Source organism: Lynx rufus, unplaced genomic scaffold, assembly GCF_022079265.1.
Source record: "Lynx rufus isolate CCGP_SWC_20201006 ecotype Redwood Valley unplaced genomic scaffold, mLynRuf1.p SCAF_1, whole genome shotgun sequence".
Classification (NCBI taxonomy): Eukaryota; Metazoa; Chordata; class Mammalia; order Carnivora; family Felidae; genus Lynx; species Lynx rufus.
Window position 1 is genome coordinate 137,653,822 of NW_025814823.1, and position 144,179 is coordinate 137,798,000.

The 144,179-nt window shown below is 36.7% G+C and overlaps 1 protein-coding gene across 3 annotated transcripts; it reads left to right on the forward strand.

The window, feature by feature from the left end:
• Nucleotides 1-425: 425 nt before the first annotated feature.
• On the forward strand, nucleotides 426-121,587 carry FCHO2 (FCH and mu domain containing endocytic adaptor 2). 3 transcript variants are annotated; one of them, XM_047087860.1, is made up of 26 exons: nucleotides 427-543; nucleotides 17,336-17,427; nucleotides 34,577-34,651; nucleotides 37,984-38,125; nucleotides 38,217-38,369; nucleotides 48,291-48,395; nucleotides 52,129-52,227; nucleotides 53,280-53,376; nucleotides 66,925-66,969; nucleotides 68,644-68,716; nucleotides 72,044-72,068; nucleotides 82,922-82,979; nucleotides 83,259-83,434; nucleotides 84,906-84,917; nucleotides 85,389-85,413; nucleotides 87,063-87,105; nucleotides 89,516-89,610; nucleotides 94,342-94,445; nucleotides 99,047-99,176; nucleotides 103,569-103,680; nucleotides 107,368-107,523; nucleotides 107,855-107,987; nucleotides 115,869-116,068; nucleotides 116,768-116,832; nucleotides 120,577-120,741; nucleotides 121,063-121,587. In XM_047087860.1, exons 1-26 carry the CDS (start codon nucleotides 511-513, stop codon nucleotides 121,083-121,085), a joined length of 2,436 nt encoding a protein of 811 aa, XP_046943816.1. In that variant the 5' UTR covers nucleotides 427-510; the 3' UTR covers nucleotides 121,086-121,587. The 3 variants fall into 3 exon arrangements, with proteins under 3 accessions (XP_046943824.1, XP_046943816.1, XP_046943833.1); XM_047087868.1 differs by lacking the exon at nucleotides 84,906-84,917 and having other exon boundaries at nucleotides 426-543; XM_047087877.1 differs by lacking the exon at nucleotides 52,129-52,227.
• The last annotated feature ends 22,592 nt before the right edge of the window (nucleotides 121,588-144,179 follow it).

A 144,179-nucleotide genomic window follows, 5' to 3' on the forward strand; every position in this document is an offset into this window, starting at 1 on the left:
CCCAGGTCGACCAGACTTGGGTTCCTTCAAGATCCTCGAAGGCCGGGGAAGCAAGTCTTGAGAAGAGGAAGAGAGCAGGCAGCCAGGCTGTCGTACCCAATGCCATTGGCCAGCTCATTTCTTCGCTCCGTTCCTGGGCCAGTACCTATTGTACCGCAAAGGGTGCGGGCAGTCTCCCAAGTGACTCCTCAAGAACCCGGTTCTCCACCATTCCCAAGAGAATACTCAATTTGGCCCAGCCCGCGCTCGCGCGGGATAAAAAGGAAGGTGACCAAATCCCAGGAATGGGACGCGGGGCGCATGCGCAACCAAGGCGGTGGCATTCAAGAGCTCGCCCGCGACGGTAGCCGCTAGGTGGCGCATGCGCCCTGGAGGGTGCGGGCCGGTCTCCGGGAAGAAGGCGGCGGCGGCGGCGGCGGCGGGGAAAGGCGGGGGCGCCGTGGGGGCCGGGCCCGTGTTTACACAGCGGCGGGCGGACGCGGACGCGGAGCCCGGCGCGGTGGCGGCAGGATGGTCATGGCGCATTTCGTCGAGAATTTTTGGGTAAGAGAGGGAGGTTGGAAATTGTGTGCGTTTTGGGGTGTGAGGCTTTCTGCGCCTGACGTCGGCCTGTGTGCGCTCCGGGCGGCGGCTGCGGCGGCGGCGGTGGTGGCGGCGGTGGCGGCTAAGGCTTCGCGGGAAGGGCTAGCGTCCTCGTACCGCCGCCGGCTGGGTCCCGCCTGATGAAGCCAGGCGGGCGACGGGCCGCCGGACGCCGGGTCTCACAGGCTCCCAGCGCTTGCGGGGGCGAGGACTGTCAGCGCGGCCCCTCAGCCCACGGTGGGGGCGCCAAGGGGCCGCTCGCCGCCCGCTCTGGGACAAAGCGCCGGATGGGGCGGGAGACGGGACCCAGCCCCGCCGGAGGCTCTGGGCGCCGGGCGCGCCCCGCCGCTCGGACGCGGACGCCGGGCCCGTGGCGCGGCCGCCTCCCGCTGCGCGCTGCCGGCGAGCGCCAGCCCGAGCCGGGCGGTGGGGGGTGCTCGCTTCCTTCCCGCACCGCAGCCCCCATCTTAGCCCTTTTGCCCCCCACCATTTCCATGCGAAATCCTTTGCGGGCTTGGCCTGGATCAGCACTTCCTCTCGGCCTCGCAGCTCCGCTCTTCAGTCTGCGCCCAGGACTTTGCCTCTGGGCCTGTTCACAAAGCGTATAAAAGTTGAATTTAATGTAACTGAATTCCTTGGGCTTAAGTGCACGAAAGACTTCCCCTTGTGCCCTGTGCTCTTTCCCCTTCCTCATTCTTTCCACACCCCTCCTCTTAACTCAGTATTATTAGGTGGTTCTTTGAGAATGACTTCCCCGGCTCCGTGTGGAGTGTTTTTCTGCAGTTATTGTTTGTTGTAATGGGAAGTGCAGTTCGGCCGTGTACAGGAAAGTAACATGTTTACTCAGGTATCTTGGGTGAATTTCATTTTTTGTCCTAACATTTGCAAATACTACAGTTCCATTTTAGTTAAAATTTGTGAATATCTAAAGGAATAATCTTTCAGTGACTAGGAGGTGTGTCTTAAATTCTTATTTTTAAGTGTTTCACATAGACTTAGTAATCAAATCAGTTCAGAGTTATTTGTTTTGAATATTTCTTGTTTTCTGCAAGTGATATAAACACTAGACAGGGTTTTCTTTAAAAAAAAAGGCATTAAGTTACAATGCACATACTATATATACAGTGCACTCATTTAAGTGTATAATTCAGGGGTTTTCATATGTTCAGTTACATCACCATCAGTTTAGAACAGTTTCATCACCTTAGAAAGAATCCCTGTATCCATTAGCAGTCATTACCTCTTTCCCCCCTAATTTAGCCCTAGGCAACTTATTAATCTATAAATTTCTACCTCTGTAGACTTGTCTCTTTTGGACATGTCATATAAATGGGATCATATGTGTTCTGTGTGACTGGCTTCTTTCCTAAGCATGTTTCCAAAGTTCATCCATGGTATAGCATGTATCAGCACTTAATTCCATTTTATGGCCAAACGTTCCATTGTGTGTATATACCACATTTTATCTGTTCATCAGTGATGGACGTTTGGTTGTTTCCACTTTTTTTTTTTTGCTATTTTGAATAATACTATTTTTTGGTACAAGTTTTTGGGTGGAAATATGTCTTTATTTCTTTTGGGAATAGAATTGCTGGGTCATATTGTTACTCTTTAACATTTTGAGGAATTGCCAACCTGTTCTCCAAAGTGGGTGCACGTTTTACAGTCCCAGTGTCTGATGTTCCAGTTTTTCTACATGCTGGGGAATGCTGTCTATTTTTATTATAGTGGATAGGTGTGAAGTAGTATCTCATTGTGGTTTTGATTTCCAATTCTCTGGTGGCTAATAATGTTGAACATCTATTCATGTGCTTATTTATATATTTTATTTGGAGGAGTATCCGTCGACTCACTGCCCATTTTTAGATTCGGTTATTTGTGTTTTTATCATTGAGTTGTGAGAGTTCTTTTTATATTGTGGTTAGTCTTTTATCAGATAGATGATTTTGTTAATATTTTCTATTTTGTGGGCTGTCTTCTTCATTTTCTTGAAGGTGCCTGTTTTAAACATGTATTTATTTGTTTTTAAAAATTATTTTTAATTGAAGTATAGTTGACATATTAGTTTCAGGTGTACAGTATTTGATAATTACATGTATTATGAAATTCTCACCAGTGTAAGTGCTCTTACTGTCTTACAGTGTTGCAGTATTATTGATAGATTTCCTAAGGTGTACTTTTCATGGTCGTGACTTACTTTTTAACTGTAAGTTTGTACCTCTTAATCATCTATTTCACCTATCTCCCACCCCCCTCTTTTCTGGCTACCACCAGTTTTTTCTCTGGATTTACCAGTGTTTTCTGTTTCTTTTTCTTCAGTTGTTTTTAGATTTCACATATAAGTGAAATCATACGGTATTTGTGTTTGTCTGACTTGTTTCACTTAGCATAATGTACCTTAGATCCATCCATATCACAAATGGCAAGATTTCATTCTTTGTTAATGGCTGAGTAATAGTCCATTGTGTATACATACCACATTTTCTTTATTCATCTATGGATGGACACTTGGGTTCCTTCCATATCTTGGCTATTATAAATCATGCTGTAGTAAACATAGGTGTTCATATATCTTTTTGAATTCATGTTTTCATTTTCTCAGGTATGCACCCAGAGGTGGAATTACTGGATTGTATGGTATTTGTTTTTTTCATTTTTTTTTTTTTTAAATTTTTTTTTTTCAACGTTTATTTATTTTTGGGACAGAGAGAGACAGAGCATGAACGGGCGAGGGGCAGAGAGAGAGGGAGACACAGAATCGGAAACAGGCTCCAGGCTCTGAGCCATCAGCCCAGAGCCCGACGCGGGGCTCGAACTCACGGACCGCGAGATCGTGACCTGGCTGAAGTCGGACGCTTAACCGACTGCGCCACCCAGGCGCCCCTGTTTTTTTCATTTTTTGACGAATAGTGTTTCCACAGTGGCTGCACACAAATACACATTCCCACCAACAGTATGCGACTGTTCCTTTTTCTCCATGTCCTTGCCAACACTTTTTGTGTCTTGTGTTTTTGATAATCGCCATTCCATCTGGTGTGAGGTAGCTTGATACTACCCTTTGAAGCATTGAAGTTTTAAATTTTGATGAAGTCCAGCTTAATTTATTTGTAATCATTTATGCTTTTATTGTTTTATTTAAGAAGTTTTTCCTAACCCACAGTCACAAAGAGTATATACACGAATGTTTTCTTCTATGAGTTTTATAGTTTTAGCTCTTACATTTAGGCCTGTGATCCATTTGAGGTCAGTTTTTGTGTGTGGTGTCAGAAGGAGGTTCAGCTTCATTCTAGTCCCAGTGCCATTTGTTGAAAGGCTCTTCTCTTTTAGTTAAATAGTCGTGGCTCCCTTGTCAAAAATCAGTTGACCACAGGAGTATGGGTTTATTTCTTGACTTTCCCTTGTATTCCATTGTCCATCCTTATACTAGTTCTACACTGTTTTGATTATTATAGCTTTGCAGCAAGTTTAGAATCAAGAAGTGAGAGTCTTCCAGCTTTGGTCTTTAGCAAGATTTTTCTGCCTATTCTGGGTCCTTTGCGTTTTTTCATGAATTTTAGGTTTAGCCTATCAATTTAATTAATTAGTTATTTAATTTTAGTTGATATGTATAACCTGTCAATTTTAGACTTTAGGTTTTACAGTGGCAATTTATAAAACTATTGTGAGGATCATTTAAAATTGGACATTCTTGAATGTTTTGCATGGTTTTTGATAGGTGAATGTGTTCTTGAAGCTTGCTGACTTAATTCCAAATTGTTCGTTAAGATTTTAAAAAAAATTATAGTTTACTGCAAATTGTACATTAACATTTTAAAGTTATTTTTTGTTTCTGTTAATTGAGCTTTGAACATAGCCTTGTCTGATGTTTTTGGCTATTAAGAATAATGCTTTCGGGGCGCCTGGGTGGCGCAGTCGGTTAAGCGTCCGACTTCAGCCAGGTCACGATCTCGCGGTCCGTGAGTTCGAGCCCCACGTCAGGCTCTGGGCTGATGGCTCAGAGCCTGGAGCCTGTTTCCGATTCTGTGTCTCTCTCTCTCTCTCTGTCCCTCCCCTGTTCATGCTCTGTCTCTCTCTGTCCCAAAAATAAATAAAAACGTTGAAAAAAAAATTAAAAAAAAAAAAAAAAGAATAATGCTTTCTGTGAACATTCTTTGTATTGGTTTTTGGGTGCCCCTGTTTGTTCCTCGTAAGGAAGGGACAGGAATAAATTTGGATATGAAATTTAGACAGAATTCCTAGTTTAATTTATGGTTTTGTCTTTGCCTTCACTTCCACTGTTGAATACAAATAGTAAAAAAAGATTGCATTTTATTTTACTTTCAAGCCTGGAATTGGGGCTGAAAGCTCTAAACTGGAACTTTAAAAAGCTCCAAAGGAGGACTAAATGAACTGGGCAAGACTAGGAACAGGAACTAAATCACTTCTGAGAATTTGATAGTTGTCTGAGACAACTCAAAAATGTACATATTTTAGGACCATTTATAATTTCTTAAAATAGAGAAATTGTAATATTAATTTCACTTTTCTCCCCTAGTATTTAAAGTGGCACTGTCAGAATAAATGAAACTTGTCAAAGTGAGGTAATGGGAAACTCTGAATTTTTAAGTTTCTAATCAAACAACCTATTAATTATTGTCTTCCCTACAAAGAAAAAGACAAACCTTTTTGTTGTGGCATTTGTTAGAGGAAAGTTTGAATCATTCAAACTATTTTCAAGCCCTTTCGAAAGCAGCACATCCTGCCTTTTTCTTTAAAGTGTAGTTTTTCTTAACTAAAACTGTATCCTATGTTACGGATTACTTAATTTTTTACTTTGAAGAGAAAATGTATTTAAAAGTTCCTACAGAACAGGTGTTTTGTTGCTGATTAGTCATTTTTTGCCACGAAGTATAGTGCCTTTGATAATCAAGTTGAAAATGTTTTTCTTTTCCATTAAAATTGGATAACAAAATTAATTTTGATAGCACAAATCCACACCATTGCCTTAATATATAAAAACAGTTGTTAACCCTTCCAAAGATAATGTCAGTTTAAAGAGTTATTGCAAATATTATAGTGAGGAAGTGTTTATGTACACTGCTTTTTCAGAGTAAGAGTAAAATTTATAATACTTTTGAGATAGTCTATGTCACCATTGATGGCTCCATAGTAATTAAAATGGCTTTATATTTTTATATAAACCCAGATTATTTAATTCAGGATTTAAATTTTTAATTTTTTTTTAAAATTCCAGTATAATTAGCATACGGTGTTTTTTAGTTTCAGGTGTACAGTGTAGTGATTCAACAGTTCTCTACAGGGGTTCCTGGGTGGCTCTTTCCATTAAACATCCGACTTCAGCTCAGGTCATGATCTCACAGGTTGTGAGTTTGAGCCCTGCGTTGGGCTCTGGGTTGACAGCTTAGAGCCTAGAACCTGCTTTAGATTCTCTGTCTCCGTCTCTCTGTCCATACCCCTCTCATGCTCTGTCTTTGTCTCTCTCTCTCAAAAATAAATAAACATTAAAAAATAATTTTAAAAAAACAGTCCTATACATTACTCAGTACTCATCATGGTAACCGTACTCTTTAATCCCCTTCCCCTGTTTCACCCATCCTTCCACCTGCCTCTCCTGTGGTAACCATCAGTTCGTTCTCTATAATTACGGGTCTGTTTTTGGCTTGTCTCTTTTTTTGTTTTGTTTCTTGAATTCCACGTATGAGTGAAATCATATGGTACTTGTCTTTCTCTGAGTTATTTCATTTAGCGTTATACTCCCTAGCTCTATCCATGTTGTTGCAAGTGGCAAGATTTCATTCTTTTTTATGGCTGAGTAATATTCCTGTGTGTGTGTGTGTGTGTGTGTGTGTGTGTATGCTACTCTTCTTTGTCCACTCATCTATATAGATGGACCTTTGGGTTCTTTCCATATTTTGGCTATTGTAAATATTGCTGTGGGGCTCAAGTGGTTAAGTGTCCAACTCTTGATTTAGGCTCAGGTCATAGTTTCATGGTTCATGAGCTTGAGCCTCACCTCAGGCTCTGTGTTGACAGCGTGGAGCCTGCTTGGGATTGTCTCTGTCCCTCTCTCTCTGCCTCTGTCCTGCTCCTGCATGCGTGCACATGTGCTCTCTCTCTCAAAGTAGGTAAACTTAAAAAAATAATGCTGTAATAAGCATAGGGGTGCATGCGTCTTTTTGAGTTAGGTTTTTTATATTCTTTGAGTAAATACCCAGTAGTGGAATTACTGGATTATATGGTAATCCTAATTTTAACTTTTTGAGGAATCTCTATAGTGTTTTCCATAGTGGCTCCACCAGGTTGCATTCCCATCAATAGTGCCTGAGTGTTCCTCATTCTCCACATCTTTGTCAACACTTCTTGTTTCTTATGTTTTTGATTTTAGCATTCTGACTGGTATAAGATATCTCATTGTGGTTCTGATTTGCATTTCTCTAATGATGAGTGATGTTGAGCATTTTTTTTACGTGTCTGTGGCCATCTGTATGTCTACTGGAGAAATGTCTGTTCATGTCTTCTCATTTTTTAATTGGATTGTTTGTTTGTTTTTTGGTAGTGAGTTGTATAAGTTTTTTGTATATTTTGGGTACTAACCCCCTGAAATTTTTTTTTAAGAATGGATTTCATTAGTGATAATTATTTAAGGGAAAAAATTAAACAAAACCTGATTTAAATCTTTATAAACCTCACTTTGCGTAACATTCCTAATTTCTGTAAAATATGAAGCATTCTCCCAAAGACGTTAAGTATCCTGTAGCATATATCACATTGTAATGAACTAACGTTTTTAGTTAGGTGACCCTTTGCAAAGATTATTTCCAGTCAGCACATCAAGAATGAAATAATTATCTTGGGTGTTTTTATTTTGAAGTATTTCTTGTCCTTATTTCTTTCATTATTTAACCAGTACAGAAGTCTCATTCCGTTTATCTCTTGATTTCCCTGGTATAGTCATGCTTTACTTTTAAATAAAATTGGAGTGCTTAATTATACATCCAAAATTTGATCTGTCATTACATGGATAAACTAGAAGGATTAAAATGTTTTTTAAAAACCTGGAATTGCTATTAATAGGACTTTGGAATGCAAAACGTTATATTTTTGCTTGATTATTTAATCTAAATTTAGTATCCTAGATGAGAGACTGCCAACTATACATGTGCCCACACACGTATTTTGGTGGGTTATATCCATATGCAAATTTAAGCATACATGTTTTTGAAAATTAGTTGAGGTGATTGTAGAAACCCAGAATAAAGACTTTGTTTTTATTACTTGAAATTTCCAAATACTGTAATTTGTGATATCTCCTTGGGATATGATTCCATTTGGTGATACACTGAAATTTAGGAAGTGTATTTGTATGCATATTTATGTATAGATTAGTTAACAGATTTGCAAAATTACATGGTTCAGTAAATTTTCAAAAGGTACCAAAAGGAATACAGTATAAAATTTCTTTTTTCCCAGCCAGCAAGATCTCCACAAAGGCAGTCACTGTTAACCAATTTCTTCTGTTGCTTTCCAGAGATGATCTCTGTATATACACAAGCAAATTACATACACTAAGTTAAAATGTGTTATTGTATAATTGTTAGCCAGTTAGCCATGCCCAAATTGTTTTCAGCTGCAACAAGCTATGAAAATGCAAAATACAGATTCATCTAACTTGGTTTAAGTAGACCTGACAGGTAGACATTATAAAATCATAGTATTTTAGATGACATTAAATTTTATTGTGAGGCACTTAGAATTTTAGGGGGTGCAGTGGTGGTCTGTATTTTTGCCTTAATTGTTGGAGAAATTTGAAAGTGAGAAATTTACTGACTTAGTCTGTATAAGTTCCGTTCAGGGGAAAGATTTTAGAACATTGACATGGAAAGGATAAAATTTTGCTGTCTGGATTCTTTTCTAACACTGCACACTAAATCCTAAATGCTCTAATCCTTTCAGAACTACTTGTTTAGGCGAAAGCATGGGAGAACAGGTATTTTTTTTATCGTCATGCATATTTGGTTAGCATAAACCCCGTGGAAGTAGTTTTTGAGTTCTTTTTCTTGAGATTATCCATCCTGGTTTCACAATTCTAAAACATTTAACAGAAGCACCCTAAAAAATCCGTATAGGAATATGGTGCCATGGAGACTTAAAGGGAATAAAAGTTTGGTTTTCACTTTATCTAGTGTGGAAAAATGAAAGAATACTAGAGTTGGAAGAATGTTAGTAGCAGTTTGGTCACCAGATAAGCATAAATTGGTCAGATTCGGGGGGGGGGGGTGTGTGTACAAAAACAGTACAACAGCAACTGAGGCCTAAAATGATACCTATTGGTAAAGTCGCTAAAGAATATTGCTGGGATAGCCAGATTGAGAGGATTAAATTGCGAAATGATTAGTGAACTGTGTGTTGAAGTTGAGGCATACAAGTCCATCACTTCTGTCAGGCACATGCTCCTTGATGGAACTGCAGAAGTAAAAGTTATGAAAGATATGACAAGCATATTTGCTTGACTTCAGGGAAAAGATAGGAAGGTACAGTATATGTAAAGCAAATTGGTGATGCTGGATCTTAAAACTACTAAGTGTTAATTTTTATTTGGTTGAAACAAGAACCAGTGAAGATAGTTTTCCTTTTTAATTATATGACCATTATTATGGGATAGGTAGGACACAGAATACAGAAGAAAATTAAAATTATGTATCGCTGTTCCCTGTATCCTCTAAGATTTTCTTTCCAAATACAACATTCATTGGATGCCTGGGTGGCTCAGTCGGTTGAGTTTCAGACTTCGTTCGGCTCAGGTCATGATCTCCCAGCTCATGAGTTTGAGCCTCACATCGGGCTCACTGCTGTTAGCGCAGAGCCCACTTCAGATCTTCTGTTCCCCACCCCCCACCCGCCACCCCCCACCGCCCACCCCTTCCTTGCTTGCACTGTCTCAAAAATAAATCTAAAAAAAAAAATACATATATATATATATATATATATATATATATATATACACACACATACATACATTCACAATAGGTTCTGCTGTATTGTTCTGTAGCTTGGTGTTTTCAAATGAAAACAAGTATCAAGTATTTTTCTCATACGATTAAATATTCTTTGAAAATACTTTGCGGTGACTTTCATAGGTTTTCATGGAATGCATAGGTAATTTTTAAAACTACTCCCACTTTGAATATTTAGGTTATTTTCAGTTTTTTTTTCATTTATGAATTATGAGGACTGAAAATTTAACAACATGAACAAGAGATGTCATTTTAAGAATGCCTTCGAATGCACAGATTGAAGAGTTTTTGAGAAACCTGAAATTGTTTTATTTTTTCATGTTGAGGGTAATTAAAATTACATTCTTTAAAGAATATTACAGAGAATTTGAAAATTCTAAAAAAATTATCTCACAACTGTTTGCTTTTGTTATTTTTGTTGAATCCCTATAATATCTATTAGATGGCTTTAAGGATTTAACTAACTGGAAAAGGTGAATTATAACTGAAAAGTTTAGGGAGTATCTGAGGAGTTAGAAAATAATTTTTTTAATATAATAAGATTTATTTCCTTCAGCCAACCAACAGATGTGTTTGAGTGACTTTTGTACCTGCCTGCTCTGACTGCTGAGCAATGCTCATTTTACATCTTTAATCACTGTTTTCTTCTTTAAAAACATCTTGCCAGTAGTTCTGTAGAATAGTTCTGATGATCATGTGTGAAAATTTCAATGTATAAATAGAAGGTTGACTAAAAGAGTTTGTAACTTGTGGTTAAATGTGCTATTTACTTATAGAAAAACTGCTTACATAAGAGCTAGTGCAAAAGGAAAATGTAGAGTGGTAGGAAGTGATGATATTTATTTATTACTTTTGAAGCGGTTTGAGGTTGAGAGGAAGGTTAGGCCTGTTATTTGCTATTCACGTGATAGCACCTCCTGACCCTTTCATCCCCTTCCAATTTTTTTTTTTTTTAATAAAAAGGAACTAGGTAAAATCAGCTGTTTAATCAATAGCCTGATTATACACTATCTTCTGCCTGTTTTTTTTTTTTTCAAAAAAAATTTTTTAACATTTATTTATTTTTGAGAGATAGAGAGAGGCAGAGCATGAGCAGGGGAGAGGGAGAGAGAGAGAGATACAGAATCCGAAGCAGGCTCCAGGCTCTGATCTGTTTGTTAGCACAGAGCCGATGCGAGGCTCGAACTCAAGAACTGCGAGACCATGACCTGAGCTGAAGTCGGATGCTCAACTGACTGAGCCACTCAGGCACCCCATCTTCTGCCTGTTTTCCAGATCTTGGAGTCATCAAAAGTGAGATATAATCCAGTTTTTTTGTTTTTAGTTTTTAATTTACTGTTGCTCTTAAAAGGTCTTTGAAGGAGAAGTTTCAAACCATTAGCTAAAATCTATAGGACTTATATAGCTTTGTACTTTTCCACTATTGCTGTTCATGGATCTTAAAAACCCGGGTACATTAACAGTTCTATTTTTTCTTCAAGTGGAAAGATGTTAGATTGTATTTCATATCTCCTTAAAAAAATTTTAAAGTATAAAGTGATGTTATAAAATCAGCCAGAAAAAGATGTCTTTGAGTTTCCAAAGTAGGTTTGATGACGTATTCAAACTTTTTAACTTGAAATTTCAAGTATGTCTCACTTGTAGATTCTAAATTAGACTAGAAAAAAACCTAAGTATTTCCAGTGACTTGGTGACCTTAAGTGCAAAACTATGCATAATGTGATCTCATTTTCATGTTAAAAAGTAACATGGGGCCCCTGGGTGGCTCAGTCAGTTAAGCGTCTGATTCTTGATTTCTGCTCAGGTTGTGATTTCATGGTTCATGAGATCAAGCCCCGTGTCAGGGTCTGCTAGGGATTCTGTCTCTCTTTCTCTCTCTTTGCCCCCCCCCCCATACTCTTTCTCTCTTTCTCTCAAAATAAATAAACTTTAAAAAAAAGTAACATGTTACTATATGTATGGGAAAAGGAATCTGGACTGATAAACTGTTAACTGTAGTTAGAGTGGTAAGAAGAGACAATAGCTTCTGAGAAATTTGTGGTTTTTGTTTTCTTTTTTGTTTTTTTAAGTTAACTTATTTTGAGAGAGAAAGAAAAAAAGAAAGAGAGCATGAGTTGGGGAGGGGCAGAGAGAGAGAGGAAGAGAGAGAATCCAAACAGGCTCCACACTGTAAGTGCAGATCCCAGTATGGGGCTCAAACCCACTAACTGTGAGATCATGACCTGAGCCAAAATCAAGAGTCGGTCACTCAACCCACTGAGCCACCCAGGCACCCCAGAAGTTTGTGTTTTCTTTCTCTTTTCTTTCTTTCTTTTTTTTTTTTAATGTTTATTTATTTATTTTTGAGAGAGAGAGAGAGGAAGACAGAGCATGAGCAGGGGAGGGGCAGACAAAGAGGGAGACACAATCTCAGGCAGGCTCCAGGCCCCAGCCGTCAGTACAGAGCCTGACGTGGGGCTCAAACCCAGAACTGTGAGATCATGCCGTGAGCCGAAGTCAAGAGTCTGAAGCTAAACCGATTGAGCCACCGAGGTTCCCCAGAAGTTTGTGGTTTCTTAAAGGACTTGTATGACTCTGGACTAAACATCTTCAAAGGGTAATTAAAACTTTTTTCCTTCGTCTTCATGTTAAGAATTAATTCAAAGGTTTTAAACACTTGTTTATACCAGATTATAACAAGATTTTGTTTGCCCCAGGGCACAGTCATTAGACTTTTATGAATGTGCCACCTCTTTGTAAAGTGCATTGAGACCAGCAGATTAAAAAAGATCCTATCTTAGTGTAAATATGCAAAAGAATTGTCTTCCTTGTACCAGTAATAGTGTTAATAGTTGCTTTTTTCACTTAATACTGAAAATTTCTCTGCAAGAATTTGATTGAAATGGATAAAAATATTTGCCTAAGCTTTTTGATGGCTTTATTGTGATATATTTTATTTACTGTATAGTTCACTTATTTAAAGTGTACAGTTCAGTGCTTTTTGACATGTAGTCCTCATCACAGTCAGTTTTAAAACATTTTCATTACATCACAAAGAAAACCTGTACCTCTTTTCACCTCCTACTTCACAACCTCCCCTTCCCAACAACTCACTAAATCTTTCTATCACAGCAGATTTGCTTATTCTAGACATTTCATATAAATGGAGTCATACAATTTATGGTCTCGTGTCTGATTTCTTTAAGATGATTATATATTCATAAAGTCACATGCATCAGTGTTTGTTTCTTTTATTGCTGAATTATATTCCGTTGTATGGATATACCTTATTTTGTCTTTTTATTCACTGGTTGCTGGACATTTAAGTTGTTCCTTACATTAGGTTATTTTGGGCTGTCATGGTAATTGTGTCTTTTTTCCGTTGATAGTGTATCTGTCCGTTTTAAGAATTTTAAAAATCTGCAATTTTTTTTTTACTGTAGTCTTTTTAAAAATACTGTATTTTATTGTAGAATATACTGTCATCTACTTAACCAGTTTTATATCTTTTAAGTTTTATTCATTTTGCCAGAGAGAGAGAGAGTGAGCATGCACGAGTGAGGAGAGGCAGAGAGAGAGGGAGAGAGACAATCCCAAGCAGGCTCTATGCTGTCAGCACAGAGCCTGATGCGGGGCTTGATTTTGTGAACCGTGAGATCATGACCTGAGCCAAAGTCGAGAGTCGGACTCTTAGCTGACTGGGCCACCCAGGTGCCCCTACGTAACCAGTAATATTAATGGGTGTCTTTGAGTTTTTTCCATTTTTCACTATTATAAATAGTACTTCAGTAAATATTCTTCCACATGTATCTTTGTGTGTGTGTGTTTCTGTAGTATAGATTTCTAAAAGTGGGATTGCTGAATCAAAGGGCATGAATATTTATGGTTTTAGTAAAATATTGAAGATAAGAAGACATCTTTAGACATAATTCTATTTGATAATAAAAGTCTGTTGTCAAATTATTTGTACATTCATGTATTTGTAGTCAAGGAAAAGCCAGTTCTGTTTGCTTAACAGATTTTGTTAAGAAAAAAAAAATTTGTATTGAAAATGAGAAGAACATATCCACTTCAAGGTCTAAGGTAATAAAATGGATATGCAGTTCAGAAATACTTCTTATTTTACTTTTCTTTGAATTAGAGCCATCTACTAAAAACGTTGGTGACTAATATAAAATTTCAGAACCTGTGTGGAGGTACTTCTGGTTAAAAAAAATTGGGGTGATCTTAAATGGTAGCAGAATTACAATGAGTTAGAATTATCTTTTTTAAGAGTGGTCTCTCCCCGTTTCACCAGAATTTTCAGTTTTGTGCAGGTGAAGACACTGAAGCCAAATGGGCCTAGACCTCAGCTCCAGGGGTCTTGTCTTCTGCTGTATTTTTGACATATAAATGTCTATGTATTTAGTATTTATTTAGTCATCTGTTATCAAAGCTGTAAAGTAAGTTTTTGGCAAGGGACAATACAATTTGGGTTCTTTGTCAGACACGTTGAAATTTTTTTTTTTTTTTTAGAAAAAAGGTCTATTTGTATTTAAGTGTGTGTGTGGAGTGAGAGAGATCACCCTACACACTAGCGCCATTTGAAGTAGTAAAATTTTTGTTTAGTTTGTGCTAAAGTTCATGAGTAATAAATATTTGTGTTAATAGGTTTGTGAAATTGTTAATGAATAGTGCCTGGAGTTAGACTCATGTTTTCTGACCTCAATAAATGAAAAATCCGAAAATAAGAAGAAATGACAAATGGATTTGTAATCATGTGTTTATGCATATTCATTATATGTGAATATATGTTTATATTTAGTTGTTAGTGCATTTTGAGGCAGGGTTCTTCTGTATCACATCCTTATTAGAATGAATTTTCCTTGTCTTTCCAAGTGAAGACCTGAGGGATGGAGTAGTTAGTACTGTTTCTTAAGGTATATTATTGATACTTTATTAATATTGTATTGCATATTAAATAGATTAATATTCATAATTTCCTCTATTAGGATTTTTAACTAGTAGGCTATTTGGATATCTGAAGTTCCCAAAAAAGAGCTTACTCTTTAAAGGACTTTTTGATTAAAACCCAAATTTCCAAATGTAATTTAACCTTTACTTGATTCCTAAATGTTTATAATACTATAACAGTGAGGGGTGCCTGGGTGGCGTAGTCAGTTATACATCCTTGGTGAAGTGACTTCTAGTTAAGTGACTCTTGGTTTTGGCTCAGGTCGTGGTCTCACAGTTCATGGGTTTGAGCCCTGTGTCAGGCTGTGTGCTGGGATTCTGTCTCCCTTTCTCTCTGCCACTCTCTTACCTTTCTCTCCCTCAAAAATAAATAAATAAACATAAAAAAATACTGTTACAGTGAGGTAAAACGCTCAGGACCTTGTTGCCCCAGTTACTAGATGGTGTCCAGTTTCTTATCTCTTTTAAAAAAAAGTTTTGTTTTTTTTTTTACCTTGTAATCCTGGTAGACTATTTCTTTTTTTGTTTGTTTGTTTGTTTATTTATTTATTTTTAATATATGAAGTTTATTGTCAAATTGGTTTCCATACAACACCCAGTGCTCATCCCAAAAGATGCCCTCTTCAATACCCATCAGCTACCCTCCCCTCCCTCCCACCTCCCATCAACCCTCAGTTTGTTCTCAGTTTTTAAGAGTCTCTTATGCTTTGGCTCTCTCCCAACTGGTAGAGTATTTCTAATAGTCTGTGTGTCTGTTTGAATAGCCTTTTACTCCTAATTCGCTTCCAATTTGAATATGATAATGAATATGCCTAATGCATATTGGGAACCCAGGTAACCTGACTTGTTAGATTTATATGCAAATGATAAGTAGTAGATGTCTATTGAGAACTTTGGGGCATGAGAGCTTCAGACTTTTGATTTTATGGTTTTAGAATTTAAGTTTCATTTTGTTTTTAGAGTTCATGACTATATTTTGGAAGTTGGTGGATAGGTAATTATGTGTAATTTATGCATTCAAGTAATCAAATGAATCCCTTTGAGGATTCAGGTCCTTCATTATTTTGTCTGTAATTGTACTTACTAATCTGAATGATGATGTTATTTTTGCTTACCATAAACTAGGGATAATGGTTATGTGAGAGAATATTCTTCTTATGGTTAGAATAAATTTGCATGAAAAACCCATGGAAAGTAAAAAGCCAAAGTTAGATAATAACTTTTTTCTTTATGTTAAACATAAAAAATTATAGAAACCAAATGGGTATCTTTGGATTCATTAAAGATATTGGTTTTATGTTATATTCTTACTTGTAAAAAGAAATTGATGTTCAAAATGTTGAGTATATTGTTTTTTATTTTTTTATAATTAATTTTTTTAATGTTTATTTTTGAGAGAGAGAGACAGAGTACAAGTGGGAGAAGGGCAGAAAGAGAGGGAGACAGTATCTGAAGCGGGTTCCAGGCTTCAAGCTGTCAGCACAGAGCCCGACCTGGGGCTCGAACTCACAGACCATATCATGACTTGAGCCAAAGTTGGACGCCTAACCAACTGAGCCACCCAGGCGTCCCGAGTGTATTGTTTATGTTATCTCATTATAAATAGGACATTTTATTGTATATGTGGCAAAATAATTACTTTCTGTATTAGTTTACAACTTTGGTAGGGATCATTTCAGTATAACAGGAATTCCAGTTTCCTGTTTTCAGTGAGCTGTAAAAAAATTAGGTTTCATATTGTGTAATTCTTGCTTACTGTATTGCTTTCTATTTCCAACAAATATAATCAGTTCTTTATTATTTTATTTTCACTGGAGCAAAATAAAAACTAATTGTAAAGAGAGTTGTTGAGCTAAGTTTATTGAGTCTTTTGTTTCATCTATAAAATTGGTATTTCTAATGTTTTCTTTGCTGTGACTTGCTAATTTAGCATTTATTGGATTAAATGGCGGTAAAGGTTTTCTAGGATTGTGTAGTGGTCTGGTTCTGCTAATTTCCCATTAGTAGAGGACTAGCCAATGAGTGTTACTACTCTTTTATTAAAATTTTAAAATTTCTCACCTATCAAGTTGTTTAAGTTTACTGAAAGATTTACGTTAGTGATTATATTTTGTGGTATTGAATGGTTATGTGATTAGTAATAGGCTATTTTGACCCAGAAGTCAAGTTTAGTTATTTATTTTTTAATTTTTAATTTTTAAAATTTATTCATTTTAGGGAGAGAGAGAGATTGTGAGCAGGGGACAGGGGCAGAGGGATAGAGAGAGGGAGAGAGAATCTCTGCACTCAGCACGGAGCCTAACCCGGGGCTCCATCCCACCTGAGCTGACATCGAGTCAGGCACTCAACCAACTGGGCCACCAAGGTGTCCCAGGATTTAGTTGTTTTAAAACAGGGACTCTTTGTTACATAATCAGGAATCCCTTAGTGCGTATTAAGGGAATTGAAATGGGATTTGGTGATGTATTTAAAAAGATACATGGTTATCTTTTCTAAATTAGGCTGCATGTTATTTCTTAAAATTTCAGACTTAATTGCATTTAATATACTTTTTTGAGTGATTATACAATGTGTGCATGTGTGTTTAATGTGTGTATATGTATAATAAATTGTAAACTTCATCAAAGTGTAGAGTTTTCCTTTCATATAATTTGAAGACATACAAGGAGCGGCAATGGTTCATTTAGGGAGAAATAGCTCACCTGAGCATTAGCATTGCATATTAGTTAATGGAGGGTTATTCGTAAGTCGTTTTGGTCATTTTGATCTTTTTTGTTTGTTAAACTAAAAATCTTTTTCGATTTCAGGGGGAAAAAAATAGTGGCTTTGATGTCCTTTACCATAATATGAAACATGGACAGATATCAACGAAAGAACTAGCAGATTTTGTGAGAGAAAGGTATGTATTTTTTTAGTAAGTCATTTAACAATTCATCATCAAATTAAATTTTAGAATAGAGATGGGAAAATTTTAGATTTGCATTAAAATAATCAAGTACACGTTTATAGTTATATTTTAAAGTAGTAGTTACCTGGCATCTACATGCTGAGGGCTAAATAGTGGCTCCAAATAATATTGCTACACTCCTGGTTTGCAAATCACTGCTTAAATATATATACCTGTTTTTCGTTGAAAGAGCTAGCAAGGTGGTACAATAGAAAAATTGAGAAATTTTGTGGGATAAAATATTATCATTTCTTTAAACAAACGTCATTAAACATACTAAAATAAATTGAAAAATTTTCTGAATTTGTAGTTTAATTATGTATTATTATAACTTTTAAAACATTTGTTTATTTATTTAGATTTTAAGTAGGCTCCATGCCTGACATGGGGCTTGAACTCATAACACTGAGAGATCAACAGTCCCATGCTCTACTTACTGAGCCAGCCAGGTGCTCCTGTAATTTTATTTTAAAAAAATATAAGTATATATTTTTCCATTCTGTAAATTTGTAAAATGTGATTTTCTTTAAGACTCTTAGAATATAATACTTTAAAAACTGTTACAATCAATGTATTTTGGTTTGATTAAAGCTATTTTGTGGCTAGGCCCAGTTTGTGATTTTTATACGAGCACGTGTTTTTGTTTTTTATTTTTTTATTTGAGAGAGAGAGTGCAAGCAGGGAGAGGGTCAGAGGGAGAGAGAGAATCTTAAGCAGGCTCCGTGCTTAGTATAGAGTCTGACATGGGTCTCAATCCCACGGGCCTGGGATCGTGACCTGCGCCGAAATCAATAGTCCGACACTCAAGTGACAGAGTGACTCCAGCGCCCCTATATGAGCACATTTCAAATCTTTATCTTAGTAATATGGGGCTATTTTGCCATTATTTATTCATTTGTTTGTTTGTTTTTAAAGCTTTTATTTTTTAAGTAATCTCTACACCCAACATGGAGCTTGACCACACAACCCTGAGATCAAGAGTCACATGCTCCACCCACTGAGCCAGCCAGGTGCCCCAATATTTTGCCTTTTGATATAATACTCCATTCATTGGGGTTTCTGGCTGGCTCAGTGTATGGAGCATGTGACTCTCAGTCTCGGGGTTGTGCATTCAACCCCCACATTGGGTATAGAGGTTACTTAAAAAAATAAACAATACTCCATTCATTTCTTCTTTCAGTAATATATATTCCATGTTTGCTGTGTGCCAGGCACTTGTCTGGATTCTGAGAATATATTGGTAAAGACATAGTTTTTGCTGTCATAGAGTTTACCAACTGATAGGAATTGGGGAACAAACTATTTTATGTAAGACCAGTCCTCTTCTGGCTTTCACTTCTCTTTTGGAGGTAAGAGAGAATCTAGAAGCTCTAAGTGCTATGGATAAAACTGTCCTTCACTAGCTTCTGCAACATCACTGGCAGGAGTAAAGAAGAGGCCTCAGAATGCTGCATCTCCTGGCATGTCCTCTGGCCTTCCTTTTCCCCCAACATTTGCATCACTACTATAACTACTTTGAGACATTCAGGGCAGTTGTCATCAGGCCTTTTAGCCTATTTATGTCAGTTACCATAAGATGTCCAGAATCTACCATTTCTTGTCCAGAATCTAATCCCTTTATGATTCTTTGGGCAGTGAGACAACCAACCCTTCTTTCCACTAGTTCCCTACTTTAATGTTTTCTTCATAGCACTTAAAACCATGAGGTGTGTGATATTTTACTTATTTATTTGTCTCTCCCCTCTGGAATATAAATCCCACAAGGCACAAGGGCAGGGGTTTTGTTTTGTTTTTTGTTTTTGCTTATTACTCCATCTCTTGAGCTTGGGAGAGTGCTTGGCTCTTAGTAGGCCCTAAGTAAGGATTTTTTGACAGAATAAATCTCTGACTTTACTGCCCTGATCCAAGCTGTCATTGTTGCCTGAACTGCAACAGTAGCTCCTCTTTTTTTTTTTTTTTCTCCTCTTCTTTAAGTTTGTTTATTTATTTTGAGAGGGAGCATGAGCAGGGGAAGAGCAGAGACAGAGAATCCCAAGCAGGCTTATGCTGTCAGTACAGAGCCCAACGCAGGGCTCAATCTCACAAACTGTTGAGATCATGACCTGAGCCGAAATCAAGACTTGGGCGCTTAACTGACTGAGCCACCCAGGCGCCCCAACAGTAGCTCCTCTTTGATCTGTCTACATTCGTTCTTATTCCCCTGCACCTTATTCTTTGTACTGTAATTGGAGTGCTTTTTCTAAACTGCAATGAGGTTTGTTACCTTTCTGGTTTGAGTGATTTAGAAATCTTCCCATTACTCTTAAGGTAAGTCTGCCAACATCTTGGTCTGATCCCAAGCTACCTTTCAAGCTTTAGTTCATGCCAGAATCCTTATTCTTTCCTTTCCAGAGACATTGGCCATTTATTGAAAGACGTCTTCCAGTCCAGGCTTTATACATGCTTATTCCTGTTTTTGCCTAATTAACACCTGTTCTTTAGAGCTGAGCAATGTGGTCACTTCTCCAGAGATGCTTTTCCTCATTTCCCTGACTAGGTCAGAAATACCTATTATAGTATTTCTCAACATCATATATCTCTTTGCAGTATCTATAACATTTTATAATGATTCATTTTTTAATTTGTCTCTGTGTTTCCCTATAAAGGGAAAAGTATGTAGTATTCTTCTTTACCCTGGTGCCTAGTACAGAGCCTGGTATAATTAGATACTCATATTTCTTGAAGGAGTGAACGAGAAAGGAAGGAAGAAAAGATAGACACATAAACATATACTGTGCAGTATGGATTTTGCATACATTAGTTACCTCCTTTCACTATCAAAAGTTTCACTTCCATTTTAGAGATAAGAAAATCGGGGCCCAGAAAGTTTGATTTCCTAAGTCAATCATTCAGTTTCTCTCCTCCCCTCAGCCCCTCCTCCCTACTGGTTTGCTCCCTTCTTCCCTCTTGTATTCCTCTTTGCTCCTTTCTTCCTTTCCTGTCTTCCTCCCTTACTACCCTCGTCCTTCCTCTCTTCTTTCCAACAGCTTTATTGGAGTATAATTAACATACAGTATGCTGCATATTTGAAGTGTATAGTTTGATAAATTTTGACATATACACATACTCATGAAACCCATCACCACAACCAAGGTAGTGAACATATTCATCATCTCCTTTGTAATTCCTTGCCCCTGTCTCTCCCCCTCATTGCTAAACACCCACTCATTTGCTTCTGACATTTAGGTTAGTTTGCCATTTCTAGAATTTTATATGAATGTAATCATACAGGGTATAGTCTGTTATCCAGTACTTTCACTCAGTATAATTATGTTGAGATTGATCCATGTAGTTGCATTCATACCTTGCTACTGTTGAGTAGTACTCCATTTATAGATATCACAATTTATCCATTCATCTGTCAAAGGAAGTTGTACCTATCTTTTGAACTTTGTATTAATTATATCAGTTTAATCATGTAGTAGTTATTTTGTCTTCTGTTCACTCAGCATGTTTATGAGATTAATTTGTACTGAGTTTAGTTTAATTCATTTGCAATGCCATGTAGTATTAAATATGCCAAAATGTATCTACTACCATTGACAGAAATTTGGGATGTTTCCAGTTCTTTTTGCTATTACAAGTGATACTGCTTTGAATATTCTGGCACATGTGTCTTGGTATACATATACATATTTTTATATTAAGTATATACTCTGGAATAGAATTGCCAGGTGATAGAGTAATGTGTATGTTTAACTGTAATAGGTAATGCCAAAGAATTTTCCCAGGTGGTTGTACTAGTTTACAACAGCAGCAGCCTTGTTTCAGAGTTCTAGTCGTTCCATGTCCTCATCACCACTTGGTATTGCCAGTCTTTTAATTTGAATCATTGGATAAGTAGTGGTACAGGTATCCCCCACTTTTCAGAAGCTTGTGTTATGCCAGTTGGCTTTTATGAAAGACGTACGTTAGTACCTGTTTTTGCTAACCCAAGAAAAATTCGAAGAGGATTTTTGTTGTTACAAAAAATGGCAAAATGCGAACATAGCGTTCGGTGTTTGTTTTGCAGTGAGTCCTTCCTTCCATAAGGAAGCAGTGTGCACAGTGAGGGTGGCACTGCCAAGCTCCTTTCCCGGGACCTTTACTCAGCATCTCAGCATCAAGCTGCCATAGTGTTGAACTGTGTCTTTGAGCATCTGTACTTTATTTCAATTTATTTTGTGCATCTGTTAGCAAGATGTGTCCTACAGTATCAGAAGAGCCTAAGAGAGGTTATTTTTGGGGTCTGGGAAAGCTCAAAATAATTTCCATATAAATTGATGGTAATTGTTTCTTGCTTTATGCCATTTGGCTTATGAAACGTTTCCTCAGAAGGCTTTACTTTTGGATAGTGGGGGATACCTGTATCTTACTGTGGTTTTAAAATGCATTTCCCTGATGAATAATAAGCTTGGCATCCTTTCATATGTTCATTGGTCATTTGCATTTTCTTTTATGAAGTCCCTGTTCATGACTTGTATATCTTTTTAGTTTTTTCCCCCTTTTAAAAAATAAATTGAAGGAATTTTTATATATTTTGGGGGGATGCAGTTTGTTGGTAAGGTGTTACAAATTTATATATAAATGCCCTTGATTTTTATGTATTGATTTTGTGTCTAGTAACCTGGTAATTCTTGCTTATTCTGATAATTTATCTGTAGATTGTTTTGGATTTTCTATGTGTACAGTCATCTTGTACAAATGACAGTTTTACATCTCCCTTTCCAATCCTTATACCTTTTTTTATTTTTCTTGACTTCTCATACTGGCTAATACTTTAGGTATAATGCTGAATAGAAATGGAAATGGCAGGTGTCCTTGTCTTATTATTCCCAGTCTCACATTTCACTCTTAAATATGATATATTTATTCTGTTTTTTTCTCTACTGTTAATCAGATTATAGGAATTTCCTTGTTTATATTGTTTTGTAAGGTTTTTCTTTCTTTCTTTCTTTTTTAATTCTGCATGGATGTTGAATTTGGTCAGATACTTTTCCTGTATCCATTGATGCGGTATGTTTTTCTTCTTTCTTTCTTTCCCTCTCTTGTTAAAATCTGAATTACACTGAATTTTTTTTTAAGATTTTGTTTTATTTTTATATTTTTATTTATTTGTTTTCTAGAGAGACAGAGATAGGGCGAGTAGGGGAGGTGCAGAGAGAGGGGGAGACAGAGAATCCTAAGCAGGCTCTGTGCTGCCAGTGTAGAGCTTTGCACAGGTCTTGAATTCACAAAATTGTGAGATTGTGACCTGAGCCAAAACCAAGAGTCAGACGTTCAACCAATTGAACTACCCAGACACCCCTATTTTATTTTTTTAAAGTAATCTCTACACCCAGCATGGGACTCAAACTCACAACCCCAACATTAAGAGTTGCATGCTCTCCTGACCGAGCCACCCAGGCGCCCCACATTGAATTTTGAATGTTAGACTAACTTTTCATTCCTCATATAAACTCAACTAGGTGGAGATGTATTATCATTTTTGTATATTGGTGGTTCAGTTTGCTATTTTATTTAGGATTTTATTATCTATATTTGTGATTGAATTTGGCCTGAATAATTCCCTTTATCTAACTATCTTTCTTAGGTTTTGGTATTAAGATTTGTTGGCCTTATAAAATGAGTTGGGGAGTATACATCTTTTTTTTTTTTTCTGAAAAAAATATGTGGCAGATTATGGTTTCTTCTTTATGTGTTTCATTAACTTTGCTGGTAGACCCACTGGGACTTGAAATCACCTTTATAGGAAGGTTTCAATTACATATGTAATTTCTTGAATAGTTACAGGACTCTTTGGATATTCTAGTTCTTCTGTGAGTTTGATAAGTTATATTTTTAAGGAATTTTTTTCATTTATGCTTTCAAATTTATAGGCAAAAACTTATTCTTTTTTTTTTTATGTTTATTTACTTTTGAGAGAAAGAGAGAGAGACAGAGGTATGAGCAGGGGAGGGGCAGAGAGAGAGGGAGACACAGAATCCAAAGCAGGCTCTAGGCTCTGAGCTGTCAGCACAGAGCCTGACGTGGGGCTGGAACTCATAAACTGCAAGATGATGACCTGAGTTGATGTTGGATGTTTAACTGTGGCTGAGCCACCCAGGTGCCCCAAAACCTTATTCTTAATATCCTTTTATGAACTGTTTTATTTTTGTTTTTTTAAAAAATGCTTATTTATTTCGAGAAAGAGCATGAGCAAGGGACAGACAGAGGGAGAGGGAGAATCCCAAACAGGTTCCATGCTTTCATCACAGAGCCTGCTGTGGGGCTTGATCTCATGAACTGCGAGATCATGACTTGAGCAGAAATCAAGAGTTGGCCACTTAACTAACTGAGCCAGCCAGGCCCCCTGTTTTGTAAACCTTTTAAATATCTGATGGATCTGTACTAGATGTCCCCTTTTCATTCCTGACATCAGTTATTTGTACCTTCTCTGGATTTTATCAGTCTCCTTTGTCACTTGTTGGTTTTAAAAGTTTTTATAAAGAAGCAACTATTTTGTCGATCCTTTTTGAATATTTGTTTTTTATTTCATTAACTTTGTGTTCCTTATCTCTTTTGACTTTGTATTCAGTTTGCTGTTTTTTTTCTAACTTTGACATAGATGTGTGACTTAATGATTTTCAACCATTTTTACTTTTTTTAAGATTATTTTTTAAATGTCTATTCCTGAGAGAGAGAGAGACAGACAGACAGACAGAGACAGAGCATGAGCCAGGGAGGGGCAGAGAGAGAGAGGGAGATACAGAATGTGAAGCAGGCTCCAGGCTCTCAGCTGTCAGCACAGAGCCCGTCGTGGGGCTCAAACTCACGAACAGCGAGTTCATGACCTGAGCCGATTTGGACGCTTAACTGAGTGAGCCACCCAGGTGCCCCAAGATTTAATTTTTTTAGATAATCTCTTCACTTAATGTGGGGCTTAGACTCCGAACCCTGAGATCAAGACTCCCATGCTCCACTGACTGAGCCAGCCAGGTGCCCCAACCTTTTTTCATTTCTGATATAGTCATTTAAATCTGTAAATTTCCCTGAAGCATTGCTTTGTTATGCTTCACGAGTTTTGAGTAATAGGATTTTCATTATATTTAATTTAAAGATATTTTAAAGATTAAAGAATTTAAAGATAATGTGCTTTCTTCGTTGCCTCCCTGGGTTATTTAGAATATATAAATAAATATGTATGTGATATATATATTTATATTGTTTGTTTTTGTTACTATTTTTGTTTTTGAGAGACAGCTTGAGCACTGGAGAGGGAAAGGGAGAGAGATTCTTAAGCAGGCTCCACACCCAGCATGGAGCCCAACATGGGTCTCAATCTCATGATCATGAAATCATGACCTCTGCTGAAATCAAGAGTCAGATTCTTAACTAACTGAGCCACCCAGGCACCACTAGAAGTATGTTTTTAAATTTCCAAATATGTGATGATTTTAAAGGTATAGTCTAGCTCATGCTTAATTACATGTGGTTAGAGAACATCCTTTGTATGATTTCAGCATTTGGAAATTTGTTCACACTTGGGTTATGGACCAGGATAGAGTCGGTATTGGTAAATATCTGCATATACCTGAAAAGACTGTATTTTGCATTTGTTGTCTATATGTATTTGTTAGGGTAAGTTTGTGCATTCTGTTGTTCAACTGTAATACATCCCTACTGGGTTTTATTTTTTTATCCTGCTTGTTTTATCAATTTCTGAGAGAGTTATATGGAAAATCTCATTCTGATTGTGATATTTCTGTGTATTCATATAGTTGTGTCAATTTTTGCTTAATGTATTTGAGGCATGTTAGTAGGGGGCTACAAAATCTTTTTTTTTATTTTTTTATTTTTTTAAATGTTTATTTTTGAGAGCGAGACAGAGTGTGAGAGGCGGAGAGGCAGAGAGAGAGAAGGAGTCACAGAATCTGAAGCAGGCTCCAGGCTCTGAGCTGTCAGCACAGAGCCTGACATGGGGCTTGAACTCAACAGACTGAGATCATGACCTGAGCTGAAGTTGGACGCTTAACCTACTGAGCCACCCAGACGCCCCATTCTTTTTTTTTTTTTTTTTTAATTTTTTTTTAATGTTTATTTTTGGGAGATAGCATGTTCATGTGAGCTGGGGAAGAGCAGAGAGAGGAAGATAGGATCCAAAGTGGGCTCTGCACTGACAGCAGAGAGCCGATGTGGAGCTTGAACTCATGGAACCTTGAAATCATGACCAGAACCAAAGTCAGATGCTTAACTGACAGAGCCACCCAGACGCCTCCAAATTCTTTTTTTTTTTATTGAAGTATAGTTGACACACAATGTTAACATTAGCCTCAGGTGTATAGCATAGGTATTTCACAACTGTATACTTTATGCTATGCCTACAAGTTTAGCTACCATCTATCATTATACAGTGCTATTACTGTACTGTTGATTATATTTCCTATGCTGTACCTTTCATCCCCATGACTTATTCATTCCATAACTGGAAGCCTGTACCTCCCACTCTCCTTCACCCATATTCCTCCCCATCCCTTCCCTCCAGCAGCCATCAGTTTGTTCTTTGTATTTATAGGTCTGTTTTTGTTTTTGTTTGCTTGTTCTTTGTTTTGTTCTTTAGATTCTGCATATAAGTGAAACCATATGGTATTTGTCTGACCTATTTCACTTAGTGTAATACCCTCTAGGTCCATGCATGTTGTTGCAGATGGCAAGATTACTCATTCTGAGTAATTATCTTTTCCTTCCTTCCTTCCTTCCTTCCTTCCTTCCTTCCTTCCTTCCTTCCCACATTTTCTTTATCCATTTTATCTATCAGTGGACATTTAGGTTGCTTCCATATATTGGCTATTGTAAATAATGCTGCAGTAAACATAAGGGTACATATATCTTTTCAAGTTAGTGTTTCAAGTTAGTGTTTTCATTTTCTTTGGGTAGATACCCAGTAGTAGAATTACTAGATTGTATGGTATTTTATTTTTTGAGGAACCTCTATAATATTTTCCACAGGGACTGCATGAATTTACATTCCTACCAACAGTGCATTAGGGTTTCTTTTTCTCCACATCTTCGCTAACATGTGTTTCTTGTTTTTTTGTTTATTTTTTGTTTTTGATATTACCTATTCTGACTGATTTGAGGTAGTGTCTTACTGTGATTTTGATTTGCATTTCTCTCATGATTTGTAGTATTGAGCATCTTTTCATGTGTCTGGGTCATCTGTATGTCTTCTTTGAAAAAATGTCTTTAGATTTTCTGGGTTGGTACAAATTTAAAACTATTACATCTTCAGGATGAACTGCACTTTTTATCATTATGAAGTGTCCTTTATATCTGTGACATTGTTTTTTGCCTTGAAGTTTACTTTGTTTTTGTAGGGTCATCAGTTTGCTTTTGGTGAGTGTTTGCATGATATATGTCTTTTCTTTGCTGTTTTCTTGTGGTGTAGTTGTGTTTCTTATTTTTAAAGGCACTTTGACAGTCTTTATTTTAATTGGAGCATTTAGTCTGTAACATACAGTAGAATTGCAGATATAGTTGGGTTCAAATCTGTTGTCCCAGAAGTTGTCATACTTTTTATGTAGAGGTCCAGAAAGTCACTATTTTAGGCTTTGTGTGTCATCTGATCTCTGTTGCAGGTATTCGGCTCTGCCATTTTAGTACAAAAGTAGTCATAGCCAACATGTAAATAAATGTGCTTGGCTGTGCTAATAAACTTTATGGGGACAAAAATGGGCCATATTTGGTTGATGGTATTGTAGATTGCCAAACTCTGTGTTATTTTAGTATTTGCTATTTGTCTTACTTGTTTGGTATTTTTTCCTCCTCTTTCTTGCCTTTTGGCCTGTTTTTTTTTTTTTTTTTAATTCTTGTTTTTTTTTATTAGCTTAGAAGTAAAACCCTCTTCTACTGTTCTTTTATTAGTTATCCTAGAGATTATAACATACTTAATTGAGCTGTTAACTTATAATAATAATTGATCCTTTTACCCTCTTTCTGAAAATGTCGGAACCTTAGAATACTATCACGTCCTGACTTAATGCCTCATAGGACATTTGTGTGTATGTGTTTAACTTTGTCTTATGAACATTGAAAATTTTCCATTAAAAACTTTTTTTTTTATTGTGGAAATACATTTCTTTAACTTTTTATTATGGAAAAATTCAAACTTAGTACAAAATGCATTAAATATATAAACCACTAAATAATGAACTCTAATATAGTGTCAGCAATTTTTGCTATTTTACTAGTCTTGCTTAAACCATTTCCCTAGCATCAAATTGTTATGTTCATGGATACTTTTTTTATATGTATCTCTAATACCTAAGGACTTAAAGAAGAATGATATTATTAGTCATCTAATAAAATTAGCTGTAACTTAGAAAATATTTTCTAATATCTCATCCAGCTGATTTATTCAAATCAGATTGTTACATATTTTATTCTTCTGTATTCTTAGTATTTTGGATGGTCATTATTTAGATTTATTACAATTATTTACTTTTTCTCTGATAATTTTTCCTTTTTCTCTTTTTTCACTTCTGTTTAAATTTTTTTTTTTAATGTTTAATATATTTTTGAGACAGGGAGAGACAGAGCATGAATGGGGGAGGGTCAGAGAGAGGGAGACACAGAATCTGAAACAGGCTCCAGGCTCCGAGCTGTCAGCACAGAGCCCGACACGGGGCTCGAACTAATGGACCGCGAGATCATGACCTGAGCCAAAGTTGGCCGCCCATCCGACGGAGCCACCCAGGTGCCCCTTCACTTCTGTTTTAAAAACATCTTAGAGGCGCCTGGGTGGCTCCGTCGGTTGGGCGTCCGACTTCGGCTCAGGTCATGATCTCACAGTTCATGGATTCGAGCCCGATGTCGGGCTCTCTTCTGACAGCTCGGAACCTGGAGCCTGTTTCAGATTCTGTGTCTCCTCTCTCTCTCTGCCCCTCCCCTATTCATGCTCTGTCTCTCTCAAAAATAAAAAATAAACAGTAAAAAAAAAAAAAATTTTTTTAAAACGTTTTAAATATTTCTTTAAAAAAATTTTTTTACATTTATTTATTTTTGAGAAACAAAGTGAGACAAAGCGTGAGTGGGGCAGGGGCAAAGAGAGAAGGAGACACAGAATCTGAAGCAGACTGCAGGCTCTGAGCAAGCGATCAGCACAGTGACTGATGCAGGGCTCGAACCCACAAACTGTGAGATCATGACCTGAGCCGAAGTTGGACGCTCAACCGACTGAGCCACCCAGGCGCCCCTTAAATATTTCTTTTAATGAGTATTTTCTGTTAATGAATTCTCAGTTTTTATTAGTCTGATCATATCTTTATCTTCATTTTAAAAACTTTTTATTATCGACAACTTCAAACACATATAAAACTTTACTCAGAAGTCATGAACTTAATGTAATGAGCTTTCATGTTGTAATCACTGAGCATGAATACTTAGCAAAACACAACCAGTCTTGTTTCATCTGTTTTATACCACTGAGTTGTTGTGAAGCAAATCTCAGATTCAGAAACCTTATGTTACATCCATTAGTATTTCATATGTATCTGTAGAAAAAAATCTGTAGAAATATGAAGCAAATCTCAGATTCAGAAACATTACATTTCATCCATTAGTATTTAGAAAAAATAAAAAGAGCTTTTTAAAAAATATAACCACAATATGTTATCTAAAATTATATATTAACTTCTTAATATCAGCAAATATCCAGTCAGTGCTTTGTTTTCCTCAGTTGTCTTATACACACAGTACATGTGGTTGATTTCCTCCATTTAGGATCCCACGAAGATTTACACATTTTGTTTGGTTGATAGGATTTTTGAGATTTTTCAAATGCTAATCTGTAGGTCTATCTCTCCATCACCTTCATAATTTTTAATTTCATTTTAGAAACCAGATTTATTTTTTTGTTCTATAGAGTGTCCGCTATCCTGGAATATGCTAATTGCATATCCATAGTTTTATTCAGTATTTTTCTTTGCTCATTTCCTATAAATTGTCATTTAAACCTAGCAGCTTGATCAGACTGAGTTCAGTATTTTGACAAGAATACTTCATAGGTGGAGTTGTGTACTTCACTGGAGTCATATAATTATCTGGTTATATCTGTTTTATTATGTTAGTAAGTATTGATTGTCACCTAGATCCATGATTTCATTAATGTTTTTTATTTCCAGTCATGTTTTTGCTAGATACTGGATTCTAGTTGGCAGGTTTTTTTTTTGGTAAGGTTTTTTTTTTCTTAGAGCAGCTTTAGGATTACAACAAAATTGAGAGGAAATATGGAGATTTCCCATTTGTTCCCTGCCCTAACTTATGCATAAATAGCCTCCCCTGTCATCAACATCATTTACCAGAATGGTATATTTAAAAGGTTTTTTAAAAAAAATTATTTATTTTTGAGAGAGAGAGTGAGCAGGGGAGGAACAGAGAGAGAGAATCCCAAACAGGCTCTGCATTGTCATCACAGAACTCATTGCAGGGCTTGAACCCATGAACCGTGAGATCATGACCTGAGCTGAAATGAAGAGTTGAGCGCTTAACTGACTGAGCCACAGACGCCCCTTAAAAGACTTCTAAAATTTTTAATTGAAATATAGTTGACATATGAATTTGTATTACTTTCAGGCATACAATATAGTGAATTGACAATTACATACATTACAAAAAGCTCACCACTGTAAGCGTGGTTACAGTCTATCACCATACAGAGTTTTTCCAGTATTGTTGACTCTTGTTCCCTATGCTGTACTTCTCATACCCATAACCTTTTTATTTTATAACTGGAAGTTTGTACCTCTTACTCCCCTTCACCTGTTTTCTCCATTTCCCCACCATCCCCTAGAATGGTACATTTTTTACCAAGGATGAACCTGCATTGACACATCATAATCACCCAAAGTCCATTGTTTTACCTTGGGGTTCACTCTTGGTATTGTACATTATATGGGTTGGACACATGATAATGGCATAGATCCATCATTACAGTATTATGTAGAATTTGTGAATTTATGACTTTGCTAAGAATTCTTTGCATTCTTTTGTATTGTTTTCATAGTTTGGCCTTTTCCAGATGTTATATAGTTGAAATCAGACAGTGTGTAATAGACTTTTCAGATTGGCTTCTTTCACTTAGGAACATGCATTTAAAGTGCCTCTGTCTTTTCATGGCTTAGTAGCTCATTTCTCTTTAGTACTGCATAATATTCCATTGTTTGGATGTATCATAGTTTATCCATTTACCCACTAAAGGATATCTTGTTTGCTTCCAAGTTTTGGCAGTAATGAATAAAGCTGCTGTAAGCATCTGTGTGCGGGTTTTGTGTGTAAACTTAAGTTTCCAACTCCTTTGGGTGGATGGATACCAAGGAACTCCATTGCTGGATTATGTAGTAAGAGTATGTTAAGTTTCATAAGTAACCCTCAAACTGTCTTCCAAAGTGGCTGTATCATTTTGCATTTCTGTCAGCAATGAATGAGAATTCCTTTGCTCCACATCCTTGCCAGTATTTGGTTTTCTCAGTGGTTCAGACTTCAGTCCTTCTAATAGGTATGTAGTCATATCTTGTTTTAATTTCTATTTTCCTGATGACATGATCTCTAGCATATTTTCATATGCTTATTTGCCAACTGTATATCTTTTTTTAGGGAGATGTCTGTTAAGGTCTGTGTCCCATTTTTTAATCATATTATTCTAAGAGTTCTTTGTGTATTTGAGATAACAGTCCTTTTTCACATGGTGTCTTTTGCCAATAGTTTCCCCCAGCCTATGACTTCTTTCTCTTGACATTGTCTTTCACAGAGCAAAAGTTTTTAATTTTAATGAAGTCCACCTTATCATTGATTTCTGTCATAGATTTTATCTTTGTTTATCTAAAAAGACAGTACCTAAGACATCATATCCAAGGTCTTCTTAGGTTTTCTTATGCTTTTCCTAGGAGTTTCAGTTTTGTGTTTCACTGGATTTTAAAAAAAATTAAAGATCATTCTAGTATCTACTGTTGAGATGTCAGCTATCAGTGATTATTGCTTCTTTAGAGGTAACATTCAGTGGTTGGAAGTGTTTAGCTGCTTTTAAAATCTTTTAGTCTTTAATTTTCAGCAGTTTTACTATGACTAGGTGTAGATGTAGTTTTACTATGTGATGAGATGTACATATCTTTTTATTTATCCTCTTAGGGTTTGTTGGGCTACTTGGATCTGTGGTTTGAAACCTTTTGTCAGTTTTGGAAAATTGTCCGTTATTATCTCTGAAAATAATTTCTTCTGACCCATTTTTTCCCCTTTACACATATGTTAGAGTTTTTTACTTTGTCCTTTGTCCTTCTGTTTTCCATTCTTCTATTTCTCTTCTGTTTTCCATTCTTTTGTCTCTCTGAGCTTTATACCAAGATAGAGTCTTCTCATCCCTCTTCTGGTTTATTTATACTCATTATAGTGTATTGAATCTGCTGTTTAACCCCATCCATTGAGATACTAATTTTTGATATTACATTTTTCAGATACAGAATTTGTATCTTTTCTCAAATTTGCTATGATTTCCTTTACTTTTTAAAAATGATTTCCGTTTCTCTATTGAAATTTTTGATTTAATGTACTGTCTCCTTGAACATAATACATAAACTCATAAAGTCCAAGCTTTGTAATCTCAGCATTTGAAACATTGCTCATTTGTTCCTCCTGGTTTTCATTTGTCATATTTGCCTGATGGTTTTATGAATGTATGTTAAGACATCCATACAGGATCCAATATCAAGGTTTGAAAAGGTATGGTTTGCAGTCCCTTTGAGAACTTGCCTACTAAACATTCATCCTTACTCTTTGAGTCTCAAAGGGTATGGGATTTCCCATGCTTAACATCTTTGGCGAGTCTCAATCTAGTTTTGTCTCCCTTGCTCTGTGAGTTTTTCAACTCTGCTCCACTTCTCAGTCTCAGCTGCTGCTTCTAGATGCCCCCCAGGGAAAAGCTGACCGACATATCTGACTTACTTTTCCGGATAGCCTTCTCTTAAATCTTGGCTTACTCATTGCTCTTTTTATTTTTTTAAATGTTTATTTATTTTAGGGAGAGAGAGAGAAGGTGTGAGTGGGGAGGGGCAGAGAGAGAGGGAGACACAGAATCTGAAGCAGGCTTCAGGCTCTGAGCTGTCAGCACAGAGCCCGACGCAGGGGGCTCGAACTCGACAAACCATGAGATCATGACCTGAACCAAAGTTGGACGCTTAACTGACTGAGCCACCCAGGGGCCCTTTTGGCTTACTGAGTCTTAACTGCCTCCTTAGCTTCTGTTGCCTTTTAGCCCCCTTTCTCCATATTTTTCTGGCTTTCCTCATCAGGAGGTTTTTTTGTATCAGTTTACTATTGCTGGAGATTGAATCACTTTTTTGTGCTGTTGACCTTATCCATTGAGATAGTAATATTTTTTTTTCTGTATTAACTCTTTCTAGATGATCAAAGTACTGCCCCTGTGATATAGTATATTGAAAAGACACACAGAAGTTTAAAGGAGAAAAAAAAAAAAGTCACAGTCCCATCAGTGAGAGGCAATTACTAATAATAGTTCCTTTTTGTTAGCTGGTTTTTGTGAGCAGGGCGCTGGGGAAGAGTTTGAAGATAAGCTTAGTTTGAATATTCTGAGTTTGAGGGGATTAAGGTACCTAAGTAGGGTTATGCTTGAGACATTTAGATATTAAATTGATGGTTTGATGTAAGAACAGTGTGGAGATCTGGATTTGGACATTAAAAGCAGAAAGTTTCAGGGCACCTGGGCAACTCATTCGGTTAAGTGACTGACTTTTAGTTTCAGCTCAGGTCAAGATCTCACAGTTTGTGAGTTCAAGCTGCATGTCAAGCTCTGCACTGATGGGTCAGAACTTGCTTGAGATTCTCTCCTCTCTCTGTCCCTTCCCTGCTTTCACTCTCTCTCTCTCAAAGTAAATAAACATTTAAAAAAAAAAGTTAGTTGAACCTGTCAAAGTAGATGGAAGGTCTTTGGTGTTTTGTAGATTATTTCACTGTTACAGGTTGCACAGATAGAGAAGGGACAGGGTAATTGTGGGAGAGATAAGACAAAACTTAACTTTTCTAGTGTTAAGAAGGCCAATACAGTCTCATATTTTGTATTTGAGATTATGTGTTTAAGGGAATAATTGTTTTCTTCCATACTTAATGGTTTGGTTGATTTTTTTTAAAGCCTAAAATCCTATATGCTAAATTAGTGGTTATATAAAACACAGTTTTTAAAACAATTTTTTTAACGTTTATTTATTATTGAGAGGCAGAGACAGAGTGTGAGAGGGGCAGAGAGAGGGGGAGACACAAAATCTGAAGCAGGCCCCAGGATCCAGCTGTCAGCACAGAGCCTGACGTGGGGCTTGAACTCATGAACTGGAGATAATGACCTGAGCCGAAGTCAGACGCTTAACTGTCTGAGCCACACAGGTGCCCCATAAAACACAGTTTTTTAGCGTGAAATACTTATTTATTAGTGTTTTAGATTTAATCACAAAATAGATTAAGCCTTGATAACTTATGTTTGGCTTGTCCAAATCACAGTCATCAATCTTTTGTTCTATTAAATGTGCATAATAGTGAAATCACAGTATTAAAGAATAATAAATCTATATTAACTATACTAGAGAAGTATTAAGTGAAAATGACTTTCACACTGAATTAGTTTACACAGAAATAAAGAGAGACAGTCAAGAAGCAGTGCTGTTGTACTTGTCGTTCAAATAACCACTGATACGTTAAAATAAAAAGAGTAATGATTTCATTTAATTTTTGGGATACAAATTTTTTTAGTTCTATACCAGACCAGTTCTTTAAATATATGTGCTCAAAGGGCATTTAAGGATAGGCCTGAAATTTATGACCACGTATTTGTTTATTTTTAAGTAAGCTCTGTGCCCAACATGGGGCTTGAACTCACAACCCCAAGATCAGGAATAGAATATTCTACCGACTGAGCCACCCAGGTGCTCCAGTACCTACTTATTTTTAATATATATTTGAGTTTTTTGTTTATACAGTTTTAATTGTATTTTGATAATTTTTCTGTGTTTGAGAGCTCTTATCATACGGAAATTTGATTTAACAGAGCTACAATAGAAGAAGCATACTCCAGGTCAATGACAAAACTAGCAAAATCCGCAAGCAACTATTCACAGCTTGGGTGAGTTAATGTCTTTGAAAAACTCTTTTTCAATGTTGATTTAGGTACAGTTCTTGAGAATGTTAGGTTCTTATTGAAGATTAATTGTTGGTAAATATAATAATATGTAATGTACTGAAAAATGTTTTTGTATATGAATATATTCTTGACTTAATAGAAAATAGAATTGAACTAATCAGTTAATGCAGTCTAAGTAAATGAAACCCATTTTCCCCCTTTATTTAACTACTTAGTCATTTGGTAGTATAATTTTGAGATCATACATGTTATGTATTGTGCATGGTTATTCTAGTTTTCTGTAAGTTCACTTAAATTATGTTGAATAGCGATCTTTACAAACTCACTTAAACTTGACTGAAATGATTAAAATTTATTAAAAAGGTCTCATGATTTTATAGACTATTAAATATTTCTCTTAAAAATTTGTGGTGAGAAAATGTGTTCTTTGAAAAATGAATATTAAGAATACATTTTAGGGGTGCATAGGTGGCTCAATCAGTTAAATCCCGACTATGGCTCAGGTCATGATCTCACATTTCGTGAGTTCAAGCCCTGTGTCAGGCTCTTTGCTGACAGCTCGCAGCCTGGGTCCTGCTTCAAATTCTGTGTCTCTCTCTCTTTCTGCCCTTCCCCTGCTTGTGCTCTCTCTCTCTCTCTCAAAAATAAATAAACTTAAAAAAAAATAAGAATTCATTTTAAATAAGATACGCTACATGGCTTTAGTAGTTCTGGGAGGAGATATTGTATAATTTATACCACAAAAACCCTGGGAGGAATATTTAATCTTTTTTAATTATCTAAGAATTGGGGAAAGGCTATACTTTAAGATAATTTAACAAGTAATTCACCTGTGAATCCCCTGAAATTTTAATAGGTATTAGTTCATATTTTTGATGAAGAGGGTTTTTTTTTTCAATATATGATATTTATTGTCAAATGGGTTTCCATACAACACCCAGTGCTTAATGAAGAGGGTTTATACCATCTATTAGATTCACAAATGGTTCCCTGAACCAAAAAACTGGTTAAGAATGAAAATATTCTTTTGTGTGGTTGAATGAGTTTAAATGAAAATCTTGCTAAATTGTGGCCTAGGTAGAGAGTTGTACTCTCAGTTCATCCTCATCATGGTGACACTGTCCATTATATTAAGTGTTGATAGTTGCAGCTAAGAGGACCTTCTGTAGCCCTGTACTATGGCTAGGAAGGCTGGGGAGCTGCTACCTTTTTCACCCAGAGGAGAGTGGGGACTGTTAGTTGATGACCATCTAGTGTTGTTTTTCTTCCAGTTGTCTTCCAATTCTTTCTCCCACCCCCCACTCCCTTGATACATCACTTTTCTGGCAGCTTCCTTTTTCTAAAGCCTTTATGTTGACATGCTTCTAAAACATTATTTATTTATTTACCATTGTAGAAGGGCTAGAAAGTAACTGGAATAGCAGAAGCTGGCTTTAAACAGTTGGTTGTGGTTTTATTATCGGAAATTCTACCCTATTTTTAGTTGTCAGGTGGAAGATACAAAAAACATGAATTAACTTCAACTGTGTTTCTGGATAAGATATTGACAACATTTCTGTCTTTGGAATGTGTGCTCATAAATAATAGATGATATTTTATGTGTTAGTGTCATTACTTAAGATCATAAATATTTTAAATATTAGTATTTTACTGATGGATATTTAAGCAATTGAATTTTCTCTTTATTTTTTTTTGCATTTAAAAATACTTTGGACTTGTCAGTTTTCTTTCTTACTGCTTATTATATATTAATATATATTACTTGACCAGAAAAAAAGGTTTGTATATCAAACTTTTAAAATGTAAAGAAATTTGACATTCCTTAAGGAAACCTGTATTTAAAGAAATCTTATGTTGAACCCCTTTACAGTGTAAAGAATCCTTTGGTAAAGGTACACTCCCATCTTTCTGCTTTGTCCAGTCCGGACTACCATGTATCAGGTTTACATGAAGTGATATATATGTATTTTGGTGCTGTAGTGAGTGGATAATTTTCAGTTGTCTGTTTTTATTCTCAAACTCCCCCTTTTAACTCCTTGCCAGCTGATTAGATTTTAAAGTTTAAGTTGAAATCTAATCGGAACAGCCTTATTCTAAGCATGTTAATTTTCCTGTTTGAACTTTTTTATTATTGCTTAAAATGATCATTATGTGTTAGCATTCCTACTGGGTAGGAAATGTAATAATTTGAAATGTAATAATTGGTAGGAAATGTACATAATAGGATAAGTAATTTATTTCTTTACCCTCTTGCTGTGTGCTGCTATTTGTTTTCTAGAAGTTTTGTCATAGAGTAGAACAGGTGCTGTTGAAAATATCTTAGGAAGTACTTGAGGAAAACATAGGGTAAAATTATCTGTAGATCATTCCTTATTGACTAAATTGGTTTAAGCTAACCATTGACATCCTAAATACTGTACTATCCAGGATGCAATAATGTAGTAACTTTTGGACATACTTGAATGTACTGAAAATACTAAATTCTCAGTATTGAGAAAAAGTGGTAGGAAAGTATGTCTTGCATCACGTATCCTGTACTAGAAAGGGACTGTGTTAGTGTTTTTTAAAGTATGCAGATAAAATTATCTGAAATAAGATTTCAGGTTAACAGTTCTAAAATATTTTCAAATGATTATTAAGGTGACTAATCTTAAAAAATCCTGTGAATTTGACTTTTGCATGTTTGAAATCAAAGGAACTTTTGTTTATTAAAATTTTTTTTATTAATGTTTATTTGTGTGTGTGAGAGAGAAACAGCACGAATGGGGAAGGGGCAGAGAGAGAGGGAGACACAGAATCTGAAGCAGGCTTCAGGCTCTGAGCTGTCAGCACAGAGCCTGACATGGGGCCCGAATCCATAATAGGTGAGATCATGACCTGAGCTGAAGTCAGATGCTTAACCAACTGAGCCACCTAGGTGTCCCAGAGGAACTTTTATTTTTGATGAGACATTTTAGATGAACACTAAGTAGTCAAAAATTAAAATTTGGAAACAAGTTAATTTTATAATAGACAAGTCTAACCAAATCAACTCAGAAAATAGTATGATGTGGTTAATAGAGAGCCATGGCCAGACCTCTGATAAATATTTAACTGATTTCTGTGTACCCGACTGAGGTCCAAAACTATTTTAATTAACCATGGATTAAAAAATCAGCATCAGTCTGCCAATCATTTCATTTATGATTTATTTTAATTTCCTATTTTGCATAATTAAAATTGCTGAACATAATATTGTTTCTGTTGGTTCTGTTTTGGAGCCTTAAACTTTTTTTTTCTTTTATTAAATAATTCCTGTACTTTCTTTCCCTTAGAACATTTGCACCAGTGTGGGATGTGTTCAAAACATCTACAGAGAAATTAGCAAACTGTCACTTGGATCTTGTTAGAAAATTACAAGAATTAATAAAGGAAGTTCAGAAGTATGGAGAAGAACAAGTAAAATCTCATAAAAAGGTATCACTTTTTTCCTGCTAAAGGATTGATCGATCAGATATTGAGTGCTTTACAGTTTGATCATTTTGATGAATCATTTCATACCATACAGACTAAAGAAGAGGTTGCAGGAACTCTGGAAGCTGTTCAAGCCATTCAGAGCATAACTCAGGCCCTTCAGAAATCCAAGGAAAATTACAATGCCAAGTGTGTAGAACAAGAACGTTTGAAAAAGGAAGGAGCTACACAAAGAGAAATAGAAAAGGTAATTGTAATAAAAAATAATATCTCTGTGGTTTCAAAGCACTTTCAAACATAAGACTGCATTTGATCTTCAGACACTTAAGAATGACCTCATATTAAAGATGAAGACACTGTGACACTGAGTGTTAGTGATTTACCTAAGTGAAACAGAACTGGGTTTGCAGAATATGTTGTGTATAGTAAATAGATTAGCAAATACTTAAAAAGGAATGATATCTATGTCATTGACATTTGTAAGATATTTTTATAAGATAATTGATAAGATACTGCTTGGTGTCAGGTTTAACAGTGAGGTAAAATTTTTTTTGAGGCAAGAGTGGTATATTTAGAAAGGCATAGATACTTGAAGATAAGCTTTAAAATATGTGTTGTGGGTGATTTATTGCTGACTTTGAAGACATTTATGAGGTAGTGCGGTAAACCACAACCCTTTCCCCCACTCGCATTTTAATTGAAAGTAGATTTTTCCCCCTTTCAAAACAGTTTAACCATTCACTTGTTTGATGTGTTGTATCTCATTTAGGAATGAGCCATAGGGAGTGATAATTTTGAAAGGTTTTTAAAGTATTTGAAATATTCAGTAAAAAAAGAAAACCAAATTGTAACTATATTATAGCAATTATAATAATTATAAAAGTGTACATACATGGGCAGAAACTAGGAGAGAATATGGAAAAATCAAAACAGTTGATGGAATTTGGCATAACTGATTTCCTTTAATGTATGTGTAATAAATAAAAATTGGGAGGGCGATAAGAATAAGAGTAAGTTACTAGTTTAAAAGACCATTCCAGACAACAGCAATTACGAATAAAATACAAGAAGGGAAAACAAAATAACAGGGTCCAAAAAAGAATAATAATATCTCTATGAACCAGAAATGGGACAGATACCCAAAATGGCCTGTAGAGATTGATTTTGCAGGTTTGTTGCACTTCAAGCTCTTGTGTGCTAAAGGGGACTGTGTGTTCCCCATTTGCAGTAAAGCACAAGGAGCCCACTCACTGGGTGAAGCTATATAGGTAGGAAAAAAGAAGACTCTTGGGCTGCTGGCTAGGGCTAAAGCTTTATTGGAAGATGGGAACTTATGGACACAATTTTGAGTGCGAATCAAGCTAAGGTATCATTTAATGACTATTTTAGCCATATTCCCAATATTCTTCCAAGGAAGTAAGACTTGATAAGACTAAATTGGGCCCTTGGAGAGCTGCCATGAGGTAATCTGAAAACTGTTGGTGGGGATGGGTGGGCACAAAGGATAGAACATAACACAATTCTAGGTGGTAACATATGCATTGTATTCTCTGGAACTGTCACACAGCACTTGTGGAGGGAGAGAGAAAAAGAGAAGAGGAAATGAACGAATAACCAAAATTCTAAAGCCCATCTGAGAAATCTGACACTAAGACAGCAATAAATTTAACAATTAGAAAAAAGAATTCTCTGCAGATATAATTTAAATTTATAAAACAAAAGAACAAAATGTTATGTGGTTGAGGATGTTCAGTGAGAAAAGTGAATATAAAATATTAAATAAGATTAAGAAATATAGAGTCATAATGGAATAAGATTTACTAGATAGGAAAACAGCTAATTACAAAACTTGAAAATGAATATGGTTATTGAAAAAAAGTACTAGAGAATACAGATTTTAAACTTGATATAGTCAGAGACTGAATTTGGAAGATGGTACTGAGGGAATTGACCATAATACAGAGAAGTAAAGGTTACCAACATTCATCTAATGTGAATTCCAGGAGAAAAATGGAAAGAATGGTGGTCTAGTAATATTTGAAGAGTTAATAGCTCAGAGTTTTTCATACCTGAAGAAATTCAGCAGTCCCAGATTAATATAATACTGCATGTTAATTAGAATTAAAAACTTACAAAAAATAAATATGCCTGTATAAATATAAAGAAAAAAAAAAGAGTCCCCAGATTGAAAGTACATTCTTGGTATTAAGCAAGTTACATAAAGGTCTGTGCAGACCTAGGCACTAGAAAAAAAGCTACCAGGTATTTCTTGTTTTCTCACATCTTTGAAGTCAGAATACATCTTCAATTGATGATATCATATAATTGCTGTTGGTGAGGTGGCTTTTGTGTGTAGTTTTATTGCCTATGTGAACTTGGTTATAGTACCTGGTGGCATGATTGGACAACTGCAGTATTTTGATGTACAACTTAAGATGATGAATATCTTAAGACCATTTGTGGAAGGAATTGTTCTGGTATTGACTAAAAATCATTTGTTGAGACCTGGTAAGATTAAGAAAATGTGAGCACCAGTGTTTAGAAGAAACTGGGAGATAATAATGGAGCATTTTTAAGAAGTGCTATATCAATAATGATCTTGATGATATTGAGGATAATGTTGTATGGGGAAAAAACAGACCTCAGCAATCTCCCAAGTGGAAAACAAGTGAGAAGGGTCAAAATCTGAATATGAGGAAGATTTAGGAGTATGTCAAGAAAATTAATTCTTTTTGCCTTCCTTTTTATTCTGTATCACATAGGAGTGGTAATAGAATAAAAATGTACCCCTAAGTAAGTCTAAAAGAGCTCTTTTAAAAGCATAAAATTAGGGGTGCCTGGTTGGCTCAGTCAGTTGAGCGTCCAGCTCTTGATTTTGGCTCAGGTCATGATATCACATTTGTGGGATTGAGCACCCCATCAGGCTCTGTGCTGCATGTGGAGCCTGCTTGGGATTCTTTCTCTCTCTCCCTCTGTTTCTCCCCTACTTGCTCGGGTGCACTCTGTCTTGAAACATAAAATTAGAATTTTAAGTGATAAGAAAGCATTATTTTATGCTTTAGTTGATAGCATTTTTCTATTTTAATGGTACACAAGAGGATGATGTATTTTATAAGTTAATGGTCTGTTAGAGTTAGTAGTAATTGACTGTGTACATTAAACATAACTTCTAAAAGGACTGAAGTATATTTTAAATCTTTTAAAAATGGCAAAAAGATATTAAAATTTATTGATAAGGAAAGGAAGGAGGATATGGGAAAAAAAGAATGGTAGGCAGAAAGATCGACATAAGTTGGAAGAAGGTCAAATATACCTAAACCATAATATGTATAAATGAATTAGACTTCTAATAATAGTTTGATTTTCAAATTGAAAAAAATTATTATTTAAAACACTGTTAGTGTTTAGCAACAGAAGACTTTTTTATATAATGGGACTATTCAGTTCAAGTAAATTATATAGGGTAAAATAGTAGATCTGGGATTTAAAATATTCTAGCAAAAAAAAAATGTTGGAGGGGGAAGAATGGATGGAATCTTGAAGTTATGTGATAGGTTAATGGAGTACATTACACTCCTTTTGTACACTCCTGGAGTACAGTACACTCCACACTTCTTTTGTGTGCTTTAAAATGTTTATCATAAAAGCCAAAAAGAAAAAAAAGTGAGCTAGAATGACATGAATTAACATTGACTTGGGTGAATCTAAAAAGTATAATACTGAGCAAGAAAAGCAAAGTTCCAGAAGAATATGTATATTTTGATGCCTTTTACATAGTCTTTAATTTTCTGCAAAAAAAAAAAAACCCAAAAACCAAAAAAAAAAAAAAACCCTGAAACAAAAAAGAAACAAACAAGCCTTGAAGTATAATTAACTATATTAGGGACATACATAGGGACAGTAAACACTGTGCCACATATTGGGAGTTACCTTTGCAGAGCAAGTGGGGAATGGGCTTGGTAAGGGCAGGGGGCTCCCTTTGTCTATGTAATAATTAATTTTTTTCCAAAAAATAAAAAAGATAGGAACAAAGACAGTATAAAGCCAATTAAATTTCATTTCATTTTATTTTTTTTAAGTTTGTTTATTTTGAGAGAGTGAGAGTGAGGAGGGGTGGAGCAGAGAGCGAGAGAGGGAGGGAGGGAGGGAGGGAGAGGGAGGGAGGGAGGGAGGGAGAATCCTAAGCAGGTTCTGCACTGTTAGCATAGAGCTGGACATGGGGCTTGATCTCAGGACTATAAGATCATGACCTGAGCCGAAATCCAGAGGTAGATGGTTAACCACTAAGCTACCCAGGTACCCCAAGCCAACTGTAGTTCAAACTAAAAGAGTTATTTTTTATTTATTTTTATTTTTTTTATGTTTATTTAGATTTTGAGAGAGACAGAGCATGAGTGGTGGAGGGGTAGAGAGTGGGGAGACAGAATCAGAAGCAGGCTCCAGGCTCTGAGCTGTCAGCACAGAGCCAACGCAGGGCTCGAACTCACAGCCCATGTGATCATGACCTGAGCCAAAGTTGGATGCTCAAACAACTGAGCCACCCAGGTGCCCCAAGATAATTATTTTTTAAAATGTGAGCTATAGGAATAGTTCCTTACAGTACGTACTATAACATACAGGTCAATAAATTGGTATGGATTCCATATAATTAATGCAAAAGTGTACTATCTCAGTTAGTTGAAATTTTCCAGAGGGTTAAGGTACTCCTAGGCTAAATACTGCTCTTTGCTTTTTTTTTTTTTTTTTTTATGAAACCCAGTGGGTTTAACATAGTACCTAGTGTGTACTGACCACTTGAAAAATGTATGGTAACTAGAGATTATGCTTAAAGAAAAGATTGTCTGAATCTTTTGATATAAACCAAAAAAGGCTTCATATAAGGTAATGATTTAGATTAAATTAAAAGATTTCTTTTTGATTAACATATGGTAGCATACAGTTGTGTCCAAGGGTTGTGAGTTGGTGGTCTGTGCTTCACTTGTCTTGTGGCATGGACCCACAGAGAAGGGGTGCCTTTTTCTCATTGTTTTGCTCAGAGGTGGTATCTTTGCTTGTGGTACTAAATGTGTTAGTAGGTGTCTGATTTATATATGTTCAAATCCAAGTTTAAGTAAATCATTAATTTTGACCTGTAATAAGAAGCTTTTTATTAAGATGAATATAGATTTTTAAAAATCTAAATCTTTGAACCATTTTCCTTTAATAAATTTGAAAACAAATACTTATGGCTATTATGACATAGTATGCTTCTGATTTTCACTTAAAAGCTCTTAATTTTTTATAAAACACTAGAAGGCACTCATTTGTGGACTATGACTAAATATGACTTAATTCATATGTGTATATTTGCTTCTTAGGATTTTACTATAAAAATTATAGGCACTTAAATATTTCTTGTAGTATATCAGTAAATTTATTTATAATGCTAAGGAAATCAATACAATGTAGGATTTGTTTTATTATCAATAGGTAATGTGTTAAAGCCAATCTTTTATTTGTGAGAAGAAATGTGGCTTTTTTTTTAAAGCATAATTTCCTCATTTAAGAATGTTCCAACTTCCCTTTTTAATAATGACTTTATGAAACTTGTCAAGTTCATTACTACTAGGATACTCAGTTTTTATAATTCTACCCTAGAATTTACAGCATTTCTAAGTATGTATATATATATATACTATTTAGAAAGTTGTTTTGACTTAACTACATACTGCTATATAGTTGTTTCCTATGAGTACTCTTTCTTGCTTTAAAAAAAAAAAAGTAAAGGGGCACCTGGGTGGCTCAGTTGTTAGGTGTTGACTTTGGTTCAGGTCATGATCTCACAGCTTCTGGGTTCAAGCCCCGCCTCGGGCTCTTCGCTGACAGCTCAGAGCCTGGAGCCTGCTTCAGATTCTGTGTGTGTGTGTCTCTCTCTCTGCCCTTGCTCCATTCATGCTCTCTCTCTCTGTCTGTCTCTCAAAAATGAATAAACATTAAAAAAATTTAAAAACAATAAGGTGTTCCTAGTACAATTACCTTCTAAAATTGCTTCTACATATTTTTATATAATACCCTTATTTTTCTTTAAATTTGTTTTTGTCATTACTTAAAATACTTTATGAGTCAACAGTTTCTTTTTTCATTTTATTCCTTTATGATTAAGTACTGCTTTTGTTAGTTTTCCGGGATACTTCTTTAAGTTGGTATATAATTTCCTTAAGATTGTGGTATATTATTTTTACCTTTGAAGAGTGAGGGCTGATGTAAAAAAAAAAGTTAGAACTTTAAAGGCTATCTTCTCTCTTCCTTCATGCCTCCAAATAAGAGAAGTGAAATTTTACACAGCTTCCTGGTATCAGAAAGTAGGCTCCAAAAGACTTATCTGTTTACATCCTGAATTAGATCCTGCTCTGAACTTTTGAGATGAAGATAATAATATTATGGTTGGAAATAATGGACAAAGAAGTTAGTATGCTGAGTTGAATAGCTAGACCAAGATTTACAGTGAGAATATTCTGGGAGGAAAAAAGAAAGTTAAGTATGATGGTTTAAACTTTTAAAATTAATTATTGCTAACTCTGTCGACTCAGTAAAAATTTGAGTACCAAAACTAGTTTGAATTCTAGAGACTGAGTTTAGGAAGAGGAAATGATGCTCCAGGAACTTCTTTCCATCTCTTAAAGTCCCATAAGTGTAATGAATAATGTAAAATAATTGCTTTGTTTACATTGTAGAAATATGATAGATCTTCTGTAAGCAGGAATTGACCCCCATGCAGTGATCTTTTATTTCTGTTAGATTATAAATTTCTTGTGTGTGAGACACTATCATTATATTTTTGCAACACAGCATATATGTTTACTTGGAAAAATAATCATTATAGCAAAGTATTATTTGAATTTTTCCTGTTCTTAATACAATAAAGTTTATTTTATTTTAAATACAGGCTAAAGATTAGGTTCTTGGCTTTTTAAGTGGCTTATTCAAATACATGTATATATTTTTAATGTTCATTTATTTTTGAGAGAGAGACAGCGTGCATGCTGGGGAGGGGCAGAGAGAGAGGGAGACAGAGGACCCAAAGTGAGCTCTGCACTGGCAGCAGGGAGCCCGATGCTGGCCTTGAACTCAGGAACTTTGAGTTTATGACCTGAGCCAAAATCAGACGCTTAACCCATTGAGCCACACAGGCGCCCCTCAAATTTTTCTGATTGTGGCATTATAAAGTGATAATATGCGTGCAGTAGGTAGGTAATGTTTTAGGTAAATGTTTTAGTTCCTACCATGTGCCTGTCATTATGCTAGATGTTATGAAGTTTATTAAAGGCTAAAATACATATTCCCTCCTTCTGTATTCAAGAAACTTCCTTCTTTTGGGGGAGCCAAAACATATTGAATAGTGCAGAGCAAGAGGTTAGAGGTTTTAATGGTAAGTTTAGAAAGGGCAGAGTGACCTATTTTGTACAGAACCTGTAAAAAAGAAAACAGGAAGATCTCATGAAATAAATTACTTTTTAAAAGTATAGACACAATCATTGTAGTCATATTTGGGGAAATTTTCCATTTTTATGATTTGTTTTTTCAAATTGCATATATCTCTAGGAGTGATCACAACTCAGGTCTTTCTGTGTAGCTAGCACATAAATTGTTAGGCAGTAACTTAATAGGCAACAGAAAATAGGAATAGGTGTTAGGATAAGGAACAAGCAAAGAAGAAGGGGCTGCCAATGAGACTACATTATTTTGCTGAACTCTGTCATTGAAAATCACTCCACGGACTGTAAGTTGCTCATTATTCTTGCACAGACTGAAACTTTAGGTAGCTGGAAGAAGAGACAGAAGTCTGTTGGTATTAAAAAGATCCAAAGGAAACTCAGATAATCACACCATTGAAATGTTTTCTTAAATCTGGGCTTCCTGGAAACATACTTAGTAAATTTTAAATATCTATGTCATTTAATTGTTACGTGTTTGAGCAAGGCCAGGATGTTACAGCAACTATACTGACCATAGTATAATTAATGTCACATGGCCTGAGACAATGGGAAAAGGGCAAAACAAAACAAAACAAAACAAAAAAAAAACCACAACAACACTCATAAAGCAAACTAGAAAATCATTATAGGCTTTAACTACTTACTCTAGGGGTGGAGAACTAAGTACAACTACTAGATACAATAACCATAAAATTTACAATGATATATCTTCCTACTGGTATTACTTTTAGAAATCATAATAATAGCAAATACTGTTTATTTTGTAGATTTAACTATATGCCAGACCCTGTTCCACTCATTTTACATAAGTTACATTACATCACTGCCAAAGCTTTAAAAACTAGGTGGTATTCTTCCCATTTTAGGAGTGAGAGAACTATATAAAGCTCCAAGACAGAGTCTTCTGGCTCCAAAACCAGTTTTCTGTATGCTACAAGATAAAGTGGCATCCTATATTATTTATTTAAGAATGCAGGAAAGCATGGAGCATCTGTCTTTAATATAATGTATGATGCCACAATTTAAGGAGCATACATTGGGCCCTTTTTAGAGAGTAGGACTGTCTACATCTCTTGGCAGTCCCAAACCTCCAGGTAAACCCAACTTTCTGTTTCTAATCCTTATTCTTGAACATAGTAGGAGATAATTTCATGTTGATTCAAATTAGCTTCATACAATTTCCATGTTTTTCAGCTTTGCTTAGCCCTCAGTGGCTCTTAGTAATACTTGTACTCATCTAGTTATTACCTGTTGTATCTTCCACAACCCTGGTGTGAATTTTTTTGTTTGTTTGTTTTCTTGAAGCTCTCAGCCGTATCCTACTCTACTTTTCCCCACTCTTTTTTTTTTTTGAAAAAATTTTTAAAAATTTTATTTAGAGAGAGCGTGCCAATGGGGGAGAGGAACAGCGGGAGAGAGAGAGTCTTAAGCAGGCTCCATACTCAGTGCAGAGCCCGATGCAGGGCTTGATCCCATAACCCTGGGATCATGACCTGAGCTGAAATCAAGAGTCAGACGCTCAACAGAATGAGCCAACCAGGTGCCTCAGTTCCTCCTCTTAACAGACAGTCTCTTAATTCATCAAGAAAATTCATCAAGATATTTGTATCTTGAAATCCTTATCTTCTCCTTTTTTGATCTTCTCCCAGACTTCCCATGTCCAAATTGATCAGTCCTTTGAGAATGGTTGTTTCTTGATAGCCATATGTCTGCTCCACCCTACAAGTTATACATAATCTTTTTCCTGAACGTCTGTCTTCTATAGCATTTATCTTTACTTCTGTGGCTTTGTTGCTTTCTACTGATTTCTAGGTAAAAATAGGTTCTACTACTTTTATGAAGTCCTTGAGGAAAAGATCCCTGTGTAATTTATCTTCATATTCTTCACTGCCTAATATTTAATATATCAAGTTTTTATTGAGTAAGTAACTTTGATAAAACTAGAGCTATAATAATGTAATAACAACTTTTTAGAAATAGAAATCTTAAGGGGTGTCTGGGTGGCTCAGTCCATTAAGCATCCATCTCTTGATTTTGGCTCAGGTCATGATCTCACAGTTTGTGAGATTGAGCCTCACGTCAGGCTCCATGCTGGGCCTGGAGCCTGCTTAAGATTCTCTCTCTCCCTCTGCCCCCCCACCCCCCCTCAAAAAAATAGAAATCTTGAAAAACTGGGCAATGATTAAAAACAAATTTGTAGATTTGTTAGAGCATAATGGAAACTGAGAAAGAAAATTGATTTTCTCAACTTTTGAGCTATGTTTTTAGTTATTAATTAGACATTAAATGGGATATGTGTGTATTGTGGGAGGAAGGAAGACTCACAGGTGTGGAAGAGTCAAGCATATTCTGATGGTATTGTCACATTTTGTTCATTGAATTCTTATTAACACATTAGAATGTGGTTATATGATCTTACCCTAAGTTATGTAATAAGAGTATTTTAACTTTTCAAAGCCCATTCTGTCAGACAGAAAGGAGAATCAGTGTTTAATTTCTGTGTTATTCTGTGACTAAACAAAAAATATTGCCAATGAGGACTTGAAAAAAGATATTAAAGTTAGCTTATGTCCTATTGAACTCACCATAGGCCTCACCCCTTAAAATGCATTTAAATAGTTATTTCATATGAACTTACATCAGGAAAGAAAACAGGTCATTGTATAGTTAAAAATGTTTTTGTTTTATTACAGGCAGCTGTTAAATCTAAGAAAGCTACAGATACCTATAAACTTTATGTGGAAAAATATGCATTAGCGAAAGCTGATTTTGAACAGAAAATGACAGAAACAGCTCAGGTTGGTATTTTTAAGCTTTAAATCTAAAACAGGATATTTCATTTACTGATACAAATAAATGATTTTTGTGCCATATAATTTTCTAGTATTAGAAATGTTAAAATACACAATCTGTATGTTTTTTTAATGCTGTTTTAAAGATACACATCTTATTTTGGAGATCGAGGACCAATGATTATGGCAAGTATGCAATAATTATGACATGATAAGGGGTTATTCAGATACAGCAGAAAAGGCTGTTTACAGAGAACTGGGGAAAGTGAGGAAATTGGTAGATGATGAAGACAGTGCTGATTGTTAGCCTCATGTATGAATTTTAAAATTGACTTCTGCTTAAGAGAACTGGAAATGATTCACCGCTGAGAATATAGCCGTTAACAAAAGAATCAAGAATCCCTGCTCTCATAGAACTTCCATTTTAGTTGAGGAAAACAGACCATTAAAAAAAAGTCTCCCATAAACTTGGGATAATTTATACCCTATTCGATGTTCTTAGAACCTTAATTAAAAGCCTAGGTTTAAGATGGGCGCCTTTTATGAATCATACCTAAAACTTCTATTCCCACTCTCTCGTACTCTTTTCTTGTTTTGTTTTGCTCCCAAGCACTTTGTCAGGATAGGCTGGGTATGCTGAGATGACAAAAACCCACATCTCAGTGCTTACAGTGGCAAGGGTTTATTTGTTATGTTCTTACTCATCATGGGCTGGTGGTAGCTATTCTGTGTCTTCTTCACTCTGGTATTGAAGCTGGTGAGCTTTTTTTTTAAATGTAGTTTTTATTTTTTATTTTTGTTTATTATTTTGAGAGTGAGCAAACAAGTGGGGGAGGGGCAGAGAGAGAGGGAGATGGAATCTCAAGCAGACTTCGTGCTGTCAGCATAGAGCCAGATGTGGGGCTTGAACCCATGAACCATGAAATCATGACCTGAGCCGAAATCCAAAGTCAAATGCTTAATTGACTGAACCACCCGGGCGCCCCAAGGAACCTCTTCTTAGAACATTATTCTTAGTCATCATATTTGAATGTAGTGAAGCACACTAGTTCTTCTACCTATATTTTTTTTATTGTTCATCTTCCTCCACTAAAGGATAAGTTCTATGGTAAAAGGGATTGATTTATTATTTCCTTAGCATTTAGAATACTTCCCAGCGCTTGGTAGGCCTTCAGCAAGTGTGAAGAAGGACTTTATATTAATCTGCCTTTTTGGATTCTAGGGAGTCTTCCTGCTTGGAGAGATGATTGATAGACATCTCAGAAATCAAAAGACTTTCATGCTTGTGTGCAGGCATATGTGCATCTGTCTTGCGATATTGTAGGCACTGTGCTAATTGCTGGTGTATACGGTATATATGTAAATGAAACGAGTAACTCCCTGCTCTAGGTGGAGTGTACAATATAGAGGAGGGAGGCAAACAAATACATGGTTAAATATAAGGTTACGAGCTATTATACCTATTACAAGGAAAAGAAGGATTCTATGAGATAGAATAATAGGAGCAACCTAATTTGGATTTGGGAGTTAGGAAAGGCCTTTTTGGAGAAGTGGGATTTAAAACTGAGACTTGAATGAGTAAAGGGATGCATTCCAGGGCATGAGTGTTCCAGGCATTGGGGACCCATGGGTATAAGACCCAGAAGTATGAAAGAGCTGTCACATTGTAGAAAGCAAAGAGTGCTTAATAAAACTAAGTGAAGAGAGATAGTGGTAAGAAGTGAGGTTAAAGAGATAGGCAAGGAGCAGGCTCTAGTAGGGTTTACGTTTCCTTCTAAAAAGGAGTCCCATTGCTGCATTACTCTGAGTTTAGTAGTCACTAATTCTGAGCAGTTGCGATATTTAGCACATTCCCCACCCCCTAAAAAAACAAACAAAACAAAACAAAACAAAACAAAAAACAACCCAGCACAATATCTAAATGTGAATCATACTTTTGAGTTTTTGTGTGACTTCAAGATATTTTTAAGTCATTAAGGATATGTCTTATTCAGTGTAGCTGTTTTAAAAGAGAATGAGAAGGTGGCATACTTTTCTTGCAATTAGAGATTATCCATATGAAACTTGTGGATGTTTGACGTAGGTTTTCTGGATTTGGGTCTGTCTTGAGAAAATTTCTGATTAATTGCAGAATATTAAGCTGAGGGCAAATTCTTAGAATATGAACATAAACAAGAATCATGCTTCTGCTGAATATTCCTTACTTCCTAAGAGAGTAATTCAGAGTTTTGAAATATTGATATTCTCATTGATTTGGTCAGAATTAGTCAAGATAAGACATTTTAACTCTGCCATTTTTATGAATAAACTTGATTTAAGTTTGTGAATTTGGGTTGCCTTATTGCCAAAATTATAATTTCACCATTATTGATTCTTTTTAGAGAAGTTCAGACCCTTTATATGTATGATCATTTGGCTTAGTGATTTTCTGGTCCTATGACTCACTGCTGAAGAAAATTTTATATTAAATATAGGGTAAGGGAATTTAATTTGCTAAACTAACCAGAGAAAAATGACATGGCATTTAGGCCTATTTCTTAGAACTGATTTATTTTGGCAAACACACACACACACACACACACACACACACACACACACACACAAGCCCACAAAAAAATAAGGGTAATCAGGTTTGTGCAGTAGAAATGACAAATATATTTTGTTTGAAGAAAGCTAGTTCAGCATTTCCCAAATCCTGTTTTGAGGATTATTATTGTTCTTTGAGATATTAATAGATATTAAGAGAAGAAGAAAAACAAAAAGGGTTGTGTGGTCAAAGAAATTTAGAAAACACTGGGTTAAGCAAAATGAAAACATGTTTTATTTCAGTGTTTCTCGGGGTTTTTAATCTGTGTGTTGGAAGCCAAGTCTAGCCAAGTTTTCTTCCTGGGGAATAAATACTCAGAATGACCTGGGGAATTTTTCCAAAAAACATTTTCATCTTTTTCCACTTCCGTTCTCTGGGTAGTTGTAGAAAATCTATGTGTTCTGTAGTTTAAAAACATTTTCCAGGTGATTGGATATATCCCCACCTTCAGTTTAGAACTGCTGAGATCGAGTATACAGGCTTTTCCACATTTCTTTGACCATAAATTACTTCTTTTGAAGGCTACATGTTAACATTTCAAGGATTAAAAACATACTGTTAGAGTCTTTGGGTTAGATTGTAAAGTCTTCAGAAGTAAACGGTAGTTTTTGCTCTGTCACCTAATTGCTCTTTGGTTTGAAACACTTCTACCTTGGCTTGGCTGTTGTGACACTTCTCATTTAGGTCTCCTTCTAATTTTCTGACCATGATTTTAGATTTTAATTTGTGGTATCTTCAAAATCAAGTTCATATGTGCCTGAGAAATGACATAACAAAAAATTAACATAATAAAAAGTTAAACATTTCATTATGTTTACTAGACCCATTTGTCTAGAAGTATTGTTAAACATTACGTAATAATGGTAACTCACTAAGTTTGGTTAGCTCTATTAAGATGACTTAAAAGGTGTTTTGATTTCAGGGTCAGTTGGTAGAGCATGTGACTCTTGATCTTGGGGTTGTGGGGTCATGAGTTCAATCAAGCCCCACATTGGGTATAGAGAGTACTTAAAAAAATAAATTATATAAAAAAAGTTCTTTGATTTCAGAGAGAGAGAGTGTATATTTCTTTTATGTGTGTGTATATATGTGTGTGTGTGTGTGTGTGTGTGTGTGTGTGTGTGTATATAACTTTTCATATTTGTTACCCAGAAATTTCAAGATATTGAAGAAGCTCATGTCATTCACATAAAGGAAATTATAGAATCCTTGTCAAATGCTATAAAGGAAATTCATTTGCAAATAGGCCAGGTAAGTTTTTCCTTTTGTTGAACAGATTCATGAAAATTTTATGTTCATATATGACTTTTTAAAAAATGCAAAACTCAATATGATACTGACTTATTGCATATAAAGAATATGTACTTACATGTGTTAAATATAAAATAAAATGGATTTTTGATTGGCTACCAAGGATGATAATTCAAATTAATTGTTAAAATTAATTATAGCTCTGGGGCACCTGGGCAGCTCAGTTGGTTGAGTGTCCTGCTTTGGCTTAGGTCATGATCTCATGATTCATGAATTTGAGCCCTGCATCGGGCTCTCACAAAGCCTGCTTAAGATCCTGTCCCTCTCTGTTTGCCCCTTCCCTGCTCACGCTCTCTCTTTCAAAAATATATAAACATTAAAAAAGATTAACTGTAGCTCAGTCTTTTACATTAAAACTCTGAAGTTACCAGTTTAGAAAAAAAATTTTTTTTAAGTTTTTCTGTTTTATAATTTAGAGCAGCAATGAATTATAGAACTTGTGCTTAGAAATTTTCTAAAAATAGGGATGCCTGTCTGGCTCAGTTGGGGGAGCATTCGGTTCTTAATCTCAGGGTTGTGATTTTAAGGCCCAAATTGGGTGTAGAGATTACTTAAAATCTTTAAGAAAAAAATTTTTTTTCCAAAAATACGAAAGCAGTTTAATGATGACAGTTTGGAGTGCATTGAAATAGAGAAGGATGAAGTCTGTTATTTTTTATTAAAGATCTAAAAATTATTAGAGATCTGTATAAGTTTTAGTCTTAGGAATTATGTGTCTAAAACATTCAAAGATGAGAACAGGAAACTCCCTGGACTTCTAAGGTTGGGAAGCTATATCTTGAGGGATTCATGTAAACAGTGGTTGGTACCCACGGGTTTACTAACACTGTGAGGTAAAAGAGCATGCTAGGTAAATGAAAGTTCTCAATGGCTTTGGATCGAAAAAACCACATATTTTGGTGTAATGAATATTAATTTCTTTGTGGAAGTTTTGTCTGAAGTATAGTAAGAATTTTTAGTGGAAAAAAAATTTCTTTATTTCATTTTAATAGGTCCATGAAGAATTTATAAATAACATGGCTAACACTACAGTTGAAAGCTTGATACAAAAATTTGCTGAGTCAAAAGGCACTGGGAAGGAAAGACCTGGTAAGATGATAAAACTCTGTAAGGAAATGTATTCAAATTTCCCATCTAGGAACAAATATATTTGCTTTTGAATTCCCAGCCTGCAAAATGTAGCTTGCAAGGTATCTAAAAATATGTGTAGAATATTAGAGATCATTTATTTTGTGTCTGATAATATATTAAGTTAATCTGGCCTTTAGTGGTTAATAATTTAATATTAAAATGGTTATTATAACCTTTAGTAAATTAATATGCTGCAGTTTATTTACATTTTTCAAAGAGTAACAGCTTATTTTTATTTTTTATTTTTAATTAAAAAAGTTTTTTGAGTATCATGGTCATTGACACATAATGTTAGTTTCAGGCATGCAGCATGGTGATTCACCTTCTTTATGGTTTTTGCTGTGCTCACCACAAGCATAGCTACCATCTATTGCCATACAATGCTATTACAATATCATTGTCTATTTTCTCTATGAACAGAAGGCCATCTTAGTAAGAGGACGAATAGGTGAGAATATTGAGCCCTCAGAGCATTGAGACCAACAGAAAACCTTTTGTAAAATGTAATAGCTTTAAAAATTTTCTTATTGACATACATGTTCAACAAATATATTTGTTGCTGCTAAAAGTATTTCAGACAGTGTTTTAGACATTGAGGTTATATCCTGAACAAATGAATACAGGAATTCTGGTTTCTGTCTTATGAATGAATAATTATAGTATCCTGAATCTTACTTTTAATAAGCATGTTATGATATGTCAAATGTAGTCAGTAGCCCATTCTCTTGCCCTGCTCAGCATAGAGTCTTCCAGATTTCTTGATTTTGTTTATTAGTTACTATACCATGTTCTTGTAAGATATTTGTTTTACTCTATAGGTAAAAATAATTCAATCTACTAAAGAAAATGTGGCTTGGAATTCAGGAGAATGGATAAGTGATTTGTAGGGAAGTCTGGGAGCTGGTATTCTTTAGTGCATTTACCAGAACTAAGGCTTGTAACCTAAATCTTCTTCACTTTTTCTTTTACATTTTATTAACTTTAAAATCATTGGTCCACATATGTTAGTATTTTTCCCTTTGTACCTTCTTTTCATGCTTCTCTACCTACCTGATCAATTGCAGCAGATTTCTAAATACTGGCACAGTAGACATTTCTGCTCAAATCCTTTTTACATGCATTACTCATAAATCTTTGACTTTTCATTATAGACAGAATGAAATTTAGACTCCGGATTTAGATTCAGAGCTTTTCAGGATCTGGCCCTGACTAGTCTTTGGTCTTTTTTACCTTTATTACCCTCCACTGCTGTCAGCTGGAACTGCTTTCTGTTTCCTATACATGTCCCTTTTCCCCTTGGTGCTTTAGTTGTCCTTATGTTCTTATTCTAGGAAATGCTATATCCTACTTCTTTCCTGTCTTTCCCCATATCTTTCCATTTATTTGTCGAGTAAATGAACTCTTAAAGACCCAGGATATTTGCTACTTCCTCCATCGAAAGTGCCATAGAACTTTAACTGTACTTTTTTTCCTCCTTTTTTTTTTGGCATTGTTGCTGTCTACCTTAAATTTTAGTAATTGTGCAAATGTGAAGAAAAGCTCTATATTTGATTCATCTGTTTATCTTGTTTATGTGTAATAGTACATTTTTTTTTTAATTTTTTTTTTTCAACGTTTATTTATTTTTTGGGACAGAGAGAGACAGAGCATGAACGGGGGAGGGGCAGAGAGAGAGGGAGACACAGAATCGGAAACAGGCTCCAGGCTCTGAGCCATCAGCCCAGAGACTGACGCGGGGCTCGAACTCACGGACCACGAGATCGTGACCTGGCTGAAGTCGGACGCTTAACCGACTGCGCCACCCAGGCGCCCCAATAGTACATTTTTGTTGAGTGAACAAATGGACATATACTAGTAAAGGATGTTAAGGAGGTTGCAGTGGATGAATTTGCTGTTAGAAAAGTCTTGGTGAGGAATAGTAAATAATGGTTAAAATGTAGTGCCTTACTCTCTGCCATGTACCGAGCCAAACACTTTGCAGGAAAACTTTGATCTTTAGCAACTGTTGAAGTGGGTACTATTATTCTCATTTTAAAGATGAGGGAAATGTTGAGAGGTTAAATGATTTGTCTAAGCTAGTACATGGTAGAGCTGATACTAAAATACCAGGATTCTTGACCCCAGGGCCCATGCTTTGGAGAAAATAGACTAGAACTGAGCAAGTTTACAAATATAAAGAGAATGAGGATGTTGAGACCTATAACTACAGAAAAGTATGAAACTATAAAATTCTTTATAAAGAGATTAAATTAGAGGGAAGATCAGTTAAGAGAGGTTAAAAACAATTGGAGAACAAATACAGTTTTTATATAGAGCATTTAGAAGTATTGATAGATAAAAGCAAAGATGTATTGGCTGGTTAAAAGTGCCTTAGAACACTAAACAAGATTGGTAAATTGTACTATTATCAGTATCCTGTTTGTGATGTTACATTGTAGTTTTGCAAAATGTTATCATGGCAGGAAATTGGGCAAAGTATACCAGGAGTCTCCCTTTAACTGTTTTTGTTTTGTTTTGTTTTGTTTTTAACAACTGTATGTGAATCTGTAATTATCTCAGTAAAAAATTTCAGTTATTTTCTTATCTGTGATATAGCACAGTACTTAGCCCTGTAGTTTGTGGTGGTTCTTTACTAGCAGCGAGATTTTTAAGCCTTATTGCTGTCATCTGTAAAGTAGGGATTATAATAGTATTTTGCTTCATGAGGTTGTTGTGAGTGAGGGTTACATAAGATAATGTAACATTTGTTGAGTACTTAATAAATGTTATGTTAAAAAATTAATACATTTCTGATTAGTGTGTGGCTACTAATGGATATTGTTTCCTTTTAAATTTAAATTTTCTGGTCTTAAGATATACTATGACATGTAGAAAATTTCCTATGTAGCTAAAGTGTAGGAGGTAAAACAGAGGCCACATCATGGTGATGACATGGGCTTTCCTAGGAATAATCACTAAGTCCAGAGTTAGGTGACAGTTCTAGGGTTGACAGTGACTATAAATGACTAACTTTCAAAAAAGTGGTCCTAGAGCTAACTATAAAAAAAACAAAAAAGAATGGTATCGGAGTGGAGTGGACGAGATAAATATTACTTCTCTAGTTGGCTTGCTATGGGTGACTAGTCACAGCTCTTTCTGTGTATTTGTTCAGCTTACGGGCACCTGAACAAATGAGCCTGGGGGCCCATTGCAGTGATAAAAATTTTGTGTTTCTCAGAAAAATAGTGTACTCAAAAAATTTACATGTGATTGTATGGAATTCATAGACTTCTGTGAGATGTATTCTAACCTTGAATTGTATATACTGCTGATTGTTGTTAACATTTTATTTTTCCTGTTTTGTAAGGGCCCCCTCTGGTGGATGAATTCCTTCTTAAACTAGTTTTTCTCCTATGGGATATATTATTTTATAAAGAAAACAAGAGGCCCAGTTTTGTAAAAATTTTGTATATCTAAAAATTAACCTGTTATTCTTGTGCTGAAAAATGACCTTTTTTTCCTTTAGCAGTTACCTGTTCAAAGATACAACCTCTAACTTTGTGTCCAGTTATCCTATGTAAATCAGCACTGAGAGCATTACAACTTTTTCACTATTCATTGAGACTATTTTATACTACTTATTATATGAAGTGGCTTTTTTTGTCATTACCTTTTTAAAAATTAAGATATGATCGACATATAGTATTATTTTTAGATGTGCAGCATAATGATTTGATATATGTATATAAGAAACGATTACCAAATAAGTTTAGTTAGCATCCACCCCTTGTAATGAGAACTTTTAAGAACTCTTTCTTAGCGGCTTTCAAATATACAGCATAGTGTTGTTAACTATAGTCATCATGCTGTGTATTACATCTCCAGGACTTACTTATCTTATAAGTAGAAGTTTGTACCTTTTGCCATCTTTAACCATTTCACCTACCCTTCACTCCCAACCCCTACCTTTGGCAACCACCAATCTTTTATTTGTATTTATGAGTTGGGTGTTCTTTAGATTCCACATATAAGTGAGGTCATGTAGTATTTGTCTTTTTCTGACTTACTTCATTCAGCATAATATCCTCAAGGTCCATTCATGTTGTTGCAGATGGCAGGGTTTCTTTCTTTCTTTTAATGGCTGAATAATATTCCATTGTATATATACAACACATTTTCTTTATCCATTCATTCATCAGTGGACACTTAGGTTGTTACCCCATCTTGGCTATTGTAAATAAGGCTGCAGTGAACTTGGGCATGTAGATATCTTTTTGAGATAATGATTTTGTTTTCTTCAGATAAATATCCAGAAGTGGAATTGCTGGATCATATGGTAGTTGTATTTTTAAATTTTTGAGGAACCTCTGTACTCTTACTGTCATTACTTTTTGAGTGTAATACTGCTTGACTTTTCTGGAATTGGAGTCACCACTGTAAGCAGATGCTTTGAATATCAAAGCACCTGTGGTCTGAAAGGGTTATGAATGAACAGGTGTTTTCTAACTGTGAATATCTTTCTGTGTTCAAATAACATCCTAGTATTCCTGTCAATTCTCATGTATTTTAATTGCCAAAGGAGATTATAACCATATTTGGAATTCCCTGTTTTACAGTCATTCTGCTGATTTTGCTATATACTTTTTATAATTCATAAAAGTTAAACAAGTTTCTTTTTATAAGAAACAAAAGGATAAATACCTAAAAAGTTGGTAGGCCAGTGTGTAATATGTTTAAATAAAACTTATCTGTATTTTCATTATATGATAATATAGGTTTATAGCTTTCATTTGAGGACTTCCAGGAATTATACTGTGTTTAAAGATAAAAATATGAAAATCTTGAGAAAGGTACACATGAAAAACAATCAGCCACAAAGGAAAAAGGAAAACTAAGATTCCTATGGTCATACTGCCTAAATGAAATTGATGGGATATTTGGAAATATTTAGCTTCTACATTATGTGTATTATTTTATTTTTTATTTTTATTTTTATTTTTAAAAATTTTTAATGTTTTTATTTATTTTTGAAGGAGAGACAGAGCATGAGCAGGGGAGGAGCAGAGAGAGAGAGGGAGACATAGAATTTGAAGCAGGCTCCAGGCTCTTAAGCTGTCAGCACAGAGCCCGATGCGGGGCTCAAACTCACGAGCTGTGAGATCATGACCTGAGCTGAAGTCAGACGCTTAACTGAGCCACCCAGGTGCCCCTATGTGTATTATTTTGAAGTGTAGGGTAAAACAAATAATTTTTAAAAAATCTAAAATCATGTTTCTAGAGCTTTCAAGGATTTGGAATAATGTCAAATGCACAAATAGAGCTTCCTACCACTCCTCCCTACCAAAGTTTGTTTTTTTTTTTTTTTTTTTTGAATCAGAGAAGAAACCCTAGTGTCAAAAGCAAAATTTAAAAAGCCGAGAAGAGGGGCGCCTGGGTGGCGCAGTCGGTTAAGCGTCCGACTTCAGCCAGGTCACGATCTCGCGGTCCGTGAGTTCGAGCCCCGCGTCGGGCTCTGGGCTGATGGCTCGGAGCCTGGAGCCTGTTTCCGATTCTGTGTCTCCCTCTCTCTCTGCCTCTCCCCCGTTCATGCTCTGTCTCTCTCTGTCCCCAAAATAAATAAAAGACGTTGAAAAAAAATTTTTTTTAAAAAGCCGAGAAGAGACATAGACTCATAAACTACACCAGCTGTGATTTCTTGGTTTTTCTATTTGATAGCAGAAGCAGCTGACCTTTCAGGATGATGATTAGGGAAGAGGATAATGTAGATTAGCACAAATAGAAAGTAAAAGAGGAGAGCTCTCCAAAAAAGTAACATAGAAAAGGTTATATGTGAAGAAGTACAGCTTTACCTGTTGTATCCTAGTCACTCAGTGCAGTGACATAAAACTCAGCCCTACAGGATGTACATGGAACCTGATACTGATCCTCTTCTATATTTTTTAGAGCAAGAATCAGCAAACTATGGCCATTGAGTCAAGTTTAGCTCTGCTTATTTTTAAGTTGGGTTATAGCAGCTTGTAGAGGTCTACAAGCAAAGACTGGGTTTACAATTTTAATTAATTAATGTTTATTTATTTTTGAGAGAGAGACCGAGCACGAGTGGGGGAGGGGCAGAGAGAGAGGAGAATCTGAAGCAGGCTGAGCTGTCACCGCAGAATCCGACGTGGGCTCGAATCCATGAACTGAGAAATTATGACCTGAACTGAAGTCGATGCTTAACTGACTAAGCCACCCAGGCGCCCCTGGGTTTACATTTTTTAACGATTGGGGAAAAAAAAAATCAAAAGAAAAGTAGTATTTTATGATACACAAAAATTAGAAAATTCAGATGTCATTGTTGATGCAAGTTGTTTTGAACAGTCATGTTTACTTATGTATTGTCTATAGTACTTTTTGTACCACAGGAGCAGAGGTCAGTAGTTGTGACAGGACTTAGGGCCCACAAAATCTAATATATTTACTGTTTTACTCTTTACAGAATTGTTAGAAAATATACTTCCTGTGTAGTATAGTAGCGGGTATGTCATATAGTTCATGAGAATTGTGTGTCCCACGATAGTATATAATCTTTCTTCAAAAGCTGATTCTGCTCTTCTTCAGTTCAGAAAAAATTTATTCTGACACCCTGCCCTAACTACATCTGCAGTCATGTCACAGCATAGTAACCGATTCTCATAATAATAATCCTAAATTACGAAGTAAAAATTAAGCTGTTTTGAGCAGGCTTTGTCTAAGGACAACTTATTTCATTAATTTGAAGTAGCCGTTAAAAATGTTAAATGTATAACACAGGCAACAAAATAGAGGTAAAAAAGTAAAGTAAGCTGATTATAATTTTTACATGTGCATAATAACAAGAACAGAGTTTTAGCTTTTTCTGCAGTATGTAAAAGAAGCTAACTTAAACCAGTTTGGACTAAAAGGAGATTTATTAGAAAGAAACAGATATCCCAAGGATCCAAAATCAGGAGTGTAGCCAGGCTGCAGAAGGAAACTCAAACCTGTAGTAATACTAGGAATAATTTTTCTTTCATTTGATCTATTTCTACTGCTTTATTATTATTATTATTATTATTATTATTGCACAATGGTTTCTTTGCTTTTCCAGGCATAGGACATAAGGTGACCTCTCTGTAATTTCTAGGTATTTTTACTGGTTCTTTAGTTGAAGCCACAGCTCAGAATTAACCCAGGTTTTGTTCTCTTTACAAATTTCTCGGAGAAAGAATCTGGTCCAGGTAATCTTTCTAATCTAGTCATTTCTGACTAGATCACGTAGTATAAACAGGCTTCTCCACCACTGGTGGTGAAGAGGGAAGTTCCCAGGGAAAAGAGATTTAGTGAATTGGGTATAATCACGTAAGGTTTTATCAGTATCACAGAGGGTGAAAAAATGACTCAATCTGGAAGTATAGAGGTAGTGTCAGATTTTGGATGTAGGTGATTATACTTCAATGTTTAAGATTCTTTGTTTGGAGAACTAAATGAAATTTTGGACTTTGAAGTTTTACAGTGACTGAAATTTCATAGTGAAAAACCTGCTTTTTTCATTTAAGAGCATGGTTCCTAAGTTTGCCTCATCACTGATTCTCAAGCCTTGGATATATATAAGAATCAGCAGTAGAAATTTTATTCTCTTTCCCTTTCATTTCTCTTCATTTCTCTTCCCTTCTCTTCTTCCTCCATTCCTTCCTTCCTCTCTCTCTCCCTCCCTTTCTCTTTCTTTCTCCCTCTCTTTTACTCTCTCTTCCCTTCTTCCCCCTCCCTGCCTCTCTATCTCTTTTTTAAAGAATGTACAGACAGTTCCCTGTCCCAGAAATTCTGACTGCAGTGGTCTAGGGTGGTTCCTCAGTACCACTATATTTTAAAACTCCTCATCTGAGTCTTAGGTACAGCCATTGTTCAGTAACTAGAGCATTTTATCACTGGATGTTTGTTATAAATGCAGGATCTCAAACTCTACCCTAGGCCTACCGAAATAGAATCTGCATTTTTTGTATTTATTTAGCTTTAAGAATCTGCATTTAAAAAATTATTTAAGTAATCTCTACTGCCCAATGTGAGGCTTGAACTGAGATCAAGAGTAGCATGCTCTTCTTACAGAGCCAGCCAGGCACCCCTTTAAGAATCTGTATTTTAATAAGATTCTAGTGTGAGAAATAAGCCCACTGACCCGGTCAAAGGAGTGATGGAGACTTGGAGCACAGTGAAACTAGGCTTTGCTCAACGTTCTTGCAAGAGCGGGTGTCTGATGGGCAGTTACAGCAGGCAGTTTATCTCATAGTATGCAAGTCCTTCCCCTGGTTGCTCATTGAGTACTAAGAGGTTACAGCCTTACCAGGAGGTTGCCTTTGCTCATGTAAGGGAAAAAGTAGTCTGACTGGAACAAATGTACATTCCTTGAGGTGACACAGAGACTTCAGTTCTTTGGCGCATGCTTATTGCAAAGCCTGCAAAAAATAAGCCTGCGAAATGGAGAGGGGAGGAAGAACCAGGAAGTGAAGTGTCTTAGGGTTTGGTACTCCATCATGGTAAGGGGGCTTCGTACATATTTCCAATAGGTTGTAAACCCATTGTTAATTAGCACAGCTTTTGTTTGGTTTTCCTGAAAATGAACCATCTCACTTCTCACACCTAGGCAGTTTGTATGTAGAGTAAAATTGGAGAAGAACCATCTAGAATTAGTGAGTATCTGGCAGTGGACCCAGGAGTTCCCTAAGAGTGTAGTTCTCCAAGTGTGATCCCAGGACCATCTGCAGTCACCTGAGAGTTTGTGAAAAATGCACATTCCTGAGCACCAACCTAGACCTTCTGTATAGGACACTCTGGGGCTGGGGCCCAGTGATTTGTGGTTTAATGAGCTCTCCAGATGATTTTTCAAAAAAAATTTTTTTTAACGTTTATTCATTCTTGAGAGACAGAGAGACAGAGTATGAATGGGGGAGGGCAGAGAGAGAAAGAGAGAGAGAGAGAGAGGGAGACACAGAATCCAAAACAGGCTCTAGGCTCTGAGCTGTCAGCACAGAGCCCAATGCAGGGCTTGAACTCATGAACTGTGAGATCATGACCTGAGCTCAAGTCTGATGCTTAACGCACTGAGCCACACAGGCGCCCCTTTCCAGATGATTCTTAAGCAGGAAGCATTGCACTAGGAGATTCAGCTAGGCACTGGGATTTGGAACCATTGGATTGAGAGAATTCTATCTTCAAGCCCTTTATTAAAATAAGTACCCCTGAAGTGAAGTAGCATTGACGTTGCAACTTACTTTCAAATGATTTAGCAAACTAAAAAAGAAAGAATTGTATGTGTGTATGGGTATTTGTAGAGAAAGGGAAAGCAGATATGCAAAAGGTTTTCTTCTGCCATAGCATATTTATAAAAATGATATGACTTAGGTTCAAGTAGAGAAGGTAACTAGATTAAAGTAATTAGCCAGCAAGCAAGTGGCAAAACCAGAACTTGAGCCTGCATGCCCTTTGCTCATTACTACAGGCTGGAGTTTGATGTTCTTTTTCATGTTAGCTTGCCTGGTTCACCATCCCAGACACCCAGGAATGTGGCTGTGTTGCCCAGGAGCAAGCTTGAAAATGTAGTCATCGACTTCCATTGTTATGAGTCATTACCCCCTTCTCCTCCGCTTCTTCCCTCCCTCTTTCCTGTGTCATTACCCCACCCCTCCACTCTCCCGTTATCACCATTCTTTTTGTTAGACTTTGGGATCTGGGCATGTTCATATGTTTTATTTTGGCTTTTAATTAGAACCAAGTGTTCTGTTCTTTGAGTTGGGTAAATACAGAGATAGGCTTGATTTGCGTGGCCCAGACTTACTATTTCAGTTTTGAGGCCACTTCTTAACTAGACTAAGTTGCAGATTTGCCCTGTTGGTGGCCTGAGATTTAGAATTGATTCACAATGATGGCAACTATTAAATGTTTTATATTTTTTAATACTGTACTTCAACCACAGAATGTGTTGATTAAATATTACTATTAAATTGTCTTTCTTCCTGTAGCATTTTCTAAAAGTTTTGATTCAAAGTAGAATTCTTTACGTTGTTGACTCTTTCTCTTTCTCTTTCTCTTTCTCTTTCTCTTTCTCTTTCTCTTTCTCTTTCTCTTTCTCTTTCTTTCTTTCTTTCTTTCTTTTTCTCTTTCTCTTTCTTTGTTTTCTTTCAGCAATAATTTATTCTTACCTGATCATTAAAGAAAGCGTCCTCTGTAAGAATTGTTTTACTTTATTGTTGACCTCTTGGAGGTCTGCCTTTAATTTCTTCTGCTTTTTGAACTCATGATGGCATTTTTATATAATGTGTAAAAGAGCATCAGGAGACAGAGCCAAAATGGTCTTTCTTGCTTTTATACAAATTAAATTGCCCTTGTGGCCCAGTATAAAATCTAAGCGCTAAGAGCAGTTATTTATTTTGACAACAGAATTAATTGAGCCTAAAACAGTTGAAATTCCAGTTGTAGCAAACTATTCTTTCTGACTCTTACCCTGGCTTTGGGACTGTCAAAAAAAGTAACTTGTCTTAGGATTAAATAGCAGAATGATGGGCAGTGGACTGCATTTGAGGAAGATGCTGAATAAACTTTCTACTTGTGAAACATTTCAGAAGTGACGTGATGCAAGGGGGTCACAGTGTGCACTGATATCCAGCTGAGCTGTCAACTGGCACAGAGCCAGGCACGCAAAGCTTTGCCATGGGAAGTGGCGTGTGGAGCATATGCCATTTGGAAATCTTTTTCACGCATGAGTTAATGTTTCTTTTTAAAGGGCATATTTAGTTTTATTATACCACAAACTGTTAATATTTCTGTTTTTAATAGAAAAGCTTATGTGCTGAAGGTATTCAGTTTAAAATTTTTATATATATTTTACAGTTTGAAAGGATCTGGCATCTTCGGTTTCAAAAGTGTGATTTTGAATAGTTTGTTTTTATTGGACATTTTCCTGTTTCAAATAGATTTTAAGAGGATGTTTAGAAAAGGGAAAGGGAAAAGCAATCGAGGTATGTCTGGTATAGGAAAAAGATTTTGAGAGAAAAAAATGTAGAACTTTGTTTGAGGGAATTTTTGTAGCGTTAAGGGATGCCTTTGGTATTTTCACATATATGAAGGCATCCAAAGATCTTAAAAGAATAATATATTTGCTAAGGTGATGTTACAGAAGTCTTCTTAGATACTCTATTTTTTTGTATTTTAAAATCCTGCAGTTTGTTTGGCATTGATGTTTTGTTTTTCCTCTCTAAGCCCATAGCTTGATTATTTGAGATTATGTGAAAAGTTACTGAGCACAGATTATGCGATGTATAGCTGTAGGAACTCTCAGATTTATTTGACAGGTGGTCATAGTCTCTTAAGGTTTATTAGTAAGTTATAAAGCTAATGATACATAAACTATTGGTAATTTCGGTGGAAATTTTTCATTCTTTTACACCAAGTAGTTGTTAATTATTAGACGCACATACTAAAATTCTTCACCTTTCTTGATCTTTCATTTCTAATCTCTTTGTAAACTGTTAATGCATGCCTCTAAAGAGTTCTAACAATGAGTTCATTACCCTTTCATTTAATGAATTTTTAGCTTCCAGATTTGCAAACCGAACTTGAAGTCTTTTAAATTTTTAATTGGGTCATTTTCTGATTTCAAGGCTTTTTGGGGTGGAAGTAGTAAATGTATTTTATTTTTTTTAGTCACATGTGTATTATAAGAATACTTAGAAAGGTATCACTAATTAATCAGGACCTTGTTTATCAACTCACTTTTATGAGGTTTTTTTTTTTCAGTTGTTGTTGTTATTTTGCTTATCACTAAATGTTAATGTACTCTATTTGAATAGAAACCAGAACTGAAGAAGTAGATCTTAGATTTGGGGTTAAGAAGGACATTTTAGCCAATTGTTTGGTTTTTTTTTTGTTTTTGTTTTTTTTGTTTTTGTTTTTTTTTTTTTTTTTAGAGAGAGAGCACATGAGTGTCAGAGAGGGGCAGAGAGAGAGAGAGAGCAAGCAAGCCCTAAGTAGGCTCTCTGCTCAGCATGGAGCCTGACGTGGGGCTTGATCCCACAACCCTAGAATCATGACCTGAACTGAAATTAAGGGTCAGACGTTCAACTGACTGATCCACAATATTTTTAGATGTTCTTTCTTGTAGAGAAATATTTCTTACTAATTAGTGGCTTTCTTTTATAATTAGACGATCAGTGAGAACTCTGATGATGAACTTATTCATAGTTTTAGTTTAGCTTAATGTCTCAGAAGAACCAGTATGAAATCTTCTGTTTTCCACTCTTCAAGCTTTGTTTTTATTTTTTTTATTTTTTTATGTTTATTTGTTTTAAAAGAGAGAGAGTGAGAACAAGTAGGGGAGAGGCAGAGAGAGAAGGAGAGAGAATCCCAGGCAGGCCCCAAGCTGTCAGCACAGAGCCCGACATGGGGGTCCATCTCACAAACCGTGAGATCATGACCTGAGCTGAAATCAAGAGTTGGACACTTAACTGAGTCACCCAGGTGCCCCCAAGGCTGATTTTTAAATTTTTTGAAATAGTATGTTGAAACTATTACTATTAATAAAAATTTGTTTCACAAAAATGCTGAACTTGCATAAATTTAAGTATTATAAAACAGGGGTAAAGTGACTGTTTAATAGAAGATATTTTTTAGTCTGATATTTACTTTTGGGGACATTTTAGCAGAACAGTGATGCATGCTTTTGCTAGTTTCTTTACTACCTAAATAGTTTAGTATCCCATGTACATGAAATCTGTTATATGACATTTAAGGCTAGTCTTAGCAGATCTGTCATTTTAGAGCTACTTAAAATGTTTTTCAACTGATTTCTATTTTATCTTCTTCCTCTCTTTCTGTAGTCTATCCCTCATACCAGTGCTAATTTTCTTTTAAGACCACTTTATAGGGGCATGTATGTATCACCTCTCATGAAAACTCTTCCCATTACCTGCAAACTAAAAGTTCAGATTCCTTGACCTGCTTTACAGTTAGAGGATCACCACTTAGCTACGATGTAATTAATGCATTTATTTGTTCAGCAAATATTTGTTAAAGACCTATTATTTGCCAGTTCACAGTGGTCTACGAGAGGGACAAGTTCCCAAGCTGACATTCTAGTAGTATTTACTATGTTGGTCCCCCATCCTCCCCATTAACACAACCAGGGATTCAGCACCTGCCTTTTATTGTGCTTATTTTTTCTTTAGTATCCTGCAAGCTCCTTGAAAACAGAAAGTACACAGTAGGTGTCTCCAGTTCTACAGTATCATATATAAAGGGTTTTCAGCTAACTGTGATCATAATAATAGACTAGTGTCAGTTTTTGTCAGTGTTAGGGTTATTTGGTTTTTAAAATTATTGATATTTTAATAATACTATCAGATAACACTAGAACACATGTCAAGTCGATTAAAAAGATGTAATGTGATTTGATCTGATTGTTTTCCATCAGCTTTAAAATTTTTTTTTTTTTTTTTTTTAACTAAGAGCTAGCTGTTCATCTGTTTTGTTTTGTTTTAGGCCTTATTGAATTTGAAGAATGTGACCCTGCTAGTGCAGTTGAAGGTAAGTTGACTAGTTGTAATGTGTGGTAACTAGCTAATATCTTCTGTTTATTGAACAAATAAAGAGTGGCTATTATCCATTGATGTCAGCATGTTTGTGGAGTGATATAAAAAATCTGAATGTAGTTTGAAGGCCTATAGATTTTTAATCTTTACTTAATAAGTAAACAGTAGGTTTGCCCAAAGGAATATTAGTGTGTTAGAATATATATCTTAAAAGATTAAATATAACATGTATTTATTTTCAAATACACATCGAGATTGTTTTCTTTATTGACATCCATCTTTAAACATTCTCATGTCATAAATATGAAAATCATTGCTACACATTAATGTATAAGATTTATTTTAAAGTGAGAAACATTTCAGTAATTAATGAAGGTTATATATTGATGTTAATATTCCCCTCATTCAGGAGGAGTGATGATGTGACTTGGAGAAAGGGTCTACAACCCTTCATGTTTGTTTATTTAAATATTCTATTTTTAAGTAATCTCTGCACCCAATGTGGGACTCAAATTCACAACCCCAAGATTAGAGTCACATGTTCCACAGAATGAACCAGCCAGGCACCTACCTTCCTGTTTAAGTACTTTGTGAGCTACTAGAAATAATTTGGGAAACAATCTTTTCTATTTATTTTTCTCTCAACATTTGTGTGAGAATTCAGAGAAAAGGTTTACTGTTGTGTGTAAAGCTATCATTGGAGGAGTCAGGCTCTCGTGCCTAGATTTCTTACAGTTACTAGCTGTTTGAGAGCAGTAACTATGCAAGTTCTCTGTTCTTTAGCTTTCTTTATTGTAAAATGTGGATAGTAAGTAATACTCTGTGAGAAAAAAATGTATTTGATATAACATGCTGTACAAATGTATGGTTTACTTTTGCATGGAAGCAAGTACCTTGTTCTAAAACAGCTGGTTTCTAATCCTGGCTATAGTATTTAGTAGCTGGATAATACTGAGATAAAAAAACAAAACCAAAAAATACCCTTGAGTTTCCTCATCTATATGGTGAGAGGTTATCTTAGATATGCTCTATAGTTGTCCGAGTAAGCAGCTAAGCTTTGTGCTGAATTCCAGCAACAATTAATAGTATGGCTGATTTCTAAGAAATAATTTGTCATGAAGGAAGAGGAGGAAGAACTGCCATATTAGGCAGAATAAAGATGATACTCATTTATGGTACAATCAACTTACAGCATTCATTATATTAAAGATAATATGTGTGCAAAAGAATGCCATAAGTTTTCTGTGTTTACTGTTAATGGATCTGTTGTGTCATCTTTTTTATTTAAAACACCGCATTCGTATTTTTTGATCTTCCAGACAGGAAACATGATTTGACTTGGATTTATAACAAAATCTAATATAGTGAATAATGTCCCTTCTTTGAAGTTTTAAGATTCTCCAAATGTTTATGTTGTCTGAGGTAATTTAGGGGAGACTTAGAGGAAAAGAGAATTTTATTAATCAAGTGATAAATCTTTATTAAATTAACATAAGAAAAATCTAAACAGACTATGACTATGACTTAAACATTAGAGTTTACCAATTGATACTTTTATTTCTTTCATCCAGATTTAGTATTGACATAAGCAAATTATGTGTCAGGATACAAGTGTAATATATTTATCAGCAGCAGTTATGTTTCTGTGACAATATACATTTATTTTAAGGTATAAAACCACGGAAAAGAAAGACTTTTGGTTTGCCAGGAATAATTAAAAAGGAAAAGGATGCAGAGTCTGTGTAAGTATATTAAATATTGTCACAATTCTTTGTTATTAAGTAACTAAGAATAAGACTGTTGTTTTGAATGTGAGAAGAAAAATTTCTTCAGAAATAACTCAATGTATGTATGTCTGAGGTGTAAAAAATACACTTTTCTGAATACATTTGCTAGCTCCTCTGGGTTAAGTTAAAAGTATTAGATTTCTTACTATTTTAAAATATTAAGATAAAAGCTTCTATGTTTTGAAATTTAAACTTTAAAGACATTCTTTTTACAAAATGATACATGCATATTTAAAAAAAAGTGCAAAGGAAACTAAAAATTCTTCTAAATCTTAATGCCTAAGAAAAAACCCATGGTCAACAATTTGATGAAAATCCTTCTAGACAACTCTAAACATATAGGCTCATAGCGATATATGCACACGTAAACAGAAAATGGGGAAGAACAAAAGCCCTAACATGTTTTAAACATTTATGCTAGGTCATCAGCTTTTGATAGAGGATGGAATATAAATCTGATTTACCTTTAAAAAAAATTAAGTTAGGATACAAAGAATATATAATTAGCATATAGTAAATTCAACAGATATTGGGTAAGTGAAATTTTCTGTCTTGGCTACACATTAGAACTACGTGGAAAATTAACATAAATATATCTATGCCAGGCCCCACCTCAGACCAATTATTACAGATTTGCAGGGTGTGAGACACAGCATAATTTTTGTTTTATTTAGTTTGGTTTGCTTTTAAGCAGCCTCTGTCATTCCTAATATACACCTGGGGTTGAAAAGCTCTTAAGAGCTATGATTTACCAGACACAAACTGGAATTAAAGGAATCTTTGTTTCTGTAATTATTCAACCTATATAGATTGACAAGACGCTAATCAAGTCTTAAATGATTTGTTAAGCCAGTAACACTGGCTTGAAATTTATTTAAAATCCCTGCTTCCCCAGCGTAATTAGCAGAGCTTTCATCGCCACTCATATTTTCAATGTAAGAGAACGATTTGTGCTTTGGGTATTCTTACCTCCTATCTAGTTAAATTCATTTTATATGAGTTTCTACCATTCTAAATGTCTGTTTCTAACCCCCTCCCAAGTTTAGTTTCACTTGGTTAACAAATTAAGACTGATTGGGAAGTGATTTATATCTGTGGTTACCATCTCATCTGCAGATGTCTTTTCAGCTTTATGAAGGGAGTATTTTGCTAAGGAGATGGAATCAAAACTATTTTTGTAACATTGGAAATACTTAAGGAAGTCTAAACAGTTGATTCGTACATGAAATTAGAAATGTAGCCACTTTGTTAGTATATTATAGACAGAAAGGCCTTAAATTCAATTATTTTTATAATATGTGGTTTTCACAGCTGGTAGTTCAGGGAGCTTATAATATTTTTGTGTATTCTGTGTTTTTAGAATTGTTTTGCATGATCAGTAATTTCCTAGTACCATTGTTAGGCCACTTGGATATTGGAATATTTTTCACCACTGAGAATACTAGGGCAGAAAATCAGTGCTTTAAACAACTGCATCATGATTGTCTTCTTTCAACACTTCCAGGCAGGAGAAATATTAGAAACCTCTTTGTTTGAAATGCCCAAGGCTCTTGGCATGCTGCTTCTTAAACAGCCTGAAGGCTTTTGAAATGCCAGTGATTGTGGAAGAGGGGTCCTGCTCAGAGCTTGCTCTTCCTGGGGCTTCATCTGCAGGTCTCATTACAGCCCACTGTGAAAGCAAACAGATGAGTGCTTTCCCACAAAGACTGGACAGTTCTGGCTTAAAGCCAGAGAATAAACTGTTTGGAACTTTGACACTTTGATATTTAAACTTTATCTTTAAAAAAAGAAGAAAGTAGAAGTGCTCTAACATTTTAAATGATTCTGTAGAGGAATTGAATTCATTATTATATTGTCTTTTCTGGAACATTTCCTCAGAGTATGCAGTAGGATTTTTGATAAATACCCCTCATATATCAGTAATAAGGGAGCTCTTTTTTCAAAATTGGCAATCTTAAGTGACATTTAAATGGCTATAAAGACACAAGAGGTTTGCATTTACCTGCTTTGGTGCTGGAGTTTGGATTAAGAGCAGTGTGGTCATCTCCCTCTTTTTCCGTTATTTCAGTCTGTTCCATTTTGTCTTCCCCTAACAGAATTCTTCACTCTGTAGATTTTTCTGATTTGTGCTTAGTCTTTGGGTAGATAGAGATGACCTGCATATCCTGTTTATTAATTTAGTACTTTTTATTGTCCATTGGGCTCTCAAGGTATACCTAATGTGTATGTTTTTAGTCTGTTATTAAAGTGGCAGATTCTGATACTGCGTGCATTAACTGTCTAAAGTCAAAGAATTACGCAACTAATCTAGATATGTTTTCAGTGTGCACTCTGATTTTTGTGAATTTGATCTAGAATATGTACACAGAAATTCTTCTAACCGTATTCTTCATGGCCTCAATGTCTTTAATTTTATATGTTTAAGTCTTTATTTGATTATTTGAGAAGGTTGATCTTCTTTATGTTTTGGTTTTGCATATAAAATACTTTTTTTGGGGGGGGGCATTCACTTTCAAATGCCCCTCTCTGTAAAGAGAGCTTTCTTACTATTCTTAACTTTCTAATTTTATACTCTGATAAAGTTCTTGCTTCCCGCTCACTTAAAAAAATAAATAAAATATATTTTTGCTAGTTTACGTCCAAATTAATATTTATCAGTTAAATAAGTGATAAAATTAACAATTTTCAACAACTTAGTAGACTAGAAAGCTTTTTCAAGTGGAAGTCTGGCTACTCATTTAACATATATGGAGAAAAATAGCTTTTTTGGCTTTTGTTTATATGCTAGCTATGGAATGTACTTCAAATGAAACTGAAGTTTTAACAAAAGTATATTGTAAAATGTTATTTACTAGTATTTACCAATTAATACAAGTACAGACTTAAAAAAAAAAAGTCGAGCTTTCCTCTTAGAAATTTTTTTAGCTTTCTCTGCCTAAAGAATTAAAAGCCACTAAGAAATCCTTGTAGGACTGATAGCTTCCTTTATAAGATTTGTGTGTGTGTTAATGGAAAAGAAGTACTTGTGAAGTACAAGTTTTTAAAATAATTGTAAGCTGTGTGAGTTTCATTTTGTCATGTATTATGGATATAGGAATGCTTTCTTTTGAATTTTAAAATCATTTAGTATATTTTAATCTTCATGATTTGATTTTTTCTAAATATTTTTGTTAAGTTTAAATAAAGTTACATTTAAATACCAAGATGATCACTTTCAGTATACAGTTATTATTGGATAGTTGTAATAATTGAGTATTTATAATATTTTGTTTATTTTAATAGGGAATGCCCTGATGCAGATTCACTTGTAAGTAGATTTTACTTTGATATAAACCATGTAAATTAGCTATTTTGATTAGGAAATACCCAGCATATTTGGGTTGAGTTGTTCACAAATCTTTCTAAGAAAAATACTAACCAGTTTATTGTAAATTCACTATTAAAGTCACAGATAAAATTTTGGCCTTATATTACTAGATGCTTTTATATTAAATAAAAGGTAGTTCTACCTATCTTTGAAAAGTGGACATTTTAGTTTAAAAATTTGAATGGTACCATACCATATTGCTTTTTCTTGAGAAATATGCCAGATCTCAAATCTGCATACTTTAAAACATGATGCTCTTAATTGTGTATTCCTGGGGCACCTGGCTAGCTCAGTTGGTTAAGTGTCTGACTTTGGCTCAGGTCATGATCTCATGGTTCTTGAGTTCGAGCCCCACATGGGGCTCTCTGCTGTCAGTGCAGAGCCTGCTGTAGTTGCTCTCTCTCCCTCACCCTCTCTCTATCCATTCTCCTCTTGCTCATGCTCTCTCAAAAATAAGTAAGCATTAAAAATAAAAATGTGTTCCTGATTATTAAAATTTTATTCAAGTATTTGAGTTTTGTTTAGAGGTTATCATTTTAGAAAACATAGCAGTAATAATCATGGTTAGTACTTCTCTGTGCTTTTTGTTCTGAAGAAAGTTTGTTTATATTTCATATTTAAATATATTTCTTTATATGTAATTAAAGAAGACATTAAATGGAGCTCCTTGTGGTTACAGTGGGAGAGTAGATTTACCAAATGGTATAATTATTGTATAGACAGACACACTTTTCAAGTTGTTCATTAGACAGTGGTCATGTTGCTAAGTGCAGTAGGATCAAGCTGCCTGTCTCCTTTGCTTATGTTCTTGCTTGCATAATTACTCTTTTTTTTTGGCCCAAAAACCTTTTGATCTTTTACAGCATAATGGTGTATATACCAAGATAAAGATATTTTGTGAAACATTGTGTTTTATGTAACTTAACTAAAATAAAATTAGTATTTTTGCTGTCTATTTCAACTTTAAAATAAGAAGATTATGATTTGTTGATAAATGTAGAGTGAAAAGAAAGAAATAGATTTCTAGTGTCATCCAGGGTTAAAAATCTCAGCTAATTGATACTGTTCTGTAATGATCAGTGTTAACCAATTTTGAACTGTTGTCAGTACTTGTCTGGAATTAGAAAAGCACTTATAAAAAGGATGCATAAGGGGCGCCTGGGTGGCGCAGTCGGTTAAGCGTCCGACTTCAGCCAGGTCACGATCTCACGGTCCGTGAGTTCGAGCCCCGCGTCGGGCTCTGGGCTGATGGCTCAGAGCCTGGAGCCTGTTTCCGATTCTGTGTCTCCCTCTCTCTCTGCCCCTCCCCCGTTCATGCTCTGTCTCTCTCTGTCCCAAAAATAAATAAAAAACGTTGATAAAAAGGATGCATAAGTCTAATGTCATATAAGAAATGATTCATAAATTTGTGTTGAAAGAAAACAAAACAGTATGTTTTGTAATTTTAATTACCAAAAAAATTTTAGAAGAATATGAACCAGTAAAGCTAAATTGGCAGAGTATGTTTGTAAGACATATAACAAGGGGCTAATTAATTTCCTTTGTAAAATTTCAATACAGATCGTTTTTTTTAAATGTTAACCGATTTTATTTCAGATTCCACACTGCAATGAATTTCAATAAATCGTCACTTCTTATGCTGTGATTTAGTACCAAAAATATATATCCAAATTACAGTAAAGCCTTGGACTGTGAGTAACTTGTTCTGCAAGTGTTCTGCAAGACAAGCAAAGATTTCTAATAAATTTTAACTTGATAAACAAGCAGTGTCTTGCAATAGGAGTAGTACATGATGCTGAATGTCACATGATCACAACTGAGCCAGTGGTTCTTCTCTTCTTCTTCTCTCTCTGTCTCTGTCTCTGTCTCTCTCACTACGGGATTGTGGGTGATCATCTCCCATTCTCAGATGCTTGGTCTCAGGCTGTGGTGTTTGGCACAAATCAGTGATTTTTCAGAACGTTGGAAGGTGCTCACAACTGGCCCTAGTGTATTTTTTGTCACTTCAAGGCACCAACGGACAGTCCTTTGCTTTTCCATACAAGAATAAGCTTAGGGATGGCTTTGCTTCACTCTAGATTAGGCTGCCTGCAGATACAGATCCTCCCCTCCGCTGTCTTATTGTCGGTTACATTAAGTACAGTATATGACAAGAGTTTATTAATATGCACTGTAGTCAGCATCCCTGTGAGCATATATAATGGCCCCCATGCAGAAAAAGATTCCATTGAACCAATAGATAACAGTGATTCCGTTAGTGATATTATTGAAAGTCGTCCTACACAATCACCCTCCTCTCTCTTGTCTCCCTCAAACCAGCCATGAAGGTTTTTAAAGGTAAATACAGATTAATTTGTTTCTTTTTCTTTATATTTTGCATTTTATTTATTATATTATATTACAATCATTTTTATATGAATATTTTTGGGTTGTGGAATGAATCATCTGAGTTTCCATTATTTCTTATGGGGAAATTTGCTTTGATATACAAGTGCTTTGGATTACAAACGTGTTTCTGGAATGAATTATGCTCACAAACCAAGGTTTTACTGTATCTGCAGAAATTTTAAACTACTTTTTTTTTTCAGTTTAATAAGTGAGATGAGTTATAAAGTCATGTTTTCTTTATATGTTTCCACCAAAACAAAATATCTCACAGATTGAAAGCAGAAATATGTGAGAATCATGTCCTCTTCTAAACTCGACACTAAAAAGATTTTCAAAAATGTTAAACAATGCTACTCTTCCCATTTTTTTATTTTAAAAATAAATTTATTTTTCACAAATATTTATGTTTAACACAATACTTTTATCACTATTTTTAAATTAATAAATATTTCAATTTTACTTTCAATTTCATAATATATACTCAGGGAATTTTCAATAAATGTTCATGGATTCTGAAACTAAGGTGATTATATACTACTGAGCTCGGTCATCATCCCTAAGAATAAGGAGTCTACACCTTGCTGAATTCTTACATACCGTTCTCAAAAGGATGAACAAGTGTAACAAGCACACCAATCCATGTATCTTGAATATTTTTAATTTCATCAATAAGGAACCAGTTTAACATTTACTGTGGTAATTAGAAAATATCTAACTCACAAATTAAAACCATTCATGACATTCACTATGTGATTAGAAAATCCTCATGTGCTGAGGAAGAGGGAGACGTAAGCATGTATATAGTAACATTAGAATTCCAGCTGAGGACACCTGGAGTTTGAATTCCCTATTAGAATTCAGAATTCAGCAACAGAGCTTTAACTTCATCATAGTAAGAATCATGTAATACTGTACCATCAATTCTTATACAGATCATTTTTAAAGGTGGGCAAGCATCTCAGTAGGAAAGGGGCATTATGATAAAAACAGGCTGTTTCCATAAAAAGAAATAAAAGTGGTAAATAACCATAAGAAATGTTGCTCAGAATGGTAGTCTCATTCTGATGCAAATTAAAATAAAATTATTTATCTATCATATTGGCAAAAGTTTTGGTTTACTTGTATTAACAGGAATGTAAATTGGTACAGTCTGTCTTGCGGATAGTTTGGCACTATCTTCTCAAATAAGAAATGCATGTTCTTTTTGACTCCCCATTCCTACTGCTTGCCACTTACTGTTAGGGTTTTATATGTACTTGGTCAAGATACATGCATATAGTAGCCCTCCCCACCATCTGCTGTTTCGCTTTCCATGATTTAAGTTACTTACGGTTGATTGTGGTTCAGAAGCAGATGATCCTCTTTCTGATATATCATTAGAAGGTCATTAGTAGCCTGACACTACGTCACAGTGCTTACATCATTCACCTCATGTCATCTTATCATATAGGTATTTTATTATGTCACATCATCACAAGAAGACGGTTGAGTACAGTAAAGTAAGATATTTAGAGAGAGAGCGAGAGAGCACATCCACGTAACTTTTATTATAGTATGTTGTAATTCTTGTTATATTGTTGTTAATGTTATGGTGTCTAAAAAAATCTCTTATTGTATCTAATTTATAAATTAAACTTTATCATAGGTATGTATGTATAGGGAAAAACCTAGTATACATAGGGTTCATTAGTGTCCTTGGTTTCAAGCATCCACTGGGGTGTAGGAATGTATCCTCCATGGATAAGGGGGACTACTGTATGTAGAGGGGGAGGGAGAGAGAAGTAGAGACATGTTTATTCCAACATTGTTTATATTAACAAAAAACTGGAAACATCCATCAAAATGGAGATTGGTTAAATAAATTATTAAACATTCACTCTAATAGTCACACGTTACAGAATTAGGTTGTTGTGTCTGCTGATATGGAAAGAGAAGCAGCAAGTATGATTTTTAAGTAACTGCTGTTTTAAAAATATAAATGAGCAGATATCTTTGGGTGTTTTTTGTATCGTTTTTTAAAGAATGTATTACTGGACACTTAATTGTGGTTACTTTTGGAGAGCAGCATTACAGTGGTGGTCAGCAGGGAGAAGAGGCTTTCTTTTGTTGTTTTATTTATAGCCTATTATTATTTATTTATGGCCTATTTATGACTTTTTTATGGCTAGTCTTTTTTTGTTGTTGTGTTTTGTTTTTTAAGTAGGCTCTATGCCCATCATGGGCCTTGAACTCATGACCCTGAGATCGAAAGTTGCATGCTCTACTGACTGAGCCAGCCAGGTGCCCTATGGTACTCTTAATGATTTCTTTAAAAAGCATCCATGGTCTAGACGTCTTGGTAGGGAAATTACCATTTAATTTCTGTTCCGTTTCTAAATGGTCTGTGTAATTAAATTATTTTGAGGGACTACATCTTTAGTTTTTCTTTTTTTTAACCTTTTTTAACATTTCTTTATTTTGAGAGAGAGAGAGAGAGTGAGCGTGTGGGGGCAGGGGCAGAGAGATAGGAGAGAAAGAATCCCAAGCAGGCTCCACACTGCCAGCTGGGAGCTGGAATGTGTGGCTCCAACCCATGAGATCATGACCTGAGCAGAAATCAAGAGTTGGATGCTTAGCTGACTGAGCCACCCAGGTGCCCCTCCAATTAATTATTCCAATGTATTTTTTTAAAATCACTGCCACCACTATCCAAACCTGTCTTTTAAGATTAGTGGGTTAAGTTATCTGCTCTTTTTTTCATATTGCTTTGGCCTAATGCTTTGCTCCAGCAGTGTGGGGCCATAATATAGAAATCATGGATTGAATGAACAAAGATTGTAAACAGGTAATGTCTAAATTTTTCTTAATATGAATAGTTTCAACATTGAATATCTAATATACTAAGAATCCTCATTTATTTTGAAAGAATTAATTTACAGCAAGTTGCAAAGATAGTACAGAGCAGTCTCGTGTGCCTTTCACCTGTTTTCTCCTCATAACTTCTTGCAGAAATACAGTATCATGACTGGGATGATGACATTAATGCAGTCTGAGCATTTCTATGACCACAAGGATCTTTTGGTCTTTTGCGCTGATTGCCCTTTTACAGCCACTTTTCTTCCATCACCACCCTCCTTAGCCTCTGGCAATCAATAATCTTTTCTCCATTTCTATAATTCTGTCAATTCAAGAATGTTATGTAAGTTGGAATCCTACCATAACCTTTTCAGATTTTTTTTTTTTTATTCAGCACAGTTCTCTTGAGTTCCACCCAGGTTCTTGCATGTATGAATAGTTTATTCCTTTTTGTTGTTAAATAGTAGTATTCCATGGTATAGATGCACTAAAATTTGTTTTAACCATTCACCTATCATAGGACCTTTAGTTGTTTCCAGTTTTTGGCTATTAGAAAAAAGTGCTTTGAACAATCATGTACAGGTTTTTCTATGGACACAATGTCCCCTCTGACCCTGGTAATTTTCTTTCTGAAGTCTGGTTTTATCTAACAAGAAGACAGTCATTCTGCCCTAATTTTTTTATTTTAAAGTTTATTTATTTTAAGAGAGAGTGTGCATGAGCTGGGGAAGGGGCAGAGAGGTGAGAGAGAATTCCAAGCTGACTCCACACTTTCAGTTTAGAGCCCAGCGTGGGCTTGAACTCATGAACTGTGAGATCATGACCTGAGCCGAAACCAAGAGTTGGATGCTTAAGCCACTGAGCCACTCAGTTGCCCATCTTTTTTTTTTTTTTAATTAACTTTTATATGGTATATTTTTTCTATTTTTTTTACTTTCCCCCATCTATGGTGTTATATATGAAGTGAATTTCTTATAGACAGCATATAGTTAGGTCATGTTTTTTAATCCATTCTACCAATCTGTATTTTGTTATCTTTGGACAGTTTATATTTATTTATTTATTTATTTTTTAAATTTACATCCAAGTTAGTTAGCATATACTGCAGCAATGATTTCAGGAGTAGATTCCTGAATGCCTCTTACCTATTTAGTCCATCCCCCCTCCTACAACCCCTCCAGCAACCCTCTCTTCTCTATATTTAAGACCCTTTTATGTTTTGTTCCCTGTTTTTATATTATTTCTGCTTACCTTCTCTTATGTTTATCTGTTTGTATCTTAAATTCCTCATATTGATTGCAGTCATACGATATTTGTCTTTCTCTAATTTTGCTTAGCATAATACCTTTAGTTCCATCCACATAGTTGCCACTGGCAAGATTTCATTCTTTTTGATTGCTGAGTAATACTCCATTTTGTGTGTGTGTGTGTGTGTGTGTGTGTGTGTGTGTGTGTACATACATACACACCACATCTTCTTTATCCATTCATCCGTCAATGGACATTTGGGCTCTTTCCATACTTTGGCTATTGTTGATAGTGCTGCTGTAAACGTTGGGGTGCATGTGCCCCTTCAAAACAGCACACTTGTATCCCTTGGGTAAATACCTAGTAGTGCAATTGCTGGGTCCTAGGGTTATTTTCAGTTTTTTGAGGAACCTCCATACCGTTTTCCAGAGTGGCTGCACCAGTTTGCATTCCTACCAGCAATGCAGAAGAGATCCTCTTTCTCTGCATCCTCACCAACATCTGTCATTGCCTGAGTCGGTAATTTTAGCTGTTCTGACTGGAGTAAGCTGGTATTTCATTGTGGTTTTCATTTGTATTTCTGTGATGATGAGTGATTTGAGCATTTTTTCATGTGTCTGTTCCCCATCTGGATGTCTTCTTTGGCCCATTTCTTCACTGGACTGTTTGTTTTTTGGGTGTTGAGTTTGATAAGTTCTTTGGATACTAACCCTTTATCTGATATGTCGTTTGCAAATATCTTCTCCCATTCCGCAGGTTGCCTTTTAGTTTTGCTGATTGTTTCCTTCGCTGTGCAGAAGCTTTTTATTTTGATGAGGTCCCAGTAGTTTATTTTTGCTTTTGTTTCCCTTGCCTCCAGAGAGGTGTTGAGTAACAAGTTGCTGTGGCCAAGGTCAAATAGGTTTTTGCCTGCTTTCTCCTCTAGGATTTTGATGGCTTCCCATCTAACATTTAGGTCTTTAATCCATTTTGAGTTTATTTTTGTGTTTGGTGTAAGAAAGTGGTCCAGGTTCATTCTTCTGCATGTTGCTGTCCAGTTTTCCCAGCACCATTTGCTGAAGAGACTGTCTTTATTCCACTGGCTATTCTCTTCTGCTTTGTCAGAGATTAGTTGGCCATACGTTTGTGGGTTCATTTCTGTGTTGTCTATTCTGTTCCACTTATCTGAGTGTTTTTGTGCCAGTACCATACTGTCTTGATGATTACAGCTTTGTAATACATCTTGATGTCTGGGATTGTGATGCCTCCAGCTTCGGTATTCTTTTTCAGAATTGCTTTGGCTATATGGGGTCTTTTCTGGTTCCATACAAATATTGGTATTATTCTAGCTCTGTGAAGAATGCTAGTATTATTTTGATAGAGACTGCTTACCATAATTATTGACATAACAGGGCTTATGTGTGTCATTTAATCTTTGGTTTTCATTTTGTTTTCTTTTTCCTGCCTTCCCTGAGGGTTATTTGAACCTTTTTTAGAACTGCATTGTGATTTATTTATAAAGTTTTTGAACATATGGCTCTGTTTTCACTCTTCACTACCTTCAGATAGTTTTTTTTTAATTTTTAAATTAATTTTAAATTAAATTTTAATTAAGTTTTTAGAGAGCACGAACTGGGGAGAGGGGCAGAAGGAGAAAGAGAGAATCTTAAGCAGACTTCATGCTTAGCACAAAACCCGATGCGGGGCTCTATCCCACAGCCCTGGGATCATGACCTGAGCCAAAACTAAGAGTTGGATGTTCAACTGAGCCACCCAGGTGCCCCCCGGTAGTTTCTCTAGCCAGAATTTATAGTTGTAATCTTTAAGAGGTCAGTCCAGAAGCAGCTTACTCAGTCCTGTAGAAAACAGCTCGGCATTATTTTAAATTATTACATCATACTGTATAGTGTATTGTAAACAAATTTAAAAGTGGTATCAACAAATTCTTACAACTTCTAGGAGATTACATATCTGTATGTTTTTAGGGTACTGGGAATAAGAATAAAGTATTTTATAAAAACTTTCTGATTTCTAATGGATCCAATTTGGTAAAGCTTAAAGTATTTTAAAGTATTATTTACATATTAGCAAACAATATGCAGAACTTAAAGTGCTCTATTTCTAGGGGTTATAAGTGTATCACTTGTCATCATTTTCTTTTAATGTTTATTGGAGAGAGAGAGGGCCCTAGCACACAAGCAGGGTTGGGGTAGAGAGGGAGTGAGATAATCTCCATGTTGATAGCTTGGAGCCTCGCCCTCTCAAACCGTGAGATCAAAATTGAGAGTCCAATGCTTAACATACTGAGCCACCCACATACCCCTTTTCATCTTTTAATCTATAGAATCTACTCTTCACTCTGTATTAGATTTTTCATTTCTAGATTTTATCCAGTCTGTTAACTCACTGCTGGCTACAGTAGGCTCTTTATTCAGTTTGGAAGCTATAGCCATGTTAATTCTGCTCTTTGTTCTCCTTGACTTTATGCTGTGACTGAGATCATCTTTCATACTGTTCTTGCTGAGCCTTAGCAAGTGAATGGACGAAGAATAGTAAACTTTACCAGTACAAGAATATTGGCTGTCCAGTTCCAACTGGCATTTCTTGGCGATCTTTTTTATTTCATATAAAAATTATTTTGGAACTATTTTATTCTTGTATATTTTTTGTAAGTTAGAAGTTATTTGCATTCTCCCTACACACATGTGTTTATGTATGTGTATATAATTCTTTTTCTGATCATTTTAGTATAAATTCTATACATTATGGTCCTTCATCCCTAACTTCCTAAATGTGTATTTCTTAAAAATGGGATTATTCTCTTAACATAGCATACTTAGAGAAGTGTTCCTCCATCCTTTATCTCTTATACTTCATCACCCTCCCTTGTAGGTAACCAACTTTATTATATTCTGATTGATCCTTCCAGTGGCTTTTACTCCCCCATAAAGAAGAGATCTGTGTTCTTAAAATTTCCCTTCTTTCTTACTTAAAAGATATATATGTTCCTTTATATGCTTTTTTCAGTTAGCAGTTTTTCCTGAAAGTCATTCGCTATGAGTTCATAGAAACTTATGATTTTTTTTTTATTTAAAAAAAATTTTTTTTAATGTTAATTTATTTTTGAGACAGAGAGAGACACAGCATGAGCAGGGAAGGGGCAGAGAGAGAGGGAGACACAGAATGTGAAGCAGGCTCCAGGCTCTGAGCTGTCAGCACAGAGCCCGACGCGGGGCTCGAACTCATGAACTGTGAGATCATGACCTGAGCCGAAGTCGGATGCTTAACCGACTGAGCCACCCAGGAGCCCCGAAACTTCTGATTTTTTTAATAGATATATAGTACTTTGTTTTCTGTGTGTACTGTAGTTTATTCAACTATGCTTGGACATTAGATGCTCTCCAGCAGTTCTGAGTTACAGATCATCTTTGATCTGTTATATACATATTTTTAAATTGTTGGAGGTGTATCTTCAGGGTAAATTCTTAGAAATTGAATTCCTGGGTGGGAGAGTAAATATGTTTCTACTTTTGTTAGATAATGCTAAATTTCTTTCTCTAGAGATTGTACTATTTTTTATTTATACCAGCAAAGCCTAAGAGTACATTTTCCCACAGTTATGCCAACAGAATATATTTTCAAGCTTTTGAAATTTTGCCTGGCTCATGGGTAAGATGATTATTTTAGTATAGTTTTAATTTTCTTCGTCATCTTTTTTTTTTTTTTTCAACGTTTATTTATTTTTGGGACAGAGAGAGACAGAGCATGAACGGGGGAGGGGCAGAGAGAGAGGGAGACACAGAATCGGAAACAGGCTCCAGGCTCTGAGCCATCAGCCCAGAGCCCGACGCGGGGCTCGAACTCCCGGACCGCGAGATCGTGACCTGGCTGAAGTCGGACGCTTAACCGACTGCGCCACCCAGGCGCCCCTCTTCGTCATCTTTAATTTCTGTTTTTTTTTTCTGTGTTTTTGATAAATATTTCCATTTATTGAGACTGTCAGCCCTCTGATTTCATCATCTCTCATTTCCACTTTGAAGACTGGGATGAAAATTTGGTTATCTACAGAACTGTTGGTGTTCCTGCTCAAACACCTATTCTCTTCCTTTTAGTGCTTCTCCTACTTAATTTTATAGTGCTTTTCTCTTTCAGACATCTGAAGCATAAAGTGTGATCTGAAGCTACCTTAACCAAAAAGATGTAACTTTTCCACTTAATTATTGTATGAGCCTGTTGGTATTTGATAAATGACATAGCCCCTATAATAGTTGAAGCTATTTTGCTAATCTTTTGTATTTCTGTAGTAGGATCCATGATTACAGTTTTTATTTTTCTTCCCATAGAACATTCCTGATGTAGATGAAGAAGGCTATAGTATAAAACCAGAAGCAAATCAGAATGATATCCTTTCATCATTTGGATATTCCTATGGATTGTGTTAGCATATAAGTAGACAGTTATAACAAAATGATCTGTTGTTTAATAAAAACTTCAAATTTTTAATTATAATAAAATGTGACTCCATAATAGTTTGACATGTTTTTACTAATGAGTTAGTAGTTCTGTTTCTGTGAAAGTCTACCTTATCTCTTAAAGGTTTTATATTCCTTTTTGTAAATGTATGAAAACTGGTTATGCATTAAGATCACTTAAGAACCGAATTCTTTAACTGATACTCACATACCAAAGAGAACCATTTCTACTCATCTAGTGATTCTGATTCTGAAGATGAAGAACCAAAGAAATATCGGATAGAAATCAAACCTGTGCATCCAAATAACTCACATCACACAATGGCTTCCTTGGATGAATTAAAAGTATCTATAGGAAATATCACACTGTCCCCAGCAATATCTGTAAGTAAGAATAAGAGCAAGTTCGTACTCTTCATGTAGAAGCCTTATTTTTTTTTAACCTTATCTACTTGCATCTGCTTAATTTTAGGAATAATAAAATAAAATATCATTAGGAATAGTTAATTAAGCATATTGGATAAGGAGATATTTTATAATTTGTCGTCAGTTTTATTGAGGTCTCCAGTGTCTGATTTTTATATAGGCAAATGAATTTGAGTTTGGCTTAGTTTTGTTTCCTTTTGAAAGTTTTACTGGGAAACAAAAATGTAGAAAATCTATTTCTGCCATTTATTTTATTTTCCAGTCTGCATGTTTCAGAAATTTGAACTGGCAGTGTTAATCTTTTCCTCATCTAATTTTAAAGTTTTTCATCCATATTTTATGAACTTTATATGAACAGGAATTCAGTAAAAATGGATTTAAACATTAAGTTATGTGTCTGCATGCTTTTGCAACTGCAATATTTGTTTTTTCATACTTTTTATAAAAAAAGGCAAATATAAGAATTCTTAGTGATAATGGTTAGTTCCTCAATTCTAAGATCCCATATTTAACAGCTTTTGGAGGAGAAAAAAATCACCATAGATAATCTTTCCATTGATGTCATAGTCTAAATTCAGGAATGTTAAACAATGAGAAAAAAGCATGTCTTAGAATGACAGTTTAGTCTATCTGTACATGCTCACCATAACTGATATTATACCTGTTGTCCTTGATAATACAGAATAAGTATTACCCATTTCATATTTTTTTATTATATATTGTTATTATATATTTTAAGAAGTCTGTATTTGGGAAAAAGTTTTTTTCTCTCAGTCATGCACTTTTAGAATTTATTTTTTTGTACAAAAAAGACTGATTTCTGAAGTGAGGTTTTATTCTCCCATTGCTATTTAACCTTAAGATTAACACCCAAATTAAATTATGATATATATATGTACACATATATACATATATGTATACACATACATATATATCTACACACATATATATATGAAGTAGGAAGCTATGAAATGACTAAAAATTTTTATTATATAAGAATACAACTAATTTTAAAAATATGTGTAAATAAAACAAAAGCCTAGAGGAATATATACCAGAATGTTAAGCACCTTGCTCTTGTTAGTGAAAGCATTAGTGGTTTTAAATTTTCTTTGTACTTTTCTCTCTCTTCTATTTTTTAAAAAACTGAACATTCTAGTTTCATACTGAGAAAATAAATAATAATGAGAACAGTTTAATAGTTAATATTGGGTTTGAAAAAAGGATATTTTGAGTATATTTTATTGAGCAGTGTGCTCATCTAGCTCATGTCCCCTACCCCAAACAATGCTCTGCATGTGTTTTAAGGTGTATAGATTTTTAGGTATGGTTTAGAAGGTAATAGACCAATTATGAAACCAAGAAAATAAGCTGTTTTAAATTCTAAAATGTACACTATGTCTTTCTTTTTCTTTCCATGTACTACTAGAGACACAGCCCAGTAAGTGCAAGATTTTATATTATTACCTATGGACTTAAAAAAATCATTTTAATGTTTGAACATTGTTTTTCAGAATACTTGTGTTAAGTTTTTTAAATTTGCAGATCAAAGTATCTTGCTGTAGGCACTAACATTTTCATATTTTAAAACTTTTGAGTGTTAAAGATACATGTATTATCTTTTACTATAAAAAATACTGCATTTTTAACAATTTTTATGTAGTTTACAGTTGAGCAGATATACCGAAAACAACTTAAAGTTAGGTTCCCAGTAATATTTTATGAAGTAGGCTCCTGGCTGGCTCAGCCAGAGCATGCAACTCTTGCTCTGCAGTGTGAGTTCAAGCCCTGTGTTGGGTGTGGAGCCTACTTAAAAAATAAAAAATATATTAAGAAAAATTTTTATGAAGTATTTCATTACCAAATTAAATTATTTGTTTAACAACTTTTAGTTTTTGCTTTTCTCTTTTAGGTGCAGATGAATAGGAATTCATCTAGTAAGTTTGACATTTAAATTGATTATTTTGTATCTATTAAAATTTATCAGGCAATTTGCTGAGCTTATTGTAGCCATATATATATATATATATATATATATATATATATATATATATATTTATTTATTTATAGAAATAAATGCTTTGTTCTCATCATGACTGTTAGCAACAGACTAGATGGAAACTTACTTTAAACAGGAGACAACTTAAGTATACTATTTATTTTAGCATTTAGACATGCCTTTAAATTTAATACTTGGCTACAACATTTTTCAGAAATCAACAAAGCCAAATAGTAGCTTCTGTTTGAGAATGCAACATACATAACTCAGCCTTATGAGCCAGAAGGGACTATGAGAATGAGTAAGCTTTAGCTTTACTTATTTGTCCTATCACAATTGCAGTTTCTCTTCCATGGTTTTTACAAGACCATTGCTCTAACCTCTGAGCTATGGAGCCACCCTACTTCCATGGTTTTTAGTATAGTAACTTAATTATACTAAAAAAATTTAGGGGGTTGTTAACATCTTATGCAGAGTCATGCATTAAAATAACAAAGGTGAGAAAAATGGAGTTAAGGCATCCTACTCAAAAGTTATGCAATTTGTAAACAAAATGGTTAATATAAACCGTAACATCAATCCTATTAAAAATTCTAGCACAATGAAAAAGACCTATTAAATGCATTATATCAAACTAAAAGTAGGATTTTACTTTAAAAAAAAAATGGTGAGTAGCTTGATGATAGGGGATGTGGGGAAAATGAGGATAAAAGTGGGCTGCTTTTATGGAGTTATGGAGATAAGGGCAAATTGTAGAAACATGGAGGAGAACAGCACAGTAAGTACTTTGAGGCCAAAAAAAGGGCCACATTGAGCCAGATGGGACAATGTGACATGAAGGGGCATCATATACAATGTAGTATTCCTTGTAGCTTGCTGCAGTTACCTATGTTGATACATTTTGCATTCATCAACTACATGTTGGTGATTCAAGACATCAAAGTACAGGGAAATTTGCTTATGAACTAACATGACTTTTGCATATTACTGATGCTTTCCCCTTTGTATAATAGTTGCTAATGAAATGGTTCACATTACTAATGCAAAAGGGAGCAAAACAGACTATTTTATAAAGACCGTTGCTTTAGAGTGCTATAAAAATTTTAATTTTTCGAGATACGACATCCTTCAAGAATTAACTACTTTTGGTCAATATAATCATTAATAATATTCTTACAGCTTGAAAAAATGCTTTCATGATTCATCACTTATCATTTTTGAGTAATACTTAAGTATTTGAACATATGTTCTAATTTTTAAAGTTCTAGCCCATATTTTTTTCATCTGAACACCAATTTTATTTTCATGAATATGACAGTTTAGTTGACTTAAGTAATTTCTTACCAGAGGTGTTAAAAGAAATGAAGATATAGCAGGAGTTCAGTTATTATTTTGATATTCTTAAGTCTGTTAGAAAACTTGCTAAAGGCTTATTTTCCTTTTCTTCATAATTAAAAAAATTCGATTTATGTTATCAATTCCATAATTTTTAAATTGTTCATAGTAATGAGATATATTAGTGTCTCTTTCCATGTAAGTATTTTATTACTCAGATTATGAATTGTTTCATATTTTGATTTTAATTAGGTGAAGAGCTAACAAAATCGAAGCCATGTGCTGGATCTAATGAGTAAGTTTCACATTTTTTTATTTTTAAATAGATTATATTTAGAGCAATTCTAGGTTCATAACAAAATTCAGGCGAGGATACAGTTTTTGCATGTATATCCTCTGCTCCCACATATACCCAGCCTCCTTCACTATCATAATCCCCCATTAGAATGAAACATTTGTTAAAATTTTTGAGCCTACCCTGACACATCATTGTCACCCAAAGTCTGTGGTTTACATTAAGATTCACTCTTGGTCTTGTATGTCCTGTGAGTTTTGACAAATGGTCAAGGACGTGTGTCTCCATACATTATAGTGTCACACAGAATAGTTTAACTGTGCCCTCCACCTATTCATCCTTCCCTCTTTAATGTGTTTAGATATCATTCTTTTATACTTTTTTCTTAGAAAATTTTACTATCTTTGCAGTTTCAATTAGAGTACAGTGTTGTTTATCCTCTAAGCTGTGAATTGTTCTTTGGGGTTTCTGGTTGTTTTAAATTATTTCTCACTTGACACTATTTTTTATAATTTTTAAAAAAATCCATTTAACTGTATTTGGCCTTGGTGGCTTTACTACTTCTAAATAAATGGTAGTGTCCCAAGTTCATATATGTCTGTATGTTAAAACTAGTTATTCTCATGGAAATTTTCTCTTTTTTTTTCCTTCAATTATTGGCTGTAACCCTGTAAAATATACTGCACTTTTAATGAACTTCAACAAGAAGATGTCTCAAGTTAAAAAAGGAGAGGGCTAGAAACCATGTTGCTAGCTCTTTTTAAAAAGGAAAAAATACTTTAAGCCAGTGTTTCTTTCATGCGTTTTTTTTTTTCATTTCTTTATCTGTCAGTAAGAATATATTCTTTTAATGTTTTTTTTCTTTTGTGTAAGTAAAAGTAGTCTTCATTAAATGGAGAGTTTAAAATTATTTAATACTTTTAAAGTTAGGCATTAATTGAGCACAGTGGTGGTATTCATTTATCATTTTAAAAGGTAAAGTTCAGTGCTTTAAAATTTTGTTTTCAGTAATTTATGCAGTTGTGATCCTAGGTTTTAAATACAAGGTGTGGTATGCTTCCATGTAAGTGCGTGTTGAGGTACTAGATATGTGCTTATAGATAACTACCATTTTTATTGTAATGAGCCTGTTTTCTAAGATGTGAGAACATAATGTTAAAAATTAATGGCTGTTTGATACATTAAAATACTGTTTTAATGGGATTAATTTTTTTTTTTTTACATCTGATATATAATTTTTACTTGTCAGTCATATCTCTGTAAAGCTGGAAAAAAAATTTAAAAAAGAGGTAGTGGCAAAGTTCAGGTACTATAGGATCTTAGAGATGAGACATCTTAAAAGGTGTATGACTAAAATGAAAAAAAAGAAACATGGATTTAAAAGTTTTTATTAAAGTAAAGAGCTGCAAGTTCAATCTTGAGAGTAACTAGGCCAGTGGATTCCAAGGGGTCAGTAGAGGGAAATCTTTGGTTATGCAGCATGTTGACTTTTTTGAAACTTGAATTTTGGTGTTCTTGATGCTTTTGTCCATAGTCTTGGTTACCTTTCATAAAAAGACCTGAGTGACCCAAACATTTCACCAGACTGCCTCAGTGACCCAGGCTGTGGATTGCCCAGGGAGAAGTCCTCCCCTTGCATGATCTACTATAATAATCAGGCCTTTGAAGGTTATATCAGGGTTATATCAAGTAAGCTGTTGGGCTTATTTCTGTACTTGACAATTTCAAAGATGAAAGAAAAGGATAAATAGATATTTTTTTAAATTATTTTTGGGGACGGAAGGGAGAGAAAGAAATCCGCACTGTCATCTCAGAGCTCAATGCAGGACTTGAACTCAGGAACCAAACCATGAGGTCATGACCTGAACCAATATCAAGAGTTGGATGCTTAAGCGACTGAGCCACCCAGGCGACCCTAAAGATTTTTTAAAAAGTACTTAAATATGACCTTATAAAATTTGTACCTGATTTCCTATCACTCAAAGAAATTTTCTATCCATGACTTGGGGCTAGGACACTCTTGTAGGATTAATTAAGTACCTTTCTGTCCTTAGGCAGCTGTTTTAGACCCTTTTATTGCTTTTCTTGTAAAGCTGAAATGATTTCTGTTCTTAGAACCCCAAAGATTGCTAGAGTATAACAAGGTGTGATTGATGGGAATTAATCTTCTCTATTCCACCCTAGCGATTTCACATAATGTTATTGGAGGGTCTGCTTATAGCAGTTAACGAATTATTTATTAGTATAAAATTTTAATTTAAACTTTCCTCACATATTCCATTGGTAGAATGCCCAACTTTTAAATCATATATATTTAGCTATTCCAGTTCTGTGATATAAAAATAAGTGACTAGATTTTATACTAATAAAATATTCCTTAATTAAATCTGTTTTTTAAATGTTATGGTAGGAAGGGGACCAGCGATTTACTTGCTTGGGATCCCCTGTTTGGACCATCTCTTGATTCATCTTCTTCTACTTCACTAACTTCGTCGTCATCATCAGGTAAATGTATATAAATATATATGTATATATATATATTTAAAGTGAGGAATGCATTAGTTACTTTTTTCCTAATTGATTTGTTCATTACTTGTGTGTTGTTCTTAATCAAAAATATTTTTAACTTGTCCTCGCATATTGCCAGGTAAAAGTGATTTTGTACTGGTTCTCTTAACTTAGCTGAGAGACCCTATGGCTTAAACAAAAATACATCAAACCAGTTTTTTTTTCATTCATGTATTTATTTCTATGCATCATTCCCTTATCTGTGTCCAAATAATTTTTTTCCCAATATTTTATTTTCTTAAGTAATCTCTACTTCCAGCATGGGGCTCAAACCCACAACCCCAAGATTAAGACTTGCATGCTCCAACCACGGAGCCATTCAGGCACCCCACAACATGTTTATAGATAATTCCACTGCATGAATGTGCATTAATGTAACCAGTCCTTTTTTATTGGACATTTGAATTGCATCCAATTTTCTAGTGTTGTGAACATCCATGAATAGAACACATTTTGTGTACATGTTTCATAATATCCTTACAATTTATCAGTACAATGTTTGAATCCCAAGATATACCCATTGATATTTATTGCCAAACTGCTTTCCAGAAAGGTGTTAGTGCTTCCCAAGCAATACATAAAAGAACTTGATGAATGCTTTTTAGTTGGTGTTTTGACAAGAATGTGTTCTCTTTTCTTCAAAATATAAAAACCGATTAGCCAACAATCAAAGCAAGCATCCAAATGCTTGTTGAATAAAATCACTGCTTGTTCAAAGCAAAAAAATAAAACAAAATTCACTTTAAGTTGATCTTCTGCCTTCTCTGGGATTTCAGAAATGCCATTCAGTATTTGAGGTTAGGAGAGTGGTAGAATGGTTGGAGAGAACTTGAATTGACTGAGTTCCTGTCACGTTGCTCTGCTAGGAGCTGCATATCGTCTATTTAAGTTCATTAACTGCTCCATGAAGTCCATTTTATTGTCCCTATTTTGTAGATGAAAAAACGTAAAGCTCGAAGACGATCAGGAACTTCTGTAAGAGCGTATAAATTGGAAATGATGAAGCATCTGATCAAATCTGGATCTTATAATTAGAAAGTCTTTGTTCATTGCACTCTGACATATTAACTAAACAATAATCCATGCTGAACCATTTTACTACTAATGAAATAAACACTAGTATTTAAAATTAGATTATTTATAAACCAATTTTTAAAAGAAATTGTAGATTTTAGGCAACCTTAACTCCAATTTGGAGTTTTGAAGGGAAAGTGCTCTGTATCTAATACTTTGTAAAATAGCAAGAAACAACAAAAGACAGTTGAACATATTCTGAAGTGGCATTACAGCCTTCCTCAGTGGGCTTGTTAGTAGTTTTATAAAACTAAACTTAATAGATTATATAAGGAAGGTTAATTGTACAGGCAAAACTGAAGTTGTCATGAAGGTCTCTTTTTTGTTTGTTTATTTATTTATTTATTAATGTTTATTTATTTTTGAGACAGAGAGAGACAGAGCATGAACGGGGGAGGGTCAGAGAGAGAGGGAGACACAGAATCTGAAACAGGCTCCAGGCTCTGAGCTGTCAGCACAGAGCCCGACACGGGGCTCGAACTCACGAACCATGAGATCATGACTGGAGCCAAAGTCGGACGCTTAACCGACTTAGCCACCCAGGCACCCCTAGGTCTTGTTTTTGTTTAGTAAAAATGTCAGAATGGTGTTTTGTATTTAGAATGAAGAAGGTCATAAGTAGTGTATTTTAATTTTGTTAATACACTTTTATGAATTATTTTTCAGAATCCTTAATGAAAATTTTCACATTGAAAATCAAAGGCTTTAGTGATACAGAAATTTCTTCCTAACTCTGCCCTTAGTTTCTCTTTTTAAAAAAAAATTTTTTTTTAATGTTTATTTCTGAGACAGAGTGACAGAGCATAAGTGGGGGAGGGGCAGAGAGAGAGGAGACACAGAATCCGAAGCAGGCTCCAGGCTCTGAACTGTCAGCACAGAGCCCCATGCGAGGCTCGAACTCACAGACGGCGAGATCATGACCTGAGCCAAAGTCAGACGCTCAAGCGACTGAGCCACCCAGGCACCCCTCTCTTTTTCTTTAACACAGTTTCTTACTTTTCAAAAAAGTTCTCTTTTCCTCTTGCTAACTGTCTGAAGAATGTTTCATCCCTATCACTTTTAATTTCAGACAAAAAGGATTCATTTTCATTTAGTGGCCATTTGATGTGCAGTAGCTAGGAAATAAAACATTTATTAACCGTTTGCTACTTTTTAAGTTCACTTTCATATGCATTTTTAAACCTTTCTATATAGTCTGAAAAATGATATCAAATTACTTTGCCTTTCAGGGAATGTTAGTCGTGTTGAAAAGAGATGATGATACAAGTCTAAAAAGGTGTAAAGGTGATAGTGCTGTGTTACGCAACAAGTGCCTAACTGGCTAGTAGTAAAACTCCCAACATGTTAGGAGGTAAGACAGACTAAATCAGTTTTGGAGTTAATACAAAAAACCAGCCTTAAAAAAAAAAAAAGCATAATATTTTTCAAAACGTTATTTTCAGGGATTTTTGCTGAGCACCAGAGCTCAATTAATCTACAGGCAGAGAAGACATAGTCTATAGTAAGGTTTATCAGAGGAGGGGTTTGTTTATATATAAATATTTATACTTTTACCAGCTGTTAAGAGTTACCTTTTACTTCTCTGGGCAAACAGGAATAATTGTGGCTTTATATATTTTTGACCTTGAGTTTTACTCTTATGTTCTTTAAGTTTCTTATGCTCATACTTAATTTCCTCGGTTAATAGAAAGTTTGAGCTCTTGCTTTTCTTCCTGTATTACTATATTTTTCTAGTTTTGAGGGACTAAAATAACATTAACCTGAAATGAGAAAACTATTTGGCTATGTAGATTCATATTTTTGTTCTAGAATTTTCCTGTTGCTTCTGGTTTTCAACTGCTTTCTCCTTCTTCCACTGAACTTAGAAAGAACGCAACACAAACTCTTTGTGTCCCACTGATTTGAGTGTATGGTAATTGAATCTTTCCTTGAAACCAGCATGTTTTTGGACTTTGAAAAAGCAAACTGTGGTTATTTAAAAGAGCTGAATGTTAACAGTTCTACCAGGCTTGGTTTGAGTCAGTCTTAATACACTGACAATCCATTTGTCAGTGATGAAGCTCAGGTATACATACCTATCTCTACTATGTTACATTCTCATAAGCTTGAAATGCCTTGAGTAGTGATGAGCGCTGGTTTCATTGATAACGAACCTGTCTTTAAAGTAAGTATGTCATGGGGCACCTGGGTGGCTCAGTCGATTGAGCCTCCAACTTCGGCTCAGGTCATGATCTCACAGTCCGTGAGTTCGAGCCCTACGTCAGGCTCTGCTCTGACAGCTCAGAGCCTGCAGCCTGTTTCAGATTGTCTCCCTCTCTCTCTGCTCCTCCCCTGCTCATGCTCTGTCTCTCTCTGTCTCAAAAATAAGTTAAATAAATTAAAAAAAAACATTTAAAAAAAAGTAGTGTTCACTGGAAGAAGGCAACAGCCTTGGGATCTACATAGGGGTTCTTAGCAGCTTTTTATTGTTTTCTTCAAGCAGCTTGAACTATGCTTGTATCTATTATCCCTTCATTGTATGTGCTTTCTGAATGATTCCATACCCCTCATGCCTTTACTTTCACTCCTGTGTGACTACCTTTTTCTTTAGCTCTTTTCCTGTCACCTCTATTCTCCTTCCTTTCACACCTGCATTCCTCTGACAGTGACCATGGATCCTCAGCCTTTTGTTTCTCCATGGATATACTTAGGCCCATTCATATATTTTTAACTTTGCACATCTGCAAACTTAACTTAATGAATTATATTCTTCCCATCCATATTCTCTTCTTCAGTTTGAATTACAGTCCCATCTTTTAGATTGAAGCAAAGGGATTTGAAAATCATTTAAAATACCATGATTTAAACATATCAGCTTCCATTCTTCACTTTCGTTTTGGTTATGCTAATACATTTGTGAATTGTGATGATGTACACTTGAATTTCATTAATTTCTACTACGATGGAGTTATTTTTAATTAGAAATACACTGGTTAGTATCTGATTTATAAAATGGCAAAATTTGTAAATGGCATTGAAAAACAGTGAACATTAAATTTATGTAGGATTTAGGAACGGGAATTTTTTCATAAATAAGGTATTTTTAATACTTTTAATTATCACCAGAAACTTTACAGTGTAGTTCAACTTGTAATTTGACCTTTAAGTTTAATTAAGGTAAGTGTTTTATTTAGAGTTCATGTGAAGGTGTTGCTTCAAAGGCTTGGTCTTGCATTTCTGTAAGTAGATGTATTGGCAATAAACTAAAGACCTTAGGCCTGAAATTGGTGTATTTTTACTGCTATTTATCATTTTATCTTTTTATAGGTGTAAAGAATTGAAACAGGAATACACTTTATATCGTGTGTCAATTCTACTGAAAAGTCAATGTTTTGTTTTTTAGGAATATTGTTAGCTTCAAGAAAAGCATATTTGATAGACTTCCAGTATTTCAACAAGTATCTATAATTATATTATAGACATATAATATGTATATTACAAAACTCCTGAAAAATTAGCTTTGAGTCCTAAGAATTCCTCTATAATAGAATGCATTTATGTAAGGTTTGTTACATACTAATGGTTTTCTTCAAATTCTCTTTTTCCCCCTACCAGCCAGGCCCACAACTCCTCTTTCTGTAGGCACCATTGTCCCACCTCCAAGGCCTGCTTCCAGACCAAAGCTTACTTCAGGCAAACTCAGTGGGATTAATGAAATAGTATGTACTCAGGTTTTTTTTTTTTTTTTAATTATAACTGTTTGATTTAAGATGCAAATATTTTTCTATATACCCCTTTATCATTAAATGCTTGGAATTATCTACTTGAGTCTTCAAATTATAGGAAAATTTTTCTAGCCAACACTTCCTTTACTTCCTCATGTTACATGGAGCAAGACATTGTTCGGGAAGAAAGGAGATTTCCTGAGAAAGTTAGCACATTATAAGAATAACCATTTAGTACCCATTCTTTCACAATTAAGAAGCAATTTTCATATAATTCTGCTGTAAGTCAAATATTACGGAAGAGATGGTGACCTTTTCCTAGGGTTTAGAAGTGTACTGCCAGGAGAATCCTGGAGGGAATCTAGTCCAGCTTTATTTTATGTATAAAGAGACTGGAGGTGATGTTACTTAACTGGCTTGTGAAAGTACATGTTGCTTAAAGAAAAAAACATTGGTCTACAAAAGTTGTCAGATAACTAAAGAAAATGTATGAGTTATATTCAGAGAGAGACTTTCCCAAACCAGTCTTCTTGCTTCTTACCTACTGTGTGTCATGTTTTACACTAATTGCCAGTATTAAATTTCTGAAAGTCAAGCTTAATCTTCTTTTTCTCTAGATAGACCTCTCCATTGGTTGCCTGTAGTCCATGTGGTTGAATGTTTTAGCTGAATGTTCAAGGCTCTTTAAAAAGGTGCCTCAACAACCTGCATTATTACCAGACTAACTGTCCAACTTTCTCCTCTTTGCAACTTAACGTTCTAGCCATTTGAAACTTTCCACTGTTCCCCAAACACATCATGCTCTTTTATGTATCCACGTCTTACTTTGCAGCCTTTACGGAAATGCCCCTCAGTTGTTTATATAGGAAACTGCCCTCTTTTTTTTTTTTTTTTTTTTAAGATCCAGCTAAATACCATCTAGCTAAATCCCTCTTTGATCATTACTTCTCCCCAAGTGGATTTAATCACTCTCTTCCTTATACCCACCCATGTACTTTGCTCATATTTCTCTTAGTGCACAAATTACATTGTATATACTTTCTTTGTGTGTGTTCCCCTCACTGGACTATGCCTTTGCCACGTTAGTACTTTGCATAATGCCTGTCACGTAGGAGATGTTTCATGAAAAATCTAAAAGGCTTGAGCACCAAGTGCTGAAATAGTGACCTCTTTCTTTTGTTACCCTAACGAACAGACTTAAGGAAATGAGATCAAAGACTAGATACAAGCTGGTAAGGAGATAATTATTTTTCATAGAATATATAAATGACTACCTCTTAATAACATGGGATTTTTTCCTGATTACAAAAGCAGTACGTGATCATGTGAAATTTGGGAAATAGAGAAAACAAAATTAAAATCCCTTTCATATTTCATGACTCAAAGATATGCAGTTAACACTTTTATATATATCCTTTAAGTTTTGAGTGCTTAAATACTCAGACTCAGTAAAATATAGTTGTTAAAAGCACAAGCTTATTAGTCAATAGTTACCTGAGCAACATTAGTCAAGTTATGTACTTGGAGTCTCTTATTTCCTTATAGGTAAAGAAGTATAAAGATAACAGGTGGTATGAGACTTCAGTGAGTTACTGTGTGTTAGATACTTAGAACATTGTGGAGTGGAAGTAATTGCTCAGAAAAGTTACTGTGAATGATATGTGTACATTTTTAATGTCAAACATACTTTTTATTCTTCACTTGAAAATATTTTGGGAACACCTTTCAATTTCATGAATTACTCTTTAGATTTCAAACTTATTTCAAGTGGTAGAATCTTTTTTCAAATAATCTTAAGTTGCAAGTGTATTAAATAAGTAAAATTGGGACTTTTATACTTGAATCTTTCATCCTTTACTCCCACCGCAGCCTTGAGAGCCTTCTAGAAACCACCCTTTGAGGGCTTCAGGGAGCACCATTTGAAACAGCTGCAGAGCATAAATGCTGTATCTTGTAACACCACCGTCAGCATTAAATTTCCAAAGGTTTTTATTTTATTTTATTTATTTTTTTTTTTTAACATTTATTTATTTTTGGGACAGAGAGAGACAGAGCATGAACGGGGGAGGGGCAGAGAGAGAGGGAGACACAGAATCGGAAACAGGCTCCAGGCTCTGAGCCATCAGCCCAGAGCCTGACGCAGGGCTCGAACTCCCGGACCGTGAGATCGTGACCTGGCTGAAGTCGGACGCTTAACCGACTGCGCCACCCAGGCGCCCCTCCAAAGGTTTTTAGAGACGTGATTTGACATTTAGTTTATTTCCAAGTTTTCATTAGTCAGCACTGTCTTAATGATTTCATTATAAACAATGTCTTAATATCCTTTTGTTCTTCGCAGACTTTATGTTTAGTAAATTTTAAAGTGAAATTCATGAACTAAAGGGTATGCACCTTTTTTAAGACTCTTGATGATTATTACTGTATTGCCCACCAGAAAGTTTATGCTGATTTTAATTCTCTCCAGCTGTACATCGAAGTGCCCTTTTCCTTGCCTGCTTGGATGTGCACTTTTTTGGGGAGAGGGCACCTACCTTTCACTAGATGCTCAAAGGGTGTATAATCACACACCCTTTTCACATTCCTGTTGGGATTGCCTCATTGTTTAGAGCAGTGGTTTTCAAAGTTTGGTCCCCAGACTAGCAGCATTACCATACCTAGGATTGGGAGAAATGTAGTTTATCTGTCTCCATCCCAGACAAATCAGAAATTCTGGGAAGTGGCCCTCCAAGTGATTCTGATGCATGTTTAAGAACTGCTGTTTTTAAGTAGTGCTGTTCAACAGAAATATAAACGCAGCAGATACTGAAGTTTTTCTAGTAGCCACATTAAAAACAGTAAAATAAACTGATTTTACTCAGTATATTAAAAAAAAAACATTTTACAGTGTAATCACTATAAAGATGGAGAGTTTCTTTTCTGTGTGTGCTAAGTCTTCAAAATCTGTCTGTTTTATACTTAGAACTCATCTCAAATTTGAACTAGCCACATTTCAAGTGCTGTGGCTACTGTACTGGACAGTGCCATTCCAAAATCAGAAAACCACTTAAGAGCTGTTTTTGTCTTTTCCTAGAAAGTTATAAAATGTGCATTCTAAACTGTAAATTGTAAAAATGTAGCCACATGGTATGGTCATGAGGCCATGTTGCTACAGGAGAAATTTCTCCTACAGTACATGGTCAAGATTTTTTCTAAGCTTATAGATTTCACATAGCTGTTGAGTTTAATATGTGTTTGACTTCATGCCTTGCACCACTTCCATCTGTATACAGAGCTGCATTTTTATGCCTTGCTATATTTTTTAAATCTAGTAGTTATTATAATCAGTCATCAAAAAGCTATTCTCTGGAACTAATAGTTCAAAAATAGTTAATTGAGGGAGTGGGAGGTTACTTAGTATAAAACACTTTGGATGGTACCTAATTTTTATGTGTCTATCTGTAAATTTATATTCATACAATAGAGAGTTGACTAATTTTAGTGTAGGAGTGCTTATAGGGTGTTTTGTTTTTGTTTTTTTGTCTTTAGTTTTTCATATTCCTCAAATAGTTGAAGACAGGAACAGGATCTTTCTTGTTCACTGCTTTGTATCTAGTGTATCTAACCCATGGTTTGACCCATAGTGACACATAGTAGGCATTGAATAAGTATTATATTCATTTACGTAATACTTTCACAAGCAGGAAAATGTTATTTTTAACTAAGTTAAATATGCCTTATTTAAAAAAATGAAACCCTTTAGGAAGTGTTGCTCATGTATTATTGGAACACTTAGGAATGTGGAAGGAAAAAATCCATTCACCCAAGTAAAAGAAATGAACAGAAGTTCAAATTTTCATATGTATTTTTATGTTTAGAAAAGCGGGAAGGCAATAGAATTAAGATTTCCTCAAACGTCTTTTTTGAGTGAACTGTCTCAATGAGAAAGCGTTACAAGGAATTGTAAAGGCAATGTGGACAGATTTGTAAACACCACAAATAAAGGGTGAGCAAGATTTAGGAACAAAGTGTTTGCAGCAGATAAAGCAAAGGGTTAGTGAAAGCTCAGGTAATATTAAGCTCCCCCGAAACTAAATTAGACAAAGCCAACAAAGACAACTCCTAAAAGGTAAAATGCCCATCTTATTTTTATCTATTTTAAAATTATTTTTCCATCTAAGGCTCATCTATTCATTGCTGACAAAGGTGCAGACAAATATTCTATTTATAGGGAGTAAAGTGAATAATCCTTTTGGGAAGCAGTTTGGCAGTATGTATGAAAGAAAAGCCTTCATGATGTTTAAGCTTATAATTTAACCTCTGAAACTCTGTCTTAAGTATACTTATTGAAATAGAGAAAATGTTTAATGTATAAAGGTTCTCTTGACAGCATTATTTTAAAATAGCCTTCTCCGCCTTTAACATATTCTTGAAAATGATTTGACTTATGCCATCTCTATTTTTAGTTAAAAGAAACACTTTTAACTCTTTTAACTTTTTAGTTAAAAGAAAATAAATTTGGTTGATTATATTAAAATTAATCTTAACATACCTAAATATCTTTTCTAATAACAGAGGAATGGTTTTACCATTCTGGTAAATAACTTTTTGTTTTTAAGCCCAGGCCATTCAGCCCACCTGTAACTTCCAATACCAGCCCACCTCCTGCAGCTCCTTTAGCCCGGGCGGAAAGTTCTTCCTCTATCTCCTCTTCGGCTTCATTAAGTGCTGCCAATACTCCAACAGTAGGTAAGTGATTATCATAGATTATATGTGAAAGTTAGCATCCAAAGTATGATCAGGCTGAATTTTGTTTTTTAATGAGCTCGTGAAAAATTTAACATTAAGAAACTTCAGTTTTCTGTAGACACACCTGGCATTGTCAAACTAGCCACATTTTCCCTATCTGAATAGGAGAATTTTCTAACACTGTTAAGAATGCATCAAATTTATAAACTACTGACCAGTATAAATAATTGAAGGCTGTATATAATGCAGGCCTTTCTAATGTGAAGTGATGCTTACACTTCTAAGAGCTTTTAATAACGATTCGATTTAAGGAAGGAGTTTTGTGCTTGCAATTATATATTTCTATAAGAATTTAAATCCTCAAGATTTAAAAGTAGTAGATATCAGGACATAGGTATATAAACCTAAACCTAAATATTTAAAAGTAGTAGATATTAGGACATAGGTATGTAAACCTAAACCCTAGCAAGTAAGTCCAATATTTTATTACATCTAGATTTTGCTCAAGACATTTTTTTATCTTCACTTTTATCTAATTTCTACAAATTCTTATTACTTTTCTCACCCACTGTTAGTATAACAAAAAAGCTATAATGAGCACTTTATTCTTGTATTTTGTTTGTATATGTGATTTTGTTAATTTTGGTTTTTGCAAACTCTGTATTTTAGTCATAAAAAACATAGATGAATCTTTTTAGAAGTAGACATGTGTGGGGCGCCTGGATGGCGCAGTCGGTTAAGCGTCCGACTTCAGCCAGGTCACGATCTCGCGGTCCGTGAGTTCGAGCCCCGCGTCGGGCTCTGGGCTGATGGCTCAGAGCCTGGAGCCTGTTTCCAATTCTGTGTCTCCCTCTCTCTCTGCCCCTCCCCCGTTCATGCTTTGTCTCTCTGTGTCCCAAAAATAAATAAAAATGTTGAAAAAAAAATTAAAAAAAAAAAAAAAAAGAAGTAGATATGTGGTCTGAGTAAACAGAATTAGCTTTAGGTCTCCATTTTCTCTAAATTATTTAAAGGGATTTGAATTTAATAGAATATATTTTTGATTGAGTAGGTACGTACTTGTTTTTAGTCTGGGCCAGGGCAGGCAATAGTAGAACCACAGGTGAGGGAGGAAACAGGCAGGCTGGATATAATGTGGATCTTGTGCAACAAAGATACTTTAAATCTACCATAAAAGTTCCCTTTTTTAAAATTATGATGCTTATTCAGCTCTTTAAGTTTTTGATCCTTCTTATTTCTTGCAAATATTTTCTTTTCCTACAATATTTTGTTTTATTTAAATATGATAGAAGATGATAATTTGATTGGGACACTCTCTGAAATTGAAAAGCACTGTGAGACTTCACAAGGTATTGTATCAAAAGCAATATATGTGTGTTGACTAATGATCCTAAAGTGTATCTAAAATACTTTGTTATCTCATTTTTTTCCTTTTTCAGCAATGTATGGTGTCTCAGAAGTCAAGAATAACTCTAAGGTTTAACTTTCTCAGTTTGTACTAATTATGTCCAGTTGCTGTATAGGATTTATTGATATCAAATCCCCAATTATAAAAACAGTATTTTTGCATTTTCTTCATCTCCTTGCTTTTTTTTCCTTCTCAACATTAAGAAATGTCCATAAATCTTACCCCTAAAGTTGTCAGAATCAGAGAAAAAGTGGTTAGAAAAGCAGCAGAAAGACTATGTTAGTTTAAATACCTAACTTACCAGAGCAAAGGCTCTCCTAGGAAAGCCATCCATATAGTGAGGTGAAGTTAGAGGCAAAAAGGTATCAAATAGTTGGGAGTGTTTTTTACTCCTGGCTGTAAATAATTCTCCAAAAATATCCACTGATTATTACAGGAAGGTACCTCTTTCTTCAACTTTATAAGCTCTGCATTTTCAGAACATACGGTTGTTTAAATGTAGAACAATTAAACCAAAATTAGAACACATAATATCCTTATAAATACAGGTGATTTTTTTATTTTTAAGAAATTATGTATTTGGAATAATACATTATAAATTTAGACTTTTATACTTAGTTTAAGGACTCGATACAGGAAATATGCAAACATTTTTTTGAACTATGTATGTGCAATATAATCTTGAAAACAAGAATAGAAAATACACAAGGACATATGCCAAAATATTAAGTGGATTTTGAGTTTTTCCCCCACTCCTATTCAGTACTTTTTTCTTCTTGCCAGTATTTCAGTAATGGACTTAACAATTCATACAGATTATTTCAAGAATTCTCATTTTATATGCCCAGTTGGATAAGTGAAAACAGTAACATGTAGGCTTCTTTTGATTTTTAATGTCACAGTAGAAGCAGATATTAGTGTTACCCATGACTGTGTGTAAATATCCATTTATCGTAGGTGGTTTAAGGGGAAAGGTTAATTTCATAATTGAGAATATAGTTTTCTTTAATAAAGAGTATTATAGCTTTCATCTTCCCCTAGAAAACATATGCTTTTATGATTTTCTAGTGAGTCTCTATATAGAACAATATATTTTTTTAAAAAATTCACTGAACTAATTCACACATACAGTGAAATTTTCCCATTGTGCAAACGTGTCAGCATAGATATATTCAGTTAATCTCTACTTAGTCTGCTTTTTTCACTTAACATTTTCTTATGCATATACATGAGTCTTCTGCCTCTTGGTCAGCCCCTTATCTTTCACTTCATCATCTGTCCCCTGATCCAAATTTGAATCCCTGACAACAGACATTTTTCTCTTCATTCTAGGATCTACTGTGTTCAGAGTGATCTCACGAAATGAAAAATGTAACCATGTTTCTCTTGAACATTTTTAGTAGTTTTTAGTGCCACAGGGATAAAATTAAATGTCCCCTGTGCTATGATCTGGGCCTTAAACATTTCTCTAGACAGATTTTCATGTCCTCTCATCTTTCCAGCCATCCCTTACCCACTAAGTATGTTCCCGCTTTGCAAAACTACTTGTGGCTCCAAAAGGCAGCATTTTTTTCGTGCCTCCTTAGCTCAGTACTAGACATTTGTTGGAATTAGTAAATAGTAGCTGTTGTGATTTTCTGAGTAAATTTTTATATTTATTGAGTTTTAAATTTTCGTATGAAATTTTAAGTTTTTTTTGCAGTCAGAGGGAGCACTTACTTTTCCCTTTGGCCTCGCAGCAGTTCTTGTTTCCATGTGCTTTTAATCCCTGAGCTATTTTTCTAACTGTGAAGAACCTTCCAAGTCAGAATTCTTCAAAATATTAAATACCACAAAATCTTCCTGGCCTTTACAGCTAACAAAAGCTTTTTCTCACTGTGTGTAGAATCTCGGGTTTACTTGTGAGGCAGAGAGAACTGGTACTGATTTTTGTCAGGCTTAGTATCTTAGGTATTTCAAAAGTAACTCACCCTTTCACTATAGGTAATCTTAGCTGAAATAGAACTATCTGGTGGCTATGAGCATTGTGTAATATTTATAGAAAAGCATACATTCAAATTTCAGAGCTACGTTGACCTAGATTATTTATTCTTATGAGAAAATCTGAATAATCTATGCTATTGGCCTTTTTTAAAATATAAAATTGCATCATTTATTGTATATTAAATAAAATGCTCCACTTTCCAGTCAGTAGCTATTGTGGTAACCTTACCACATGAGAAGAGTGGGAAGAGTACATTTGTCAAGAAAGACAATGAACTGCTTTGAGGGATTTTTCTATAATGAAATAAACTAGAAAGTTTGCTTAGGTTAAAAAAACCTGAATACATGCATAGATTAAATTTGTTTATATTTTATTATGCTTTAAAATAACTGATCTTTATATTATTTAACTCTAAAGGTGTGTTATCTAAGTGAACTTTGTGTCAGGAATGTTTAAAATTAACATTATTTGTCCTGTTTATCAAGATAATGGGAATATATGGGAATATAATGTATGCATTAGACAAAGAGGTAAAAGAATTCTAGTGAGTAGTGTCCGAAACATTATGTTATTCAGTTAGAAATAGCTGACGGATGGAAATAGCTGAAACACAAAAATCCAGCTTAATGCCCTGAAGTATTTGAGTGGTAGAACTTGAAACAATTTAGCATCTGAATGGTTGTGAAAACATATTTTAGTAGTTTTGTTCTTCAGGTGAAGGGCTTTTTCCTTCTGACACTCCTTAACCCAAGCGTTTAGTGTCATTTCATTTAAAAGAAAAGTCAGTAAAACATGTTTTCGTGATTTTTTTTTGTCCTCTGTATTATGTTTCAATTTGTTTTCTGCCCTATTTTTTTAACCTCCAGATTTATACCTGGGCCATCAATGGAACCAATAATAGAGTCATTTGTGACAAGCTAACCTTGTGACTTTACCTGTCTTGATATTTTATAAAGCTCTTTCTATAGGATTTAACAAATAAATTGCATATGTATTCTAGGTGTGTCACGAGGTCCCAGCCCTGTCAGCCTTGGAAATCAGGACACCTTACCTGTGGCAGTTGCCCTTACAGAATCTGTTAATGCCTACTTTAAAGGAGCAGACCCTACCAAGTTAGTTTTAAAAAAGTGTGTGTGTGTGTGTGTGTTTGGTGGGGAGGGGGCTTGGTAATATATTTGCAGAGTTACATTTTGATTCTCTATAGGTTAGAGTTTTCTATTATTTATTTACCTGGGTTTTTGTTTTTTTGTTTTTTTTGCTATCACATATAGTCATTTAGCAATTGTCTTTCCAAACAAAACAAAACAAATCACTATAATCAGCAGTGGTGATGGCTTTTCTCCCCAGTTTATTTACATTCTTGCCCAAGCTTTGTGCGCCATCTGCTCTGTGATATATCTGTAAGATCAGGATGATGGCAGCTGACCTAGAAGTGGGATAGAACTTTGAATATTGGCTTAATGTGTATCTTTGGGGAATGTGTAATGTTTGCAGGAGAGACCTAAAATGTATGTTTCATTTATGAGACTCTTGTAGAATTGGTTTAACCTCCTTCTTTTAAGAAAGTGTTTTGGTGGGGATCCCCCCCACCCCCAGTTTATTTAGATAGAGTGTGCATGAGCAGGGGAGGAGCAGAGAGAGAGAGGGAGAGAGAATCCCAAGCAGTCTCCACATTGTCAGTGCAGAGCCCGACACAGGACTTGAACCTACAAACTGTGAGATCATGTCCTGCGCCAAAATCAAGAGTCAAGCTTAATGGACTGAGCCACCCAGGCACCAAACTAATTTTTTTTTTCTTTTTATGATCAGAGAAAGCCTTTCTTTTTGAAAAAATATATTTTTAAATTTTTGTTAATGTTTTTTTTTATTTTTGAGAGACAGAGTATGAGGGGGGGAGGGGCAGAGAAAGAGGGAGTCACAGAATCTGAAGCAGGAACCAGGTCTTGAGCTGTCAGCACAGAGCCCGACGCAGGGCTCAAACTCAGGAAATGTGAGATCATGACCTGCGTGGAAGTTGGATGCTCAACTTATTGAGCCACCCAGGTGCCCCTAGAAAAAAAATATTTTTGAGAGAGCACGAGCACGGGATGGACAGAGAGAGGGTACAGAGGATCCGAAGCAGGCTCTGCACTGACAGTAGTGAGCCTGATGTGGGGCTTGAATTCATGAACTGAGAAATTGTGACCTGAGCCAAAGTCAGGCTCTTAACCCACTGAACCACACAGGCGCCCTGAGAAAGCATTTCTGATGTTAAGTTGAAGCAGATATTTCAAAGACATTGAGGAGCCAACCATGCAGATGTCTGAGGGAAGAGCATTCCAGTGAGTGTAAAAGACTGAGGTAGAAGCGTGCTTGACATATTCAAAGGAAAGAGAAATATGTCACTAAGTTGGAGTTAGCAAGGAGGGGAGTGGTCAAAGAGGAGTCCTTTGAGGGGCCAGATCAGGTTGGGAATTAGAGACCATGGTAAAGAGTGTGGAGTTTATTCTGAGCAGGGTGGGAACCAGTGAAGGTCTTTGAGCAGAGAAAGTTACTTATAAGTGTTTTGAAGGAATACTCCGGCTGCCATATGGAGAATAAACTAGAATGAGCCAGAGTACAAGCAGAGAGAGAGAAGGTTAACTGCAGCAGTCCAGGTGAGAGATGATGGTGGCCTATATAAGGTTATTAACTGAGGAAGTCATGAGTAATAGTGAGATATTGAATTCATTTTGAAAATGAGTTGTCAAGATTTGCTAAGGGAGTCGGTTGGTAACAAATGAATACAGGGTGCCTGGGTGGCTCACTCATTAAGCATTTGACTTTGGCTCACGTCATGATCTCCTGGTTCATGAGTTTAAGTCCCGTACTGGGGGGACTTGAGCCCTGCTTCAGGTGAGCTCAAGCCCCACTTCTCTCTCCCTTTACCTCTCGCTCACTTGTGCCTTCTCGCTCTAAAAAAAAAAAAAGACAACTGAATACATGATACTGGATTTCAGGGCCTACGTCATAGGCTAGAGATGAAATACTTAGTAGTCATTAACTTGTATACGATACTTAAAACCGCAAGGCCTCGGAAGAGATCTGATGAGGATTGTGGCTCCCTTCAGTGGTTAGAAAACAGAAAGACAAAATGATTGGGTAAAGGAGTTTGAAACTGCAAGCAACAAGAGAGGTGAGGAGAGAATCAGAAGAGCAGTGTACCAAAACTAGGTGAATAAAACCCTTTTGTGAAGGATGGTGTGAAGCTGTATTGGATGCTTCTGATTCGTCAAGAAAAATTGAATTTTGACATTATGGAGGTCATTGGTGACCTTCACAAGAGCAGTTTGTCAAGTGGTAGAGATGAACTCCCTCTAAGCATGCTTTCAAGACTGGGAGAAGAGGGGGCATGTGGGTGGCTCAGTCAGTTAAGCATCTGACTTCTGCTCAGGTCATGATCTCGCTGCTCTTGAGTTTGAGCCTCTCATCAGACTCTGTGCTGACAGTTCCGAGCCTGGAGCCTGCTTCAGATTCTGTGTGTCCCTCTCTCTCTGCCCCTCCCCTGCTCGTGCTCTGTCTCCCTCAAATATAAAACATAAAAACTAAAACAAGAGTAGGAGATGATGCAGATACAACTGTATTTGGAAGGAGCAAGTATAGAAAAATTTAGGATGTTTTGCTCTAAGTGAAAGCAGAGAGGTGTAGTGATAGAGAAGTGATAGAGTCAGAGGAAGTTTTTATTAATTTTAGTGTGAGTTTTTTAAAGATACACATTTCAGCATGTCTATACACTAATGGGGAAGATCCAATATTTTTGGAAAAAATTGGGTAGGAAATTTCAGCAAACAGGGTAGTTGCATTAGAGAAGTCTTTGGTATGTAACAGATGAGCTTCAGTGCAGATGCAGTGAGATCGGCCTTACGTGCATAGACTGATCTCTTGAAACAGGAGGAAAGGTATGGATACAGAGTCAAGTAGGAGTTCACCTGTGAGACTGTAAGGAAGTTCTTTACTGATTTTATTTCCTCAGTAAAATTTAAAGTCCATGGCTGCGAGTAGAGGGAAGGAATATTTCAGACTGGAGAAGAAGGAAGGTATGAGAAGAGGTAGAATTGCATGATAAACCAGGAAATCCTAGGAGGAAAGGAGGGTTTGAAGGAATGAGTGAAGTGAAAAGGTAGTAGGAACAATGGATTGTGGAGGCTTTGATGAGAATTGTTGGAGATGTGGTACTAGACAGAGTAAGTTGGGAAAAGAGGAAGTGGCCAATAGAGGAATGGGGAGGCTGAAATCAAGATTATGGAGGGGCTGCTGTGTGACCGAAGTAGGCTGGAAGACAGGATTGTTTGGAGACAAGGGGCTGAGAACTAGGTGCCCAAAATATCAAGAGCATTATCTGTGTGGATATTGAAATCACTACAGATTGTGATAGGAGTAGTGATACAGAGACAGACTGACAGCAGGCAAAGAGCTAACATTTTCAGAAAAATCAAACAGTGTTGAAAGGGATGGAGTAGCAAGTAGTATATTGAGTTAGATAGGAGGCTGGAGGTTTTTAGGAAGGATGTAGGAATATAGAGTTGGAAGAGGCAATGAGGAGCTAGGAAGACCTCTCCCACTGCCACTCAGGCCTTATATTTAGTGGGGTTTCAGTGAAAAATAGCTCCAACTGAGGGGATGGTGTTACCAGGGAAGCAGTCTCCTTAAGGGACAGCCAGGGGGTGGTTTTTCTAAACAAGTGAAGAGATGTGATCTTTACTCTTACATTTGTGTTTGGAGTTTAATTATTAAAGCGCCTTATTTAAACCACCTAAAATTTTCCAAATCCCTAATTTCAGGTGTATTGTGAAGATCACTGGTGACATGACAATATCGTTTCCGAGTGGAATTATTAAAGTCTTCACTAGCAATCCATCTCCAGCTGTGCTGTGTTTCAGGGTGAAACACATCAGCAGACTAGAGCAAATTCTTCCGAATGCTCAACTTGTGTTCAGGTTTGTGTACTCTTGTTTTGAAGGTGAAGTTAAATTTTTCCTGCTTCATTGAAGCAATAATTCAGTTGGATGACAATACAAAAGTTATGATTAAACAACCTTCTGCGCTCTGTGCTTTTGCTGGTGGTGGTATTTGTTAAGTCCTTCTCTTCTGTTACCTCATTTTTCAAACAAGCTTCTGCTATGTTTTATTCTTTATCCCCCTTAGTTTTCCCTCATCCCACCTTTGGTTTATTTCTACTAGTCTTTCCCAGGTCACCAAATAACAATACAGAGGCAAAGGATGAAGCTAAGTTAAATAAAATAACAAAAATATTTCTTATGCATACAGTGATCCATCACAGTGTGATTCTAACACAAAAGATTTTTGGATGAACATGCAAGCTGTAACTGTCTACCTCAAGAAGCTATCAGAGCAAAATCCAGCTGCTTCTTATTATAATGTAGATGTATTAAAGTATCAGGTAAGTGTTCTATCCTTGTAAAAATCATAAATTAAAATATTAATAAATAGATTCTCATAGATTAAATGAGTAATGTGTTATGGCCTCATGAGTTTTATTCCAGGAATTCAAGGAAACTCATTGAAGCCAAAGGAAATTGATGATCAAATTCACTATCTATTCCTGATTCAAATACTGAGTAAATATACATGAATATGTCCTTAACCTGAAAAGACCAGCAACATCAGTCTTAATAATGAAACACACAAAGCAGTTAAAGTCTGGAGTAGCAAAGACATCTATTATTCTCATTAACTGTAAGAGATTTTTCTGGATGTGTTAGTACAGTTACACAAGAGAATAAAGCAGTAATAGTGGAAGGAGGAACCCAAATTACTGTTACTTACAGGCGATGTTATATTCCTGGAAACCTAAGAATGAACTGAAAAACTATTTGCTGTAGGGGTTTTTAATAAAGAGGTGAGTTTAAAAATTAATGCAAAGATTAGTAGCTTTCTAAATATCCAGTTAGGAATATTAATGAAGAAAAATTTTGACAATTAAACTTATCAGACTTGGAGAGGTGCTAGAAGATGGCAATATAGGAAGATCTGGAACTCTCCTCCTCCTATGGACACACCAAAGCTACAGCTACTCTGGAACAGTTTCCTCTGAAAAAGACCTGAAAACCACCTGAACAGGTCCATCACATTAGCAAACAAGCAGAGGGTCACATGGAAGCATGCAGGAGGGGTGAGACCCATTCTCCCCACAAACTCCACCACCAGCACTGTGACCCACAATCAGAAGGGAACTCACAAACCTGGAGCTAATTCCCAAGTGAAAAGTTCATACCCCATATCAGGCATCCCACCTTTTAAGATCTGTACCTGAGAGAAGAGCCCCCAAAACTTCTGGCTTTGAAAAGCACCAGAGCCCATGCCCATGATACCCAAGGGCTATGGTGATCTGAGAAACACCTTCTAGAGGATTCTCACACAGACTCACTCAGTCTAGGGACCAATGCAGAAGCAGCCAATCAAAAGGTGACCACATTATATGAGAAAAGAGAGTCATTTGGCTTATCATAAAGTGTGAGCCAGTGAGGCAGAGGCCTACTGAGATACTCTCCAGGGATAGAGGAGCTAGTAGGCAGCACTTGAGTGCCCAAAGCTGGCAGGTGCCATACACACACACACACACACACCCCAGATTTTTAATATGTATATTAAAATAATTTATATATTATATATTAACTCCAGGTTTTTTTTTTCTTTAAAAGGGTGCCATTTTTATGATCCAGGGAACATAGGCTGAGCGATGTCATTTTTTTGTGCTCTCCTGCCTTGCTGCAGCTTGTGGTATCTCCCAGAAGGGAGCTTATACACTTACCTGGAGCCCTGATTTTTTCAACTGTTGCCTAGCGGGACACCTCTAGATTGCCTGGTCTGGTGGCCAGCAGGGCTCATGCTTGTGGTCTTGCAAGACCAGTTATATTTGCATTCTTTAAAAGCGGCTGCCTGATGGTTTGGCTTCCAATCAGTCTCAGTCTAGGTGCTGACAGGTCTTGGCACACCCTCAACAATTGGGAGCTATTAAAGAATAGGCTTCTTTGGTAATCACAAAGTTTCAAAAGACAAGCAACAGCTAAGGCAAGGTTGAATGATAAAGGGTCATGTGCATGAGGCCACTCTTTCAAGAGTGGGAGAGGTGGCTGTTTCATCTAATACATAGAAGCAAACAGGGTCAAACAAAATAAAGGAACAAAAGAATATGTTCCTAATCAAAGAACAAGATAAAACCTCACAAAAAAAGCCTTAATGGAGGTAAGTAATTTACCTGTAAGTAATGGTCATAAGGATGCTCATTCAACTCAGGATAACAATGGATGAACCCAGTGAGAACTTTAACAAAGAAACAGAAAATATAAGAAAGTATCAAATAGAAGTTACAGTGCCAAAGAATATAATATCTGACTGAAAAACTAGTGATGTTCAACAGCAGGTTAGATGAAGCAGAAGAGATTGGTGAACTTGATGACAGAACAGTGTAACTCACCCAATCAGAGCTGCAAAAAGAATGAAAAAAGTGAGGAAAGCTCAAGGGACTTAAAGGGGCAACCTCAAGCAGACTAACTTTTGCATCAGGTGTTCCAGAAGGAGAGGATAGAGAAGAGCACAGATAACTTGAAGACCTACTAGCTGAAAACTTCCCTAACCTGGGGAAGGAAACAGACATCCAGATCCAGGAAGCCCAGACAGTTCCAAATTAGATGATCTTAATGAGACTTCTGCAAGACATAATTAAAATATCAAAAGTCAAAGGTAAAGAGGTCTTAAAAGTAGCAAGAGAAAAACCACTTGTTATGTATCTGCTGAGGCTATCAGATTTTTTTTGGCACAAACCTTGTAGGCCAGAAAGGAGAGATCAGGATACATTCAAAGTGCTCAAAGAAGACAATCTCCAACCAAGAATACTCTACCCTGGAAAGTTTTCATTTAGAATTGAAGGAGAGAGAAAGAGTTTTCTGGAAAAGCAAAAGCTAAACAAGTTTATTACAACGTTTATTTATTTATGGGACAGAGAGAGACAGAGCATGAACGGGGGAGGGGCAGAGAGAGAGGGAGACACAGAATCGGAAACAGGCTCCAGGCTCTGAGCCATCAGCCCAGAGCCTGACGCGGGGCTCGAACTCACAGACTGCGAGATCGTGACCTGGCTGAAGTCGGACGCTTAACCGACTGCACCACCCAGGCGCCCCTAAACAAGTTTATTACAAATAAACCAGCCTCACAAGAAATGTTAAAGGAACTTTTTTAAGCTGTAAAGGGCACTAATTAAAAAAGTATAAATCTCACTGGTAAAGGTAAACATATGGTAAAGGTGGAATGGATTAATTACTCATAAAAGGTAGAATGAAGGTTAAAAGACAAGAATAGTAAAATTAACAACAATAATCAGTTAAGGGATACGCTAGATAAAAAGATACAAAATGTGATCTCAGGGGCACCTGGGTGGCTCGGTTGAGCATCTGACTTTGGCTTCAGGTCATGATCTCTGGTTTGTGGGTTCGAGCCCTCTTCCCCCTCCCTCTTCCCCCTGGCTCGTGCTGTCTCTCAAAAATAAACATTAAAATGATTGTTTTAATGTAACATTAAAAACATAAAATGTGCAGTGGAGGGAGACTAAAAATGATGTAGAGCTTTAGAATATGTTCAATTTTCAGTTCTCAACTTAAAATACTTATAAATATAGGTTGTTATATGTAAGCCTCATGGTAACTATAAAATAAAAATGTATAGTAGATACATAAAAAATGAAAAGGAATTTAAGCATATCAGTAAATAATGTCATCAAACCACAAAGGAAGAGCACAGGTGGAAAAAAAAAACAAACAAACAGATGAACTACAAAAACAGCCAGAAAACAGTTAAGAAGATGCCAGTAAGTACATACCTGTCAATAATTAACTATGAATGGACTAAATTATCCAGTCAAAAGAGAATGGATGAGTGGGTTAAAAGTATCACCCATGTATAATGCTGTGCATAAGAGACACACTTCATATAGAAGGACAGAGTTAATGGGGCACCTGGGTGGCTCAGTCGGTTAAGCGTCCGACTTCGGCTCAGGTTATGATCTCACATTTCGTGAGTTCGAGCCCCGTATCGGGCTCTGTGCTGACAGCTCAGAGCCTGGAGCCTGCTTCGGTTTCTGTGTCTCCCCGTCTTTCTGCCCCTCCCCTGCTCATGCTCTGTCTCTCTCTCAAAAATAAATAAAACATTAAAAAAAAATTTAAAAAGGACAGAGTTAAAATGAAGGGATGGAAAAGGTACTCCTTACAAATAGAAATCAAAAGCTGGGGTAGGTTAGGGGTGCCTGAGTGGCCCAGTCGGTTAAGCATCCAACTTTGACTCAGGTCATGATCTTGAGGTTTGTGCATTCGAGCCCCGTGTCGGGCTCTGGGCTGACAGCTCAGTGCCTGGAGCCCGCTTCAGATTCTGTGTCTGCCTCTGTCTGCCCCTCCATTGATTGCACTCTGTCTCTCGCATTGTCTCAAAAATAAATAAACATTAAAAAAAAAAAAATCTGGGGTAGGTTAATAGACAAAATAGACTTTAAAATTAGAGGAATTAAGAGAAAAGGGCATTATATAGTGATAAAGGTGTCACTCCACCAAGATGTCATATTTGTAAATATTTATGCACCCAACAGTGGAGCACCTAAATCTACCTTTTAAGAGACCTTAAAGGGAGAAATTGAGAGCAATACAAAAGGGGAATACCCTACTTACGTCATCTAGACAGACATCAATAAGAAAACGTTTTTCTTAAATGACATGATAGACCAGATGGACTTAAAAGATATATACAGAACATTCCATCCCAAAGCGGTATATACCTTCTTTTCAAGTGCACATGGGACATCTCTAGAGAAGATCATAGGTTAGGCCACAAAACAAGTATTAATAAATTTGAAAAGATAGAAATCCTGTTATGCATCTTTTCTGACCAAAATGATACAAAACTAGAAATCAATTATGGGAAGAAGACTGGAAAATTAAAAAATTTGTGGAAATTAAACAATATGCTACTCAACCATTCGGTCAATGAATAAATCAAAAGAGAAATGAAAAGTTATCTTGAGACCAATGAAAATGGACATATGCCAAAATTACTGGATGTAGCAGAAACAGTGCTAAGAAGGATGTTCCTGTCAGTAAATGCCTACCCAGCAAACAAAAATCTCAAACTTCCTTTACACCTTGGAGAACTAAGAAAATGAAGAATAAAGCCACAGTTAGTGGAATGGACGAAGTAACCAAGAGCAGAAATCAAATACAAATTAAAAATACAATAGAAAAAACTAAGCTGGTTCTTTGAAAAGATAAATAAAATTGATAAACTTTTAATCAGATTCACCAAGAAAACAGCAGAGAGGGTGCAAATAAAGTCAGAAATAAGAGAGGAGACCTTACAACTGATACTATGCAAATACAAAGGGTCGTGAGAAACCACCACGAACAATTTTATGCCAACAGATTGAACAGCCTAGAAGAAATAAATTTTTAGAAACAGACAGCCTTCTAAGACTGAATCCTGATAAAGTAGAAAATCTCAATAGACCAGTTACTAGTAAAGAGACTGTATCAGTAATCAAAAACCTTCCAGGAACAGAAGTCCAGGACTACACTGTCTCACTGGTGAATTCTGCCCAATTTTCAGCGAAGAATTATTACCAATCTTTCTCAAACTTTTCAAAAAAAAAAAAAATAGAAGAGGAGGCAGCAATTCCATTATGCTAAGTGAACTAAGACAGTGAAAGAGAAATACCATATAATTCCACTTCTATGTGGAATCTAAAAAACAAAATGCCAAGCTCAGAGGCAACAGAGAACATACTGTTTCCAGATATAGGGTTTGGAGGGAGGTAGACAAAGTGGGTGAAAGGATTCAAAAGTATAAACTTCCAGTAATAAGTCATGAGGATGGAAGATAGAGCATCATGACTAAGGTTAGTAAAACCATATTGCATATTTCAGAGGTGCTAAAAGAGTAAATCTCAATCCTCATCACGAGAAACAGTAGTTGTGATTATTTTGCAGTATATAAAATATTGAACCTTTATGTAGTCCACCTGAAACTCATGTCAATTATACCGCAATAAAATTAAAAAAACATGTTAAACTTTCCTTTCCTGTAATCACAATGAACACATAATAAAAACTAATTAGGAAGAAACCTAACACTATTTCTAATGAGTTGAATATAGTTATAAAGGTATACTTTATTCAGATGAAGAGTCATGTTGTAAAAAGCTTAGGTGTTTCTAAATTAACTTAGAAATTTAATGCGATCCTGATCAGAAATCCAGTGGAAGTGTGTATATATTGGTGTTTGGACAGTCATTTTCAAGTTTTCCAGAAGAATAAAGCTTGGAATAAAAATGTTTTAAATGGTAATGTGGAGTAATGTTTTAGTTTTAATGGGGTAAAGTCATGGATGAATATAAAGTGTGCAAGTGTGTGTGTATATATGTATATTTTTAATATGTATATGTTTTTACATATTTTGATCTTGAAGTGTCAAGACCTTTTTAAGTGTAATACAGAACCCAGAAGCCATGGTATGAGAGGGATATTTGACAGTAAATAAATGTGTATAAATTCTTTGTTAAAACAAAGTCTTAAACAGAATTGGTATCTAATCTGAGGGAAAAGTTTTCATAATATAATAAGACAGACCAAAAGGCTTACTCTGAAGAGCTCTTTTAAATAAAAGATGGTTAACTCAAGAGATAGGTAACTTATGAAAGATATTTCATGTCTATAGTAATCAGAGCAGTGGATACTAAGGTGACAATGAGATAGCAGTTTTAGCCCATCAGATTAACCAAAATGGGAAAGACTGTATTAAGAGAGCTGTGACCACTTGTTAGTAGGCATACAAATTAATCGAACTTCTTAGAAAGCAGTTCTGTTAGACTGTTGAATAGCTGTTGGATTAAACTGCTGAACAGTCAAACCTTTAATTCCACTTCAAGAAATCAGTTTGTCAAAAATAGCACACATGGGAGGAAAAAAAGAAGATAAGGTGCAAAGGATTTTCACTGCAGCACTGTATGGAAACCATGTGAGCACACATCTATAGAAGACAATGATTAAATGAATTACTACAGCCATTAGAAATAATTAGGGGCGCCTGGGTGGCTCAGTCGGTTAAGCGTCCGACTTCGGCTCAGGTCATGATCTCGCAGTCCGTGAGTTCAAGCCCCGCGTCAGGCTCTGTGCTGACTGCTCAGAGCTTGGAGCCTGTTTCGGATTCTGTGTCTCCCTCTCTCTCTGACCCTCCCCCGTTCATGCTCTGTCTCTCTCTGTCTCAAAAATAAACGTTAAAAAAAAATTAAAAAAAAAAAAAGAAATAATGAGATCTGTGCATGCGTGCCTACAGTGTTAACAGTGGGGAGTAAGAATGCTAAGGGATAAATTTCCTACTTCATATACTTAATGTATTATGTGAAATTTTAATAGAGTAATTGTATTAATATGGCTTACATTTTTGGGAAATAAGGAATAGAAAGTGGTGCGACTTAAGTAGGCTTAGAGTTTATTCCGGGTATTCATTATTCTTAATTCAGTAAACATTTATTATTCAGTGCTTGCTAATTGCCAGGAATAGCATGAGAGGTAGTATGTATGTATGTTTTATTATCTCGAAAAAAGGCATAGTGTTCACAATAAGGAAAACTGAGGGGTTCCTGGGTGGCTCAGTTGGTTAAACAATAAGGAAAACTGGAAATGCAATGTTAGTGTACATTTAAACAGGGTGATCAGGGTAGGTCTCATTAAAAAGGAGTTAACTTGAGCAAGGATCTAAAGAATGGGAAGGAATTGCACCATTTACTAGGGGTCATGTGATTAAAATTAAAAACTTGGAAGTACGGAAGTATTCTAATTCCAGACTTGCAGTATTGCCTGGTGACTTATCCTTTTTTTTTTTTTTTTTTAATTTAAATTCTTTTAATTCGTAAGGAATCTTAGAATTGAATTCTGTGTTGGATGTTGAAAGGGATTCTTAAGTTAACATGCATAAAGAAGAATCACCTGATGACATATTTCTTTCTGGACCTAGCACCTAAGCAGTTGAGTCAGATTTTCTGCATTTGGACCTATAGGAATGTGTATTTTGCACAACTGTCATGGACATTTTGATGTGGGTAGTCCTAGATCCACACTGTGAGACTGGCTCTTACTCCTCGGAGATAAGCCTGCTTTCTTCTGCCTAACGATATTTCCATCATTATTTTTGATTCTGAGAACTCTTGTGTTCAAGCATACATGTCTTCAGCATGACTTGTTTACTTTTTGGGCAAAAACTAACTTTTTTCTTTTTCTCTTTAAAGGTATCATCAAATGGTATTCAGTCCACTCCTCTAAATCTTGCAACATATTGGAAGTGTAGTGCTGGCACCACAGATCTTAGAGTGGATTATAAGTACAACCCAGAAGCTATGGTGGCACCGAGCGTGCTTTCAAACATACAGGTGGTGGTACCAGTGGATGGAGGAGTCACAAATATGCAGTCCCTTCCCCCTGCAATATGGTAAATTTGAGTTTTCTGAATTCATGCTAAATTTTGCTGCAAGCTCCAACTCGTAGAACCCATTTTCAAAGTTGTAAGCTTGAAAAGTATTTGTGCATTTTACCATAAAAACTGTGGTGTAAAAGATGCTGTTCATCTTACTAGTCAAATCACAATAGCCTCAATCCAAAAGTAAGTTTGCGTTCACCACCCAGGCTTGAATGACTCAGTACAACTTTACCTTTAGGTAAATCACTTAACCTCCATCAACTTTATTTTTCTAAAAAATAATACTTATTATTTTAGAGGGGTAAATATAGCATCTATCATCTCTGTAAGAACACCTGTCTTAATAGTTTAGGAATTCTCATCTCTTAACTACCTCTCTTGTTCCCTGAATTAGTATAGACTAACACTCTAGGTTCTTCACTGTTTAATAAAAGTTTGTTGTCCTTCAGTAATGAAGGTACTGAACCACATATATTTTCAGTGTTCCTTTTTCTGACTAGAAGAATTATGTAATTTAGTAAACTTCCATTAAGATATAGCATTATATTTACTTACATCGTAAACACATTATCACCTGGTGATACTACTGAAAGTAAATTTAGCCCTATAGTTGTTTTGGTGAAATACTTAAAATGTATTCATTTATTGACAGCCCATCCATTTTTAAGCCCCTATACTAGACACTTAATCAGAAGATATTTGTTCTTATAGGAATGCAGAACAAATGAAAGCCTTTTGGAAACTGTCTGGTATTTCAGAAAAATCAGAAAATGGAGGTAAGTGTGTGTGTATGCCTTTTTGTTTGTAATTCAGTGTCCATGAAAATTGATTTTTGAGGCATTTTTATGGACAGTTTTTTCCTAGATTTTCATGCCTTCAGTTCTAGAATTGACCACTAGATGGAAGTTAATACCTTAAATAAGAGTGGACCAGTTGACATTCAGAACCCATTTTTCCCCTCTAGATTGAATATGCTTTCTCTGTAAGAAAAATGATTTGTTTTGCTCTAACTTTATAAATACTATGTAAATGCATACATTCACATGAGAATATTATTAGGTATTTTCAAGTGACCTGATAACTGAAACTGATTTAATATACCATTTAGCTCATTCTGTTCCTGGGGGTCCTCCTGTCCTCCCAGAAATCATGTAGAAGCTTGCAGGCTTTCAAAAGCCCCTTTGTTTGCCTACTTCACTTTCCAAGAGAACTTTTCCTGGTCATTTCTCCTTAGTAAAACTAACCATCAACAGCCTTTACTTCTCTGCTAATTATTTTAAGAAGAAACAAGTTAATTGCTTACTCCCACCAAGTCTGTATCTGTTTGTGCTCACAAGGCAAAGGAAAAATCTCTGTTGGCTGGTCTCTGTCTTGTCTTCTCTAATTCAGTTTAGAATGTAATTTCCAGGACAGTCAAGTCTTTAACATTAATTATTCCTATTTTCTCTTAAGAGAATAGGCACCTGGGGTGCTCAGTCGGTTGAGCGTCTGACTTCAGCTCAGGTTATGATCTCGCAGTCTGAGTTTGAGCCCCGCATCGGACTCTGTGCTGACAGCTCAGAGCCTGGAGCCTGCTTCGGATTCTGTGTCTCCCTCGCTCTCTGCCCCTCCCCCGCTCATGCTTTTTCTCTCTCTCTCTGTCAAAAATAAACATTAAAAAAAAATAAAAAAAAAATAAGAGAATTCTCTTGCTCTTTTTTGGATGCCTACTTAACCTCCAATAACTTTTCCTATTACTAAGTAGGACTTTTTTTTTTTTTTAGCTTTTCAAATTTTGCTTAGCTTTTTCTCTTTGAACACTTTAAGCATAATGTGATCAAAGCATAAATCATATCCCTGGTATTTCTCCTATGTATTTCTGTATCAAGTAGCAGGAATATATCTATAGTGGCTATTTATACATGTCATGCTGAATCACTCTTTTACTAGAGAACCACCTATTTGGTGAAATAACCAAGCTGATCTACAGTTCCTTTGTTGCCTATTTTCATGTGCCAAAGGTGCTGACTTCTGCTTGAGCTGTATCGCTTCTGGGGGGGACAAAACTGAAATTCCTAGTGAAATCTGGAAGTAAACCAGAAATCCTGTTTGAATTGAGGGCTTACGTAACCAGCTAGCAGGAAAATGAGAATACAGATTTCCCCCTACTTAATGAAACTATACTATTGTAAGTACTAACAAGAGAAATTGTTTCCTCAAAAACAGGGTACAAATTTTCTAATCAGAGAGGTGAATACTTTTCCTCTGCTGTTCAGGAATCAGGATATCTATGTGAGGAAATGGAAAAATACTATAAATGTTCTGATTTGGTTAACCTTTAAAAAGAAATATGCAAATTAGGATACTGTACAATAGAAATCGTTTCTGCTCTGGCTTTATGCCCAGAAGAGGGACAGGAAATAATTTTCAAGTTTAAGATTTGCCAAGGTGGCTGCTCTTGGCCTGTAGAACTTTCACAGAATTGAATTGCCTATCAAGAGAATTGTGCAAGTCTAAGGAGGACTTGGGCTTGGACGGTGGTTAAGAATTAGGCAGCATTTCATCCTCCCAGCCAATCTGTGCCATGAGGCACAGTAGTGCAGGATGGATCAGGGTTATGCTGTGCTGTTCTACTTCTGTGTATCCTAGAATATTGCTCCTGCTACCTAGCGGTTGTCTGTTTTCCTTGACTGGAAACCTGGGCACACTCTGAGACTCCTCCTCCTTTCCCCCTCTCGATTCCAACTCTGAAATATTTTTCAAATGCATTTTCTTCTTTCCTTTCCCTTAGCCTGATTGAGATCCACTTCAACTGTCACCTAGAATCCTACGCTATTTTATTGACTTTAAGTTGGTTTCCCTACCTGGCACCTTGTACCTCAGTCCCCTTTTAAGACCCTAATCTGAATTGTTTTTGTCTTCTTTATCTTTAGTGACTTCCTATGATTATTTTTTATTGTGGCATGTAAAGATATTTGGAGCTTGTTCCTTCCTACCATTCTAGTCTTCTGCCCCTCTTGTATCCTATCCTCTAGGTCTTCTGATATGCATGCAGTTCCCTTAAAGGCACTGGGGGCGCCTGGGTGGCGCAGTCGGTTAAGCGTCCGACTTCAGCCAGGTCACGATCTCGCGGTCCGTGAGTTCGAGCCCCGCGTCAGGCTCTGGGCTGATGGCTCAGAGCCTGGAGCCTGCTTCCGATTCTGTGTCTCCCTCTCTCTCTGCCCCTCCCCCGTTCATGCTCTGTCTCTCTCTGTCCCCCAAAAAAATAAATAAACGTTAAAGGCACTGTATTCTCTCCCCTCTCTACCTGTAGTTGCCCCTGCCTGCAATTCACACTGTCCTCTCCACCATCATTTTATGTGCTTTTGTGCCCACAGCAATTCAGAGCACTTTTATATTCATCACAATTTTTTGCTTTACAGTTTCTGGCATACTGTTAGACTGAGGTATGTAGAATAAATGGTTAGACTGAAAAGAAGACATCTCAAATATCTAGTTGACCCTTGAACAATGCAGGGGTTAGACGTGCCAAGCCCCCGCACACCACTCACCCTGGTGGACCTGTGTAGTCAAAAATCCATGTATAACTTTGCCCCCCCCCCCCCCCCACCAAACTTAATTACTAACAGCCTACTGTTACCCAGAAGCTCTACCGGTAACATAAACAGTCAATGAACAGGTATTTTGTAGGTTTTATGTGTTATATACTGTACTGTTAAAATAAGCTAGATAAAAGGAAATAAAATCAGAAAAGACAAAAAATACACTTAAGAGCACTGCACCGAATGAAAAAAGTCTCTGTTTAAGTGAACCCACAGAGTCCAAACCCATGTTGCTCAAAGGTCAGCTGTATTCGGCATGATAGGCAAGTTAAATTTTAAGAAGGGGAATAGAAAATAATAATATTGATACAGCTTTCCTAATCTTAGCTGTCTTTCCTTCTTTACTTCTCCCATCCCTGTAATATGGTAGTTGACTGTCATCATTGTTTTTGGACTTTATTCCTACTCGCACTACTCCTCTAAGCGCTTTCCTCTGAACTGCCCACATTGACTTTTTTTTTTTTTTACTTCAACATGTGTCTGTATCATGTTGAATCTCAATACAGATCTACAGGGGTGTTTTAAGTCAAAGAAAAGCAAGGATTAAGAGTACTTTTAATTCACTGGTGCCTAGGTGGCTCAGTTAAGCATCCCACTTTGGCTCAGGTCATGATCTTACAGTTGGTGAGATTGAGTCCTACATTGGGCTCTGTGCTGACAACTCAGAACCTGGAGCCTGCTTTGGATTCCGTCTCCCTCTCTCCCTGCCCCTCCCCACTCATCCTCTGTCTCTCTCAAAAATAAATAAACATTAAAAAAATCAATTAAAAAAAGACGACTTAATTCAGATTCTTAGAATCAAGTCTGATTTGGACACAGGACATTGATGTGTTTACTATATACATTTTATGCATTTGGCATAGAACATAGTTTATCTTATTTGTTTTTTCTGTTAATTTTATGTTGCCCTGGGTAAGTTCTTTATTCTTTTCCTTGTAGGTTCTGGGTCCCTCAGAGCAAAATTTGATCTTTCAGAAGGACCTAGTAAACCCACAACACTTGCAGTGCAGTTCCTCAGCGAGGGAAGTACCCTCTCGGGAGTAGATATTGAACTTGTAGGCACTGGCTATAGGCTTTCCTTAGTAAAGAAGCGGTTTGCCACTGGTAAGTTGAGAGATTTTGTTTTTAGTGTACATGGGAACATTCTAACAGTGTGCTACTAAGCAACTATTTTATAAACTGTCAAGCAGTTTATCATCTAGTCATGGAAAATTTCTTCTTCGACCTTTGGTACAAAGTGCCAGGTAGAGACACACCTGGGAGAGAATAACTGTGGTCAGTATACATGGACACCTGTGATCGGATTCTCATGTATCATAAACAGCAGATGGGAACTAGGGTTCTGTGTCTGTAACCACAGTGAAAATGTCGTCCTTTGAGTTCATTTGAAATTCTAATTGCATGGGTCTGCTTGGTGTTTTTCAGGACGATACCTGGCAGATTGCTGATGGACCTGGGAAACGGGTTGGCTCGAGACAGAAGCACAAGTCTGACATCCTGCATTGTCTGTTCTTTCCAACACGATTCTAGCTTCTATTAGGTCCTTTGAACATACACACATTTGAGAACTGATTACAAACATTAAATTGCACTTTTGAAGTGAGTCATCAAAAGCAATAGCACTGAAATGATTTTCATCGCTGTTAATGATCAACTGCAATATTCCAGAAGCACATTTGTAGAGATTCTCAGTAAAATGAAGTTTTCCTAGGCTGAAATTTCATATTGTCTTCAGTGTCTGTGTTGAGTTATATAGTGTATTATCAGACCTAAAATTTCAGGAGAGCAAGCACCAAATAATTCAGCTTTCCATAAATTTTTAGAGTCAGAGATAGGTTTGAAATTTCCTAAGCTTGATATTGAATGGAGACAGACAGAACGTGAATTCTAAGTTTTGGATAACGTTAATTCTGAACACTCAATCAAATTGAGTTATGTGCCATAAAGTAATCAGACCAGAGTCCAAGGTGTACGCAAAAAATGTATAATTTGAATCTCATAGAAACATTAATAAAGTGTAAATGGTGTTTTATATGATTTTTTTAATTCTCAAGTGCAATGTGTTTTAAAATAAGCTTGCAAAAGACAGCAGAGAAATTTACTTCTGCAGTTAGTTAACTTTATAGAATTTGTGATTGTTTTTAAGAATTAATGCTGTAGATTTAATTTATTTTTATATGGATTGCATAATGTGTGCCTTTTAAAACAATAACAAAAGCCAGAAATGTGCCTATCCAGGTTTGTTTTCGTTAATGTGCCTCACTTTTTTTCCCTTCACAGTCTGGCTCTTCTATTCAGTGTTAGAGTGGTCAAGCATTTTTACAAGATAATTGCCATTTTGTAAATATCTTGACCTCAATTGGGAAGGGAATTCAGAGTAACTAAAGGTTAATTTGTACCTAAAAATCCTGGCTCACTTCTTTAGTGATACACTGTAGCCGATAGAAAGAGAAATACACCTAATCGCCTATGTTTACAGGGGAAGAAAAGTTACCTTCAGATATTCCACCTAAGTATGTAAATCATAAAACCAATATGAAAAACTAAAGGTAACTTGGTAACTGCTATTTTAATCCTCAATTTGACACTTCCTTTCATTCTGTTTATCATTGGAAATTTATACATTTAATGAATGTGTTGGGGGCATGAGTTTTGTATTTCGCGAGGAAGACATTTTAGAGAAGATTAGTTTTGGCATTGGAGAAGTACTGCCGTTTGTTTTCATTTCAACAATTGGGACAGTTACCAATTTGTATGTTATTGGTTAATTGCCAACTGCTAGAAATTGGGAGAGGATTTGAAGTGATGGATTGGGTTAAGCATTTCTTGAACTACTAATATTAAATAGTAAAAAAACCTAACTTTATAGCGAATCCTAATTGAAGGACTTAAAATGTTTTGGACAGTTTCATAATTTACAAGTGGGAATTTTATTTATAAATACCAATGTCCTGCCTTTTATGTAGAAGTGATAAATTGTTATATATGATAATTTATATAAAACCACTAATTATTCTGTTAAGCTTTACAGAACATTAAAACCCCTACTACTAGACATTTATGTAACATCTTGTTCTACTAAATACAGCAGAAAATCTACTTATTAGCAATACATAGAACACAGTATGTGCTTTTTAGGTATATTCAGTATTAGCCCAATTTGACATTTAGATTTGACTAAAGCAGCATATTAAGACAATTTGCTGAAATGTTCATCTTCACTAAATAGCAAAATGGGAATTTCTAACTCTTATGTTGTGCTCTTTTAAATGCCAATTACAATCCCTTACTGGAATCTTAAATGTAACTGCTTTGCAATCACACTGCTTTCTGTGGGCAGTTAATACTTTATTACTGGACTTCAGACACAGTTACACTCACCAGGTTTGTTTCGAATCAAGTATTACCTAAAACATGTACAGATTAGTAAAATGGTTAAACTTCTGCACTTTCTGATTACCACAGTCTTCATGCCAAGTGTCGATACCTACATTTGTATTAGGCGCAGGCTACAATTTTGAAGCCATATGAGTTTATATTGATTTTTTTTTTCATTTAAAAATTCACTAATGGTGTAAAAAAGACCAGTAGATTTTCAATGGGAAATGTATTTAGCAAGCTGGTTCTTGCTGCTGTATAGTGATAAACTTTGTAGCTGCCTCTTTAACCAAGAATTTGTAAACAAAGAACTCTAACAAATGTGAGGTTTTAAGAAATGTTATTTACTACTTTGAGTTGTAATTAGAACAATGCAAATCTATCTTACACAATTTTGTAAATATTTTTGATTTTTTCATAAAATGTAAATTTTACATAAAAGTTGTGCCCTTAATAAACATGTAATATATAATTTATCAGTTGGTTTATGTGTCTTTGTACCCCTATTGATAGTAATAGCTATGGTTAGGACAATGTGGGGCAGGTGAGGAGTAATTGGTTTTGAACATGGTATCACCATTTTGACAGGCATACAGATTGCTCTGTTAATTTAGTTCAACTGGTTATATAGGAAAACTTCATTTGCATTATAACCCCAAGATGCAGAAATTTTTTGAAAGTGATTTTTAAACATATTTAAATACATTTTCTCACGTATAGTTTCTAAATATATTTAAATTGATGTCAAGCTCTACCAAAGACTTTCCTCCAGATAGCTGCTTAGCAACCCTACTCTTCATCTGTTGCTGGTATTGGTCAGAACAAGTGGGTTTTTTGGCCTTTTCCTTATGCTACAGTATGGCTGTTGCAGGTCCAGAATGTATGTTTACATCCAAAGCTGGGAAGGGGAAGTTCCTGGTTTATCTGTCCTTTCTGTCAGGAGAGTAAAAGCTTTTCCAGAAGCTTTCACCACATTTGTGCTTCTATCCTGTCTTCCAGAATTGTGTGTGAGAAGCAAACAAAGCAAGTAGCCTTTATAATAGAAGTGGCCAAAGGAGAAGAGGCTGGCAATGGCTGAAGGTGAGCTGGCCAGTAAGTCAGCCACAGATTTTTCTGACTGATACAGACAGACCCCAACCCCCCCCCCCCCCAGCCCACCCCTTTTTAAAAATAAATTCAGCAGTGAGCAGGGAAAACTTGAAAATCTTTTGTTTTTATCTTTAGTAAGAGTGTATCAGTATAACCTTTGTATTGAGTACTTTGAAACCAAAGCCTTTAACACTGTATGCTCCCTAAACTGGAATTAAAAGAAACCAAAGCCTTAAAAAAAAAAAAAAAATCTGGAGAGGACCCAAGATGGCGGAACAGCATGGAAGTTTTTTGTGCGTCTTGCACCCATGAAATACAGCCAGCCCAACACTAAACCATCCTGCACACCTAGAAAACTGATCTGAGGATTAACACAACAATCTGCACAACGTGAACCACAGAATTCAGCAGGTACATGGCGGAGAGGTGAACTTGGGGAGAGAGAAGCAGCGGAGGACAGGGAGCCGCTTTTGCATCAGGAGAGAGGATGGAGATGGGGGGGGGGGGGGAGATTATAGGAAAAGCACCCCTCCCCAGAAGCAGCTGGAGAGACAGTGGAAAATTGGAAACAGCCACAGGGACTAAACTAAAAAGGGAGAAAGGAGAGGGCTTAAATTCCATTACAACCGTAAATGGGGAGCGCAGAGTCGGAAACTCCGCAGCTTGATACCTGGCGGTGCCCTGGTGAGAAGGGCAAATCTCCAGGAGCAGAGCGGGGTCTGGAAGGTTCTTGGGCCACACGGGGAGAAGCAGTTCCATTGCTGGGAGGACATTTGGTAGAGGCTGTGAGGCCACCTGTGCCCAGCACACCCCAGAGAACGGCCACATTCACTGGTGCTGGATCGAGGCCATTGGAGGTGAAGCTTAGTGCCAGATGTGTTGTGATTTTCCATAATCCCTGAAACGCTGCTTGCGAACTTTTTCTGGGGCAGGCTGGTACCTGCCTGCAGTCTCCAGGCATCGGCAGCAGCACGGTCCCACAAACGTTCCTGCATGCAGCCGGCTTTCAGCCGTTGCTCCATGAGACCCTCAGCAGAGGGGCAGAAGGGGTCAAAGCCCCAGTCCCTCAGAAGTGGGGGGGGGGGCGGGCAGGGAAAACAGTCACATCTGAGACAAAACTCGGGAGAGAGGTACTGCCTGGGGCTTGGTCACAGACAGTGTGGAAGCAGGCAGTGGACAGAAGCTGAAGACGAAGAATGGGTGTGTGATGGCTGATCAGGGAGAACAGAGTTCCGATACTAGAGACTGGGTAGCTGGGTGACTCCATTTTCACCGCTCCCGCGCATGCGCTCATGCACCTACGACGCACCAACAATCCCCCCAGTAGGCATAGCAGTGCCATCTAGTGGAGAACGGAACCATTACACTAAGCCCTATCCAACGGGGCCAACCTCACTCTTCAAGAACACAAGTCTCACCACCTTAGTTTATGGACTATAAAGCACTTCATAGTTTGACTTCCAGGGGAAAACGAAGTAATTTCAGTAGTATTTCAGTCTGTTAACCAGCCCAACTATTCAATTTTCTTTTTTTTCTCCTCTCTTTTTCTTACAGAAAGAGAAAAAATTCATTTTTATTTTCAAATTTTATTAAAATATTTTTTCTACTATACTTTTTACTTTTGGGTAAATCTTTTAAAATTCTATTTTACTTCCATCATTTCATTTTAGTCTACTTCAGTGTATTCATTTTTTCAAATTTTCAAACGATTTCCTTTTTTTTTTCTTTTTCTCCCCTTTTTTCTCTAATCTATCAAGCCACTTTCAACATCCAGACCAAAACACACCTAGGATCTAGCATCATTTATTTTGTGTGTGTGTGTGTGTGTGTGTAATTTTTTAATTTTAATATTTTTAATTTTATTTTAATTTTTCTACCTCATCAATTCCTTCTCTCCCTTCAAAATGATAAAACGAAGGAATTCACCCCAAAATAAAGAGCAGGAAGAAACGACAGCCAGGGACTTAACCAACACAGATACAAGCGAGATACCTGAACCAGAATTTAGAATCACGATAATAAGAATACTAGCTGGAGTTGAAAATAGATTAGAATCCCTTTCTGTGGAGATAAAAGAAGCAAAAGCTAGCCTGGGTGAAATAAAAAATGCTACAACTGAGCTGCAATCATGGATGGATGCTGCGGTGGCAAGGATGGATGAGGCAGAAGAGATAATCAGCGATATAGAGGACCAACAGAGAATAATGAAGCAGAAAAAAAGGGGGAGATTAAGGCAAAAGAGTACGATTTAAGAATGAGAGAAATCAGTGACTCATTAAAAAGGAACGTCAGAATCATAAGGGTCCCAGAAGAGGAAGAGAGAGAAATAGGGTAGAAGGGTTATGTGAGCAAATCATAGCGGAAAACTTTCTTAACCTGGGGAAAGACACAGACATCAAAATCCAGGAAGCAGAGAGGACTCCCATTAGATTCAACAAAAACCTACCATCAACAAGGCACATCATAGTCAAATTCCCAAAACACTCAGGCAAGGAGAGAATCATGAAAGCAGCAAGGGAAAAAAAGTCCTTAACCTACAAGGGAAAACAGATCAGGTTTGCAGCAGACCTATCCACAGAAACGTGGCAGGCCAGAAAGGAGTGGCAGGGTATATTCAATGTGCTGAATCAGAAAAATATACAGCCAAGAATTCTTTATCCAGCAAGACTGTCATTCAAAATAGAAGGAGAGATAAAAAGTGTTCCCCAAATTAAAGGAGTTTGTGACCACTAAATCAGCCGTGCAAGAAATTTTAAGGGGGACTGAGGGGAGAAAAGATGAAAATATAAATAAATAAACAAATACCAAAAGTAACAAAAATTATAAAGGACCAGAGAACACTACCAGAAACTCCAACTCTACAAGCAGCAGAATGGCAATAAGTTCATATCTGTCAGTACTCACTCTAAACGTCAATGGACTCAATGCTCCAATCAAAAAACATAGGATAACAGAATAGATAAGAAAACAAGATCCATCTATATGCTGTTTACAAGAGACCCACTTTAGACCTAAAGACACCTTCAGATTGAAAATAAGGGGATGGAGAACCATCTATCTTGCTAATGGTCAACAAAAGAAAGCTGGAGTAGCCATACTGATATCACACAATCTAGACTTTAAAATAAAGACTGTATCAAGAGATACATAAGGGCATTATATCATAATCAAGGGGTCTATCCACCAAGAAGACCTAATAATTGTGAACATTTATGTGCCAAATGTGGAAGCACCCAAATACATAAATCAGTTAATCACAAACATAAAGAAACTCATTGACAGTAATACCATAATAGCAGGAGACTTCTACACCCACTCACATTGGACAGATCATCTAATAAAAAAAATCAACAAGGAAACAATGGCTTTGAATAACACACTGACCACATGGACTTAACAGATATATTCAGAACATTTCATCCTAAAGCAGCAGAATATATATTCTTCTCCAGCGCATGTGGAATGTTCTCCAGAATAGACCACATACTGGGACACAAATCAGCCCTCAGCAAGTACAAAAAGATCGAGATCATACTGTGCATATTTTCAGAACACAATACTATGAAACTTGAAATCAACCACAAGAAAAAATTTGGAAAGATAACAAATACTTGGAGACTGAAGAACATCCTACTAAAGAATGAATGGGCTAACCAAGAAGGTAAAGAGGAAATTAAAAAGCACATGGAAGCCAATGAAAATGATAATACCACAACCCAAAACCTCTGGGACACAGAAAGGCAGTCATAAGAGCAAAGTATATAGCAATCCAGGTCTTCCTAAAGAAGGAAGAAAGATCTCAGATACACAACCTAACACCTCCTAACCTTAAGGAGCTGGAAAAAGAACAGCAAATAAAACCCAAAGCCAGTAGAAGACAGGAAATAAGAAAGATTAGAGCAGAAATCAATGCTATTGAAACCGAAAAAACAGTAGAACAGATTAATGAAACCAGAAGCTGGTTCTTTGAAAGAATAAACAAAATTGATAAACCATTAGCCAGTTTAATCAAAAAGAAAAAGGAAAGGACCCAAATAAATGAAATCAAGAATGAAAGAGGAGAGATCACAACCAACACAGCAGAAATAAAAATAATAAGAGAATATTATGAACAATTATATGCCAATAAAATGGGCAATCTGAAAGAAATGGATAAATTCCTAGAAACATATACACCACCAAAACTGAAACAGGAAGGAAGAAAATTTGAACAGACCCATAACCAGTAAGGAAATCGAATCAGTAATCAAAAATCTGCCAAAAAACAAGAGTCCAGGACCAGATGGCTTTCCAGGGGAATTCTACCAAACATTTAAGGAAGAGTTAACACCTATTTGCTCGAAGCTGTTTCAAAAAATAGAAATGGGAGGAAAACTTCCAAACTCCTTCTATGAAACCAGCATTACCTTGATTCCAAAACCAGACAGAGACCCCACTAAAAAGGAGAACAATAGACCAATTTCCCTGATGAACATGGATGCAAAAATCCTCAAAAAGATATTAGCCAATCGGATCCAACAATACATTAAAAAAATTACCACGACCAAGTGGGATTTATAACTGGGATGCAGGGCTGGTTCAATATCTGCAAAACAATTAACGTGATTCATTGCATCAATAAAAGAAAGGACAAGAACCATATGATCCTCTCAATAGATGCAGAGAAAGCATTTGACAAAATACAGCATCCTTTCTTGATAAAAACCCTCAAGAAAGTAGGGATGGAGCATACCTGGAAATCATAAAAGCCATATATGAAAGACCCAATGCAAATATCATCCTCAATGGGGGAAAACTGAGACCTTTCCCCGTAAGGTCAGGAACAAGACAGGGATGTCCACTCTCGCCACTGTTATTCAACATAGTATTGGAAGTCTTAGCCTCTGCAATCAGACAACACAAATAAAAGGCATCCAAATCGGCCAGGAGGAGGTCACACTTTCACTCTTCGCAGATGACATGATACTCTATATGGAAAACCCTAAAGAGTCCACCAAAAAACTGCTAGAACTGATTCATGAATTCAGCAAAGTTGCAGCATATAAAATCAATGCACACAAATCGGTTGCATTCCTATTCACCAACAATGAAGCAACAGAAAGAGAAATCAAGCAATTGATCCCATTTATAATTGCATCAAAACCGACAAAATACCTAGGAATAAACCTAACCAAAGAGGTGAAAAATCTATACACTGAAAACTATAGAAAGCTTATGAAAGAAATTGAAGAAGACACAGAAAAATGGACAAAGATTACATGCTCCTGGATAGGAAGAACAAATATTGTTAAAATGTCGATACTACCCAAATCAGTCTACATATTCAACACAATCCCTATCAAAGTAACACCAGCATTCTTCACAGAGCTAGAACAAATAATCCTAAAATTTGTATGGAACCAGAAAAGACCCCGAATAGCCAAAGCGATCTTGAAAAAGAAAACCAAAGTAGGAAGCATCATAATCCCAGACTTTAAGCTATACTACAAAGTTGTAATCATCAAGTCAGTATGGTACTGGCACAAGAACAGACACTCAGATCAGTGGAACAGAATAGATAACCCAGAAATGGACCCACAAACGTATGGCCAATTAATCTTTGACAAAGCAGGAAAGAATGTCCAATGGAATAAAGACAGTCTCTTCAGCAAGTGGTGCTGGGAAAACTGGACAGCAACATACAGAAGAATTTACCTGGACCACTTTCTTACACCATACACAAAAATAAACTCAAAATGGATGAAAGACCTAAATGTAAGACAGGAAGCCATCAAAAGCCTCAAGGAGAACGCAGGCAAAAACCTCTTTGATCTTGGCCGCAGCAACTTCTTACTCAACACGTCTCCGGACGCAAGGGAAACAAAAGCAAAAACGAACTATTGGGACCTCATCGAAATAAAAAGCTTCTGCACAGCGAAGGAAACAATCAGCAAAACTAAAAGGCAACTGACAGAATTGGAGAAGATATTTGCAAATGACATATCAGATAAAGGGTTAGTATCCAAAATCTTTAAAGAACTTATCAAACTCAACGCCCAAAAAACAAATAATCCAGTGAAGAAATGGGCAAAAGACATGAATAGACACTTCTCCAAAGAAGACATCCAGATGGTCGACACATGAGAAAATGCTCCACATCACTCATCATCAGGGAAATACAAATCAAAACCACAATGAGATACCACCTCACACCTGTCAGAACGGCTAACATTAACAACTCAGGCAACAACAGATGTTGGCGAGGATGAAGAGAAAGAGCATCTCTTTGCATTCCTGGTGGGAATGCAAGCTGGTGCAGCCACTCTGGAAAGCAGTATGGAGGTTCCTCAAAAAACTAAAAATAGAACTACCCTATGACCCAGCAATTGCACTACTAGGCATTTATCCAAGGGATACAGGTGTGCTGTTTCGAAGGGGCACATGCACCCCCAATGTTTATAGCAGTGCTATCAACAATAGCCAAAGTATGTAAAGAGCCCAAATGTCCATCGATGGATGAATGGTCAAAGAAGAGGTGGTGTGTATGTGTGTGTATATATATATATATATATATATATACACACACAATGGAGTACTACTCGGCAATCAAAAAGAATGAAATCTTGCCATTTGCAACTACGCGGATGGAACTAGAAGCTGTTATACTAAGTGAAAGTAGTCGGTCAGAGAAAGACAAATATCATATGACTTCACTCATATAAGGACTTTAAGAGTTAAAACAGATGAACATGAGGAAAAGGAAACAAAAATAATATAAAAACTGGGAGGGGGACAAAAACATAAAAGACTCTTGAATATGGAAAACAAACAGAGGGTTACTGAAGGGGTTGTGAGAGGGGGGATGGGCTAAATGGGTAAGGGGCATTAAGGAATCTACTCCTGAAATCATTGCTGCACTATATGCTAACTAGTTTGGATGTAAATTAAAAAAAATAAAATTAAAAATAAAGTAAAAAAAATTTTTTTTTAATCTGTTGTTTAACTTAGTAATTCATCACTTTGGATAATTTGTCCTAAGAAAATAATCAGAGAAGTAACCAACGGTGTATACACAAAGATGTTTGTTGCAACATTATTTATAATATGAAAAATTGGGAGGACTGGTTAAATGGATTACTTGCACTTGGTGAGATACTATGTAGGTATTAAAAATAATCTTGAAGGGGCGCCTGGGTGGCGCAGTCGGTTAAGCATCCGACATCAGCCAGGTCACGATCTCGCGGTCCGGGAGTTCGAGCCCCGCGTCGGGCTCTGGGCTGACAGCTCAGAGCCTGGAGCCTGTTTCCGATTCTGTGTCTCCCTCTCTCTCTGCCCCTCCCCCGTTCATGCTCTGTCTCTCTCTGTCCCAAAAATAAATAAAAAACGTTGGAAAAAAATTAAAAAAAAAAATCTTGAAGATTTGTAGTTATGGAGATAGAAATAATGCTATGATATTAGAAAGTAAAATGTAAGACACACTCTTTTTTAAAAAGTGCATACATCTCGGGTCACCTGGGTGGCTCGGTTAAGCGACCGACTTCGGCTCAGGTCATGATCTCGTGGTGAGTTTGAGCCCCGTGTCGGGCTCTGTGCTGACAGCTCAGAGCCTGGAGCCTGCTTCGGATTCTGTGTCTCCCTCTCTCTCTCTCTGCACCTCCCCTGCTCACACTCTGCCTCTATCTCAAAAATAAATAAAACATTAAAAAAAAAAGTGCATACATCTCAAGCAATCTTCCCATGGTCAGTGCAGAGCCCTACATAGGGCTCAAGCCCATGAACCGGGAGATCATGACCTGAGCCAAAATCAAGAGTTGATGCTTAACCGACTGAGCCACCCAAGCACACCTAAATTTTTTTTTTTTTTTTTTACTTCTCAGTAGATACATCTATACTCAAAACTTTCTATTTCTTTCTTAAATACAATTCATTGTCAAGTTAGATAACATACCGTGTATACAGTGTGCTCTTGGCTTCAGGAGTAGATTCCCATGATTCATCACTTACATACAATACCCAGTGCTCATCCCAAGTGCCCTTCTCGATGCCCATCACCCATTTTCCCCTCTCGCCCACCCTGCATCAACCCTCAGTTTGTTTTCTATATTTAAGAGTCTCTTATGGTTTGCCTCCCTCTCTCTTTGAAACCGTTTTTTCCCCTTCCCTTCCACTATGGTCATCTGTTAACTTTCTCAAGTTCCACAGATGAATGAGAACATATGATATCTGTCTTTCTCTGCTTGACTTATTTCACTTAGCATAATACCCTCCAGTTCCATCTACCTTGCTGAAAATGGCAGGATTTCATTCTTTCTCATTGCCAAGGAATATTCCATTGTATATATAAACCACATCTTCTTTACCCATTCATCAGTTGCTGGACATTTGGGTTCTTTTCCGTAATTTGGCTATTGATAGTGCTGCTATGAACATTGGGGTACATGTGCCCCTATGGATCAGCACTCCTGTATCCTTTGGATAAATTCCTAGCAGTGCTATTGCTGGGTTGTAGGGTCAATCTATTTTTAATTTTTTGAGGAACCTCCACAGTTTTCCAGAGTTCGACTCCTTTCCGTAACTATGTTTATCATTAACCTTCTCGTATTAATTGTGCCACTTCTACTCACCATAGCATTCATTACACTAACTGAATGAGAAGTACAAGGGTATATACAACTCCCTACAGGACCAAAGTGAAACCTCAGGGTTTGCTCTATCCCCTTGTTGAAGCCATCATGCTGTTTGTTAAAGAACCATTACACCCATTATCATTAATATCTGTTACAGCACCAATCCCAGCCCTCACTTTGGCCCCCAAAATACGAATTCCATTACCCATACCATATCCAAAAATCCACACAAACCTGGATGGACTATATACATTAGCCGTATCAAGTCCAGCCATATATTCAACTCTCTGGTTAGACTGAACCTCAAATTCACAATATGCTTTGAAGTGGGGAGGAGCCCCAGCAGAATTGAAGCTGCTTCTTTGGATTTGCCATTTGTAATGTTATTCATTATAGGGCTTGGTAAAAAGAAGACTCAACCTCTGTCTTTAGATTTACCATCTAGTGCTTGCTCAGCAGTCTCACCAATGTTCATAAACCACCAATTATTCTCAACAAACCATAAACATCTTGCCACTCTACACCTGTTTGGGGCGCCTGAGCTGGAATAGGTACTGTCTTAAGCCTTTCCATCCAAACCCAGCGAGGTCAGCCTGGAGCTTCACCAGGAGATGATCAAATGCACAGGGTACGGAACTGTAACCGCCTAAACATTCGTAGTCCTTTTTTTCACAGTTAGACCTATTATCATTGGAAAGCTTGAAAACTGGCTAGTTCCACCGGTAATTGGAGCTCCTGATGTAGCAGCGCTCCCCCGAATAAATAATGTAAGTGTGTGATGTCTTCCACCGTCACTTCTACCGCTACTTGTGTCATGAGGATGTGAAGCAAGGGCAGGGACAGGCTCAGCAGGAGATCCACTTTTAGTTGGCAATCAAGCACATGTGGCCGCTTCTGTTGACCTATTTTTTTCTCCTACATTTATCAAGCGGATATGCAGTTTTAGGTGCTATTAACTTTTTTTTACCCCAATGATTGCTATTAAACCTCCAGTTAGATCTCAGTACCAAACACCACTATTTGTCAGAGACGTCCTAATTTCCGCCTTCCTAGCACTATCGTCTGTCCCGGCTCTAGCTGGAGAGGAAACTGAGACACGAAGCCAAGACAGGACGCAGTCTCGTGGTTCCTGTCCGTGTTCCTTTTATTGGCCGCAAAGGGAATTCCCCCAGGTATCACTGGTGTTCTCCAGCTGGCATCCCACATAAGGGTTCTTTGCCACATGGGCAAAGAAAAGGTCTCCCAAATTGAAGATGCCAGAAAGATCTAAGCAAGTTAAGATGCAGCTGAGGGGAGACGACCCCCATTGGGATAAACACTCACCAGGTGGGGTAGAGAGATACTGTCTGAAATGAAACTCATCTGCTTATATGAGAAAGAGAGAGAGAGAGAGAGAGAGAGAGAGGAGGAAGGAAGGATGCCTTCTGCTGGCCAGGACCCAGTGCAGAGATGGCTCCCTACCCCATGATCATCAGGTGTGCTGCCCTTTGCTAAGTGTGCATTTCAGTGTCCAAAGCCTCTCTTCCCCTCAACTCCTAGAGCAGCTTTCATGAGTCTGGGCAATGTCCTTATGACATCAGGCCTGGAGATGTCACGGGGACTCCACTGCCCCATCCTAAAGTCCCTTCTTGGAAAGTCCACTGCCTTCCTCAGCGATTCCTTCTGTGGGCCTTCTTTGGCCTACCCTTTGCACAGATGTTCCCGGAGATGAAGCCAAATCTCTCCGATGTGGCTTTAGCCACTTCCTCCCCAAGGTCTGCAGGTGGAGCCAGCATCCCACCTGGTGCTGTGGGCCCGCCTGTCAGGAGAGGCTCAGGAAGCCACCCCGCAGCCTCAGAGGACGGACTCTCCCATCCGGCAGACCTGGCTCTCAGGTATCTGGTCAGCTTCCCAGCACATCCCGAAGATGATCATGGGACTAGCACAGGAGAGATGGACAGGAAGAGTCAGCTCGCTCTGCCTGAGGGAACAAGGGGAGCACTTACTGTAGAGAGACATGCTGGGAAAAGAGCCATCCGGTCAGATCTTGCCATCTTGGAAAGGGCTCACTTGGATGTGATGAATGATACAGCTGCTTTTCCCCACATCCTCCCAGAGGACCATGCTCCCCAGAGCCACTGTCAGACCTTCTCTCCTCCTGCCCTTGCAAACCCACCTCCTGGAATGTACACACACAGTCTCCCCTGTTGCCACTGTTCACTACCCTCCCAATGACTCTGCTCATTGGCAGTTTTGGCCCCTTCATCGCTGCCTCTCTCTCTCCCGCCTGCGTTTCCTCATCAGCCATGCTGATTTCAACAGCCATGTCAGCCGTCTGGCCGGCATACTGGCCTCTCCATTCCTTGACCTCGCATCAGTCAGCTACTCACCACCATGATCATACTCCAGACTTTGTCATGACAACTCCAACCCCTCCATAATCTTAATCTTAGGCATCCCACTCTCTAACCACTTTCTGTCTGTGCAGATCATTCCATCTGGTACCTCACAACATTCTTCAACCCCATTGATCTTATCGCCATTTACTGATCCCCACTCCTTGTGGTCCCCATTCCCTTGTTACCCACCTCAGATGCTGTTGCCCATCACGACCACTCCTTACAATATTCTCAACCCCGTAACCCCTCTTATTGGGATGAAAAAACACTAGTCTTGGTTGGAGCTTACTTTCCCACTGCTCTGATCTGCTCTGATCGCCACAGAAGAGACACACACTGCCCAGCCCTGCTTTTCATTCATGACCACCAGCCACCGGTAGCCCCATCTACGTGGGCACCATCCTATAGAGTGCAGCCCCTCTTTTGCTCTCTTGGGATGACTGTTTCGTGCCTCCTTTCTTGTCACTCCTCCCTTGCTCTGCCCCTGCTGCACTTGCCTTCTCGGTGTTCCCCGGGCTTATCCCACCCTCCACGCACATTCCCATTGTGCATGTCCCTTTGCAGGCACAGTGTCTTCTGCCTGGACGTCTCCTCCAGGTCTCTGCACACCTCACTCTCTCACTTAACTTGGATGTCTGTCCAAATGTCGCCTCCTCAGCGAATCCGTTCTGGACCACTCTTTCTGAAATAGTGCCCCTGCCACCATTACACTGCTCAATTGTTTTCTTCGTAGCGTTCATCTCCGCTGGAAATTACAGACTTGTGGATTTGCCTGTTTGTGCTCTGCCTCCTCATCTAGAAGGTAAGCTGCCCAAGGGCAGGACCTATCTGTCTCTGCCACCTTTGCACCCTAAGCACCTAGGACATGCCCTGGAATGTAGGGATTAAACATATTTGTCAACAAGTGAATGAATTGATAAATACTGCTTGTCTGAGGAAAAGAGAACTGTTTTTTTTTAAGCTTATTTATTTATTTTGAGTGAGAGAGAGAGCAAACAGGAGAGGGGCAGAGAAGGAGAGAGAAAAAAATCTCAAGCAGCCTCCATGCTGCAGCACAGAGCCCAACGCAAGGCTTGAACTCATGAACCGTGAGTTCATGCATGACCTGAGCTGAAACCAAGAATCGAATGCTTAACCGACTGAGCCATCCAGGTGTGTGTGTGTGTGTGTGTGTGTGTGTGTGTGTGTGTGTGTTTAATGTAACCTTTAATTCAGCCTTCCCAGGAATAGATTTTCTTTTCTCCAATTAGTGAGCTTTTATTTATAAAGCTGAGATTACAAATAGTTATGGCGTATTCTGAGGACTGTGATTTAATATTCATTAGAATCCCTAGGAATATTGGAGAGTTGAAAACATGACCTAATGGCCAGCTACTGTATCTCTAAGAATGTACCTGATGGGGAATGCCCCTTCATATACATACATATTCTCTTTTACGATGGCTATATGGATCTCTTTTACGATGGCTATATGGATGGCTTAATTCACTTATGCTTTATGTTTTAAATGGGTACTTCTCTCTGACATCTTCCAGTTCTCGGCGTTAAGAGAAATGGGTTTGATTACAAAGAGCATAAAGATCTGAGGGTAAATTTTTTCATTTTGAATAATAGCCAAAGGTTGGATGAAAATAAAACTCACACTACAACTCTCGAGTTGGTAATGGGAAGTCAGGTTTGCTAATGATCTGTGAAGCTGTACAATTATTTCCAAGATGCTTTTTTTCCCTCTTGCAGTCCTCCTGGTTGGAGTCATAAACTGCACAGCTGACTAGGCAGGACTATCAGAAGTATGAACTGACTGTATTATTCTGTCTCCAGACCAGTGAGATGCGGCATCTGATAGACACACACCCGGCCTATCAGCAGAGCATGTTCCTAGCTGAGGCCATTCTGTTTTCTACCTGGTCTAGTCTCTTCGCTGAGCCAGCAGAAGTGGATCAGAATCACTAGACCCCCGAGGGCCACGGAGAGCTCATCGCCACAGTCGACCAGCGTTGGGAGACTCTGTACAGACACGATGGTCGAGCTGACTGCCGAGGAGGCTTATTTTTGAGACAGAGAGAGACAGAGCATAAACCGGGGGAGGGTCAGAGAGAGAGGGAGACACAGAATCTGAAACTGGCTCCAGGCTCTGAACGGTCAGCACAGAGCCCGACGCGGGGCTCGAACTCACGGACCGCGAGATCATGACCTGAGCTGAAGTCGGACGCTTAACCGACTGAGCCACCCAGGCGCCCCGGTACTTTCCCTAAATTTCCTGGACTGTAGAAACATGCGGGCTTCCAGACAGCTCCACCCCGGCCAAGCTCTCGGCTGCTAAGCAACCAATTACTTGATGGCTTGTAGCAGAACTCGTACCTTACTGTCCCAGGACTGTGCAGGAAAGACATGGCTGGCAGCACCCCTTAGACCTGTCCTTCCTTTCTTCTATTCACTCTTATGCATCCTCCTTCTATAGGGAGGAGAAAGACAACAAAATACACTGCTCTGGCCTTGGAGGAACTCGAATCAGGTAGAGGAGGTCGGCAGGGTTCTACTCGAGCACGATATTTGTTATTTCACTTTATATGGTTAGATTCTATGTACTTTGTACACCAGTTTAACTATACCGTGTGTGAATAAATAAAGGAAACTATAAGTTCCTAAGTTTGATTCCTCAACACCTCCCTTCTGAATGTCAGCACTGCTCTCTTTGCTGCCCGAGGCTCCCTCCACTTGCCACCTATCCCGTAAGCTGTGACTTTGCTAATTCTCTACTGGAGAACTTTCATTGGTTCTCCTTTGTCCGTAGAACTGAGTAAAACCCTCCCAATCTGGTACTGAAGGATTTCAAAATTATCATCCTTCTGGCTTTTCCAGGTAAATTTCCCTCCTACTTCCCTTGACCTCGTTCAATATTTTAGCCTATATCAGTCTGTTAATTATTTCCAAGGCACTCTTCAAATCTCTGATCTTTGCCCACGAAGATCTACCATGACAACAATGAGAAACAGAAATGCAAATTCCCTATTTGACACAACTAGAGGATTTTTATGTCGCAAAATCACAAAACATGATGTAGAGCTGTCCGCACAATGGCAGTCAAACAGAATATGAGAAGATCCTGAGAGTACTGAAGGTTGTAGTGAGAGTAGGCTAGCTACTCCCTCCCCCCTCCCCTACCTCATTAACAGGTGAAAGCAAACATCTCAAGTAAGAAGGGTGCCTTTTGGAATGCTGGCGAGAGTCTTAAAGGAATCCTAACGAAACCGAAACCGATAATACATGGTTCTCCAAAAGTTGGTGACCATTCTGAGGGGTAAAAATAAAAACCTCTTTAGCAACAAGAACAAGCAAGTGCCTGGCAGCAGGAGTTACTCTGGACCCCATTTGTCTCCAACATAATGCAAGGGAAGAAGGACCAAATGTGGAATCACATGTTTAAGCCATATTTACATGGTCCATCTGAAGAACCCTATAGTTGCAATCTTGGTTGGCTTGGGAGAAGTAAAGTCTAAAAGAACTTACTCATGCACCTAACCTCGTGTCATAGGAGAATTCCTGTTATGGTCTGGAACACAGGCCTGACCTCTCCCCACACACAGCTCCTAAAAGTGTCTTGCCCATGAAGTACTCATCTTATCCAAAGAAGGGTCATTTTAAAATGTCAGTATAAAAGGGTCATTTTAAAGTACCTGGGTGGCTCAGTCGGTTGAGTGTCTGACTTCGGCTCAGGTCATGATCTCACAGCTCGTGAGTTCAAGCCCTGCGTCGGGCTCTGTGCTGACAGCTCAGAGCCTGGAGCCTGCTTCATGTTGTCTCCCGTCTCTTGGCCCCTCCCATGCTCATGCTCTGTCTCTGTTTCTCAATAATAAATAAACGTTAAAAAAAATTAAAATGTCTGTATAGTAACAGTTAAGCAAAAAGGAGAAAGAACAAAAGATTGAGAAACATGACAGGAAAAAACAAATGGCAGATGAAATATACTCACAAGAAATATCTTTCCATGAAAGAGATGAAAAATGAGACCAAATATAAAATCATGAATTTAAAAATGTCATGAAGTAATTACTTCCACGAAACAAGAGCATAACGAAGACAAACAAGAGCTCATGATAAGACTAGTAAGAAAGTAGGAAATGAAAGATGAACTGACAGAGCTAAAGAAAGAATTGGAACGAGGCATTGAAGGGAATGTTAAGGTCCCGCATGAGCAACTAGGGACAAATAAAATGAAATTATTATTTATGTTATAGGTCAGTCATGTAAATTCATACCTAGGGTCAGCCTTATGAAGCCCAGGACTCTTGGCTTGCTTTACTTGGATCCAGACCTGGCTGGTCTATGTCTTCTGTCTTTTATCCTTAGAAGCTTTTTTCCAGTTTCACTAGGACTGCTGTATCCTCTTGGTTGACTGATGGCCTAGCTCCTGTTCCATCTTCGATTTTGACACAGGGCATCTTCTGGTTCTGTTTTGTTTCCATCTCTCAGCATCTTGTCTTGTCTTGTCTCGTCTCATCTCATCTCATCTCACCTCATCATTCAGCAAATATTTACTGAGCACCTACCATGGGCCAGCCAGGGACTCTGCCAGGCATAGGAGTCATGGCAGTAAGCAATTCAGGCATATCCCTGCTTTCATGGTGCTTATAGTCTAATAAGGCACACAAATCCTTAAAACAAATAAATACAGAATTGTGCTGTGAAGAGGGTGCTGATAAAGTAAAATTTTATTTTAAAGAAAGAAGATGTTAAGTTACTAGTGTTTCTCAGTTTAAGTGGAATAAGCAAATCACCTAGGGGCAGATCTTCTTCATTCTGGAAGAATCTCCCAAGACATCACTCAGCTATAAACCAAAAGGCCAGAAGGCACCCTCTGCCTGGGCGAAGGTGTCACAGAAACTTGGCTGTGTTGTAAAGGCTTCCACCTAATCCTCTGGAATGCAGAACCCTGAGGGCTCTGGGAAGAGGGTGAGCAAATGTGCACGAAGAACCAAGGAGACATTCTCTCCCACCACCAAGGACAGCTCTGCTGAGAGTAACCTCTGAAATGACTTGTAAAAACTATTTACCCTCTTGTTCATTTGCAAGTTGACATGTAAGACAAATAAAAAATAAACTAAAAAAATTAAGTTGACATTCAAAATTTCCATCGTAAATTTAAATAGAAAGAACCGGTATTTGTGGCATGTTATAAGTACTGACATTTAAAAACAAAACATATGTCATTTTTAAAGATGCCTAATGGAATAAAATACATCAGTGGTTTGACACTCACTGCTAAATGGCCATATTTTAAACTTCTGTAGCCAAGGGGCGGTTAGGTCTGACTTTGGCTCAGGTCATGATCTCATGGTTCATAGGTTCGAACCCCACGTTAGACTCTGTGCTGACAGTTCAGATCCTGGAGCCTGTTTCGGATTCTATGTCTCCCTCTCTCTCTGCCCCTCCCCTCCTCATGCTCTGTCTCTCTCAAAAATAAATAAACATTAAAAAAATTTTTTTCTTTTAAATTCTGCAGCCAAAGTGTGATATTGTGCTACTGAGGTCAAACTAAAACCAGGTCAGCTAGGATTCCGAGACCACAGAGCCTGGGAAGGGAGCTAAGGTCAGAAAGGCCACGGGCCAGGGGCTTCCACGGGTGCTACAATCCATACCTGGACCTCTGCTAATTAGCATAAAGGTCTGCAGTGAAAGTGGCACAATGAATGCAGCGGCAGGCTTTTTCTGGCGGGTATTGGAGGTATCTAAGACATGTGGGTTGGCTAACAGATTTTAAAGGTACTATCCCTTACCCTCATATGAACTCAGGGCAAGGTTAATTCACCCACTGGGAGGGCATCTGAGGCTCATCTCATCCCCTCACAGGCCAGTCACCGGCCACTGATGTGACAAAGATGTCCAGTGGCCTGGTGCATCCTGAGTAGCACAGAGACCTGGCTCTGGAATGTCACGGGGCTGACTCCAGTCAAGTCAAGGTCATCAAGCTCAAGGAACAGAACAGCCATATTAACTGCTTTGTGCCCGTTTGTTAATACATGTTTAATAAGGGTCTGTATGTCCAGTAGACCTGATGTGAGGGGTTTGAGACATTGGTGAGGTTGTGTGGGAGTAGCGAGCCTTCAGGTAATTCAGACATCTTTAGGAGGCTACTGAAAACAGTATGGGCGGTGTTATATGATTAAGCTGGTTTAGCTTAGTTCATGACATAACCATAATCTATTTTTTAAGTTTATTTACTATGAGAGAGAGAGAGAGTGAGAATGGAAGGGGCAGGGAGAGACAGAGAGACAGAGAGAGAGAGAGAGAGAGAGAGAGAATCCCAAGCAGGATCTCCAGTGTCAGCACAGAACCCGACGTAGGGATTGAACATGACCCGAGACGAAACCAAGAATCAGATGCTCAACTGACTGAGCTGCCCCGGGCACCCCAACCATAATCTATTTTTTAAAATTCGCCAGCTTTAAAAAAAAAAAATTCTTTTTTTTTTTTGGTTCTTTTTTAATTTTTTAAAAAAAAAATTTTTTTTTTCAACGTTTATTTATTTTTGGGACAGAGAGAGACAGAGCATGAACGGGGGAGGGGCAGAGAGAGAGGGAGACACAGAATCGGAAGCAGGCCCCAGGCTCCGAGCCATCAGCCCAGAGCCCGACGCGGGGCTCGAACTCCTGGACCGCGAGATCGTGACCTGGCTGAAGTCGGACGTTTAACCGACTGCGCCACCCAGGCGCCCCTTTAATTTTTTTTTTAACCTTTATTTATTTTTGAGACAGAGAGAGACAGAGCATGAACGGGGGAGGGGCAGAGAGAGAGGGAGACACAGAATCGGAAGCAGGCTCCAGGCTCTGAGCCATCAGCCCAGAGCCCGACGCGGGGCTCGAACTCACGGACCGCGAGATCGTGACCTGAGCTGAAGTCGGACGCTTAACTGACTGAGCCACCCAGGCGCCCCCTCCCCCCAAAAAATTCTTTTTAATGTTTCTTTATTTTTGAGAGAGAGAGAGAGACAGAGCATAAGTGGGGGAGGGACGGAGAGAGAGGGAGACACAGAATCCGAAGCAGGCTCCAGGTTCTGAGCTGTCAGCACAGAGCCCAATGCAGGGCTGGAACTCACAGCCGTGGGATCATGGCCTGAGCCAAATTCAGACACTTAACCGAATGAGCCACCCAGGCAGCCCCAAAATTAGCCAGCTTTCTAAAAATGTTAATACATTTTACATATTTTTATGTTAAAATTTTAAATCTGTATGCCTCCCCCCAGAGAATTTTATCCCTAGTGTAATATTTTTATGCAAGAGCATTTATTAACCATATTATTTCTCTGAGATACATATATTTTGCTTTGCAGGAAAATGTACACATATGTAACTGTTTTTTGTTTCCTATAACTATAAGAATTAAAATGATTTTGGATTGGACTATCAGCACAATTATTATTAGCACTAATTGATCAGATATGAATATATTAGAAATACGGGCAATCATTAAGTACACAAGCAAACTATTACTAGAAATAATAGCTCTAACATGAATCTGACAGAGTTTGGGGGAGGGAGTTGTGCTGCAAAAAAGAGTTGAGAGGGTGGTTCAGAGGAAAAGAATTTCAACTACATATAAAAAGGCCCCTTGTGACCCCAACGGACCATCGACTGGGAAAGGTGACAACATCCAGTCACGGCACCTGGGGTAAGATGGCCTGAACTCAGAGCCATCAGGAAGCCTCCTGCTTAGATCCATCTCAGCATTATCCTTGTCCAGGTTAACTGGGCACGCTCAGAGAAAGTAGGACAGGGTCAACACCTTGGCACAGGATAAGCAAACTACAGCCCACAGGACAAATATGGCTGCCTCCTATTTTTGTGTGGCTCATGAACTAAGCATGGTTTTTTAACCTTTTTTTTTTTTTTTTTTAGACCAAGAGAGAGCGTGAGCAGCAGAGAGGGAGGGGGGGTTGGGAGGGACAGAGAGAGAGAGAGAGAGAGAGAGAGAGAGAGAGAGAGAGAGAATCTTAAGCAGACTCCATGTTCAGTGTAGAGCCTGACTCAGGGCTCAATTCCACGACTTTGGGATCATGACCTGAGCCAAAATCAAAAGTCAGATGCTCAACTGACTGAGCCACCCAGGCACCCCTGATTTTTATGCTTTAAACTGTTGAAAAAATTTTTAAAGAATACTTTGTCACACATGAAAAGTGTATGACATTCAAGTTTCAGTGTCCATAAGTAAAGTTTTATGGGAACATAGTGACACTCATTTGTTTACATATTATCTGTGTCCAAGGCTGCCTTCCCGCTATGACAGTGGAGATGAGCAGGTGCAGTTGAGACCAAATGTCCTAAAGCCTAAACTACGTACTCTCTGGCTCTTTAACCGACTGTATTTTAAGCCTTTGAAGGGTAGCAGAATACGACACCCCAAAATGTGGCACGTTGGCAAACCGTTTGAGCTGCGGGCACTTGAAAAAGAGCAAACGCAGAGAGCCTTCCTCTGACCCCCCCTTGTCTGCCTGAAGACAAGTTCTCCAAAAGGAACCCCATTGTCACAAATCTCCTCCCTGGGGGTCTCATCAACCAGGGAAGGTCAACTCTTGCCACAGGAAAGCAGGCTGGAAGGTGACACAGAAGCTGATACCACACCCAGGCTTTGTCACAAAATGTTACACCTTCCATCTCTTCTTCGAAGGACTCATTCATCTTTCCTAAAAGTCATTTACTCTCCCCAAGAGGCTGCCATCAGGCATCTTGCTTCCCTATTAGGATGGTATTGAGCCTGAATTCTAGGCCACCTCGGGGAGTTACTCATTCTTCCATATCTCCCAGGTATACGTGGTATTCATGTTAGTAAGCTTCTGTTTGTCTCTGGTTAATTGGTCTCTTACTGAAAGTTTTCAGCGCAGAATTCAGAAGAGTAGAGGGAAAATTACCTTTCCTCTCCAATACGTTGGTGATGGATGAAGGCGGTTCTGACTTAGACCTTTGGCAACAAGTGTCGAGAGCCCTCACAGAAGAGGTCACTCTAGAGGGGAGCCTAGAATGGTGACTTGGGTTCGAAGTCAGGGTGAAGTCACCTCGACAGGAGAACTGGCTTTGGCACAGCAGGAGGCTAAGAC

What these genes read in the sequence shown, in the direction of transcription:
- FCHO2 (XM_047087860.1), top strand. Translation starts at nt 511, where the DNA reads ATGGTCATGGCGCATTTCGTCGAGAATTTTTGG. An exon ending in ATTTCGTCGAGAATTTTTGG is followed by an intron (nt 544 to 17,335) that starts GTAAGAGAGGGA and finishes TTTCGATTTCAG; the next exon opens with GGGGAAAAAAATAGTGGCTT. An exon ending in AACTTCGTCGTCATCATCAG is followed by an intron (nt 89,611 to 94,341) that starts GTAAATGTATAT and finishes TCCCCCTACCAG; the next exon opens with CCAGGCCCACAACTCCTCTT.